At 38.7% G+C, this 144179-nt stretch overlaps 4 protein-coding genes and 2 pseudogenes across 6 annotated transcripts; 3 read left to right on the top strand and 3 right to left on the bottom strand.

The window, feature by feature from the left end:
- Positions 1–1795: 1795 nt before the first annotated feature.
- Positions 1796–4535, bottom strand: EMB975 (Tetratricopeptide repeat (TPR)-like superfamily protein). The gene has a single exon (XM_089141081.1). The coding sequence runs from the start codon at positions 4084–4086 to the stop codon at positions 2536–2538; it is 1551 nt and encodes a 516-aa protein (XP_088997207.1). The 5' UTR covers positions 4087–4535; the 3' UTR covers positions 1796–2535.
- A 17192-nt stretch (positions 4536–21727) lies between these two features.
- Positions 21728–24917, bottom strand: LOC148999533 (uncharacterized). Its single transcript, XM_089139806.1, has one exon. The coding sequence runs from the start codon at positions 24212–24214 to the stop codon at positions 22721–22723; it is 1494 nt and encodes a 497-aa protein (XP_088995932.1). The 5' UTR covers positions 24215–24917; the 3' UTR covers positions 21728–22720.
- Positions 24918–25400: 483 nt separating this feature from the next.
- LOC148999532 (uncharacterized) lies at positions 25401–41223 on the top strand (annotated as a pseudogene). Its single transcript, XR_016170711.1, has 9 exons — positions 25401–26252; positions 26344–26467; positions 26699–26776; positions 27092–27456; positions 27618–27730; positions 27940–28104; positions 28585–28724; positions 40494–40586; positions 40699–41223. The product of XR_016170711.1 is annotated as an uncharacterized LOC148999532 (transcript).
- A 12139-nt stretch (positions 41224–53362) lies between these two features.
- LOC148999531 (TMV resistance protein N-like) lies at positions 53363–58734 on the top strand (annotated as a pseudogene). The gene is made up of 5 exons (XR_016170784.1): positions 53363–53968; positions 54369–55511; positions 55827–56126; positions 56232–57728; positions 57844–58734. The product of XR_016170784.1 is annotated as a TMV resistance protein N-like (transcript).
- Positions 58735–61825: 3091 nt separating this feature from the next.
- RUS1 (root UVB sensitive-like protein (Protein of unknown function, DUF647)) lies at positions 61826–96956 on the top strand. Its single transcript, XM_089139722.1, has 7 exons — positions 61826–62967; positions 63126–63401; positions 69828–69884; positions 70114–70312; positions 81474–81589; positions 95398–95574; positions 95933–96956. Exons 1-7 carry the CDS (start codon positions 62140–62142, stop codon positions 96215–96217), a joined length of 1938 nt encoding a protein of 645 aa, XP_088995848.1. The 5' UTR covers positions 61826–62139; the 3' UTR covers positions 96218–96956.
- Positions 96957–102597: 5641 nt separating this feature from the next.
- Positions 102598–120064, bottom strand: LOC148999529 (P-loop containing nucleoside triphosphate hydrolases superfamily protein). The gene is made up of 7 exons (XM_089141096.1): positions 118993–120064; positions 118125–118433; positions 117712–117995; positions 116087–117118; positions 113117–113285; positions 103935–104092; positions 102598–103176 (listed from the first exon to the last, which is right to left on the bottom strand). The coding sequence occupies exons 1-7, from the start codon at positions 119786–119788 to the stop codon at positions 102934–102936; spliced, it is 2991 nt and encodes a 996-aa protein (XP_088997222.1). The 5' UTR covers positions 119789–120064; the 3' UTR covers positions 102598–102933.
- Between the last annotated feature and the right edge of the window lie 24115 nt (positions 120065–144179).

Below are 144179 nucleotides of genomic sequence, written 5' to 3'. Positions count from 1 at the left end.
CATAAGTAACAGTGCTTTCCAAGCCAAGGCGTCCACTGCTAGGTTGGTAGCCTTTGCAATGAACTCGAATAGCATAAAGCCAAGGAGCTGCATAGTCACTTAACACAAAAAACCAGGTCGACATGAAGAGGTGGGAGATACTTGTGTACCAATATGTAGTCCAACATGAAGAGCTGGGAGATTCTTGTGTTCCATTATGTAGTCCACTACCTCTCAAAGATCACTCTAAACCTGCATAAGTGTGACCCCCCCCCCCCCCCCTCCTCTAAAGCTGCCAGCATATATAGCTTGTCGGATAAAGATTAGGTTGCCTTGACATGCTGAGCCAAATGGGCAAGGGGGAGGAGAGTGCCTTTAGTTGTGCATCTATGTATCTTCTCAAAATAAATCCAAATCCACCCGTGATAGTGAAAGTCAACCTAGAGGGTAGTGAATAAGTTGACATTAATGAATCTTGCGTGCCGTAATTTAAATTTCAAAATAATAAGATTAAGCAGAGAAACAAGACACTGACATATTGGTTACTTGAGAATATGCCCTTATTACCAGTCCTCCCACCAATGTTTTGGCAGTTAGACTATTGACCGACTTTAGGATTAATCACAATTGAATAGAAAACAAAGAAGAAGAAGACATGGATTTTACCCTGGTTCACCTCAATGTGAGGCTACATCCGATATTAGGCTTTTCACTATATTCTTCTCGAAAACGACAACTTACAATGTTCTGTTACTAGAGAATATATATATATATATATATATAACCCTAAACCACAACTATTCATGGATCCAAACCCAAACTATAAAGAAACTTCGAGCCCACAGAAACATGGACCCTCTATAGGCTATCGGGGGGTTGCCCCCACGCTCCGGTGGGGGCGACCTCCCCGCACCCCCACCAGCTCACCGGGGAGCGCAGGATCCCGTGTCCATTGATAGCATAATGAAAAGCATGAGCCATACTCAACAACCAATCTGAAGAGGGACAACATGGTACCCCAGTGCAACTTATGTAGGGAAGTTTGAACTTCCTACCTGGCATGACTGCCCAAAAGAGACTGCTTGTGTCATGGGGGTTCATAAGATGCTCAAACCTGGGCTATGCCGCTACAGTATCGGTAGTGGGATGGTTTGACACCACTGCTGCTTCCAAACATTGTAATCTGTATTGCTGGTCATCCTCTTAAGCGTTGTATCCTGGCAACAACTGCCTGATGACTCTCGCACATGCGTAGGTGATAGTGAGATTCTAGGCCAAAGACCATCCTTTTCAGCCCTTTCCTTTGTCTCAAAATGCCCCCTTGGCCGGCCCTCTGATTTGCTCTTCTTACGCTTTACCTTAAACAATGTTCTTCCTATCTAAGGATTACATATGAAGTGACATGACCATTGCCCAGATTTGCTACCTGTTCAGTCATCTGGCAAACCATGAAGTTCCGCATGCTGGCAGATTGATTTCTTCCAATGATACTTCTCCTTTTGCTCAAAACAGGTTCAGGCAGGGTATATGAGATTGCGTGACAGAGATAATCCTGAAGTTAGTGAGCTTTGAAGGCAGCTGTTCATTGTCTCAAGGAGAGGCACATTCTTTTCAAGAATTCTGCAGAGGAGGTGATTCTATGAACAAACTAGAATTAGTTAGATAACTAACTTGAACTTGCAACTCCATCATTACATAGCAGTAGCTTATTATCAATCTTTCCATCACTGGTTTCCCAAAAGAACTTCATTTTTCCCATATGAATTATGTTAGCAATGGACTGATTTGGGTTAGAAAGCCTTCAGACTACACATTTTCCGGTGTTGATTGTTTGGAACTCAATGTAAGTGTACTCTAGAACAAATTGCTAAGCAACTCACTCAGACAATTGGACCAACCAATCAGGCTTCATAGAAAAATAACAGGGAAACTGGAAGAGAATTAATTGAAGGTGCAACAGATCCCTGGTTCAAACAATTATGTCATGATAATCCACAATACAGCAGAATCTAATTGAATAGTCAACAAAGTGGAATAAAAACCAAGCTAATATGTCAGTCAAGAAGAAAAAATTAAACATATCAGGGGAATAGCCAAATGGTATGAGATGAAGGACGTGGTTGATGAGATGAATCTCCTTAATTCTGAGAAAATGAGTTTCAAGCATCAAGTGAAGAGGACCAATAAATGATCTCTGATGGAGATCACCAGAACAGAGACTCGTAGAGATAACCTTCAATGTGCACATCATCTTGACTAATAGCCTTAATCTACTAAATCAGCAAGACCTCTATCAACTGAAGGATCCTGTAGTCTTATACTCACAGAAACAGGTACATGTCTTTATTTGATTAATCATTTGTTTCAGGACCTAGAAGATATGAGTAGCTCCACCCCTCTTGCTGTCTTTTGTTATTTGTTCTATCTTAAATGTTGATAAATTTAAGTGGCATCAGTTGGTATAAAAATTCACACCCGAGATGATATTCCATATTTGCAGAAATAAACCAGTATGAAAAGAGAAGTCCGATCACCTGGACTGATAAACTGAAACTATCAACTAACTGAACCAACTTTTCTTTCCAAATCCAATAAAAGAGACCCCATCTGCTTATCCAACCTGAATCCCTCCCTCTCTATCTCCTTGCAAAGCTCTTTACACTTAGCTAACCTTCCTGAAACTGCATATATCTTAATCAAATTCCGGTACATATCATAGGTTGGACTGAAACCTGCATCCTTGAGTCTCGAGAAATATCTTACAGACCTTGAGAGGTCATTCAAACAAACACAGAGTTTTATGACAACAGAATAAGCTGGAAGATCAAAGAGACAATTTGATCCTTCCATTTCCCAAACCAGGGCAAGTGCCTCCCTGTATTTCTTCTGAGAGTACCGGCTATGGATCATAGTAGTGTACATGACCACACTAAGGTCACGTCCAGATTCCCTGTACCAGTTAAAGAGAGTCTCAACAATATCAAATTTCCCAAGTCTAATACAAACTTTCATGAGTGCTGTACAATCTTGCTGCTCCAGTTGCAGATCATCTCTATTTGCAAGCTCATCTAGTAAAGTCAAAACAAGATTGCATTTGTCTGGGTTCTTCCCAAGTTCTAGTATCAGCTTTGCATGGGTGCTCGGGTCCAGTGTTCTTCTATTATCCTTGGCAACCAAGAGCAGCTTCATGGCTAGATTCAAACTGCCTCCTCTTATAAAACCCCTTGCCATTGCCTCAATAACAGTCCGACTGGCTGAATTCATAAACTTCTCCAAGTCAAAGGGCATTTTCAGTCCATGTGCCCTTGCTAAGATCTCAATGGTTGAAGCAAGAATGCGGTCATCCGGAAAGAGCTGAGATTGTTTCTGAGCCCAGCAGAAGGTCTGCAGAGCTCTCTGTGGAAGACCCATATGACCCAGTTCCCGTATTGTTAAGGACAGAGATCCCTTTCGGAGGAACTGAACCCACTTATTGAGGATTTCAGACGCATCTTTATCTGATGGAAGCTGACTAATTTCTCTAGCCAGGGCCCGTAGGAAATCAGGGTTCTTGTATGCTTGCCGAGACAAGGACGATCGAGAAGACAATGGGGTAGTCATTCTCACATGTTTCTTAGATGTAGGAAGCGCCAATGGTCTGAGTTTATATGGAAGTGGAAGTGGAAGAGGCCTCTCTTTGTTCAGACTCCCAGGCTTTTGAGGTATTCTTCCTTGGAAAAGAGATGAAATTGCGTCAATCTCGTCTGAGCTCCACACAGGATCGTGATGAACAATGGTAGCAGTATCATACTCTCCAGCAGCCACATCGTCATGAAATGATTCAGGTCTCTCATCACAGTTGGGGTCCATTTGAGATTTGCCTGCTCCAGAAGTTCTCTTTATGGATTTATAGATGATAGGTTCAGGTGGTAGCTTTGGACGCCGCGGATATCTGAGATTCTTCGGTGGCTTCCTATGGTACTGACGCTGACCCGCTCGAATCACAGCTCTAACAGGGGAGACACTCAAAGGATTCCTTAAAAACTCAGGACCACCTATCGGCTTGAATCGGGAAATTTGCAGTTGGGCTATTGGAGATTCATGGCAGGAAGCAACTAGCGAAACCATGTCTTGTGGTTCGACTGCGAGTTTGGTAGTCACTGCCACCGAAAGGAAATTCGAGTTATTGGCATTTCATCAAACAACTAGAGTGCAGAGCTCTACCAAGTGACTGGGGACTTGATCCCGCTATTCTTCAGCAGTTGTTTCTGAACACACTCCATGCCCTTAACGATACCCTCGTGCAGTTAAAATCAAACGTTGGATTCTGAAATCTGAATTGAAATAGGAAATAGGAAGCTGGGAAGTCATGAGTTTCTCATCGTCGAACTTTTGCTCTATAAAGCGCGGATATCTCCCCCATGGCAACTAGGAAGTCTACCAAGTATCGAAAAAACGTCAACCGGATAAACATGCCTGTAAAATAGATTTTTCGAATTACTTATTAACAAAAATATAGGAGGCGAGGAAATTAGTTGGCGACATTTATGAATAGCAACCATCCGTTGGAGTTGGTGAAAAGAGCCCTATACACACCAATAAAGATTTCAAAGAATCCTTCTAAATGGTCCAATATTCTAATGACGAGAAGAGGGAAACCATGAAAAAATCGATGTTCTATTGTAACCTGCAAAAACGTGCTCGATCGGTGTGATTGAATTTCGTCTCTGACGAACAAGTTAGTTACGAACCAAGGAAGCAAGCTCAATCTCTTAATGTATTCAATAACTTAAGAGTGCATCCCTCATAATGATGAATATGTGAGTATTTAATTAGAACTTTGTATTTGTTGCTAGCTTCTTGGGAGAGGATTCTTATCCTCCAAGACAGTATTACTTGGATTGTAGTTGTGGAGTCCGATGATCTGGATTCTAAGAGTGACCCGACTTGATCGGAATCCTTAGCCCTATCTTTAAGGAGGTTGGATATAATTCAAATTATACACATTGCTTCTTCGTTTTATTCGTGGTCTGGACAATGATTGATTGGTCCGATTCTTCTTTGGTCGACCAGACAGATCTATTATAAAATATCCATAACAGTAACAATAAAAGTAAAAGAAAGAAATCCCAACCAGCAATTGACGCAAATGAGCATGACACAAAAGAACAAAGAGTGAGAGGGAGTAAATGCAAAATTAACAACAAATGATAACACTAGAGGAAAAATTAGGGAAGAAATTATAAGAGAGGGTTAAAAGACGTTTAACAAAAAATGGGAAAAATAATCTATTTTAATATATAAAGTAGAAAAAATATCAATGAATTATGATTAGATCTAATAAAATCAATGGTTAAAATTTTAAGATAATGTAAATAACTAAATGTATTAATACGACATCTTACTACCACCTTCCCTTCCATTTCCAAAATAATATTTTCTCAATTTACTTTATCTGCTCCAGTCTTTTTTTCCAAAAAAGTGTTTTTCACCGTGGGCCCCACTGATATATGTGGTCAGGAAGCGTCAGGGAGCACTTTGTGCTCCCCATCGGGGTCGGTGATCCGGATTCCCACTAACAAGTAAGGGTGTCAATTCGGTACCGAAACCGTATTACCGCACCGTACCGAACCGTTTAAACCGCACCGTACCGTACCGTTTCCAAATTCGGTACGGTTTGTACCGAAACCGAATTTGGAAATTCGGTACGGTTTGTACCGAAACCGAATTTGGAAATTCGGTACGGTACGGTTTCGGTATACGGTACCATACCGTTGGTATGTACCGTATACCGTACTGTTTTACCGAATACCGTATACCGTAGTAAAAACCGCATTTTATACCGTATACCGATAATAGATTTAAACCCTAAAAACTGGCTTTTGCTTTGTTCGTCACATTCGAAGAGAGCAGAGAGGGCCGAGAGGCGAGAGTCTAGCCTGAATCCCAGTGATGCCTCTCATTCTTCCTTCCTCTCGCTCTTCCTTCCTTCGTTTAGTTTCTTCTTCTATTCTATTTTCTTTTTATTTTTCTACAAATCTCGTTCTTCCTTCCTTCTTACCGTCTGGGACCTGGGTAAGGACTACAATCTACAGGTAACTGGGTAAGATTTGTAAATTGCTCCCTCTCCTAAATTAGGATTTTAGTCTCATGAACCGATTTGCCAAATTCCATGGCCGAAGCAATGCTGATGGGGCTGAGACCTCATCATCCTCTGAGACAGGTTTAACCCCACAAATGGGGTACAATGTCTATTACTTTGATCATATAAATTTATTAAATTTTTTGCCTTCTTTTGGGTCATTGGTCTTCTTCCTCAAAGCAATTCGTGTTCTCCTTTTCATGCCATATGCTGGTACTGAGCATGCACCTATAGAAAGCATCATGAAGAATGGTTCTATAATTCTGTTGAGTAATCAAGGTTGCCCATTCTGTTCAAATGAGGCCGTTAATGTGAATTTTGGTGTTCCTGGAAGTAGCTACAAACCCATGTATATTCTTGATACCTTGAGAAAGTTATAGGAGACTCGGATTTCCCCCATCATTTTGTGAAACAGAAGAGGGATGAAACGATGCATAAGGTGAAAGATATGGAGATGGACAGGCGAATTATAGGATAAGCTAAATGTTCAGGTATATAGTCATTCTTAATTCTTATGATGGATTCTGATATTGGGATGATTAGGGTTATCGCTTCTACTGATTGGTGTTGCTCAAATTGCCAGACCAAAAAGAAGGAAAAGCTGAATGCATTTTTGAAGTTTGAAGAGCACAAAAGAAGCTACGGCTACATTAGTGAATTTAACTCAGAAGCCCTGCATCCCCTTTGTAGCTCAACTTGGCTTTTGCTTACAAAGAAGGCAAGTTATAAGAAACAAGAAAGGAAGACACAAAGAAGAATTCAAGAAGGGAAATACCAAAGCAATTAACTGAACATAAGCGAAGAAATAGAGGAGATGAGAGCAGAGGAGAATGATGAACGGAGACGTTCCATTTATTCATAAGCTTTGTTTTGCTGTGACTCGAACAGGAAAATTACGAATAAGAATAACCCTTCAGCTTTGGCTTTAATCAAATTTACTACATTCACTGATTAACATTTTCAAACAGAAAATATTGAAGTTAATCATAAGAATAGCATAGATGACTCTTATGCCAAACCCATACCGATTTTCATACCGTAACAAAACCGAACCGTATACCGAACCGTGCCGTTTTTTCATACCGAATTAGTACCGTTTTCATACCGTACCGTTTTTTAAAATACCGTTTTCATACCGTACCGTATAAATTCGGTACGGTACGAAAACGGTATGAGGTTTTCAAACTCAAAACCGTACCGTACCGTACCGAATTACCGATACCGTACCGAATCGACACCCTTACTAACAAGCAACACACATGACTTCTTGGCCGAAAAAAAACACACATGACTTCACTACAACCCGAGCGACCTATCGCTCGTCTGCTCCAGGAATATTTTAGGCATCATAGCTTCAAGATCATTCTCCATGGGTGATAAGTAACGACAATAACCACTTTGTATCATGGTTGATCGATGGAGGTTTCATCACCACCCACAAGAACCGCTATCCACCCCTCTCAAGCTTGACAATGATCTTTGCAATCTGCTTCACTCAAAGCACCCCACAGTTCTGAAAACACAAGAACACAGCACTTCTACTAGGTTGTTTGTCAAGCCATGACAAGTTGACAACATTCCAATGCAGCTTCCCCACCGAAATTGCTTCAGTCATGTGCATTAACATTTAATGCGTATGACGGTCAAACAAAATTTCAAACTGTCGAATCTGAAATTTCGGTCGAGATTTCGATCTCGACCAAGATCTCAATCCGACGGACCTAGATGTACCGCATGACAGTCCTGCAAACTGAAGCAAGGTCCATTCTCTTCCCGGTTATGCTATCTTTATTTTCCTTCTCTCTCTCTCTCTCTCTCCCCTCCTAGCTGCCATCTCTGCTTCCTTTATCCTTCTTATTTCTTGCTTCTTTCTTGGCATGTTTAGAGTTGCCCTAAGCCCTCCTCTACCGCAGCCACCTCTATTACCATTGATCAACGCGAAGCTTCTAAAGTTGAAGATTTTGCACTTGCTGCATCCTCTTATGAGATTATTGATATTAGGATTTATCATATTGGAATAACTCTAATTCGATGCTTTGCCAGAAGAAATGAGTGAGCTTGTCTTGGCCTTGTATTTTGGTCCATTATTGCCATGATACTTCGTATGCTTTTTCTCTTTTGAGTGTCTTCCTATGTTGGTTGTATGACTTAGTGCTACATTTTGAAAACCCTTGGTTCTCTTTCTATTTCGCTCCCCCTTCTTTCCTCTGGTAATGGATTTTTTTCATTCAAAAAAAAAAAAAAAAACATTCCATTGCACCAGATTGTTCTCTAGGTTCTACAACCAATGGTCCATTACAAAAAAATCATCTCTACATTCCTACCACCCTTGATTGCGGAGAATTCTTAATGAAAATACAGCTTGGGTTTGTTTATTGGGATTAGAGCTCATTGAACTCGGCTACTCTGAGATACCTAACTCATTTGTGATGTTAAGGCTATCTTGCAATTCCCCATTCTCTCACATGACACGAAGGAGAATTTGACTTGAATGTTGCGCATTCAATGTGCAGCACCTGTTGCCAACGGTCGAGATCGAAATCTCGACCAAAATTCCGATCTCGATTGTCTGTCTCGCAAGTGGTTGAAAGCAAGTCGGACGGTCGAGATTTCGATCTCGATCGTTGGTACACTGAAGTTGAACCGAACTAAGGACTCTCTGCTTGGGGCTTTTACCGGCTTGGGGAACTTCTTTCTAAAACCAGCATATTACAATGCTTTCCACTCCTCTCACACAAGCACTGCCTGTCTCTCACACCATGATCCCTTTTGGAAGGATATTTACAAATACAGTAAACTAGCTATAATAAGACCATTAAGGACTTCTTTCAATAACTTGCATGTCTTTCTTTTTCTCTACTAGTTCCTGTTCATTAAGCCTTATGATAATCAATAATTGGTATTACCAATCATGTATTCAGGGTGATGGAGAAGGTGCTAGAGGTGGAGGGCACCCTGAACTATAGGAAAAGGTGTGGAAGAACAAGGCTTTGGCTCTTCAATCCATTAGAAGAGGCCACATATTTGAAACTCAACCCATTAAGCAATTGACAACACGTGAACTTCAAACACCTCTGATTATGTTCTTACTCGTACCCAGTGGCGAGCGAACAGCACCTACATACTAGTTAATATAGGAGCCACCATTCATTCTCTCTGAAAATTGTGCTAAGCAAAATAATATGTTTCATTTCCAAATCATACAGTCTTTACTCATTTCTAAACCCTTCACATCTTTAAACAAAATTCGCACCCAAAAGATGAAGTATAAAACTCAAGAACCACACTATTCTGAAGAATTAGCAGTAGCATTTAAACCACATATTTTGAAGAGACCATAATAACATCAAATATGATCAGTAAGAACCTTTATGATTTTAAAGTAGGAAAGGATGGATGAACAGGGTGGAGCAGCTAGTGTTTTGGTTAATCTCAATGCAAGCACTCATCAAAAATAACAAATCAAGATTCTCGGCGGCCCCTTCTGTACCCATGGAAAGAGGCCTTCACCTGCTTACCTATGAACCTTGGCAACCAAATCAATAGCATCTCAGGATAACTCCAATCAATACCACTTTAACTTTTGGACAAGTCCAACTCTTGCCCCTCATTAGGGATAAACAATGCATGCACCTTAAAGAATAAAGGTTACCCACTGACAAGAATAAAGCTATAGCAACACATAACAAATACATCCCCTCAAACTTCTCATGCAATGTATTCAATTAATGCTCTCCCATCGCTAGCCAATATCTCTACTGTATCAATGCCTATATCTTCCACCTACAAGAATCAAACTGATGCAGCACAACCAGAAGTTACTGTTCATGCTACAGTAGAGTGAACAGTAACTTAGATGATAATTTTATATTTGGTGAGCCCCAAGTCCAGCTTGCATAGAAATAGATTCAAATTTGGTGGGACCAAACTCCATCTTGCAAGGAGATAAAATAGGAACTGTTTTTGTGGGAGTTATAGAGATAATTTAGAATTTTGTTATTTATTATTGGGATAATCATGTAATCAAAGTTTTTATTTGGGTAGGATATCTAGGATAAGTTTTAGTTAGTTTTAAATTCCTAAAAATCCTAGTAGGATCATTCTTTTGTTAGTTTTATATTACCAAGAGTCCTATTATAGTTGTTTTCGTATTTGAGTATGTTTGTTTTGTTATTTAAACACTTGTAATCAGCTTATTGAGGATGGAATAGAAAAATATGAATTGAAGCTTTAGCTTTGTGCGTTTGCAGCAGCTCCCCCCCCCCCCTTCTCTCCTCTTTTCTTCTCCTCCTCCTTATGAGTGTTCTTCTCTCTCTTCCTCTTCTTCAAGACTAATTCTTCTAAGATTTCCCTTCTTCCCCCTATCTTCTTTATCATTCTTTCTTCTCTATTCTGCCCCCCATTACTCCCCAAGAATATATTTGCCCACAATCCAAAATCTTCCAGGGCCATATCATACAAAGGAATGTTATGTTTTAAAAAATCTAAGCCTCAAGAAATCAAGCATCTTGATGAAGTAGAAAGTTCAGACTCATTGTAAACAGTAGGGAGAATATAAGCCACATGTTAAGTCCACATTAATATCCCAGAATCAAAAAATAATCTAAAACAGCATACTCCATGCAAGGAGGTACATAGTCAGAACAACTACTATTTATAGGAGGGATCCCTCAAACTAGGATTAGAAATGGCAAAATGCCATACCTACTGGAGAATCGATGCATAGAGCATTAAAAAAAAAAAGTGAAGTTCAACTTCAAAATGGGGCAGAATGGCATTTCCTATATAAGAGAGTCTTAGTGTCTTTCAGGAGCATTCCAATGGTAAGTCAGGAATTCTCAAGAATAATGGACAGTGTTTGCTTACTAGGCCATGCATAATAATTTTCAATTAGACAAAAGTATCAATTACTTGATTTGGATTGATAGCAATTGTATCATATAGTATGTTTCTGATGTATAATAAACATGAGTACAATACCGAGAGAGAAAAAGGACTTGTGAGATTGCTGAGTGATAAAATCAGGCTAAATCCTGAGTGAGAAGGGATCCAAGTGGTTGGCTGAGGGTTTATGGATTGTAACAGATTCTATGAGTAAATTGAAAATAGAGAGTCAAGTCGTGATAAGGCTTAACTGACTATAGTTTTAGGGGTGTATGATTGATGGTGACTTCAATGGAACTAGAAGTATATGATTCTCCTTTTCAAGGCTAGAAGATAATTTGTAATGAATGACCATCTCACCCCACAACCAAGGTTTGGAACTCCAGATGTAGGTTGCAGGTAGGTCTTATCTGAGTAGGTTACAGGATTGAAGACAGATTGATCTATGAAGGGAATAATGTAGGCATTGTACTGGAATTGTGATGATTGGAAACTACAGACTGATGAGGTTTATTGAGAAACTCTAGGAAGTTTAAATGTGCAAGGTCACTAATATAGTTACAATGAGCAATAACCTGAAGATTCTTCACCCAATAACAAGAAACTAGATTCCATACTATCAAATTAGTGATTTAAAGGAGAGTCTGTTTAAGATCCACTCCTGAACCAGCAAGAGGGCACTACTGAAGATATGAGGAAATCTCTGATACTTCAACTTGCCTGTGCAAGAGATCATATTCCCCCTCCAAAGTTAAAGAAGCAAAGAACTGAACATACAGCACAATAACTAGCTTGGCAATCAAGTTTGTAATCCCTGTTTTGGGCAAGGTGATCATGGATTCATGTTATTGCTTCGGCAAACTTAAAATATCCCCTTCATTTTCCTTCCATATTGGACCATAGTTCATTAAAATATGTCTTAATTTTGTTTCACTAATGTTACGTTTATATCAAAGCACATAAAAACCTCCACATTAATCCAATCTCGCAAAGTAGTGGTTTTGTTTTATTATATATATTTTAAGTGGGGGGGGGGGGGGGGGATTGGTTTTGAGGTCAAAGCAGGAGCTATCATATCCCATTAAAAACAAATGAAGCAACATGCCAATGCTTGTTACGTTTGAATAAAGTTTTGCTAGTATTGTGCAAAGCTGCATTTCTAATCTAACCATACTAAGTGATCCAAGTGCAGACTGCCTTAATGCAGCAAGTTTGTAAGTTATGTTTGAATGTAATTTTGCTAGTATGCAAAACTGCATTTCTAACCATACAAACTGATGCAAGTGCAGACTGCCTTAATGCAGTGAAGTTTGTAAGAGAACTATATTATCTTGCTATAGTTTTCTGTCTCTTAAAACGATATCAGTACAGCTTCTTTTTATTTCATGGTTGAATTTTAGCTCATGCAAAATAGGCTATAAGGAATAACCAAGTTCCAGACCTATTGATTCTCCCACTTGGCACCAATTTGCATGATCACCCTTTGGTTGTAAATGAAGCCATCTTCATGCAGGTAATTTCTGTTTTTCCTACACTAATAGCTTTCTACTTATTCCTTTTCTTTGAGGAAGAAATTTGATATGGCCCAGAATCATGTTTTGCTGAAATCATTGACTTAAAGTTCTCCCATTATCCTATTGATTTCTGTATCATGATCTTGTCTTTACTGACTTTGCAGGGTAGGGCAGTTCTATGGTAGCAATAGCTCTTGAATCTAAGCCAACATGGGAGGTGGGTTATAGTGTTCTGCATACATTAATTATTTGTCCATTTGATTGCAGGTACAAAGAGTTCGAAGTATCAACAACAAGAAGACTCCATCTGGTTGCAACTGAAGAGAAACAAGAGAACTGGAAATTTTAAAATGCAAACAAAATCATCTGTAATCATCACTGTCTAACTTAAAATCCAGAAATTCCAGTTCGAGAGGAACGCTACGAAACAGCTTTCAATGTTTTTTAATGCTCTAAGATATGATCATATGTACAAACTTTTAAAGTTTTGAGATATTAAAGATGTACCTTTCCTCTCTTCAGCATTCTCATTGCCCCCTTCCCTTCCATCATCTTCCTCGACAAAGCACACAAAGACTTCAACTAGTAAATAACATCTAACTGTAAAACCTTTATCAGAATAATTGGAGCCTTAATAAAAGGCAAAGGCATCACTGGGAGTAATGTTCTAACTCTAGAACTCACTGATCAATCAAACTGGAAGGCAAAAAGGAGAATTTTTCAATAGCCTAATGTTGCAAGTACTAAAGATGATTACTCAGAGAATTGTGTTTATTCATAGGCCCTAAACGGGTATTTATAATTAACATCTAACTAAATCCTACTCTGAGTAGGAAAAGAAATACAAGAACAAGTAGGAATAGAAAAATGAACCTAGATTGATTAGGAAACTTAGACAAGACAGAATAGGAATTTAAACTAATCAAAAACACATTCAAATAGGGAGTCCACCAAGGAATAGGAGAGGAATCGTATCCCTCTCGACTCTAGCACTAGGCTGCTAGCTCAAGAGGGAGTGAGGGACAGATTTTGTCCTTCTCAACACTCGCCCCTCAAGTTGGGGCATAGATCACACATGCCCAACTTGGTCAAAATATGATGAAATATATGTCCAGGCAACCCTTTGGTGAAGACATCTGCTACTGTATCTTTAGACTTCACAAATTGCATACAGATTATGCTGCTTTCCAACTTTTCTTTTATGAAATGCCTATCAATTTCCACATGCTTTGTCCCATTGTGTGCCAGTGCCTCTTCCCATGATGCTTATAGAAGCTTTGCCATCGCAATAAAGCATCATGAGAGGAGGCACTGGCACACGCAGATCTTCTAGTAGACCATGTAACCATAATAACTGATGAACCCCTTGTGCCATAGCTCAAAGCTCTGCTACAACAATAGATCTTGCAACAATATTTTGCTTCTTACTTCATCAAGTAACCAAATTCCCATGAACGGAAGTACAATATCCTAAAATGGACTTCAGATCATGTTCTCGTCCCCAATCTGCTGCATCAGTCTAGGCTTCAATATGGAGATAATCATGTGGGGGACTGAAGAAAACCTTTACCTGGAACTGACTTTAGATAATGAAGATTTCGGAGGATAGTAGACATATGATTCGATGTGGACCATGCATGAACTGACTACAAGACTACCTGCAGCAGCAATGTCATGTCAAGTATGGGATAAGTAGATTAGCCTTACTAACACTCATTGATAACATCACTATTCAAAAAGTTCCCCTTCTGTATCCTTTACTTGGATAGCAACTCCCAGAGTATCACTTGGATGACAACCTAATAAGCTTGTTTCAGATAGCAAGTCTAGGATATTCTTTCTTTGGGATAGAAATATGTCCTTACCCAAATGAGCAACTTCAATCCCTAGAAAGTATCTTAATTTTGTTGGATTTTTTTTTTCAAACTCATGAATCAAGAATTTTTCCAACTTCTGTATTTCTTCACCATCATTGTCTATCATGACTATATAGACAATTAAAATGATAACATGGAGACCAGTCCTTTTGATGAAGAGGGTGTGATCAGCATTACTCTACTTATAACCCTATTGACACCATCGCTTCATGGAATCTACCAAACCATGCCCAAGGTGACTGCTTTAGCTTATCCAGTGCACGTCAGAGTTTGTATACTTTCCCTTGGGTCTTGTCACCAATCACCAAGATCCAAGTAGGCTTCTTATAGTTCTCCATGTAAAAGGCATTCTTCACATCCAACAACTCAAGATCCCATCTCAAGTTAACATCACATGCAAGTAATACTCTAATGGTATTCAGCTTTATAATAGCTGCAAAGTTCTCTTGGGAGTCAATCCTGAAAGTCTGAATGAACCCTTTGGCAACCAGACTAGCTTGTAGAGATCTACTGATCCATCACTATTCTGCTTCACAATGAACACCCACCTGCAACCAACAAGTCTTTTGCCTAAATGAAGAACAAGTGGACAAGACGCCCCCGCGGATCATTTTTTGTCAAGTGCTTTCATTTCTTCCAACATCCCTGCCTTCCACTTAGGATCTATAAAAGCCTCCTACCAATACTGTGGAATGGGAATAGAAGAAAGGGAAGACACAAACCTACAATAGAAAGGTGAAAGAGAGTGAAGCGAGACAACATGGGTTATGGGTAAGTGAATTTCCTAACACCCTTTCGGAAAGCTATGCTAGGTCCTTACTGGGAGATGAAGCAGGTGGAGATCTCAACTCTGGTTCTGGAGAGAATTCTTATAATGGTAAGGTGCTTTGATAGCGGTCTCTTTTCAATGTTTGCAAACATATGACCTCAAAATACTATTAGCAGGAGTCTACTACTAATGTGTGTCCAATGTACCTCTACCAGGAGTTTGTTCCTTCCCTTCACTAGGTATGTCTTGCTATATGTCCGTGGCTGCTCTAACTACACAACAGGTTATTACTCTGTATGTGGCTGCTCTGCTTCTTGTTCCATCTCATCTTCAACTGTTGTTAAACATCTAGGTCAATCAATGCACCTTCACTAGAAATATTCTCCCGCTAAAGAGGTGTGCAGGTATGATATGATGAGGCTTCATCAAAGACAGCATCCTAGAAACAAAAAATATACGGGATGGAGGACGGTAGTAGCAGTAGCCTTTTTAAGGAGGAGAATATCCCACAAAGATACACTGAATGCTTCATGGATCAAGCTTGCCAGTACAGTGATGACACGAACATAACAGACACAGCCGAACACTCTTCAAGGGAAACCTAAAAAGGGTTGTCCCCAAGAAAGCTAGCTCTAGGGGCTTTGAAGTCAATCATGCAAGAAGGCGTACGATTAATCAGATGGAGGCAGTGAAACAGCATCACTCCAGTCTCAAGATGGAACGTTACGAGCAAAATCTAGGACACAACCTCTAAAAAGTGTTGGCTTTTTCTGCCATGCCACTTTGAGTAGGAGTATCAACATAGCTGCTCTGATGGAGAATATCATGTTCTACCAATGATGCCTAAAAGTGCGCTCTATATATTCTCTGCCATTATTAGTGTGGAGTGCTTTGATCTCCGATCGAATTGGGTTTGTATCATCTTATGGAATACTTGGAAGCACTAAAAGATTTCACTCTTGTGGCACATTAGATATACCATGTGACACAAGTGTACAACAACAAAAACAACAATAAGCCTTGTCCCAATTAAATGGACTAAATCAAAAGGGTGTATTGTTCACTTCTATAATTAGATAAGGAATAACTAGAGCGTGTTTGTTTAGCAAAAATATGCGCTTCACCAAAAAAAAACCATCTTTATTAAAATGCTTAAATAATTAATCTAAGAAAATGGAAAGTAAGGTTTTCACAAGAGGATGACCAAGTCTCTGATAGTGAAGCCGAATATATGAGGTGGTTGAGTGAATCTAAGATGTTTGTGAAGAAAAATAATTATAATTTTTTTTTGGATGAATTAATAATTATATTAAAAGAAAGGAAAAGGAACAAGGTCTTTAAGCAGAAGACCGAAAAGAAGAACTAAGGCCCCAAGAGACAACAATAAGCATGTTCCTTGGGGTATTATTAACAAGGGGATGGGGAATAGCTAACAGTCTAGAAGAAACATCAAAATAGATGGCATTCCAAATCCTGTCTATAGAGCGAGATTTGGAGATCCATTTTCTAAGATTGCGCCCCCACCAAAGGTGATGGATCAAGGCACAGAACACTAGCTTACCGATCCGATCGCAGATGGAAGAACCTGAAGAGTTTTTCAAAATCCAAGACCAATCTTGACCAAACCCGTAGGAACGCATAGAACGGGGCCATATGGAGGCAATGGTTTTTCCCCAAATAGATCTGGAGAAAGGGCAAGAAAAGAAAGGTGCTCAAGGTTCTCTAAACCGGACCAACAAAGGATGCAATTGGGGTTAACGGGGGCGGTTGGTAAGCAAGGAGGGCATGGTTTATAACAGTATAACTTACTTGTAATTCAATCTTCAAGTGAATTGAGAAGAGGAATTGACTTTGAGGAGACTGATCCAAATTGTTTTGCAACAGAAATTTGAGAGACAGAAAACCTTCTTGTGATCGATAATCTAGGAAGAGCTTCTCAGTTATAGTTTTGGCTTAAGAGGGATTGAATTTTGTGCCTAAGGCTCTAATACCATGTCATAAGTACGAGATGTAAACCCAAGGAGGAGAGTGGTCAATTTACTAGGATCCTCGATGAATAGCAGCAGACTTGGTTAGTCCTTCTAGACCTCGTGGCTAGGGGATTCAGGCTTTTAAAACATGCAGCTAGGGTTTCTAGTGGAAATTTAGGGTTGGGAGAGGTGTTGTGTAGATTCAGACAGCAGAATGGGTGGTGGCTGAAAGAGAAAAGGATGGCTAAAACAGAATAGGATCTGAAATAGGTCTTTTTTCAGTTCGAGGCTTAGTTTCAGAGTTAGATTTTAGGGAAAACTAGGGTCTCAGGTTTCAAGGGTTTAGGGGAAAAGCTAGAGCTGAAAATAAGGCTGAGTGTCTCTAGGGATGGAGTGAAGTTTATTCTCAAAGGGGATGGGATTTGGCAAATAAACTAGAGTTTTACAGGTCTAAGGGTCTTGGGGAAGAGAACTAGAAACCGCACGAGAGAGACAGAGATTTAGAGAGGCTCTGCGATGGGGAACGGCTTAGGGGATGGGGAGGGTCTTTACTTACTGGTGGTGCACTATTGCAAGCTTGAAACAACTGAAGAAGAAATCTCCTCAAGCTACCCCAGGGTTTCCTCCACTAGGAAACCCTGAGCAACCTCCTTGGTTGATCTCTTCAAAATTTTATTCATAATCTTAACATGCCTTCATTACAAGGCCTAGGACAACTGGATTCAGATAGCCTCAGGCACACATTAGCAATCACATGCTTCATCCTGGATTCAGATAGCCTTGGACTCAACCAACAAGGAGTTCTACTTTAAATAAACTTGCAATCAAAAGATTCCTACCCTAAGTAGAACTCCAATTTAGCCCAGGACTGCTAACTACTAATCACAACAGAATAAAAAAAAAGTAGAGATAAGAATGGTTTCCTAATGAAACTTGGACATTAACTACAAGATTTCTTCTCTAATTAGGACTCCAATTGGACTACCGACTCTGTCAATCTTAGCAAGGACTAATCCAAACAGCAGAGTAAGATTAAGAATGGAGTCCTGATGAGCCTCTGCTTACAATAAGGCTGGACCGGCTGAGCTAGGGCACCTCCAAAATGACAAAAATACCCCCGTAGGGTTCAGTATTCTGTAGAGCAGTGGAAGAAGCACTGCAGTCCCAGGTCTTCTTTCAGCCTCTCCTGGGGTGGTCCTGGTGGTTCACATCAACGGAGTCAACTCCTCAAAGAATTGTGCCTATTCATAAGCCTCAATGAGGTATTTACAGTTATAACTAAGTTCTACTCTGAGTAGGACCAGAAATGCAAGAACAATTAAAAATAGAAACACTAACCGAGACTGACTAGGAAACTAGTCTTAAACAGAATAGGAATTTAAACTAATCAAATACACATTTAAATAGCGAGTTCTACAAGGAATAGGTGAGACATTGTTTTCCTCTCGACTCCAGCGCTAGCGCTACCTCAAGAGGGACAGATTTGTCCTCAACACCTAGCTTTCAAGGATACTGATCTAAGACATGCATTTTAGAATCAATCTAGATTTTCCCTGAATATGGCATTATCCTTTGCTCCCACAAATTTTAGGCCATGTCATCCCTGCCTCAAAGACCCTCAAATTTAAAATAAAATAAAAAATAAAAAATAAAAAAAAAAAAAAAGAAGAAGAAGAAAGAAAGAAAGAAAAGGCGCAAATCAAAGTTCTCAACCAAAATAAGCATTGAGAAACGATACATAATTGAAGGAGAAAAAAAAGATATTCAGAAGCAGAATACCAATAGAAAAAATGACGAGGATTGGTAGAGAAGCTTCAACAACAAGAAGGTTAAGAGAAAGCAAGAAAAATAGACAGACTCAATATTCAAGATGCTTCAAAACCCTTAGTGACACTCTTAATGATCCTTTATGAGGTATTCTAGTTGGAGTAGGAAGTCACTACAAAAACTACCCAGGAAAACCAGAAAAAGGTAAAACAAGGGGGAGAGCTAAAGAAATACCCGAAAATTTTGAAAAGAAGAGGGTATGACTGACAACAGAGAGACCTGTGATATAGAGGTCCTGGGCAGCGAGCAAAGTTTGAGAAGCCCAAGCAGAGACCTGCAATCACAGTTTTCAGAGATTGGGAGATGTTTAGACCTAATGTAGAGGGGCACCGTAAGGCAAGGCAAGTTGTTGGAAATCATTTCCACTCAACCATGTGGGGGGACAGAATCAAAGGACAAGGACACGCGGCTGTCACAGCAGGGACTCATTGGGGAGCAGTTGCTGGCTGGGAATCTTCAGAGGCTATGGCTGAGGTGGGAAGGGGTTAGTTAGGATTTGTTTTGGGGTAGTTGTTTTAAATACATAAGGGGAAAGAGGGGGAATAGAGAAGTGGAGAATTGTGTGCAAGGAAAAGGGCAGCATAGCTCGTAGGTGAGGGGAATACCCTTGGTGGGGGAAGCTTCTGTAATGGCGGCAGCCATGGGGTAAGGGTTAAGGGTAGCTTGAGTCTGGTCTTTTATCATTAATACCAATCAGAGTGCATTTCCATTAATGTGTTGTTATTCATTTCATACTCTTGTTAATTGCTTGAATCATCACCAAAGCAACTGGGTCTGCATGCATGTGGAGTGGTGTAATCTCAAGCTGCAGGAGCATTTGGTACTAGAACAAGGGCCTAGTTACCAAAGCCATTATCTGGGTTCTTATTAGGAGAGTTTGGGAGTGAGATGAAAGAAAGGGAACAGTGTTCTCCAAGAGAGGGAAAAAAAGAAAAAAAAAAGTACTTTACTATTATATCATGAGTTTGCAATAGTTAGATCACTTGGATTTGAGGACCAGCCGCAAAAATTATTAGAATGAGTTTATGGCCCATAACCCATCTTTAGTCTATTATGAATTATGGTATTTTTTCTGTTCTTCTGAATGATAGAAGTTTCAGGATAGATACCGAAAACACAAAAGGAAAAAGTCGTCAGAAAATTAGAATGAAAGTTGATACCAAAAAGAGACTAAAAAAAGTATAAAGGGCAGTTAGCTAGTAAACACTCATGTAACCCTAACCCTCCTCAACAGAACAGTAAAGATATCAATTGGTAGTTAAAAAAAATTCATATTGAATCCATATTCATATCCATTTATGAGAATCACTACTTAAAGATAACTATCTGAATCCAGTCATTTTTGAAGAACCAAGCAACCTAAGTTAAAACTCGTGCTGGAAAGCCTGAAATGACCCACAACTCCAATATCCAAACAGAAATCATTCCAAATGTGATGATCTAACCCTGGATTACAAGGCCAGTAGGAAGATCTTTTCGAAGAAGAAGCAGGCAGTCTAGGGTTTGAAGACCAAGTTGTTTGGGTCAAAATCATAAGAGGACAGCAGCAACTTAGGGCTTATAACCCTTCTGTTTAGATCTGGATTCATGGACAGCAACTAATCTTCATTAATATTCTCACAATAGGACAATTTAGATTTGATTCCTAGCTGTCCAGGTCTGAATATCAATGAACAGCAGCTAAACTTCAATCAAAACACAATAGTATCCCTGTGGCAAGGTTTAAATTGGCTTCCAACACTTGGGTCTAGATAGAGGGAAGGTTTAGCTTCAGCAAGACAACAATTAGGTATGAAATTAAGAGAAGATATGCTGTTTTCAGTAGGACTGTAATTGCAGGAATTTTACAAGGTAGGGTTTTATAATTCTAGGGTTTCTAAGGATAGGGTTAGGGTAGGGGTCAAAGGTAGAAGGGATGTGGGAGGTGCTAGTCCTAAGGGTCAAGAATTTTGGGTTAAGGCTTAGGGAGATGTAGGCCTATATAAATTCCCTTGTATGGAAAAGTGATATAATCAAGACTGAAGGAATTAGAAGCGTTAGAGGCAGATCTAAGATAATCTTAAGGCTGCGTTTGTTTGCAAAGGTGGGGTGGAAAAAAAAACATGTGGGCTCCATGTGTAATGGGGTTAGGGAGAAGGAAAGGAAATGAATGAATTTTATGAAAAAGTGTTAAATATGGATCCCACTTTTTGATTTTCCACAAAATCCCACATATTTTGTGGGGTTTTGAAAAAGCATGTGGTGGAAAAATTAGCATGCTAGCTCACCAGACAAACTTTCTTAAATTAAGGAAGCTTATCTCCAACTTTCCCACCCCCATCAACAAAACAAACCACACTTTTGAGATTTAATGGAAATGTTTGCTTTTTCAAATTTTTTCCCTCTCCTTTTTCCCCACCCCACCTTTATTCCAGCAAACAAACACAACCTAAGAGAAGTGGTGAGAAATGATATGCATAGCTTAGGCCTTGTAACTAGCATGACCTCAAATAGAGCTGATTGGAAGGCAAGAATTCAAGTAGCCAACCCCATTTAGTTGGTACAAGGCTTGTGTTGTTGTTGTTGCTGTTGGTTAGGAAGATGTAGGGGTCTTAGTGAAATTAAGGTGTAAGGTCCTAGAGGAAGAAGATGAGGTGCCGGAAAATTTCACAACTATTTGGGATAAGGCCGACATGGCTTTTAGAAGTAGGAGAAGACAGAGGCAGTGGTGAGATCCTAGGGGAGGGTTAATAGGGGAAAGGGGATGGGGGTTTCTAGGGTTTTATGTAGGGGAGGTGGGCTGCTGCTGTAGGAAAGAAGAAGGGGGAGGGAGGTCTATGATTGGGGGTAGGGAGAGGGAATTGAGTTGGGAATGGAGTAGGGGATGATACTCACTTGTAGGAGAGAGGACTGGTTCACCCTAGGTTGTCATAGAGACTTTCACAAGGCTGCCGCAGGATTTAGAGTTGAAGAGATGAAGAACAACTGCAGAAAATCAAACACTCAGCCATGGGGATCCCTCTATGATCCCACAACTCCAATTCTCCTTCAATGCTCTCATCAAATTTATTAATCCAGCCTGAATTGTCTACAAGGTGTTAGGGGCTTTTTATAGCCTTATTACATTCAAGGAATACAACTAGGACTCTCTATAAGGAACGAATTAGACTCAACTTGGCAAAACCTAGTTGGATTCAAGGAATTCAATTACAACTCACAACTTTTAGAAGAGGATTCTCGAATCAACTGGAAAGGGAGCCTTCTAGAGAATTCCTGAACAAAGATAACTTGCAAAACAATCAAATTCCACAAGGAATCCTACTTGAAAATTGGATCCAACTGGGATTCCTACTCAGACAAGGAATCTTCAATAACTTGATCAAAACAAAACCAAAATTTTAAAATTAAAAATAGATGTAGACTCCTAACAGCATTCTGCACTTAACTGGCCCTACTGGGCCTCCAACAGAGGGGGTAAAATGATCAAAATACCCCCGGTCAGGTTCAGCCAGCCCTAGGTGTCGCATGGTCTGGACTCTGGGGGCTGTTTTAGGCTCAAATCTCAAAGTGGTATGCTTCCTGACCCTGGTTACATCACTGACAATCTTTTCTAAACCTGTGATGATTAGAGCCACTAGGCTGATTGGGGTGCAGTACGTTAGAATGTAAATAAGTGGATTTTCCAAGATGGGTGCAAGATTGAAATAAATCAACTACTTGAACTACAACTTTTCAGATTTTTTCAACAAATCATCAGCTAATATAAGCTCGTGAAAACGGATTTTAATGATCAAGATTCACTAAGAAAAGTGATTTTGATAGAACTCCAAGACCTTTGGATGTGCTTTGATCTTTGAGGAACTGAAACCTGATAAATGAAGACCATCCAAGCTTCTAACCCGGGAAAGTGCAACATACACCATCCCACAACCAAAGGCCCTAGACAGATCAGTGTGAAGACAGTCAAGGGTCATGCCTTGACACTTATGAATGCTAAGAGCCCATGCTAGTATAAGTGGCAGTTGGATGCGTGTCGCAAAGACGGATTCTCCCTCTGTGATTGTCCATGTGTCTGGATGAATCACCATTTCTTTTCCTGAATCAAACTCTACTACTGGTAGCAACATCCCGCTGCTATATTCATCATTGTTAACAAAGAAAACAACCACCTCCTCCTTCTTAGACTTTTTAAAAGCCACAATTGTACCAGTGGAACCATTCACCAATCCACATGAGGGGTCCAAATTTTTAAGCAGCATCACCCTAGCACCTAAACAGAGCTCCAACTCATCAGGAGCAACCCCCAGTTTTAGTTGGCTCTTCCAAGGCTCCCTCCCTACATCAGATGCCTTGTACCTGTAAATTTCTTGGCCCAAGCTTCTCAACCTCTCGTCATTCACCCTCTTTACATCCTGTTTCTTCGGATACAACCGAATAACCATGGGATCAGGCTCACTTTCTACCAGTCTAGTGTACAGAAGTTGCAAATGTTCTCTATCATTGAACCCTCTCCTTATTCCCTGAAGCACCTCGACCAATTGAGAATCAGACTGCCTGAATATTTGAGTGAGTTCAATTTGTTTCTTGAAGCTCAAATTCCAGCATTCAGCTTCAAAAGCAAATTCTTTATCAGAGTTAGAACGACCAGCCACAGGAACAGGAGGTAATTGGAAAAAATCACCACAGACAATAAGCTGTATTCCCCCCCAAACTCGATCCCTCTGCTTGAACCGTATACCCCTGGCTATGTACTCAAGGCTGTCAAACAAGCCAGGATCCACCATGCTTACCTCGTCAACTACCAATGCCTTGGCCATTTTCCATCTCCGGGAGGCACCCTTGTTTGATGCTGCCGTAAGAAATAAGGCCTCTCGATCGCCAATGCCAAGCCCAACGCCGGCAAAGGAGTGGAGTGTCATGCCACCGAGTGCACATGCAGCAACACCGGTGGATGCGGTGATAAAGACGTGTTCAGAGCCATGGATGTTCTTGAGGATCTCGATCATATGCTTGAGCAGGATTGTTTTGCCCGTTCCGGCAGAACCCGTAATGAACACTGACTCGCCTGCGGAGACCGTGTTCAGGATTTGTGACTGCTGCTCCGTTAAAGGGAAGGATTCCACCGCCGCCGGCGATATGCGTTTTGGGCTCCGAACGGCTTTGCGGTTCTTGCCTTTGAAGGAAAAGGATTTGCTTGCGCTGCTGCTGAAGCTCCTCAGAAATGTTGCTTGAGTTATCGCTGCCATGAATGTGGTTCGATCAAAGAAGCGGATGACAGACAAGACGGACTTCATAAATTCAGAACCAACCAGATAAAATTGACACCCAATCACCCAATTAGGTTTTGGGTTCCTCTTTGCCTTCCTACATCCTCCTCCCAAAACCTCAAGTCCAAATATTTCCCAATGGTAACGATCATGAAAAGAAATGAAGCATTTCTCTCCCTCCTTCGAAGAAGAAATCCGGTAGAGAGCCTCCTATCTAAAATTTCTGCGTATTCTAATAATCTTTAAAACTTGCACAAACAGATAGAAATGAATGTAAGGAATTTCTCTGTTACTTGCTCCAAAGAAAAGAAAGCACGTCCCAAAAGTAAACCATACAAATCCACCTGCGGCTGCAACCAACAAATAGGGGATTCTCTCCGGAGAAAATGCTTCTCCATTAACAATTGCGACGAAAAGAAAATCAACAAAGAGCGATTATCGAAAACGTCATCCCGGTTATCCGCCATTGCACCCGGCCCCGAACGAACGCGCCGCCTCCATGGAACTGTGAGGATGTACAGATTTTTCACTCGACTCTTTGAGCGGCACTCTTTAAACAAAGCAAATTGGAAATAAATAAAAAGGAAAGGGCTTTTTTTTTTATTATTGAACGAAACGCAACAGAGTTACAAAAACAAGACTCTTTTTCGCTTTATTTCATCAAAATAAAAAGACTTTTTTGAGGTTGCATTCATTTTGCATCTACGCTGGTCTCAGTTTCTCAATGTGTTCTGAATCATCGGAGGCTGCATTCGTGGAAATGAAAGGGTAACCCTAAATCCATAATGTAATGGTTGTTTAAAATATCCTATATTGCTTGAGAATTGATTCGTTGCACTGCATACTCAAAAGAAATGATTTGATCGACACTCATTGCAGAATCATGGAGTCGAATTCCATTTTGCAAACACCGTATGCCCAAATGTTGGTAATTCTTCCTGTCTGATCCTCTCACTGTCTTCCTAGAATGGTGCAATGGAGGATATGCGGAATGCCATTGCCCTCACACTTCTCTTGATCATAATATCCGTTTCAGCTCTCTCTCCCCAGCTACATTAATGACTTCCCCTTCTCCATCTTCCATTCGCTACTGGTTGTTCAATTGTTCTTGAAGTTCATAGCCCGATGTAGTTCCACGCAAGCACTTCGGTAAATTGACCCGTTTGCTGATTAGCTATAAAATATTTCACTTGAAGCTAAACCGTGTTGACGAGTGTCCAACTCGATCATCGTATCATTGTCAGATATGTAACATGTATATAAATGCCAGGAGCAAGGATTCTCTCTTGCTTACACGCTTCTTTGGTACACCGTAATGCATCATGTACAGAAAAAGAAAAACAAATTATCAAGAAGAAATATATATCAGTCATGTACAGTTGCTTTGCCCCATCAATCATTATCCTCTCCCTCCTTCCTCACACGGTTCTTTGGATATGAAGGGAAAGAGGAAAATCAAATTCCACAATGAGAAAACCCATTCTCTCTCTCTGCCTTTCCCTTCGTATGAGTTCTGGTCTTCGAATTGAAGAAAAGAAAGGTGTTCTACGGAACTAATGGTGTTAGAGCCATTGGGTTTCTCAGGCTTGTTTGGAATTCAGGTTTTCGCTATGGATTGTGTTGATAACATCATCTTCTTCTCTGGTCACTTTTCATATTTCTCCTCTGCCGCTTTACCTTTCGTTGGAACCGATTATCCCGAGCCAAAGGCTGTCGCTCACGTGAACAGCGCCGCTTCTTCAAAGCCCATAAACTTTCCCTATTCGTGTGACGACGATGACGCATGATCTTTTCTTTCCTTATTTTTCTCCTCCCTCTTTGGTTCCCTTCCCTCTTCAGACTCTCTGATATATTATGATCTTGTGAATTCTCTCCCATAATCCTGTAATGGAATTGAATCCGTGTTAATGTTGTCCTCAACGTTGCCGATCAATTCTGATCTGACGCCAGGGACAACTGCCACGATAACCATGAAGGCCGCCGCCGCCAGTGGTTGTTTTCCGGTTTCCACCGTTGCGGATAGTTGTAGCGGCTGGAGGAACCATCTGCAACATTCTTTGATCAGGTAACCTGAACAACAGACAAGAAGCAGCGTTTATTTTATTTGTTTGGTGTTACCTCCTTATGCTGCTACTTTAAAATGTTACTGTCATCAGGTATGATCGTTGTTGGAATGGGAAGAAGAGGCACAAGTGCCTTTCCCCGCTGTCTGCTTCTGCTGATGCCTCTGCAACTACACCTTTTAACAGTCAGGACAGGGTTTCCCAATTTTACCAGGAGGTCCGTCTTCATTCTTTCATGTTATTACTACATCCCATCAACAATCATTCCTTGGATGGCAAACTGATCAATTGATGAAACCATCATTGGTCATCATTGTTCAACTGAGAGGGAGAGATAATCGTAGAATGTCCCCTTTTTTATCTTTTTTAGCTTTCAAATCACTTGTTCTGATCTGCCCACTCTGTTTCTTGGAATCCGTCTTTTTGGTTGTCACTCAATCAATCGCAGGTTCTTAAGAGTGCCAGGGAAAGGTTCACCCAGGAAATCTCCTTTCAGTCCTCGGACAAAGATGTTTCTCTTGCTAAGGTATAAAAGTATAAAGCACACACCCTCCTTTGCTTTTGGCATATCTGACCTTACTTGTATGTAAGTTAATGGCTATTGAAGGTGATTTGATTCCTTGAGATGTTCTTGGTTAGTACATTCACAAATACAAACAGTACCTGTTTGGGGATGTTTGGTTTAAATTCTGGACCTACTTATCTCACTTTTGATTGTATTTAAAAATTGATGCTGAACTGAAGATTAATAAACTTGTTCTGTGTGTTCTTTGTCTATTTTGTATGGATGTTTGGCTATGGTTATGCTGAACTCTGTTTTTTTACCCATCCATTGCTGCAGGCTTTACTATATGTTGCGGCTGAGGATGAAATCTTTAAAGCTTTCAATCAAGACATGGATACCTGCTTCCTAATGAACGAAAGGGGAGATGCTTCAGTCTCTATCCAGGCAAAAGAGTGGGAATTCCTTGGAAGCTTTTCCATTGGCTGGAAGGAGCATATCTGAGTGGTTGAGTGAGTTGGATACCATTGCCAAAGAAGTGGAAGCAGAGTTGGTTTTGAGAGACATAGGTTGCTATTTGGTGGAAGTGTTGAAGGCCGTAAATGTAGTTCTTTTCGAATCACGTGGCTTCAAAAGGTTTCATGCTCTCTTAGACTCAAAGCTTTCGTATTTGCATGCGGTGCTAAAGTCTGGCCGTGGCAGTGGTAGATCCTAATCCTTATTTCTGCAAGCTCTCTTTTGTTCTGCTCCTATTTAAACTATCTGGAGATTGTGAAATTTCCTGCTCTAAAATACGCTATCTTTCTCATTCATCTCCATTCAGTAAATTGATCAAGCCCTTGATGAAATTTTATCATGATGGCAGCAACTATGCTTAGGGTCATTTACATTGAAGTTTGTAGAAGACTTGGTGTGAAGATTGTTGGTTCACGAGTTGGGGAGGAGTTTCTGATTTGGCCTCAAACTGGAAACCCTGAGGTGACAAATACTTTTTCCTCTTTCATATTATTATCTTCATTCACCTTCTCTAATGGCCATGTATTTTAACCAATGTGCAAGTTTACTGTAAAATCTTTTGATGGCCTGACTTTTTTAAGAATTAGGCTGCAATAGCTAGCTTGTCTTCGGATTTGGCATTTAATGCTAACATAATGGTCTTTTTTTTCTTTTTTCTTTTTTGATTGAAGGAACTTTTCAAGGTCTCTTCAGGGCACAGCTTGTTTGCCGTTGTAAATGGGAGTTGTGTGGAGGATCCTAGATCAAAGGCATCTGACTTGAATAGCAGTTCACTTTCAGGACTTGAAATTGCAACTAACAGAGACATCATTGGAATTTCTTTGGCTAACCTGATTGTAAGTTTGCGTTAAAAAGTGAAAAAAGGATGGTGGGCAAGAAGTCCTTTATTGGCATTTATTTCTATCTCAGGGAGGGTTTTTCATAATTCCTCGTTGGGTAGATAGGACACTCTCTAAGTAGTCACAAATATAATGGTGTGGGCCTGTGGCCCATCTGAGTTGGATGGATCAACATGCATTGAATTCTTTCTTTTGTAATTTCAGTGGACCAGGTTTTCCAAAGGGGACATGTTATTTACACTATTTTTGCTACTTTCTTGTCATGTGCTGTAGTCCAATTGGGCTGAAGCTAGGCATTGAATGGAGAGTGATGTGATATATGTCCAACACGGTTTGGATACCAGTGAGATGCCAATTGGCAGATATAGCTTCTAGTGGGGGAAACATGCTTCTTATAAATATTCATGCGTGTAAATTAGTAACTATGTTCTATCATCCCATTGTATAGTGTTGGTTGTTTATCTTAATCTTTTGTAGAGACTTCACTGGAAACGTGCTTCAAGGATGAACCATGGATTGATGCTGACTTCTCCACTTAGACCTATTTATGACAAAAATGAAAAATACAGAAAAATTGATGATTCAAAGGCTCCCTTGTTGCAGCCACAAGATTTGAGGTAGTTGTCTTGTATCTCCTTTTTTATAGTGCTAATGCATCTGTGTTCTCTTTCACCTTCTTTTACATGCTATACCAATATTCTCAGATTGTGTACAGGGTGATGTTTTAAGCACAATCCTTTAATCAGAAAGCTGGGAGTATTATATTATGGTCATATTTCAGCTAGAATTATTTGGTAGTTTTTTTCTGGATGAAGTAAGCTTCTGTAAAGCTAAGGTGCCAAGAGTTTGTCTTATTCATTAGGTTTTATACTTATCGTTATTGACCATCGTGGATCTGGACTCAATTATACAGAGTTTGAGTAGTTCATAATATGATTCAATTGGTATGAGCATTGACTTTAGAAAAACTCACTGTTCTCTTTTTATGCTGATATTTTAGATACACATTTCTTAGTCTTGTTCTTTTTCAGATTATTCATGGCATAATCAAGGTTTGGGTTGCTTCATGAATGCTGTTGTTTCACCACACTTATTCTATTAGGCCCCTGGTTACTCGAGTCTACTCTAGGAAGAACTGAAACAGGGGCAGTTAAGGTTAAATGTTCAGTCAGTTATGGAATCAGTTAGGGGTTAGTTATTGGTGAGTATTTTGTTGTCGAGAGAGTGGAAGAGAGGGGATATCGAAGTACTGTGTTGGATTTGGGCAAGGAGGCTTGCAGGAGAGTACTGGCCTCTTATAGCCAGCAGGGGCCTCTTATAGACAGCAGGGGTGTTTAACTTGGTTTCTGTTGACACTTTTATCTGTAGTTGCTGTTATGTCTGTTCAAGACTAAACTATTCATTCCCAGACTAATTGTGAGTGAAGCTTAGAAAGAGTTAACCTTGCTGTTATTGGGTTCCTAACATAGTCCATCAAATTTCCAGAAGCACAAAGAACCAAAATCCTGAGATATCTTGGAGTTTTGGTTGAAAATTGGTATAATTTTGTTTCATCCCCTCATCTCCTCTTGGTGGGGTCAAGATTCTTGAAACTTTTCCATCTCTAACCATGGTCTACACTAGGGAAACCAACAAAGGAAAAAAAAGGGAAGTAAAAACATAACCCTACTGAACCAATCTCAGAATTAGTGCCAGGTGCTAATTCTGAAGACTCCTTTTCTTCCCTGGTGTAGCCCTAGATTGAAGAGGATCAACCAGGGGCCAGTCTTCTAGGATCACAATTCAAAAAGTCAGGGTTTAGGGTTATAGGATTTTAAATAGTTTCTTGGGGTACACAAGAATATAGGTTATAGTGGTCGAATGAGCGTAAGACTTGGAAAGAAGTTAGTGGCATAGTTTTAAGTTGGAAAGTTGGAGTATGGAAGGAAAAAAAAAAAAAAGATGGGGATGATTCGACTTATGAGTTATGATTTTAGAAGAGAACGGCAGATTAATTTGTTGAGAAGAAGATTCAATCTAGTTAGAAAGTCAAGCAACAAGGAGAAGAAATCGCATAATAGCAAGGGGGGTGGAGATGGTCACACGATCTTGTTATGCCATTGTACCTCACTGACAGCGACAAATAAAATTCAAAATTCAATTCCTGAATTGATGGCTAAAGTCAGCAATCATATCTCTACTTAAAGCCACATTTTCTGACCTAGTTTCAAACTCAAACTAGGGCTAAAATTAGAAACTAACTTCAAAATAGACTCCAATACTAAAAAGGAAAGGCCTATCCAATCATTAACCTATTGGGTGACCTAAAGTGACTAGAAAATTAAACGTGTCTCTAACTAAACTAATGAAATAAATCTCCTTTTCCTACTTCTACCCATATTTTGGGCCCATCAAATTGGGCAATGCAAAGTAAAACCATGGAATCAACCGGCAAATACATGTATGATCCAGTCCTAGACAAGCTAGACTATTCCTAACGAAAGAAGCCCCATTTGGTGATGATTCTGGATCATTCCCTGTTTACCCTATATTCTGAGAACCCTCCTCAAGCGCAGGAGCATACATGTTTATCATGCCAATAATTCAACTCAAACTGTTCCAAAAGGTTATGTGAAAAAGTGTGCTAGTTCCTTTCTTGTTTGAATGTGACAAGAAGAAACAAGTCGTCATTGCAACTTCTCATAAACAAATGGCAGTCCAGTTCAGTATGCTTTGTATGCTCGTGGAACACAAAATTTGGCACAATATGGTAGCTGCCTAACTAGCACACCATAATGACATAAGTAATCTTTCAACAAAACCAAGTTCCTTCAACAATTGCCTCTCCATATCAACCCAGGAGTAACATGTGCCATGGCTCAATACTTTCACTGCCACTTGATTGAGCTACACTATCTGTTTCTTATCTACCTAGTAAACAAGTTCTCTTCCAACAAAAGTACAATACTTTTCGGTTGACCCCTTATCAATAGGTGATTCAGCCCAATCAGCATTTGAATAGCCCTCATTCAGTCATTCCATACGTTACCATGGTCTGTGTGTAAACTTGATGCAATATCAGTTTGCTGGTTGGTGGCATGTTAGGGTTTGGAGATCCAAACCAAAAAGAACCACTCCAATGGTCTGCGGTCCATTAAGGATTGGCATCAGTTTATTTATTTAGTAGCTTATCAGTTTTTAGTTCTTTCTTTTTTTTTTTCCTTCACCTATGTGGGTGTTAGAGTTAAGATTTAAAATGCAAGTTATTATTTTCATTTTTTTAGTCTTATCAGGAATTGTTTCATTTCCCTTTGTATATTTGCTTGTAACCCAAAACTAGACAGCATAAACTGAATAGAATTATTGTTTTTCTCTTTAAAAGTGTGCTTGTGCAATATCTTTCCCCATATCCTTATAATTTTCCCTTTCTCCCTTGCCAACTCACTATCAAAACTGCATCCAAGGGTCTTTTTGGGGTACCTCAAAATATGTGTGACATCATTCTAGTGAGATGTCCCAGGAGCAAACAAAATTTGACCCATTGCAATGTCAAAAAAGGCAACATCAGGTTGAAGAAGAGTCAAATAAGCTAGCTTAGATGCTTCTTAGGCTCAACAAGAATAGTTCGATCATCAGACATAAGCTTTAAATTAGCATCAGCAGGAGCATCCAGAGGTTTAGACCTTGACATTCCTCATTAGATTGTAGATCAAGCACATACTATCACCAAGATAGCAAAATCCCTTTCCTTGACTGAGCTATTTGCACACCCTAAATTTAATTCGGCCTCCTAGTCTTTGGTTTGAAATTGTTGCTGTCAGTGCATTGTTAAGTTCTCAGGGCCTAGATAATCATTTTCTCATTTTCTGTAATGACAGTATCATCCACATATGCATGAAAAGATACTCCTAGCATCAAAATGCCAGAAAAGCATAGAATGATCACTCTCGCATTGTGTTAGCCGAAACTCTTGAAATCATTGAAATGAACTAACCAAACCAAGCCCAAGACAACTGTTTTAATTTAAAAAATGACTTTGTGAATCAACACATCATACTATTCTCTCCTTGAGCAACAACCACAGGTGGTTCCTCCATGTAAGCTTCCTCACATAGATCACCATTTAGTAAGACATTCTCACATCAAAAGCTGATACAGAGGCCAATGGTGAATTGCTGCCAAAGAGATTAAGAAAAAAGAGAAAAATACAAACAAAGCTAAGCTAATTCCCTAGGGAAAAAGTGTCTAGGTAGTCAACACCATTCATTCAAGCATACTCATTTCCCACATGCCTAGCCATTAAACGGGTAAGGGAACCATCTGGGATAACCTTTAGAATGAAAATCCAACGACAACCAGTAGTAGATTTCTGAGAGCATAATAGAACAAGATCCCATTTATGACTTTCCTCCAACACTAGTAGTTAATCAGTTATAGCTACTGCCCAACCAGGACTGGCAAAACCTGTGAAATAGACTTAAGAACAAGATGATTTTTCAACAATAGATACAGAAGATTGGAAGAAGGAGAGGACTAACCAGAATAGGAAGCAAAAAGTTAGGAAAACAACCTTGAACACCCTTACAAATGGCAATCAGAGCATCCAGGTTAGAAGAACAAAAACTGAGGATCTGGCAAACAGAAGTAGAAGAGACAGAGACCGTGGTGGTTTTTCTTTTTCTTTTTTTTTTTTTTTTTTTTTTTTTTTTTTTTTTTGGGGGGGGGTGAGGGGGGGTGGGGTGGGCAACAACTGATATAGAGTGATGAACATTAGTGTCAGTGATAGAGGACTTCGAAAAGATAGGCGACAATGGAGGATGAGCTGTTACTGTAACCTGTGGAGCCACCCGCTGAACAACATAAATAAGGAGATTACCATCAAAGTCAGGGACACTAATGGGAGTTTTGAAGGTGTGGACTTAAAAGGACACATTAGTGTAACACATTACTTGTGTAGCTTAAGTGAATAACAATGATAACCCTTTTGGGTATGAGAATACCTAACAAACTTGTACCAACTATCAAGGGATCTGACATCAATTTAGAAATATATGGACAATGACAATCAATCAAAACAACACTTCCAAAAACACAAGGTAGCAAAACAAAAAACAACCAATAATATGGAATACCACCATGCAAAATAGAAGAAGGCATATGATTAGTAAGGGAGGTAGTCAATACAGATGCAGATCCAGCACCGAATTAGCTTATTTTCCTTTGAAATCAGCCTGGGGTTGATAGACATGGGGGTTGGGCCTTTATTAATATTTTTTGTGTGGTTTCTTATAGGTCTATTCTATGGGCCCAAAAGTTTGGCATCTAGGTCAAGTACGAAAATGGGTTAGTATTAGTTTAATTGGTCTAATTATGTAATTTCTTCCAACTTAAGTTATAAGATAGAATAGTCTTTTTCTTTTGTTTTGAGAGTTTAAGTCGGTCAGTTTTTATTTTCCTACTTTAATTGTTGGCAACTTCCCATACAACAGCAGCATTGGCAAGAAGAAAATAGCTCTCAGCAATAGCAGGTTCAATGGAATTGAGTAAAAAAACCCATTATAAGACATTCATTAGCTTCTGTTGAAAGAAACGATTGTGGTGAATGGCTTATTGATCCATGATCTCAAGCCCTCTATTTATAATTAAGTGGAAAGTAGACTATTACAAGGAATAAAAGTTTACATGAATGAAAACTCTAATTTAACTCCTATACAAACTCTTATTAGACTCCTAATAGAATCCAACACTCCCCCTCAAGTTGAGGGATAGATATTAGTCATGCCCAACTTGCCTACAATAGGAAGGAAATCTCTTTCTTTCAAACCCTTAGTGAAAACATCTGCTACTTGGTCTCCAGATCTTACAAAAGGCATGCAGATAAGCCCTTGTTCCAACTTTCCTTTGACAAAAACCTTCAATTTCAATGTGCTTAGTTCGATCATGTTGCCTTTGGATTATTGCAATACTAATGCGACTTGTTGTCGGTTGTCACAATATAACATCATAGGGTTTGGACTTGGACTCCAATATCTTGCGAAGCCTTTCAACCATAGTGCTCACAAACTCCACGAACCATAGCTTTATATTCAGCTTCGGTACTGATAAAGCTATCACATTCTGTTTCTTACTTCTCCAAGTAACTAGATTACCTCCAACAAAGGTACGGTGACCTAAATTGACTTCTGTCTAGAGATCTGCCCGGTCTGCATCGGTGTATGCTTCTACTTTTAGATTATCGGTGGGTGTAGGTATTCCTTTTCCGAGTTCCCTTCAAATCTTGTAGTATTCTGTCGCCTTCATATGAGCTAAATATGGATCATACATGAATTGGCTCACTATCCCTACGGCATGCGATGTCGGCTTGGTGTGGGACAAGTAAATAAGCTACCCTACTAGCCTTTGGTATCTTCCTTTGTCCACTTGGTTCTCCCTCTTTTTCTTTAAGTTTAGCTCCGGCTTCATAGGGGTATCAATTGGTTTACACCCCAACATTCCCACTTCGATAATAGATCTAGGACATACTTTCTTTGAGATAGGAATATACCTTTGTTTGATCGAGCCACCTCAATCCCTAAGTCTTGAGCTTCCCTGGATCTTTAATTTCAAACTCTCTGCCAAGAAAGTCTTTCAACTTTTGAATTTCTTCACCATCATTCCCTATGATGACAATATCGTCTACATAAACAATGAGAGTGTGATGTTAGTGCCGACTTCTTGACAAATAGTGTATGATTAGCATTGCTTTGCTTGTACCCAATAGAGTCATTGCCTTGAAGGCGTCCAAACCAGCATCTAGAGACTGTTTTAACCCATATATTGACCTCTTCAACCGACGGACTTTCCCTACAGTGTTGTCATCCGAAAAACCATGTGGGATTTCCATATAGACCTCTTCTGCTAACTCCCATGTAAGAGGCATTCTTTACGTCTAGTTGGTGCAAGTTCCAGTGTTTGTTCACGGCTGGACAACGAACTCGCAGTATTTAGTTTCGCAGCGGGCGAAGGTCTCCGATAATCAATCCCATAGGTATGGGTAAACCCCTTTGCAACTAGTCTAGCTTTCAACTTGTTGCCCGATCCATCCATATTTTGTTTAACCACAAATACCCATTTGCAGCCCCTTGTTTTTTTTCCTGAGGAAGTGTAATCAACTCCCAGTGTCATTTTTCTTCATTGCTCGCATTTCCTCTACCATAGCTTCCTTCCATTTCTTATCAACATAGGCTTCTGCCAACTTTTAGGACGGATCGGATGACGAGAGGATATAAAGCATGGTGGAGTCGACAAAGAGTTATACGAAACATATTTAGCTATGGGATGTTGAGTACAAGATCCGACCCCTTTTCTACGGAGAAGATTGGAAGAAGATACCTCGGTAGAATCTGATTTTGGAGCGGAGGCCGAAGTGGTAACGTATCACCTTTCTCTACCGCTTTAGCCGGTTGTATTTCTTCCTCCGATAAGTCTTCACCTCCTTATTCTGGTCAATCTGGTTTTGAAAGACCCCAGCGTGTGTCTTACAGAGTGGTCTCCCCTCGCTAGGTTCTTCACGTGGTTCGGGAACGAGGGGGTGGATTGGAGTCCTCGGTTATCGGCCAAAGTCTCCCCCTAGTCGAAACTCTTCGGGACTCTAAAGTTGTGTTGGTCTATGATAGGAAGATCTAGAGTCGGAAAGAACACCTCTCCTCTAAGACTCTCCCCCGGAGAGCTGTATAGTAAGGGCAAAACTCATGAAAAATTACATCCATGGATACAATGGTTTTCCGGGAGGGAGGATGATAACATTTGTACTCTTTTCCGAGTAGCGAATACCCCAAATATGCAACGTAGGCCGGGGAGCCGTTACTCGTGGGTCGTGATTCTGGCATGCACACGCATCCAAAACCTTTGGGGGAACAACAAAGAAGAGGCTCCCCAAGAATCTCATTAGGACATTTAAAACCAAGTATCCTCGGCATCCTATTCGAGGTAGAAGCGGTGAGTATAGCATCACTCCGATCGGTCGTGCATTTCAGTGAATCATAATGGACGGGCTATCTCTAAGAATGCCGATTCTTCCTTTCGGCCACCCCATTTTGGGCGCCGTATCAACGCAATCGTCCGATGTATTATGCCGAGTCGGAGAGATATCTTTGAAATTCACCATCAATATATTCGGTGCCATTGTCACTGCGAAGGATCTTTACGGTGGCATTAAGCTGAGTTTTAATCATATTATGAAAATCACGAAAACATCGGAAAACCTCATTTGTTTGTTTTAAAAGATAAATCCATGTAGAACGAGGTGACAATCAATAAAAGTAAAAAGTACCTATGGCCGTATGATACACGTCGGCGGACCCCACACATCGTATGAATTAGCATAAAGGAATAGGTCTTCTATTATGAAGAGAAGGTAAATAAGTAAACGAGTCTGCTTTGCAATGCAGCTTCGCGAAAAAATTATCCTCATTATAGAAGAAACCAAATCGGAAATATTTTCTTAAGAGTTCTAGAGGAGGGTGACCTAGCCTCGGTGCACCGTGAAGGTCTCGATTTTACCGAATGGAGGATTAGAAGATGTAGTCAAAGCGCGCAGATTCTCCAATCGGCTCAGCAAATAAAGTCCATTGTCTAGTTTACCACGTCCAATCTCCTTCCCGTGACCGGATCCGGAAGACACGAGATGGGAAAGTCACTTTACAATTCAAATCATGTGTAAGACTACCGATAGAGGCAAGTTACTAGTGAAAGAGGGAACATGTAAACTTTAGACAAAGAAGTGATGGAGAATGCTGAATGGTTCCTTTTCCAACAATAGAAAGAATATGAGCCATCAGCGATTCGAACTTTATCCTTTCCGGTTGGAGAATATTGTAAGAAAGAAGAGGATAAACCTGTCATATGATCTCGTGGCTTCCGTATCGATGATCCAAAGAGTAGAAACTCAAGAAGCTTGAAAGCTTGTAAAAGTTTTACCCGATATAGCAAGGTAGGAGTTGGTTTGGGTAGTAGAGGAAGCGGTGGTCGAGGCTCGTATGGCAATAGTTGTCATGTTGACAAAATTATCTCAGTTCTTCAGTCTTCAACCTTTCAAGTAACCGAAATGTCGCAGAATACAATAGCCAAACCACCCAAACAAATGATAGAATTCAAAAATTACTTATAAAGAATACCATTTTTTTTCTTTTCTGATTCTGACGATGATGATATGGAAAATCAAAAACAGGTCCCTGAAAGTTTGTAAATTTACAAACCTAACCCTCAAACATAGTATTTACGTTTTCTGTTTTTATTTTTATTTTGGTTGGGCTGATCAAAACAGAAAACATAAATACAGCAGTAGTCTTCACTCTTCAGGAGTCTCTTTCAGCGGAAGTTGCAGAAGCTCCGGCAAGAGAAGCAACAATAGCTGGAGCAGCGGCAGCACAGGGCAGCGGCAGCGGAAGTTGCGAAGAAGCAGCGGTAACCGATTCTAATCTATGATTCTTATCGCAAAAAGCAGCAGCAGCAGGAATTCAAGAATCGCAGCAACAGGAATTCTTGTCGCGAGAAGCAGCAGGAATCGTGGTTCTTCTTCTCTTCTTCTTTCGTCTTTTTTTTTTTTCTCTGATCTTCGAGGTGGAACTGAAACGATAGTGCAGCGGTGCGATGGGTTTGAAAAGGGAAAAAAATTCTGCCAAACGATTGTTGCAGAATTATGGTTTGAAGAATTGATTTATGCGATGGTTGCAGAATTAGGTTGTAGAAGAACAAGAAAAAACTGCGAAGGGTTTTGGTGAAAAAAGATAATCTGCTATGGGTTTATGGGTTTGAAGAAAGAAGAAATAGAAGAAGATCCTAATCGAATTTAGGCTCTGATACCATGTTGAAAGAAACGATTGTGGTGAATGGCTTATTGATCCATGATCTCAAGCCCTCTATTTATAATTAAGTGGAAAGTAGACTATTACAAGGAATAGAAGTTTACATGAATGAAAACTCTAATTTAACTCCTATACAAACTCTTATTAGACTCCTAATAGAATCCAATAGTTTCCCACTTGTCTTGAGCTAGATTGGACATTGTAGGCTTAACCATTGTACCATGAAGATGACCTGTAAGACCGCGAGCACACTCCGCAAGAGCAATAGATCAAGACCATTTTTGATAATTTGTCTTATTGAGTTTTAACAGAGTTCATCTGGAAAGAGGAAAAGCATGCTCATGAATAATTAAAGCCTCATCTACTTCAGACGAGCCAGTAGATGCGGTAGACATATCGCTGATCCGGAGAACTCTGACAAAAAAGATCCCGCAGATCCTTTGTCACGGAAGGATTCACAACATCAGTAGGTAAAAGGGTGGGAGAATAAGTGCTCACCACTAAAGGATCAGGTCAAAGGGGGCAGCCAAAGACCTAAAAGAGTCGGTGGAAATGAGGCAGGAGAGAGGCGAGGGCCTGCAATAAGGTGGCAGAGCCTTGCGGTAGGGAGGCGAAGTCTTAGGAGGACTCATGGTAAGGTCATAGGGTAGCGGTGGTCTAGGAAGGACGTGGAAGGTCTTGAGGCGGAATGGTGGTGGCGGTCTCAAGATGGAGGTGAAATGGTGGAGTGGTCTAGGAGACTTGGCGGAGGGCTGGCGGCTATGGTGGTGTGTGGTGTTGCTATCGGAAAGCAAAGAGAAAGTTAGGGTTAGGGCAAATTTTTTCTCAAATATATGTGATATCAAATCCCCAGAAACTTTGGCTTTAATGTTGAATGGTCTAAGAACTTCTGACTGGTGTTAAGGAGGCACAATCAGTCTTTATTTATAATAGTGAGGGAGTTCAAAAAGAATAGAAATTATGGATGTAGGATATTACCTAGAGACAGTTCTACCTTTTATGCTCAAAATTACAACACAAAGGACAAGGGGAGACACAAAAGCTTTATTTATTTTATTTTACTTTTTTTTTTTTTTTTTTTTTTGGGGGGGGGGGGGGGGGGGGTTGGAGAAGCGAAGACGGTCCTAGAATACAACATGAGATATGGGATGAAGGGGAGAGAATCATAGGATAGGGATGTTTACATGTCAGTACCTTTGTGAACAAAAATAGGTAATTTGAGCGAAAGAGAATTCTTACCAGATGGAGTAATGGGCTTTGGTTCAATGGATGATGATGAGATGGGCAAAGGTGCCATAATGGTGCTAGTTTCAACTTACTTGGAGACTCAAGCAAAGACCCAAAGATCCGAACAGTGAAGCCTACTCTTGATTTCTCAAAACCTGTAGTCCAATAGAATCCGAAGTCGGCCTCTCCTGAATTATGTTCAAATCAGGCTCCCCCTGAACTTGAACCTGTTCCCCTGGAGGTGAACCATCAGGAATGTGGAGTAGTAGGCAATGACGCAACAAGCATCATAACATATTCTCGTATGTTAATATATTATCAAGCTACTCCTGAAGAGGTGACGATGAATGATAGGGCTAGGACTCATGGAAAATAACATCCATGGTGACAGAAACACTTCAGGTTGGAGGATATGGTAGCACTTGTAGCCTTCTAGTTCTAGGGGTCAAAATGACCCAAAAAGATATACCTGCAAAGAGGATCCAACTTGCAATGGAGTGATGATTCTTGGCATAACAAACAGAAGCAAGACCCCTGGGAAAAACCAGGAAAGATGATGAGCCTAGAGGAGATCAACTCAGGGTGAAAAAGCTTAGAAATCAAGTAGGAAGTTGGTTGACCAGATGAGTAGCGGTAACATTAGCATCACTCTAGAACTGGGGAGGAACATTGTGATGACACACTAAAGCGTGAGCCCTCTCTACTAAGCGTACTTTCTTCTTCCAAAAAATTCCTTTTCTTGTGTTTGTTTAGCCAGGAAATGTCTGGCGTGATCCTTTGATATCTCTTATTCATGCTTCCTGTTATTTTAACCGGCTGGAGGAACCTCCCCAATTTGCTAAGATCTTAACCCATTACTCTGGAAAAGCAACTAAAAGTTTGGGTCCTTAATTGATTGTCATTTGATTAATTGTTTAAAAGCTCTAATTGTATTTATGCTATTAAAGAAGCCTTCCCAATTTGGTAAGATATCTACTCATTCCTCTGGAAAATCAACTAAAAAGTTTGCACAAAATTACGAAAATACTGCAGTTCTTCATTCAGGTACCATCAGAGATTAGGAGTGCATATATATTTTATTACAACCTTATGCACTTCTCATCCATATTGCATTCTCCTTTTCGGTTGAAATTTTATCAGTGAGATAAGTGGGTTCTATCGTAAGATGGCCCACCCAATATCTTAAGCATATAATTGTGCAACTCATTAACTTCCCAAGTTGGAACTTAGTGAATGAGGTTAGGAAAGGGAGAAACAAAAAGACCTTATGTTTCATTGAAGTCGTTCAAGGAAGTAGACTGTGCCGTGCTGAACTTGACGTTTTTTACCATGTAGGTTGGCTATCATGGCTTCAGAAAGGTTGTTGATTCTGCAGCCGCATAACTGGGCTCTCCGTAGAGACCATGGCATGCTTTTATACTTCGACAGGTAATACTCACCCTCGCTACTTGCAGGACTCTTTCGTCCGAGTGTACTTTGTTCATTCATGTAGGGATTTTGTTAAGCCCTTATTTGTAGTTTAAATGCTGGCATGATACAGGAAGTATGGAGAGGCAGTTCAAGAGCTTAGTATCTGCATGGCCTTTGCACCTATAGAGGAAGCAGAAATTTTGGAGCCATTTGTTGAGAAATTGCATTTATTGCGGCTCGAATCATCATGGAAGTCCTTAGGACATGCTGGCCGACTGGCAATTTCCTGAATGCTCGTTCAGTACCTGCTCTTCATTTGTAGTTTTAGTTTATGGCTAAAGTATCTCTGGACAAGGTATGCCTGGAGACTTTCTGGATGAAAATGACCAGCATTGCCTTGTAGAAGGGTAATTTGCTATTTCTGATACTCAGTGTATAGGGAATGGTTCAGATTGGCTTGTAATGAGATGTCTTTCCACTCTATGTCCATGCAGAGACTATGGTCCACACATTTCACAAGTGGTTCCACTTACCATATATGTATACATATAGTTCTTAATATATCAACAAAACATGCCCGAGATACCATAATTTGGAATCTATGTTTGAAATACTTTTCAATGCGATTGATTTTCTTGTAATTTTAAAGAATGTTATTTTTAAAGATCATGTTAGAATGATATTCCTTACCCCCCAAAAAAAATGTTAGAATGATAGTTCTTGACAATCATGTTAGAAACTGTTTGGTTATTCAATGGGAAAATTTCCCAGATGATCAAATTTTGAAGAATTATTTAATAAGATATTTATAAGAAAGTTATAGTCAAATGGATTTTATATTTGAAAATAATAATCAAATCTCTATAATGAACTATTCAATTCTTTCAATCTCTTGACAATTCTAGGGATGACAACATTTTGTATTTTGTCTTTTTTAGGTCTCAATCTTTCTATTATTTTTCAGTTTCATTGTTTGCAATGAAAGACTTGAGGGTAATTTCTGATGATTCATGGTAGAATATTAGTTTTACGGAAAAATTAAAAATTAGAATATTAGAATATTAGATAAAAAAAAATTAAATTCTTATTGAGTAAATCTTTCTTAAAATCTGACCATTTAGGAAAATTTTTCATATTCAAATTTTATCATGTGATTCTTCATGAAGAATTGTTTACCTTAGGGCTTTTTTTGTCAATTCTCAATCTCATTTTCTAATATTTATCATTTTTTTTATATTTTGGTATCCATTTTATATTTTATTTTTGTTTAAAAGAATAAAAAAAATCTTTCAAAATCCATAATTCACTCTTCTTATATTGTGATTTCTAGGTTAAAACTCATTCTATTCATTTTTATGTTAGTCATTTAAAATCTCAATGAAAGTTGAGGGTACAATAATAAATATATATATCCTTTTTATGAAGATTCTATTATTTATCTTCTTCCTCACTTTTAAACCCTAATAATTTGTTCTTAAATTTCATTATTATTTTTATTAATTTTTATTTGAATATACCAAATTTATTTTTCATTTTATAAATTATTATGGATAACAGTTATCAAACCATATTCATTGTTGACAAAAAAAATGAATTATTATATTTATTTCTTTTAAATAGTCAAATTAGAGAATGAGAATTATCCCAAAAAGGCCCTTAATCTTGTCAAATAATATATGCAAGGAATACTATGATAGGATTTGGAAAATGTTTTACAAATGGAATTTCAATTTTGGTTTTTAATTTATTTTTTCTAGTTACTTTTCATTATTGGGATAATTACTATTGCCCTCTTGTACTTTGATTTTACTAATCAAACATCATTCTTTATGAAATTACTATTGGCCTCCCCTCACTTTTAACGGTGTTAAGTGGCTTTTAATATTAAATGTGTAATGTCTATTTTGTCCTTCATTAAAATTAAGAAGTCAAAAAGATGACATCACCCCATATTGAATGTCAATCATATCCATAAAATCTTATATTTTAGAATCAATTTTAGATTTAAAAGAGTAATTGTGTCTCTATTTAAAATGTGATGAAGATCCAAATCAAAAGAATTTGAGAATGAATTACCTCTTGAGATCTTGCTTCTTCATCCCTAACTCCATTAAAATGTACATCATGGTGAAGGTGAATTGTTTCACATTATAAATTTAAGTTCAAATAGCAAGAGTAGAGGAAGGGAGAAAATAAATGAATCTTTGTATGTGTTGTAATTTTTGGAATTTACACAAATGAACAAAACAACAATGATCTCTACTGCAGCGTGATACTTGTTAATGAGGGTCTTACTGTTGCACTAAAAAATATAAATCACATGGATTTTTAGGTATGATCCTAAAATTATTTTTCTTTGTGTTTCCATCTGAAAATTTAATCTGGGGATTGGTATGACCACACTGTGAAAATCCCCGTAGTTCTAATCCGGAATCCGTATTGCAAGTCCAAGAACCCGAAGGTCTAGTCGGATTAATTTGCGGAGTGTCCGGATAGAAGTCCATGATCCATACCTTGAACCCATTGATCTGAATTCTCTTGATGAAGAACCTGCCTTGCTAGGAAGTTGGATATATGGTAGAAGGCATGTGATGTCTGGAGATATCCGGAATGAAGGTAAGACCTCCCCCATGTGTTGATTAGGGTTAGGTTGTGTTTGGGATTCAACCCTTTGAGCAAAACACCCTTGTATAGCAATATACTAGGGGGCGGTTGCTTGAGGTGGTTGATTGAACCAAGCGACCGCCCCAAGGGACCGTCGGGTCCTGGTTGCGGGGTTTTGCCCTAATTTGCCCCTAGACCTCTATAAATAGCAAACCTCGCCCAATTAACAAATATTATATCCGGGATTGCTATTTTTGGTGGTTAGGAGGCAATGAAGACGTGTTGGAAGGTGGGCGAAGTTTTGTTAATGATTTGAAACTTTTTCTCTCCTATTCTTGCTGATCTGGTTGAGGTAAGTGAATCCTCATTCACTCAGTCTCTTTCTTCAGCTGTTGAATAGTGTAGTGTAGTTCCCTCTTTGGTTGTTCATGATCCTCTTATTGCGGTATCCCCTTTTAATGTTTTTTATCAGATCCTGTCCGAAAATGAACCCTGCTTTAGTGAAAATGATGGATCAAATCAAGGGGAGGATTTTTTGTGACAGATCTACATTAATTGTTAGGTTTCGTTTTACCCCTTGGTTATTAATGCGTTAGGTTCGAAATTCGGATTGAGATCATCCCAAAAACGGATTGAAATCGGATGATCAAAAGCCTGAGTTTCGGATTTGAGCATTTTGTTTTTGGGGCAGTCACTAGTGGCAGTCGCTTGACCCTAGCAACTGCCTAGTTTTCAGTAAGTATGTGGCTTTTGGATTTTGTACAATTTGACTCAATTGACTTTTATGATCTTATAACCCTGTTTATAGGTGTTCTCTGTTTCTACTAAAAGTCTTATAATTGTTTGTGGATTGCATTTTAAAGGAATTCTACTTATCTACAGGTAAGGATATACACTCTTATCTTTATGTAATGACTTGAACATGCTAGATCAGTGTCTCTTCTTATTGTTCTTTAATCATATATCTTGCTATAACTGTATAAAGCATGTTAATCTTATTGTATACTTGTTGTTTGTAATATTCTTGTATGAATTGTATCTGTTATGGTTACGGTATGATGATGGTTGATGGTGTGTGGTTTTAATGGAAAGGGTATTCCATTGGGATATCTTTACTTAAGATATCAGAGGGTTGTGGTATGTGACACATGCTCATTGATGCCTCCAGCACCATCATGACTACTGGATGACATACCTAGGGAGAGTCTAGAGTTGCAGGGCTAGGTACCCCACATACTACTACCCTTTCAGTAGGGGAATTGAAGTCGGATGACCCGTGACGATGGTGATGTGACTTTGATTCATCCTACAGTGGTAACCAGTCTGTACGTAGATTCAGTGGTCCACTGTTGTTCATGCAATGGTAGGGTTGCATATGTTAGGGTTAGACTCATGGACGTCCAAGGAGCGGACCAGGTGTCTTGAGGAGTCATGAGAGCATTCCGCCCCAACAATATGTGGATGACCATAGGGTTAGGGAGTGGAGTCCAATAGCGGTAACCAATCCATGAGGATTCTCATTCTTAGGTTGTGAATGATATGGAACCGAGTTGGTTGGTGCCATAGGGGAAGTATCTAGACTTCATGTAGCTGTTACCATTATTACTTGCATTGGATTAGAAACCCCGACATGCGCCAGTACTCATGCCAATAGTCATGGTAAGAGAGTGTTGACTTAAACCCCAACCATGGTTTGTGAGCCAGGTGTGGACTTACCCCTTTACCCAGGATCCCAACAGAGGTATCCAGTTTTTTTGAGGGATCAGAGTGACTAGACCTACCCAGAGGAGGGCTGGTGTATATCTTAAAGCATGCCAACTGTTAGAGACTTGCATAATTAGATCTTAGTAGCATTCATACTTCTGCATATCATATATGTCACGTATGCATTTCTGATTGTGTTGACATATGGATGAGAATTATGTTATCCTTACTGAGTTGGTCAGAACTCATTCCTTTTATTGTATGTATTATATAAACTGCATAGATGGTGGCTCAACGTCGGAAGTTGGAATGGATTCGTATGAAAGAGCCCTCCCGTATGAAGAAGATGTAGCACCGTCAATGAGAGCCCTCCCGTCAAGGAAATTTGGTAACACGCGTAATGGTTAGGATATATTAGGTGATTTTCAATTTGCTATTTCCTTATATTTAGTTTTAATTTTGAGTTTTATTCAATCACATCTTTCCTTTATTGGTGGTTTCTTTTTGTAAAAAAATCGCATCTTTCCTTTATTCGATGGTTTATTTTTAGAGAGTAAAATGGATTTAAGGTTAATTTCCCATAATTAATTAAGGGCAGTATTATTACTTTACAAAAGAAAAATAAGTAAAAAAAAACTTCCACGGTTATTTCTAGAAGTTTAAGAAAATATATAGATGCCACATCATCAATAAACTAAGGGAACTTAACGGTAGGGAACATTAGTAATTGTAGACAAAGTTAAAGGTTGGATTGATAATTTTGAAAAATACATTCAATAAAGTAATAATAAAATCAAAGTAGAGAAGGACAACAATAATTATCCCTTCTAAATTTTCTTTTCCAATTTTGGTTCTTAATTCATTTTCAAAATTTAGTTTTAGAACAAATTATCTAATCTCATTATTTTTCGGGCAAATTACATATAAACCCCTTGAATTTACAATCATTTACATCTGCTATCCCTGAGAAAAATCAATTACAAACGTCCCCTTATTATTAAGAATTCGGTTAAATAATGAGGTCACAATTGAACAAAAATTCAAAATGTCAATTTTACCCTTATTTGTTCCAAATTTTTTATAATAGAAAATTTAACTCCAATATTAATAAAAAAATTACTAAAGAATTGGGAGAAATACCTATCTTTTTTTCTAACCCTACTGGTAATTATCTACGAGCCCCACCCTACTAGAAATTTGTTTATATGTTGGTGGTTACCGATAGGGTGGGGCCGGTGGGTGATTTTCAGCAGGGTTAAGGAAAGAAATGAATGAAGAGGAAATCCCTTCTCCAACTTCTTTAGTAATTTTTGAGGGTATTTTAATCATATAATATTGGAGTTAAAATTGCTATTATGAGAAATGCTTGAACAAAGAAAAGTAAAGTTGGTCTTTTGAATTTTTATTTAGGAATAACATCTTCACTTAACCCAATTCTTAACAGCAAGGGGATATTTGTAATTAATTTTTTCTCAGGGATAGTAGATGTAATTGATTGCAAATTCATGGGTCTATATGTAATTTGTCCTTATTTTTTAATCTAATTCTCCAATTACAATATTTAAATTTATTTTTCTAATCATTTTTCAATTTCGATTCTTCAAATATATTTTTCCAAATATTTTCTTAAAAGTTTTCAATTTTGGATTGTAAAACTGAATTCCAATTTCAGTATTATGTGATTTATTTTTTAAACAAATAGCACTTAGTCCCCTTTTTAGTTGGATAATGTCATTTATCTCTCTTCTTACCTAGCAAATGTATCAAACACCTCCTCTCTGGTAACTTTTTTGATTAAATTTAATTTTTTATGTTAAATATCTTCTTAAAACTCCAAACTACCCTTGGTTGAAAACATATTTTTAGTGTAAACCCTAAATCACCTTCAATTGATGTCATTTTTAACACTCAAAACACCCTTAATTAACTTCGATTCTTTAATTTAAACATTAAAAAAAGGAAGAAAAAAGAAAAGAAAAGTAAAGTGAAAAAGAGTAAGAATCAATAGGTTGTCTTCTTCAACCAAATGTCTCAATTTAAATTGCATTTTGATATCAAGTACTACATCTCATTTTAGTTGTTTGATATAAAAAAAAAAAAAAAAAAAAAAAAAAAAGAAGGTACATCGGGGTTTTAATAATTAAAGATAATTTGAATTTTAACTATGGTATAGATTTTGGTTTTCTAACAATTATTTTAATTGATGGTAATTTAGTGTAAGCCCTAAATCACCAATTGATGTAATTTTTAAGACTCGAAACACCCTTAATTAACTTTGATTCTTTAATTTAAACATTAAAAAAAAAAAAGGTGAAAAAGAAAGAAAATCAATAGTTCTTCTTCTTCATCCAAGATGTATCAATTTAAATTGCATTTTGATATCAAGTAGTACGTGTCTTTTTTATTTTTTTTGGTTGGAGGGAATCTTTATTAAAGAGATAAACCACGATTACATCCTACTGATACAGCATCAAATAACGTAAAGTAATTGCCGAACATGAGAAGAAGGCTTCTTGTGTTAATGCTCCTTCCTTTACCAAAGCATCTGCCATAAAATTTGCTTCCTTAGGTACATGGGTAAAAGAGATATAGTCAAAATTTCCTGCAGTCTGCTGATATCCGATATGATCAGAAAAATCTTCCATGGGGCCTCGTAGGGTGCTTATGAAGGATGGTGATTAGATAGTATGTGTCTTTTTAGTTATTTGATAAATTTAAAAAATAAAAAAAGGTACATTGGGGTTTAATAATTCAAGATAATTTGAGTTTTAAATATGATATTTTGGTTTCTAACAATTATTTTAATTGAGGATAATTTAGTATTTAAACTAAACAAATATTTTCAACCAAGGGAAGTTTGGGTTTAAAAAAAATATTTAACAGTGAAAATTAAATTTAACCGAAAAAAATTAATAGAAGGGAAGGTATTTATTGTTTAATATATTTGCTAGGTAAGAGGGGAGGTAAGTGACATTATCCAAATAAGAGGAGGTCTAAGTGGCTATTTGTTCAGCTAAAAATTGAATAAATGATATTTATCTCTTTTTTATTTATTTTTTCAATCTTGGGTTTTAAAATAAATTTTCTAATAGTGGTTTTTAAAATTGTTCTTCTTATTTCAACATTCTTAAAATTTATTTTCTGATGTCTATATCGATTTTCCCTGAAGGGTCTGGATAGAATCTGATCCTCTATGGGAATTACCTATGAGGTGGTCTTCCATCAGAATTATGATTTTCACAAATCAAGTGTCAGGAAGAAAAGAAGAACAAAGAAACAGTTGGCCGTAGGATTACTTACCTTTGTTGTCTCATGATTGTTTTTGATTGCTTTCCTTTTATTTTCTTCTTCTTTCTTTCTTTCTTCTTTCTTCTTCTTGGCTTTTAGTGTTAACCACGTAAAGATTTGGCCCTTTTTCTTAATTACTTCTGTGCTAAAACTTAATTTTCCCATTTTGTTTACTCATGAAGAATCTTTTTTCATTTTGTTCATGTCCTAGAGATGCTCTCCCTTTTGGTGGAAATAAACTTTCTTAAAAGATATTGTCAGCTCATTAGTCTATTGTTTACTCATTCATGAGCCTGTGCCTACTTTGATGTTTTATGTTGACTGTTGGGTCATTTTTTTGTTTAGTGCTTTCTCTTTAGTGTTGTGCTTGTCAGGGCCCCTCTCTTTGTTGGCTTGGCTTTGTTGGTTTTTGTCCAATTTCTCATTTTATCCCTTTTCCGCTTCTTCCTTCCCATTTGTGTCCTTGGTGTCCATCCCTTTATCTTCTTTCCAATTCGTTCTTGTGCCCGTCTCATCCCTCTCCCTTCTCCTTCTGGTTGTAGCCCCGCCTCTTTTATTTGTCGCAAATAACTACACCAATTTCTTTCTATTTCATCTTTCCTGTTGTTCATTTTCGTTGTCATGGTCCCTTTTTCGTTTATTAGTTTCAACTCCTTATCCTGGTTTTCTTTTTGTCCTGTTTGTTCTTCTTTTCCCCGGGGAAGAGTATAACAAGTTAGCCCATCGCATTTCTTCCTTTCGAATTGTGTGTCGTGGGGAAGCGATGGGCGCCGAGTTTCCGCGTAACCCAAGTGGGCCCGGGCATGTATTCTTTTTCCCCATTCGCATGAAATAAGAATGTGCCATATAGTTTCCTCCTTTTTCCACATATTGCACATTCCGCTTTCATGTCCGTCCATTGAGCGAGTTTGGCCCCGACGTCGCATTTAAAACTCGCCGAAGAACACTTTAAATTTTGGGTGAATGGGTAGGTTCCACATTAGTTTCCACCACTTGGCGAGATGGTGGTCATGGTTCAAGAACCTGCTCGCGATTTCATTCAAGGCCGGGTTTCGAGAAATCTCCTTTTGGAGAAATTAACGAGGACCAAGAGTCTTCTTGATCCAAGAGATGAATGGAATGGATTATTGTAGAGAGAGAAGGAGGGTTTGAGGGTGCATCCCTGTCTTGGTCATGATTTTGATGTGCTTCTCCCACCATTGCAGCGATATATGTCTTGGCCATCTCGCTGAAATTCGGTTATTGGCAATGACCCGAGCTTGGTGTTGTTCCCATGGATCGAACCGAACGATGTGTGTTCCCTACTTTCCTTTCCACCATCTTCCTCACCGTGGGAGAATGCTAGTTATACTATTCCATATCCAAGATCCCCTTTGTTTCCTCACCATTGGGTCGAAAATACTTCGATTCTTGAAATATTTTGCTTTAAAAACCCTTACCCAAAGTGCATTTGGATTAGTGATTAACCTCCATCCTTGCTTGAGTAGCATTGCCGAGTTGTAGTCTTCCATTTTCTTAAAACCCAACCCGCCCATCGCTTGGGGCAGGGCATTGCCCCCGGTCGAGCGTTCGATTGTTTACGTTGTGCTGGTTGGGCCTGGCAAATGGCATCGATTTTGGTGCACGTGGTCTGGGAATTTGAGCCATTGCATTTGATAAGTGCCATGGATTGTATTGAGCTTGCATTAAAACACCTCTCCGGAAAGAGAAGATCAGAAGCCTTCCACTTAGCCATCTTTGAGGACCATCCGGTTTACCGATTGCAATGTTTTGACTTCTTCTTCTTCTTCTTCTTGGATTTTAGTGTTAACCATGTAAAGATTTGGCGCTTTTTCTTAATTACTTCTGTGCTAAAACTTAATTTTCCCATTTTGTTTACTCATGAAGAATCTTTTTTCATTTTGTTCATGTCCTAGAGATGGCTCTGCCCTGTTGGAGAAGATTTTTTGGTCTTGAGCAATGCCAAATATGAGGGTTTAAAATTTGAACTGAAATCATGTATTGATATTGAATTAAACCGTTACAATAAACCCTATGCTTTTGATACTATTCATGCGTCTGTTTTATCCCATTGGTGTAGTCATGGTGTAGGTTAGTCTTCTCTGACAGGGGAGGGGTGGTGGTCGCTAATAGGGGAAGGGCGATGGTGAGGTTTTCGGTGAGATATAGGAAGATTTTCCCTTCACCTACTTACGGTTGGGTCACTTAATTGAGTGAGAGGGTATTTTAGTCTTTTTACATATACGAGGGTGTATGCAAAGAAGAAAAAATCGCTATATCGCCAAAATTCGATGGTTTCGGTTCTCATCGAACCGAAACTCCTAGCGAGATTCGATATGGCAGGATATCGCCGATTTTTCGGCAATATCTCACCATTTCTAGCAATATATCGGATATTTTGGAACATATCGATTTTTTAATTTTTTTTGGGTGATTTTTATGCTATTTCAGGTGATTTCTCTCGCGATTCTATCCCAAACTTACCAATTCTATTCCAATGATTCAATACTCAAAATTTAATGTGTTAAATATAATTAGGAGAAGAAATCTACATAAAATAATTTTTGGATAGAAAGACATTTTATAGTCAAAATCTTCAAGATTAATGAGCAATCTTACCAACTATATTCTGGTGGTTTAGTCCTCAAAAGTCAACATGCCAAATGTGGTTAATGAATAATATATACATGAAATGATTTATGGAAACAATTTAAATTATAAAGGATTTTGTAATAGAATCTTCAAAGTGAATATATAATCATTTTAATTATGTCCGAATGATTTAGACATCAAAAGGTAACATGTAAAATGTGATTAGGTAAGGAGAATTTAAATAGAAGTAATTCAAATTTACCACATATTTGTATTAAATTAGGATAAGTATCAAATTTGGGCTCAAAATAACAAAAAAGATCCCCCGAAATTGGGGGGAGGGCGATATTTCGCCATATCGTCTGGTTGGGCGAAGCGGGCGATAAGACGCTTTATATATAGGAAAATTGGGGATGTGGATATTACATATGCGATCGATAAGGATTGAACCCACAATCTCTCCATTAAGAGGTGAGGTTCTCAATCACTCCATTAACCTTCTATTGGCGGGTATATGAATCATTTGACCACCAAATTTAACCATCAAAGTTTTGATCCTTAAAGGTCAGTAACTTGCAAATTTTCAATTGGGTAAATATCACTTACCTCTCCTCTTAGCTGGACAAATAGCACTTACACCTCCTCTTAGTTGGATAATATCACTTACCTCCCCTTTTACCTAGCAAATATATCAAACACCTCCCCTCTGTTAACTTTCTCGGTTAAAGTTAAATTTTACCGTTATATATTTTTCTAAAACCCCAAATTACCCTTGATTAAAATTTTTTTTTATTTTAAACCATAAATTACCATAATCACTCTAACAGTTAAACTATTAAATTACCCTCAATTAAAATAATTATTAAATACCAAAACACCATAATTAAAACCTAAATTATCTTTAATTATTAAAAGCCCAACATACCCATTTTAAAAAAATAAAATAAAATTTATCCAACAATTATAAAAAGTACTACAATCAAGTAAAATTAAAAATGCAATTAAAACAAAGAGGGTATGTTAATAAAATTAAACTCGTACTACTATTTTGAGTTTTTTTAATTGTTTGATAATTTTTTTTTTAAAAAGGGTATGTTGGGATTTTTAATAATTAAATATAATTTGGATTTTAACTATAATGTATTGGTTTTTAACAATTATTATAATTGAGGGTAATTTAGTATTTTAACTGTTAGGGTGATTAAGGTAATTTTAAGTTTAAAATAAAATAAAATAAAATAAAAAATTAGCCAAGGGTAGTTTAGGGTTTTAAAACAACATTTAACGATAAAAGTTAAATTTAACCGAAAATATTGACAGAGGAGAGGTGTTTGATATATTTGCTAGGTAAGAGGGGAGGTAAGTGATATTTACCCTTTTCAATTTGATCAAACTAGGTGCCTTACAATTTAGTCCACTTAAATGGACAGTCAAGAATTATTCCACCTTCTTCAGAAATAAACGTCTCTTGCAGGGAAATCCTACCGTCCCCTATCGAAAAAATCTCTCAAAAGGATAGCTTTCATTTAAGCCCTCTCTCTCCTTTTCTTCTTCTCCTTTTCGTTTGCAGTTGTGTTGAAGTGAAATTGCAGAGAAGGAACAGAAATTGTAAACTTCAATCCCATCTCTTCAAAGAGAGGGATTGACTATAGACCACTTTCTCCCAAAACCACTGGATCGCAAACTTGAAAAATGTAAAGCAAGAGAAATCAAACCACATTGGGTTTACCCAAGATTAAAACAGAGAGAACCAAAACAGAGTAAAAAGAAAGAGAGAGCGTTTTCCTTCATTCAATTTCTAAAATCGACATTGCTAGGGTATTCCCTCGCAAAATTACCTTGCTCCCATAGTTGTAGCAAGTTAGCAACCACCACCGATAGCAGCTTTGCCGTCGTATCTTCCGCCTCGCTGCTAACATGCTTGGGTCAAATGCCTCTAATTACAATTGTATCATCCACCACCACCCCCTTCCAACTGATTTTTGTTTTTTATTCATTATTTACTGGGATTTACAATTTTGAGAGAGAGAGAGAGGGACAAAAGGGCATAATTTCCATGCTTGTGCAACACCTTCTCTTGGTTACCCATGCAGGTTTTTGAGTCATCTTGGGTAGTTGTGAAGAATAAGGAAAAGAGAGAGTAAAATGAAAGCTATCTTTTGAGAGAGAGAGAGAGAAAGGTGGGCAATTTCTAGTAAGGTGTAGGCAGAAGATCTCCCTTCACCCACTTACGTGTTGTGTGTGGGAAGGTTTGAATGGGGTAGATTGATCACTATACTATAATAAGGATAATATGATCATTTTAATCATGGTTTAATATAATTTTAGATTGTTTGTAGTTTTGAGAGTGGGTAATTTATAGTTTTGAGAGTGTGTAACTTGTAATATAGAGTTGTGAAACCCATAAAAAAATTTTTTTTGTTACACAACCAAGAATTTAAGCCCCACTAAAATATAGAAACTAAAAAAAAAGTACTCGTTTTTTTGGGTAGCTTGTACAGCTACTTTTCGGAATTAAAATGTTATCCATTTGTAATCTATGTATTTTTTTATTTATATACAGCCAATCAACCAGGGAATCCAATGGGATTTTGCATAATTAACAATTGATGCAGGAAAGGTAGTTTGTAGTTTGTACACCAGAGAAGAGACGATCAGCTCCTAAAGCTTTACAAGAAAAGGAAGAAAGAGAAGCACCAGATACTCCTCTCCAGCTGCAGGTTAATGGCTTCTTCATCTGCTTTGTCCCGTAGACCTTCTTCTTATGATGTTTTTATCAATTTTAGAGGCCCGGATACTCGGACAAACTTTGTCACTCTGCTTTACAGAGCTCTAATGAGAGAAAAAATCCATACCTTCATAGATAGTGAAGAACTCTGGGAAGGAGAAGAGATTTGCCCCTCTCTTCTGAGGGCGATTCGAGGGTCTGAAATCTCCATTCCTGTCATCTCCAAAAGCTACGCCCATAGCAAATACTGTCTCTTGGAGCTTGCTGAGATTTGGGAGTGTCATTTATCCCAAGGTCAGACCATTCTTCCCGTATTCATCGATGTTGAGCCACGAGATGTTCGACATCAGACAGGATGTTTTGAGGGACCGTTTCAGAAATATCAGGAGAAGTACAACTTTGATGATGTAGAGAGTTGGAAGAATGCTTTGAGAGAGGTCGGGAAACTCAAGGGATGGACCCTCAAGGGTAACACAACTATTGAGTAAGTTTGCTCTCCTCAATTCCCTAACATTCCTAAGCTAGTCTTCACTCTTCATTTGTGGCATATTTTTAACTTGAGCAGTTACCTTCTTCTTGCTTTTTTATCAAACTAGAACTGTTGGGTTCATGTAGTTTCCTTCTTTGCGTGGAGTAATAAGGTACCTTTTTCATTTCTAGATGTTATTTATGGCATAGTTGTGAGATAAATTGGAACTAAACAAACCCAACACACGATTACCTTTGCTCTGTAGACGATATTAGATTTCTCATTTTTTGTACTCGTTACTGTCATTAACTTATTGCTTATCAGTTTCAAAGATTATGGAATTTATTTATTCTTTTGCAGATATACATATTGTTATTTATTGCTGTGGTTCACTCTTTACTTTGAGAAATTTCAGGGATCAATCAAATTTAGTCGAGTTGATTGTTCGTAGGGCTTCGAGAGAACTAAATTACACTGCATTGGATGAATGTAAACATCCTGTTGGAATCAATTCACATATTGATATCCTTTTCCCATGTTAAATATTGGTTCTGATGGTGTAAGATTTTTGGCAATATGTGGGATGGGTGGTCTGGGAAAGACAACTATTGCAAAGGCTGTCTGTAATCGCATCTCTGCAAGCTTTAATGGGAGTAGCTTTCTCACTGGTGTGAGAGAAGAAGCTTCACGAGGCGATCAAGGATTAGTTTCTCTTCAAAAGCGGCTTCTTAAAGATATCTTGGGCAAGGAGCAAGACATAAGCAGTGCTCCTCAAGGATCAAAATTGATAGAAAAAAGACTTCATAGAGAAAAGGTCCTGCTCATTCTTGATGATGTAGATGATTATATACAACTTGATGCATTAGCTGGTGGGATCAATTGGTTTGGTGAAGGCAGCAGGGTTATCATAACAACTAGGAATGAGCATTGTTTGAATGTACATAAAGTTGATAGAGATATCAAAATATATCAGCCTAAGGAACTAAATTCTGAGAATTCTCTTCAACTCCTTAGTTTGCATGCATTTTCAACGACTAAACCTCCGGAGGATTATACTGAGCTTATGCATGAAGTCGTGTGCCATGCTGGTGGGTTACCCCTGACCCTAGAGGTGTTGGGTTCTTTTTTTTGTGACAAGAGCAAAGAAGAATGGGAAGATACATTAGGTGGATTGAAAGATATCCTTGATAACAAGGTCTCTGGAATGTTGATAAGAAGCTATGAGGATAAAGTCTTTGCGAGGTTGATGATAAGTTACAATAAATTAAGTGATAATGCAAAAATCATATTTCTCGATATTGCATGCTATTTCATTGGATGGGTAGCAGATGATATGATTATGTTGTGGGAAGCTTGTGAATTGTATCCAAGATTAGCCATAAAAGAGCTCACCCAAATGCACCTCCTAAAGATTAACTTTTACGGGCTATTGAGCATGCATGATGAACTTCGATTTATGGGCATGAGAATTGTCTCAATGAAGAGCGATGGGGATCATGCAAAACGTACTAGATTGTGGTCTGATGATGAGATCTCAAAAGTATTTGAAAAACACAAAGTAAGTCTCATCTTTTTTTCTTTTATTTGCTTTTCTGTTACCAATAATCATTTAATCCTAATAAGAGAATGTCCCTCCATCTGATGATGAAAGATAGGCAACAAACACAGTCAAGGGTTAAAGTCGACTCAATAGCACAAAAATACAAAGGTTGGGGCCGCCTTTGATCTATACCTCATAAGATGTAGGACAATATGGAAGTTAGGCTAGCACCCTTTTAAATAAGGTTCTACATCAATTTTTTTTTTTTTGGGTTGTGGGGGGATTTGTATGCATCAAAATTTTCTTACTTGAAATACTATTTTTCTGCTGTAGGCCACTCAAATGGTTGAGGGTATTCTCCTTCCATATGAAATGCACACAGATGATTTAAGCTTTGATGACTTTGCAAAGACACCAAATTTAAGGTTTCTCCGCCTTGATGGTAAGAACAGTAGCAAACCCATTACAGGGGATTTTTCAAATCTTCCTTCTCAATTAAGATGGTTACGATGGTGGTACTGTCCTTTGAAAATTCTGTCAGCCAATTTTTATCATGAGGAACTAGTTCATCTTGACTTGTCATGGAGTGACATCAACCAAGCTTGGAATGATAGACCTCAAAATAATAAAAAGGTACAATATGAGTGTAATTTCTCTTCAATTGTTTGATTTTCAGTTTTTTTTTTTTTTTTTGAAGTTGAAAGACGGGCATTTTATATGTATAATTTTGTTTGACAGCGGTTTCGAAAACTGAAGGTTCTTGATCTCTGCTTCTGCCATAATTTCTCAGACTCTTCCAACTTCTTCTCATGGTTTCCATGCTTACAAAGATTAAATTTCAGGGGCTGCAAATCTCTTTTGCAACTACCGGAGAGCATTTGTCAGATGGTCTCTCTCAAAATTCTTATTCTCAGTGAGTGTCGGTCTTTCAACAAGTTGCCAATGTCCATTGGTAATCTAAAACAGTTGGTTGAGCTTTCAGTAAGTAGCACAAAGATTGAGGAATTGCCGGATGGTGTAGGGCAGTTAGAGAAGCTTGAGAAGCTGGATGTTTCAAGGTGTGGTAAACTGGTAAGACTACCGACCTCAATGGGTAGAATAAGGAGATTGCCTTGCTTAGACTTGACAGATACAATGATTTTGAAATTACCAGATGATTTTTCAAAGCTCTCGTGCTTAGAGGTGTTAAAAATGAGCATGGCACAGCAATATGAAATAGGCGAGAACAGGATGCTTCAACCACTTAAAATCACAGAGAGTAGTTTTCCTTCTCAGCTTCAGGAGCTATATTTGGAAGGCTACATGAACCTTGAATCTCTCCCAAGGCTTCCCTCCACTTTAACTACTTTGGAAGTTTGGAAGTGTAATTCACTGCAGATAATTTCTAATCTTTCAGACTTGGAATTATTGAAGGAATTATTAATCTATGATTGCAAATCATTGGTTAGATTACCTGATTTGTCAAACCTTACAAGTTTGAATAAATTTTTGGTTAGAAGATGTGAAAATCTTGATGAAATTCATTGCATTAAAGGGTCAAAATCCTTGGAAAAGTTGGACGTAAATTGTTGCCCCAAATTAATAGAGTTACCGGATATGTCAAATCTGAAAAGGCTGAGGATATTATGCATTACATATGCTGAAAACCTAGAGAAAATTCCAGGTTTTGAAGGAACAGAATTGTTGGAAGTGTGGATTTTGCTGGGATGTCCCAAATTAAGAAAGTTACCAGATTTGTCAAACCTGAAGAAATTGTGGAGACTAGATGTCATTGATTGTGTAAATCTAGAGGAAATTTGGGGCTTGGAAGGAACAAAATCCTTGAAAGAGTTGAGAGTGGATGGTTGCCATGAATTAAGAGACACCATTCATGGACTAGAAGGAATAGAATCATTGGAAGTGTTGAAGGTACTGGGTTGCCACAAGTTAACACACTTGCCAGATTTCTCAAACCTGAAAAGATTGAGGAATATATGTATTCGTGATTCTGTAAATCTAGAGAAAATCCAGTGCATCAAAGGAGCAGAATCCTTGGAATGTTTGGAAATTGAAGGTTGCCACAAGTTAACAGAGTTACCTGATATATCCTACCTGAAAAAATTGAGCAATATATCTATTTCAGATTGTATAAATCTAGAGAAAACTCACTGCTTTGAAGGAGCTCAATCTTTACAAGATTGTGTAGTCACTGGTTGTGACAAATTGACAGAGACAAGGAGGAAAATATCTGGCCAGGTACTTTCATTTATCTTTCTTTCTGTAATTTTCTTTTTCTTTTTCTATTTCTTCTGGGGGAATACAGTATCACCACCAATTAATTGATTGATAGGAATTTACAATTCAAATGCAGGGAAAACTTCTTGATTATACTGTCAAAGGTGTTGAGGGAAGCAACCAAATTGTCACTGGTGATCAATGGTCCACAATTCTGTGTATTGTTTTTGCATCGAAATATAGGAAACACCTGGAACTGCAAAGGTTTCAGGTTGAAGCTTATATCCATCGTCAGGGAGTAAGAAGGATTCACTTTAAACATTCCATTAGAGTTGAGGATCAAAATGAATTCACTAGTAAGGGAGACATAATCTACATCCACCATTTCAAAGGCTTCGACTGGTTTGGTTTTCCGCTGGAAAGCAATGATGCTATTGAGGAATTGACTGTACTTATAGACCAGATCCCTGTGAAATTCTGTAAGGTGTTGTTTGAAGATAAGGATTCAGAGCAACAAATGCCTGACAAACAATCCAGTGCTAAGTTGGTAGCAGATTTCTTCAGATGGTCGGATGGTGACAGTGATGATGATGCTGATGAGGTGGTGGAGGTAGAAGAAGCTGCTGACGAAGAGGTGGAGGAGGAAGAGGGTGGGCTGAGAGCGGCTAGAAACAAGAATGAATCTTGTCCTGACGACGAGAAAAACAAGACAGCGGCTGCCCCAGAGGACTGCAATTGCTTTGTTGCAGTGAAAGCAGTTTGGAATTGTTTCTCCAACTGTTTCAGTACTACTGGGTTTTTGTTATGAGGCCACCCTATTCCCTTCTGAGAAAAAAGGATTCTGGTGATCTTGGTCTTGTAAAGAGATCGAGATATGTTACTGGTGCATGGAATCTACTCTGTCTCTCCTTTTTTGGCTTTTAGAGAGGTAAGAGGATAATTTATTTAAGGAAATAATAGAACTTGTGTTTGGCTCTTAGATGTACACAAATATGATGCATTATGAGTTTAGATTCCTACCACCTTGACCAGTAAAAGAAATTCTCAGATTTTATATGTTTGTTGATGCTGCTTGCTTGATCAGTAAAAGAATTTATCTAAGGAAATCTTTGAACAAAGCTAAACTAGCCTGAAGCTTTTACATATGAACAGCTCTTGGGCTGAATTGTAGTTATAAATGATGAAAATTGATTAGAAGCAACTTATTATGAATGATACCTAGTAGATAAAGGAAAATTGTTAAGAACAATAAATTTAGTTCCAAGTCTCTGAAATTTATCAAACGAGGTTTACAGGTTTCTTTTTTAAGATGGTATATAGAATTTAGCTTTGAAACCCAGTAGTATTCTCGTGGTAGTTTCCTCTCGGATAATTTTGGATGTTGCCCTAATAATTTAAGATAATTACTTAAATGGCTAGTACATGATAGATTTACCTTAACTCCCCACAAGAAGTCCACATCGCTGTTCTGGCCTCAACGCCAGTGTCATTTGTGCTCATCACAGATGATGTGAACAGTAGGAAATCCTACAGATTGTAATATTAAATTCTGAATTCTAATTACTAGAAGATCCTTTTCTCCCAAAAACAAGAAAAAGAGGATTTATAAATGAAGCTTCAGCTTGCTTCATTAGTGAATCATATCCTTTTCTGCGGAAGTCAGATTTTAAAGAATGCTTTGACAGATGTGGGGAAAATAGGATCAACTCCTAAAGAGAGATGCAAGCATTAGAGAACCTGTGTAAGCACAACGTTGGTTTTGACCCAAGTTTTTGGGTTAGGAATCAGTGAGGCCTACATGAAGCCTGTCCACAAAACAAAGAGCATATACACATTTATGACATTTGCAGGTTGGCAACTGTGTGGTGCCCCAAAATTGTAAAGCCTATTCAATTGGAGGTCTCAACTTACATTCAAGTTAATCTCAATTCTGTAGATACATATAGTTTCTCAATAAACTGATTCTTAACTTTGGTAGTCAATGAAAATGTGCATGGTATAACACATTCCAAAATAAGCAGCAATCTAGATGAATTTGATCAATTTTGAGCACAACCAGCTTCATCAGGATTACTCTGGATATGATGAAACTCTACATGGCACACTAAACTGGTAACTGTTCCAAACTACTCGACCTGTGAAGTGGAGACAGGCGTGTCTTCTTGTGCTCCCACTCAGTCCAAGATCCATCATAAACAGCAACATCAGTCTTCCCAAGCCGATGGTGACCCTGCAAGACAATCGACCATAAGCACTTTTTTCCAAATGTCATAATCCAGAAAAGCACCTAGCAGATCTATATTCTCTCATTTTGGCGCTGAGATCTCACCAGTGCAAGAACACAAGCTATTACACCAGTACCAGAAGATGTAACCACAGGTTTACTCAAGGGATGGCCTGCAAACAAAACATAATAATTAACAGTAGAACTAGAAGAAAGGCCAAATATCCACTGGATGCCACCAAAGAAACTGTGGCAACATAAATATGACCATATAAATATTTAGAATTCTACGACTATAACTAATCATGCAAAACAAGCTCAACATAAATATGGCTATTTAAATATTTAGAATTCAAGGACTATATATTATGCAAAACAAGCTCATGATATGCATTAGGATATAATAGGCAGTCTGAGTCTGCTGGTTTATATTAAATTAGAACATAATAGTTTTCTATTCTCTTAGATCTAAGTGGAAAGGATAATGCATTGTATCCCTGGTGGATTCTGAGTGAACCATAATCATCACGTCAAGCTAAAACACTACTCTTGTTATGCCAAGCCGCTTTTGAGGACTTCCGAACCGGTACGAACCACAAGAACCAGGGTCAACCGGGTTCAGCTTAGTGAATTGCAACGAATAAGCACTCTTCAGAAAACAATCTTTTAGACTAGCTGCTTGACACTCCTTGGAGTGGAGTCTTTTGACTTGCCACTCGGCACTCCCGGGAGAATGGTTATTAGTCCAGCCACTTGGCAGTAGTTTTATTCTGGAGACGCCACTTGATGGAGTCCTCGACTTTCATTAGTCAGTAAGATTACAACCAAATACAAAGTGCTCCTTATACAACTGTACGAGTGCCAACATTCAATTCAGCATTTAATGCATCATACCCTTGCATTTAATGGTTTGCACTTATCAGGAAATATGCCAACGTGCCATAATCCCTCTGGGTATTGCTTCCCGCCGGCTTGTCGATAGTTCAGAGCAAAACACGTCCCATCTGGTGTCTATTTTTAGCAAGGTTCAGTACGAACTTTGTTACGAACTTTGTCAGATGCACCAAATACAAGTCTTTGCATCGTTTCCTTCGATATGGATTGTGGAGAATCATGCTTAGCCATCCAACGACTAGCATCTATCATCTCCATGATATTCTTTGGTATAGGAACAATCACTTATACCTTCTTTTGGTAAGTCAAGTTTAGACAGAATTAACTCCTGCACCTACCCAAGAGAACTTCATCTCTTCGGGCATTTACTCCTCTCTAGGAGGAATTGTGTTATCCAAAGTCTAACTTTATCATCAGAGACAACTTTCCATCCACAAAGACTACCCGTTCTCATGTGTTCCTCTGATTGTAGATACCTGGTTCAATACACTTCTTGGTTGAACCAGAGCAGTTGGATTTTGGATCAACATTTGGCCGTCTGTGGGTAAGAAGTTTTTTCTTGTACATACTATTCCTGAGCAATGATGGTAGGAGATAATTCAAAAAACAATGGCTCCAAATCTCAAGGACATGTGTGTGGTGGGAAAAAGAAAGCTAATTCTTGAAAGGATGGTCCATCCAAGGATACTTCTCTCATTCCTCCATGTGAAGTATAGGTCCAAGAATATAACTGTTATGTCTAGACTAACGTGAGCGTTAGAGGTGGTTTCCGGACCTATACTAAGTCGAATTCCTCTAATCTTCATTGTGAGTGCAGGTCATCCCTCTACTCAGGTAAAGTTGAAGAAGCTCCAAAGAGGACACCTAACTACTCGGGTAGTACCAAGAAGGTCTTGACGCAACAATAATTTTGTAAATTTGATTACAATTTTCAAATACATTTGAAGAAACAGATTTTATAAAACTCCTAAGTTTTCTACTTTCGAAATCGAAATGACAACCATTTCTGGTGTTCTCGAAACTGAAACCCATGTCGGGTTATCAAACCGGTCCTAAACTCATTATTCACTCTTTGTTTTGTTTTTAGTTTTAGTTTTTTCGATCGATGCCAATCATTTTTAACGGTCTGGGCTAGGTTTTGACCAGAGAAGACGATCAAACTCCAACAGGAATTGTCTGAGAGACTTGCATGCAACCATTTCTGTTCAGAAGGCAAATTATCGCACGTTTACTTTGGTCTAACGAATCTCAACAGAAGAGGAAGAGATGACATGATTATGCAGTGGAGGGAGAGGAGGGAAACTTGAAGGAAACATGGTGTGTTGCTGGACTCCAATTATTTTAAATGCTACGCCTTTCCCGCAATCGCAGTGGCAATCTAAATCGCAAACCCATCACTCTATCCAGACCAAAACAGCATTGCTACTGATTGCTAGAAGACGGCCTTTTCTTAGCCGACGAGTTTCTGCGCTAGTCTTCGGTTACTTTAAAGGCTCTTTCCTATCTTTTAATGGCGGCGGGTCTTCTGCGATTTGGTCTACCTCTCGAACTCCTCTAATGCCCGAACAGGGTCGTGGGCTTTCTGTCAATGGATATGGTTGTGATGATTTATACGACAACAACGACAATAACAATAATAACAATAATAACAACAAAGACAATCGTGGTTGGGGTCCTTCTGATTCCGGCGGTGGTGGTGGGTGGCAAGATGGTTGGCCTCTGGCTCCACTTCTTTTACTCTGCTCTCGAGCCCTTCTTCAGGAGGTGGACAACGATACTTTTTCGATTTGGCCATCCAGGGACATCTTCCTCTTTCTCCTTTCTGTTTTGGGTTTTATCTGGAATTGGCAATTGGGCTCGTACGCACTCGCAAGAACCGTTCCTGAGGTTGTCTGGGAGGTAAAGGGTGGGAAGTGGATAGGGCTTCAGCCTGATCATTCTAAGGATGATTTCATCGTTGGTGATGGAACAAAGATTTTGTCTCTTGGACCTGGTTTGTTGGATCAATGCTGGGATGTGTTCCTGCGTCTTATGCTTCCTGAAGGTTATCCTCATAGTGTTAGCAGTGATTACTTGGAGTACACTCTCTGGAGAGGGGTTCAGGGTATCGCCAGCCAAATAAGCGGTGTGCTTTCCACCCAGGTATCATCCTCTGCTCATTGTATTAGCTGTATTGTGGTGTGGAAGGCTATTTTACGAACATGAAAGGGAAGTTTATCAGGAAATCTTTGGTCCTGTTCATGCTTAGTTCTTATTTAAGGGTTTCTTCATTTCATATAGCTCTACGTTCTCTTCTGTAGGCTTTGCTTTATGCTGTTGGATTGGGAAAGGGTGCTATTCCAACAGCAGCTGCCGTCAGTTGGGTGCTGAAGGATGGAATTGGGTACCTCAGCAAAATTATGTTGTCTAAATTTGGCCGTCATTTCGATGTGAACCCTAAAGGGTGGAGACTGTTTGCGGATCTTTTGGAAAATGCTGCCTATGGAATGGAACTTTTAACTCCAGTCTATCCTCAGTTTTTTATTTTAATTGGTGCAGCTGCTGGGGCTGGTCGATCCGCTGCTGCATTGATTCAGGTACTTGGAAGTTACAATTTAGTTCTTGAATTATTACAATGTATCTGATATTGCTTGAATTGTTAGTGTTCTCATGGTTAATATGTATACCTGGCAGTTGTTTCACATTTTTCTTTACAGATGTTATTATGAAATGTATTATGGATAACTAATAGATTAATCCTGTACTACTTGTTGTGGGTTCCTTTTGCAATGAAATATAAAAGAAAGAATTCCATACCCATAAAAGAACCAAGAAATAAACGAGAAATGAAAAAGTGATATTGCAATAGAAAATCCCAGAAACAATTTCTTCCTTGAATCTTTATTGTGGGGCAAATTTCTATGTTAGTCAAAGATCTAGTCATGAAAGGCTTTGTCCAATGAGAGCTACAATTCTTTGCTTGGCTACTGAAGGTGTTAAATTGTCTAGGAAGTTGTTAGAGGGTACATGATTGTGGGGGTACATATGTCTCATTTACACATTATGCTTTAGTATGGGTAATTTTTGTCTTATCCTTCGAGTATTTACCATAGGTTGTTTCTAATATTGCTGTTATTAGTTTCCTTTTTCATAGTTAGATAAGGATACTTAGTTTTCGGTAGATCATACTTTATTACATATGTAAACCATGATGTAGGTTGGCTCTTACGGCACTGTTATTTTTCGGACAAATCAGAATATTTTTTCCCCAGATGATACGATACTATTATGGATCGAAGAAATTTTTCTTCTTCTCTCCTTCTGTATGCTATCTCTTATTTATGAGTTGCTATTTCGTTAAATGTTATCAGAGCACTGAAAACCAGAGATCGATCCAACTCCTTATGCTGTTTTGAGATTTGTCTTCAAGAAGATTTTGATTCTACCAGCTGTAAACTATAGCTGTTGTGCCTATCTACTGCTGTATTTCTAATTTATTTACTTTTCAGACATGAATTCAACCTTTCTTTTATCAAGCTATGAAGGATTAAAGTCCTTTCAGTCTTGAAGTTTATGATGAATTTGTGACAGTGATGTTTTCTCTAGAAGTTTTTTTTCTTCTTTTCTTCAAAGATCCAATCAACCCTAGTTGATGATGGTGCAGTGTTGAAGCCTCATCAAAGATAACTTATGGGGCACTTGGTCCAAACTTCAACAACTTTTACTTGCTTTCTGAAATCAGATTTTTCATGCTAACCTGTTTTATTTTCTCTGTTCTTTGGATCTGTTTTTGCTGAACAATTGCCCTAATCTTGTGGGCCTGAGAATTTGAGCATAGACTGCCCCTGTAGGAAATTGAAATCCCTATGTTTTAGCCCAAAGCACACTCCTGTTATGAGAACGAAATCCGGTTCATACACGGTTTTGCCATGGTATCACCAGGCTTGGCTTGGAAATTCTGCCATTGTTACCTGGGATTTTGGAACAGTTCTTGGTTACCCTGAAGAGGTCTATCAGGAACTGAAATCTAAAATTTCAGACCAATTGAACTATTGTTGAGATGGATATTGCTCCTGGAGTAGGGCTAGTTCTACTGCCCCTGTTCACGTTTGAGGTTGAATACAACCCGAACCCCAAGAATTATGTTTTATTTATTTATTTTTTATTTCCCCCTCTAATATCCCTAATCTTTGTCCCTTAAATTTTAGACCAGTTGAATTATTGTTGAGTTGGATATTGCCCCTGGAGTAGGGCTAATCTACTGCCCCTGTTAACTTTTGAAGGTTGAATACAACCCAAACCCCTAAGATTATGGTTTTCATTTCCCCCTCTAATATCCCTACTCTTTGTCCCTTAAATTTTACTTTGTTCTGGGTAAACTCTTAAACCTCACTGTTACTATAAAGGCTTTGTTCTTAGAGAATTAATACTGCAGGCATGCAGGACAATGCAGCTAACAAGTCGATCTTGGGAAGACAAGCTGCTCTTACCCATTTTAAGTAATAAGTATGCAAAAGTGAACAGTAATAAATAAAAGGTAAGAATATGACATCACAACTAAGGGACTTAAGTTGTAGTTCAACATAATTAATTAGGGAATTAAGTAAATGATGGAATTGGTAAGACTCAAAAAATAAACCCATCTAGATGAAATTTAGAATTAAACTAACCAACACAGCTAGAGTTTGAAGACATTAATATGGATGAATGATAACAGTTAAGAATAAGATTCTATCATGAACTTAGGTTGAGGTCATGAATAAAGTATATAATCAGTGCATGAAATAATGGCCTAGGCCTGTAGCCTGTAGGAGATGTTAGAAAATTATTCTAACATGTCCTATAAATAGAGCACATCATACATTGAGGTATCCAAAGTATAGTCCTAAACTATGCACTAGATATTAAGCATACAATCCCTAATCATCAACTATCTTTTTCTCATGACTTCATCCAATTCCCACGTGAGTTTTTAATGAGCTATAGATTAACAGTCAAAGGAAGGCTACGATGAAAATTTTGGCTGAGTCTTTAAATAAATTGCTATAAAGATGCATGCTTGGTAAGCTTGGAATAAATTCTAAAAGACAATAATGAGATCGACCATCAAATATAGAGCGAAGTGGGGTAGTTAGAGTAGAGTATATATTGATAAGATGAATGTAGCAGAGATAAGAATGCTAATGTGAGAAGAACCATGAGAGATAGAATGAAGAAGGAGATTCTACAAAGCAATTATTTTAGGTACCGTGGGTCAATCAAAAATAAAAAAGGTGATATAGAGGATGGTGTTTCCTAAAGAATCAAACTAGGGTGGTGATGTAACCAGTGTCAGCAAGCATATGGCACCTCATATTTTGGGCCCAAAACTGCCCCTAGACCATGTGGCACCTAGAGCTGGTTGAATGCATTAAGGGGGTATTTTGGTCATTTTACACCTCTCCTTGGGGTCACACTAGTGGTTTAGTTTCCCCATCCTGCTAGGAGTGAGAATCTACTTTTATTTTCTTAATTGAGTTAGTTGTTAGAGTCCTGATGTAATTAGGAGGCTTAGTTGGAATCTAATTTCAAGTAGGACTCCTTGTTAAAGTTGTCTTTTGTTTTGCAACTACTTTTTTTTTTAAAGGAACTCTTACTCAAGAGTCCTTTTCTAGTTTAGAAGTCAAGTCTAGTTGTAGTAGGAATTCTAATTGAAATTTGATTCCCTAAGTTGAGTCTTAGTTGGTTTCCCTCATTTGTAAGGCTTTAAAAATTTCCCACGTCATTGTAAGCAAATCACTTTTGAGAATTAAATTAAAGAATCAAACTTGGAGTAATGGGAAACAGGCCCACAACCTGAGTTTTGAGGAATACAATTTTTTCTCAATTTCTTCATCTTCTTCAAGCCTGCAGCAACCCTGGAAGCTTCATCAATTCTCTTTTCACTCAACAACCCCCTTCCTAAGCAAGTAAGTGTGATCCCAGCCCCTTCCCCTACCCCTACCCCATTCCACTCCCCCAACCCTGCATAGCTCTCCCCCTTCCCAAACCTAGTTCTAACTATTCCCAGCCCCTATCCCCATCGCAACCCTCTTACCCCTCCCTTAGAAACCCACAGTTAAGTCCCTTCCTGCTCATTCCCTCCTCTGCTTGTTTCTTTTTCTACTTCCTTTGCCTCCTGTTTATTGCATTTGAAGTCCCCTATTTCTATTTCTGTCTCAAACTCAAAAACACTCTCCTGGATCCATGTAGCTGACTTCATTTAGTTGGAACACAGATTATTGTTAGTTTTTGTTAAAATAAAATGTAAAATAGAATATCCCTTTGAATGAATAACACAGTTTATTGAATAGAACTATTTTAAATCCTGCTCCCAATCCACGCTTCAAGTGTTGTAGACTCAAATCGTGGTAGGAGAACTGATGCAGTAGCCATGGCCTTGCTGGACCAACATGATCCACTTTGGAAACTCGGACAAAGGACTGGGGCTAAACCAGATTTATTGTCTGGAAAAGGTTGGAATTAGTAGTTAATAATATTAGTAACTTTATTATAATTGCTTGGATAGGTTACTATAATAATATCCTATCAGTTGTTTCCTTTTCTCAGCATTAACTTTGTATGGTAGTTTCCTATTTCAGATAGTTTCTATTTTTGAGGCAAGGCTTATTGCTTATTTATGATGTAACTGTATTAGGAATTCTTAGGTTTTTGAGTTATTGAGTTTGGTTAATGAAAAGTCTCACTAGTGAAGCTCCTAGTGAGTGTGTGACTGTGTTTCCCTTAAGTTTTCCTTGATTCCCGTTTTTCCCTAAAGTTCTCCTGCTGAGCTGGGCTGCAATGGAAGATAATTAAGAGAATAGAAAAGAGAAGTAGAAAGGGAAAACTGGTACTATTTCCAAGGACTCACGTGATATCTCACTTTTACCATTTAGTGAGATGAGACAATGTGCTTAGCACATAAGGTATTGAGTCTCAATAATTGGAATATCATTTAATCTTCATAATGTGAACTATGAACAAGTGTAATGAATTAGACTTGTTTGATTTTTGAACTTTGAGCATTAATTTGTGAGTATATGATGTTCACAATAGGCCATTAACGTTTCACTTCAACTTAGCGGTTTCCAACTTGGGGTTTCTCTTCCCTAAGGCTGCGCCAGCACCCCTCCCCTATTAGGTCTCCAATCCCCAACCCTCACCTTCCTTTTCCCTCCTAGTTGGATCGCATTCACCCACCATCCCCTCCCTACCCTTGGTTCCATCTAAAGCATAATACCCTGGCACTTCTAAAATTCCTGCACTTCATCTTCTTCATTAACATTCTGCGATTCATCTTCAACCTCCAGACCTAAACCCTAGTTCAACTGTTCAACATAAACCCTCAACCACTCCCCACTTAGGATTAACATCTCCTACACCTACTCTACTTCCTCTTCCAAATCCTAACCGTAGTTGACTTCCCTAAAAGTCCCACTCCAAGTAGAAAACTTCCAACTAAACCTAAACCTGTTAGGATCAAATCTAGAATATAAACTATCAACAACAGCCCCATTCCTAACCTAACCGAAACCCTGAGCCCCCACTTTCTAAACCCTAACTGTTAAGTTCAGATCTGAAATTGTCATTACAGCTAGTTTCAAGTTTAAAAACCTCAGCCCCTTAACACTATTGCCAAATTCTTTTAGGCCTTTACCTAACCCTTCTGAACCCTAAAACCATCCCCAGTATCCCATAATATTAGACTTGTTTGCTGGATTCTGGGTAAACCTTAATTTAGGGAATTCATCAGAGAAACCTAACCCTAAAATTTGGGTTTCACATCACTGTTTTTTCCGTCCTTGTTTTCTAATTCTCATCTTTTGTGGTTTTGGGGCTAAGATACTCTTAGTCTTTTCTTTACATTAGTTGTCTGAAGTATCTGAACTTTGCACTTCTTTTACCTTGATTTTGAGAGAAAAAAAGGCACCCAGTGCATACGCTGCCACCATTATGGATCTGGGCTGGGGAGGGTCATAGCGTACACAGCGTCCCAGTGAATTTTAACTTCCTTTTGTTGTGAATTTGGATTTCTTGGAAAATATTGATTTAATATTCTGGGTTGACTCCTTATCCATCGGTTCTTTAGATTTGCTCTCTTATATTTCATGGGTCTCTTTCTCCTGGAATTTGCTTGTGGGTGTCTCCTTTCCGTGTAGCTATTGATATTTGTTTTCCCTTTCATCCATCTTTCCTTTTCACTTTTCCAAGTAGACAAGAATAATAAATGGCAAGGAAATTTTGTGAAATAATTTACTCACATTTTGGGTTGAAACAAACAATTTGTGTCTTTCAATTTAATGTGTCCTTTATGTTAGTCGCCATAGTTTCTTAGTTAAAGCAGGACACTGAAATGGAAGTAAATTTTTTAAATTATATATGGTATAGAGTTGTGAGAGAAACTGATCATATATTTATATACTACAAGACAAACTGAGAAAGTCTTGCGTGTTTAGGAAAAGCTTGAAAGGGGCTGGTTCTGGCCCCAACAATAAGGGAAGCCATTTCATTTCATGAGCTATAGCTTCCTCTTTGGAGTTTGTTAGGGATCAAATGAGGTGGACATGTTGTTTCATCATCTAGTCGTGTTCACCTGCTAATTTTCAATCCAATCCAACATTACTATGTGCCAATACAGTGTTTTGAGGACTGTTTAAAAAGCAGCTTCTTTTATAGAGTTAGTTGGATGGTTTGACAAACAAAGGTGAAACTCCTATATCTTATGTGCCTACAGTTGAGATGGGCCACTAAAATTGACATGTGGCTGATCTAGATTCTAGAAAATTCTGCACCATTTACCGTGCATAAAAAACCAAATAGTCCTTTCATGAGGAAAAGATGCCAAGTGAACAAGGATAGTCCTCTGAACCTATACACTTTTAGCATCCATGGTACTTCATGTTCCTACTTCAAGGTTTGAGGCCATCAGAATGCTTTTACCACTCTTTTGCATGCATTTAATCATGATTCTAGTTACCTAAGTCTGCAGTTCCATTTCTCTGCAGGCTGCCACAAGGAGTTGCTTCTACGCAGGCTTTGCTGCTCAAAGAAATTTTGCTGAGGTAAGATTTTGTTATTTGTGTTATCCTCATCAACGAGTTACAGGTGAAAACATCATTTAGAAGCATTAAAACCGCTTGGTTTCCAGTCTTTTTTTCTTTGTTGGTGATCAAGTATATATTTTATTGCTTCTCCTTCTTGTGTTTATCATTCTTGACTTTATCTTGCTTTTTTAATTTTGTTATGGAATCAAAATTTCTCATCTGTCCTAAATTAATGTTTCTTTTGCAGGTTATAGCAAAGGGAGAAGCTCAAGGAATGGTTAGCAAATCCATTGGTATAATGCTTGGGATAGCATTAGCAAACTGCATTGGCACCTCCACATCTCTAGCTCTTGCCTCTTTCACTATAATAACTGGGGTCCATATGTTTTGCAATCTGAAGTCATATCAGTCAATTCAATTAAGGACTCTGAACTCGTACCGTGCAAGTAATTCCATTCTTGCCCTCATCTCTCACTGGAAATAGAATTTTTCAAGATGATGCTTTTAGTTGGGATAAGGGTGAATAGCATTTGAATAGTTCTCCATAATCCCCTGCCCCTGTTTCTGGAATCAGATTATTTGGTATGATTTGGAGCTAGATCGTTATTCTCATTTGGTTTATCTTTGTTGTTATGCTTGCTATTGATTAATGGGATGGTGAAAAGCTTGGGGTCCCATTGTGAAGGCACTATTTCAAGCCTCAGAGTTCCCAGTTTTCTGTGAATGGGAAACCTAGGAGAAAGTGGTGGGTAGATTTATCAAATATTGGTAGGTCCATGATGTTACTCTGTATCACAGGGCCAGTGATAGGAGTAATAGGATCTTTTTTCAGAAGCAGGAGGCAATCTAGAGTCAATACCTTGCTGTTCTAGGTTGTACACACTCTGGACAGCAGCCAATAAGGTACCAGCCCTGTGGATAGGGCTAATTTGAGTCCCAAGTCTTAGGGTTATGGTTAGGGTAGTCTGGGGTTAACTGCAGAAGGGATTTTAGCATCCAGCCAGGCTTTGTTAGGTCTGAAAATGATGGAAAATATTTTGTTTTATCAGAGCTTTAATTGCAGAATTTTCCCTAAGCTAGAGTTTGTGAAATTTTGGTGTTGTTTGAATTCTAGGTTTCTAGGGTTGGCATTTGGGTTAGGGCTGAAGTCGAAGGTAGAGAGAGTGTGGGAGATGGTAATCCAAAGAGGGTTTAGAGTTCAGTTGAGGGGTTAGAGAGATATGATGGTTTTAAATGAAATTAGGGTTTAGGTTTCTAAAGGAAGAAGATGAAATGCAGAATTTGAAACTAATGGAATGAAGACCTATAGATGAAGATGGAAGTAGGGATGAGACTAGGGGAGGGGTGCAATCCTACTGGTGGTCCGAGAGGGTGAAAGGAGTAGGAAATAGGTGTTTAATGGAGGGCAGTGGTACTGTTGTGACGCAAGGATGGAGGAGGGTGTTTTGCACAAGGTTTAGGGAAAATAATGGGGTAGGGGAAGGGACTGTTGAATAGCTGCAGGTTTTGAAGGTGCTTCTAGGGCTGCCACATGCTTGAAGGAGGGGAAACAAGCTGTAATTCTTCAGAAAATGGCAAATCTTCAGATCATGGGAATCCTCCTTGGATCCCACGGTACACTCTTGTCTCCAAACTCAATTTTATTTCATTTCATCTGATCTGCCTTGTTACGATTGAGGTGGCTACTTTATAGCCTTACACGAAGGCACTTTAAAACAGAACTCAATAAACAAATAAGAGACTACATAGGACCTCAATTAGGAATTCAATTTGAACTAAAATTCCTTCTTAATCTAAAGCTCTACTAAGCAACTAGAAGAGAACTTAGAACTCCTAATAAAATACTTGAACAAGTAAACTCCCTACTTAAACAAGGAATCCAATTGGGAATGAAACTCCTACGTGGACTTTACATCGGGACTCTTAACTATTAACTCCATTAAGACTTTGAGAGCACAAAAATAGATTCTAACTCCTAACAGCTTGGGGAAACTAACTAAACCACTCTGGCCTCAAGGGGGCAGTAAATGATCAATGTACCCCTTAAGGAATTTGGGCAGCTCTTAGTGCTGCATTATTTGTGGGCTGTTTTGGGCCCAAATTATGGGGTGCCCTATACATGCCAATCCTGGTTGCATCAGTCCATCTTAGATACCGTAGGCTAGAAACATATAACTCTGATTTAAGTTGAGACTGAACAAGATTCCAGGGGAGACTTTAAAGTGGAGTGAAGTTCAGATGTGATGCAATGAAGGGAAATCCCCTATTATGTTATTAGGGTAATTTGCCCAAGGGAATTTGAAGAAGAGCAGAAACTTTATCAGTAACCCTCCAAAAGAGCAATATTAGCAACCTGGTCTTAATCTGTTTTGTTCTTATGAATAGTAGATGATGTTATTAAATCTGTGTTTGTGGGTCCGGTGACTTTTGTGAGATCTGTGGGAAACCATGGCAAGGAATTCTATTCACTATTGGGTTACATCAAGAATCAGCCTTAAGACCTTATTTGTGTGTGCGCTTATCATGGATGAATTAACCGAAATTTAATGTGAGCTCTTGTGGTGTATGCTTTTCACTGATGATTTTATTCTGGTAGATGAGCAGGGGTTGACAGTGAGGTAGACATGTAAATATATTGGAAACAAGTAGCTTTAAGATTAGTAGATCAAAGACGGAGTATATGCATGTAACTTTAGTTTCATTTTGGACAATAGTATTCTGAAAATTGAGAAGAGATACTGTAACATTAAATCTCATCTCGAAATGCTAATTTTTTTTTTGGGTAAACTCGAAATGCTATTTTGGCTAGATAAAAATTGTAAGATAACTGAAAAAAAAAGGATATTTCTTGGTCAAGAGATACTACTGAAATTTCAGTGAACCAAAATTTTGTCGAAACATTTTTTTTCTCTTTGAGTTTTGCTGGGTCGTTTCAAGGTTCAAAATGCCAAAATGAGCAAATTATGAAAGAAATGTTCAAGATTTTGATGAAATGGAAAAGCATTATTAGACCAAAATTTCCAAACCAAGATGCTCGAATTTTCAAGAGTTTCTGAAATATTGCATTTCCCCCCCTTTCAATTTAGCATCTCATCTTGGACATGACTGAAATTTTGTGGGTGATTTTTTTGAACTACGCATCCCTAAAAGTGCCATTTATATATGTGAGTTCAACCCTTAAGGAGGGCGACATAGATGATGATGTTTGCAGAGAATACAAGTGGATTGACGAAGTGGAGAAGCACAGCCGGAGTACTATGGAATGTTTCTCCAACCAGTTATAATGTCACACCCCACCCAACCGGATCCGATCATACCCGAATACCCGTGGGGTTGATACACCGCAAGACTTAGGTTCAGTGACAATTCCATACAACATATGATATAGCATAATTAAAAGGACAAGAATAAATCAAGTTCAAGTATAAAGTTATCAAATCTGAAATAATGATTACAATCGTCCAAAACTTTAAATCCAAAGTTAAAACATCAGAGTTCTAGGAGAAAGAATGTCAGCAGCAAAAATATTCAAGAGCCTTGGTAGAAAATACCCTTGCCTCTCCCAAAAGAAATCAACGTGTAAATAGAAAAGGGACAAGAAAGATATTAAAGATTTCCTAAGGATGGCAAGGTCTCTATCACTAAAAAGCCGGCTTTGTAGGAGCAGTCGAGGCACGAGCACGTAGCTTCATTCGCTTCCACCTCCTCATTTGTACCTTCCAGAAAGCTTCCTTGCGACGAATCCTCCACTTGGAAGGAGGCCTCATAATTTGTAGAGAAATCTAAAGAAACATACATATATAAAGGAGTGAGTTCCACAGAACTTAGTGAGGTAAAATAACATTCATGTCATGCATTCAATCATAATATCCACATCATGTCCACAATATAATAATAAAATAAATGGTAAAATATGATAATGTATGATTGTGATGATAAGTTCATAACTCTATTATGAAGTCTCTAAGGTAGACACGCATTAAGAAATCACCAGTCTCCTTTGGGTGGTCTCAATCACTCTTCCTTCACGGCTCTGATGCACTTCTTTTGGTTCTCCACGATAATTTTGTAAAGTTCGTCAAGCCATGGTTGGGGTTATAAGTCACCCCTCTCTCATATCACCGTTTGGTAATAGACTTCGCGCGTGTCAAGGTTATACATAGGCTCAATGCAAGGTCCTATTGTCTTGTATTACATATGGTCCGGATATCTCCCCTCATGCCTATTGCCCTTTTGGTTCAATACCTTCCCACCTGTAGATGAAATCCTCAACGGGAGGCATCTTTTGGATCTTATTCCTTAACCCAATGGTCATCCACATTTAATGGACAAGATGCTCTCCATGTCCTCTCACGGGTTGGTTACCGGTCTTAAGCGCCCATGAGCCCTTATCTATCATATGCAATTCTATCAAACTATGATGACAGTGGATCTGCTTGACACATATGACCCAACCACTGGCATCACGGGTTAACCGGCTTCAATTCCCCTACTGGAAGGGTAGTAATACTCATAGGGATTCCTAGCCCAACACTTTTAGACACCTATCATTCATGTGATTTGGTTTGATGCAATCACATAAGGTCACTAAGATAATGGGCGAACCCACAACCCTAGTTAGTAAAATAGGATAAGAAAAGTAATCTCATTCAACATCATTCATCTCATACATTCTCATCGTTCTCATATCGATAATTTAAGATTCAAAATAAAAAGAAAAACTCAATCATTCCAATCTTACCTTCCGTTCACACAAAGTCACACACAAGCATATTATGGTAGTTATCAATTTAAAGCAATTTATATCAACAATAGAATTTAAAATAGCACCATTTAATAATACAAAACATGGTTAGTCATTCCTCACCTTTCAATTCGATTCCGTTCTCCAAAGTCCCAAATTTCACTCTCACAAGTCGGTGATTATATTCAAAATAAACCTAATCATGTAAGAGAAGTAATAAATATAAATTAGAAGTCAACTGGGTTTCAAAAGGTATCCCAAAATCATCCCACAAAAATCCAATCTGACAACTAGGTTCAAACTCGCCGTTCTTAACCCAATTTGGCAAAAAGTCATTATTTTGCCAATCAAAACAAAACTTTGGGAAAGTCTAATTGGAAGTAATAGGGTCCTAAAGGTACCTTCTATTTGACCAATTCGTTTTAAATCAAAAAGGCCCAAATTTGGCTCTCTAAATCACCCACGGGCGTCTCAGAGAGTTAAAATGCGAAATCTTTTGCAACTATTCGCACAAACCACTCACATACTAGAGGGAAGCATTAATACAACTATTCAAGAGCATTCAATATACCTAAGTATCTAACATGCTTCAAGTACCGAAATCTCACAATCAAAGTGAATAGAACCCCATAAAACTATGTTTAAAGAAGAGGGTTTAAGGATTCTCACCTCTTTCAATGTTCTTGCAATGATCTGGGTCACAAAGCACCTTTGGTTGGATGGAATCTACTCTTCTCCTTAGTTTCTCCTCTTCCCAAAGCCTCAGCCCCACTCTAGCATTAGAAAATGCGTTTAGAGATGAGTTAAAACATAAAATAGGGTTTTAAAACCAAAAATCCCGATTTTGTCTCGTCACTGGGCACGGGTGGGGGGTTGGGGCGGTCGACCGGTCCAATCAACCGGTCCATGTTTAACTTTCCATCCGGGTCTGATTTCAGTGATTCTTGGTTTGAAAGAAAGGTATTCCAATTATCTACATTTGAATACATTTACCTCATCAATCGGACTCTCCATTTCCGGTCTACGGACATGCCAAAATTGTTTTTTAATGCCATCGTGATTGACCTTCTCTCTCCTTATAAACTTTAGGAGAGATATCGAGTCATCACAAGGGTCATCCACAATCATTGGGTCCACTTCTGAACTTTAGGACTCGACTCGAATGGCTCACAATTGTCGCCGACTCGAGGCCCGGGTTCGCGGTCCTGAAGTCATGGGTTAAAGGGTTAGAAGTCCGGAGGATTTCACATATAATGTAATGGGCAGGATGTTGGACATATAGAAATGTCATAAGGAAGCTATGTGTAGCAGGGATGAGGATGTTAAGATGAATGTGCACTAGAACAAGGAAAGATAAAGTATGGAATATAAGAGCTGATTTGAGAGTTGGCCTAATAAATGAGAAGCTCTAAAAAAGCTGTTTGAGGTGGTATGACCACGACAACCTAAGGGTGCCACAGTGAGATGGAGTGGTCTAATCCCAATTGAAGGGGCCGAAAGAGCTAGTTGCAGGCCTAAAACCACTATTGGGGAGTTTCTGAGGATAGCATAATTAGTCTAGGTTGTGCCACGGCAAGGATCCATTTTTCCAACCACATCTAGCTGAGGTTTTCCTGACTTCTTGAACTGTGCCTTTTTCTTGTTTCTTTCATTTCTCGTTTCACACTTCTCTTTCTGTCTTCATTTCTTTTTTCATCTTACTTCCACTCAGTTTTCCCTACTTTATTTTTAAAGGACCCATGTAACCAACCTTGACCTCATTCAATTAGGTAAGCTGAGTTTGTTCTCTTTGTTGTTGTTGTTGAAAGGTCAAAATGAATGCCTAAAACGACTTGCGTTGGATTGGATTAAAAAGACATGAGTTCTTGTGAGTTTACAGAAGATATGATTCAGTCCCTAAATAATGGAATATTGGAACTGTAAGAGAATTTAAATTGTGGTAGGAGGTGTTTGTGAAATTTAAAAGTAACCGCAAGCGCACGGTATCGTGTAGCTAACGGGTCGATCTCAAGGAGATATGCCACTTATAATTCAACTTCTTAATAGTAATGCGAGAGTGGAATGATTCAATTTTTGTTAATTAATTAACTAAACTAAACGATCCTAATCTATACATCTAATGCAATCGAATTGAAACGAAAAATAAATTAAACACAATCAATGCATAAATAAAAGATAGGAAAAAAATGCGAACAATAAAAATAAAAAGGAAAAGGGAAGTGATCCGAGTGTCAGCTTTAGATCGAGGGAAGGGGAGTATAATAATAATGAATTTGACCGTGGACCCTTTGCCGTAGCTTACAATCCACCGATCAGGGGAATGGATATTAAAGAATAAAAAATAGTGCAGAAAGTAAATAATAGAAAGTAAATAACAAAGCAATAAACAAAGCAATAAAAGGAAAAGGAAGCCTTAATCAAAGAGAGGCACGACTGTAGGCATCTCTAATCAAGGATCCAGGGGAAGGGAGAACAATAAATAAATGCTGAAAGTAAATTGCAGAAAGTAAATAACAGAAAGTAAATTGCAGAAAGTAAAAAGGAAGCCTTAACCAAAGAGAGGCACGATTGTAGGCATCTTTGATCAAGGATCCAGGGGATGGGAGAACAATAAGTAAATGCTGAAAATAAATCCTAAATTAAGAATATGGAGGGGTAGATAGAAGCGGGAATGGAGAGAGGAGAGAAGATTAATAAAGAAGGTTACTTACTTGCGAATTGAATAAACGATTCGAATCTCAACCAACCCTAACAACCAGATCTAGATCTAGAATGATCTAAATCTGCAATTGCTAGACCCAAAGAAAAACGAATCTAAAAACTTGAAACTTGAACTTGAATTGCATTACATAAAAAAAATTAAACCTAAACATTCAATCTAGAAATTTAAATCTCACAAATGCAAGCAAAGAAAACTAGAGAAAGCCTAAATAAACTGAAGAGAGAAGAAAGAATGTTTCTACTAAGCTCTAGAACACGTTCTCCTTTGATGGAGTATGCTCTCCTTTTATAGAGTTTACATGAGATATGAGGCACGGCTGAATTTGAAGAAAACTCAGGGTTCCTATCTGACTCAGCCAATTAGGGTTTTGACATACTAATCACGCCGACCTAGAGAGATCAGATGCATAATTCCACCGTTGGATTTGAGGTTTAAGTAGTGGTGAAGCTCTCCAAAAATCAACACGATCGGACATCGGATGACCGTTCGATGAAGGGCTTGATCGAAACTGGACAAAGACATTCAAAAACGGGATTTTTGCCTCTTCCTTCTCTAAATATAATTCTTTTTCCTCTTTTTTTTTCCTTCCTTTTATTATATCCCAGATAGGAAATAAGATATTGAAGTATGCAAGGACTCTTTTCTCCATTTGGACTCTCTCAATAATATCTCTGTAGATTTGATTGATAATTTATAATCTCAGCCGTAGATCAAATTTGCTTCTTTATCTCTAAAATACTTTGGAGTTGGCCCATAATCACATCTCTGGCCCATCATGCTCCAAGTCAGGCCCATTTTCGCATTTGAGAACTTGAACGGACCTCTTGACATGTAAAATCGCATGTTTAATACCCAAAACTCCAAATATTCGCTCAAGTCCTGAAAATTCATAAAATCTGCAAAAACAACATAAAACCCAAGGTAGCTCCATTCAAAGTGTGTAAAATGCACGCTTTATGCCCTAAGATTTCACACATAAATGTGCTTATCACAACTGTAGCCCATTAATGACACATTAGGTTGAGTTAGAGCTTAGCTTTCATATCTTGGCACATTAATGTTTCTTTGTATATACTTTATGATCTATTTTAGGGTTTCCTTGTTAGCTTTATAAACTGTTAGAAAAACTTTGATTTATTGAATCGGCAAAGCATTTCGACGACTTTAAAACTCACTTTTATTTTTCCGTATTGGATGCCCATTTCTACTTTCAGTTGTGTTGTTTAAGAATATTACCAATATCTTGCTCTAAAAACATTTCTGTTGCTGAACTCTCCAGTTCTGTTTCGATCCCAAATATGGTCTTATCTCCTTCCTCTTCTCTCCTCCTCTCTCCGTCTCCCCTTTTTTGTTTCTAGTTTCAGCTTCTTCGTCGAGGGTTCTAGTCCTTAATGGCTTCTCTGGCGTCGGGGGAAGCCGTGAGGACCATTATAGCTATTTTTTTCGAATCGAGTTCATTCTCAGATCCAGATGTTTCTTTCTCCCTTTGTTTCCCTTTCTCTTGCCCTCTCACCTTCTTGTTTCAAGGTTTCGTTCTGTTCGTCAAGGATTCCAGCCTTTGTTATCTCAATCTTGTGTTGCTACCTTCCCTTGCGAATGTGATGCTGCTGCATAGTCCATGTGCTTTGTTTTTAGGAAGGCTTCACTTATCTCCGATTGAACGGGAGACTGTGTTGGTTTAGCTGGGCCCCCTTTGGTCCACTTCCATGGTTATTCTCTAGTTTGATTATATGGCTTTGGGCCTCTTGTGCTGTGTAACCAGTTTGCTATTATTGTTTTCCTTAAATAGTTGCTTGGCTCGATGTCGCTTAGTTTACTTCTTAGTTTGGCTTTGGGCCACTTATGCTTGTGTAACTAGTTTGCTTTAATTGTTGCTCTTAGTTAATTGCTAGGCTCATTGCCTCTTAGGTTGCTTGTTAGTCGAGGCCTCTTTTTTGCTTTGTCTGGGCTATGTCCTTTGTGCTCTTGTATTTTCTTTTATTCTCTTTGGTAATGAATTATTTAATCATCCAAAAAAAAAAAAAAAAACATTTCTAGTAAAGTTTAATGTACTATCAATTACCCATGATTCAATTCATTTGATTCTTGGAAATTACTAGATATGAATAGCACCATAGAAAAGATGCTTAATTTCTAATGCTTCACTCAAGTTAAGACCTATAATTCTAATGTAGTTGATCAACTTAATGTCACCTTAACCAACCATAGATATCTCTTGCCAAGCTCAAGGAAATGCCTATGCATCTAGGTATCTTGGTCCCCTTGTTAATGTTGCTTTGTGTCCAGCACTCCTCTATTGCCTTGGGTCACCTAGTCGGCCTTGATGCGGTGAGAACTATGACTGAACTCACCATTGGCCAAGGTACCCTTTACAATTCCTGACATATCTCAGACCTTTATTTCCTCGAACCACGTTGATGAATTGGCAGCAGAACTTTCGAATACTACAGCCTTCAGCACGACGTACTCTACTTTTTCCTTCACAATGCTTGGTATTTGAGTAGTATGCTGTTGGTTATCCAGTGAAAGGAATTTTTCATAAATGAATTTCATCTTTTATAATACAACTGAATATGAGATATTCTAAATTTCATTAAAAAAATAAAATTTTAAAGAGTTATTACATTTGAGTTACTTATTATGGACTGAAACTCGTGTTGAGTCATTTAAGTGCCCAAAATTACATTTGGGTCACAAGTGAGGCTAACACTGTAATGTCCAATTAATTTCACTGGTTAAATGACCAAAATACCTTCCAGTGAAATTAAAAGAGACTAATGTACTAAAATACCCTTGTTTCTCATTGCATACCCAATCCTTAGGTGGGTGAAGGGATTCCTCCTCCACCCATCTTCTTCCTTCACCCTGCCTGGAATCACCCAATGCCAAAAATAACCCCCCCCCCCCAAAAAAAAAAAAAAAAAAAAAAGAAAAGAAAAAAAACCCACACCACTGCCTTAAGAATTCTTCTTCATGCCTTAAGAAGAAGGATCTTTGAGTTGTTAGACTAGTGATTATAGAATTGGGAAAGATCCTTAAAATTGAAAATCTGCAGCAAAAAATCAGTAGAGAAAGAAGGGATTAGATACAATCATCAAACTGAAAGGGATTAGAATAAAATCCATTCAATCGTTCTTTCTCTGCAAACTGAAGCCCTCAATCCAAGCACAAACACATCAAATGTGGAGCAGTGAATGGATCTGTTCCGCTGATCATTTAGAAAGGAGGAGCCCTTTGAGTTGCAGAGCTTCAAGACCTCCAAATCCTTTGCTGGTCAGCAGTTTCCCATGTCTTCACTGCTTAGAGGTGGCTCGGTTTTCCATTACTAAATACAGTCTTCTGAGAGAGAATAGTGGTGAAAATGCCATAAAGACTTGAATTGAATGAAAGAAAAATGGAAACCCTAAATATGGATCTATATTTGTTTTGGGGCTCTCTGTCCAATGTGCATGTTTCTGATCTAACTCGATTGGTGAAGCTTGCTGGGGTCCAGCATGAAGAAGGTGGAGCAGTGGCGTTCGTTTTTTTCCCCCTTTTATATTGGTGGTGGGCCTTTTTTGGTGGTGAAGTTGGTGGTGGGTGATTTTTGGTAGGGTGAGGGGGGGGGGGGGGATCCCTTCACCCACCTAAGGGTTGGGTATGATATGAGAAAAAAAAGGTACTTCAATACATTTGTCTTTGTTAATTTCACAGGAGAGTATTTTGGTCATTTAACCAGTGAAGTTGACTAGGCGTAATGGTGCTGGTTTCTCTTGTGACCCAAACATAACTTTGGGCAATCAAGTGACTCAACATGATTTCAGCCCTTACTTAGTGGCTCAAAAATAAATAACTCAATTTAAAATATGAGAATTTTATAATGCTCCTAAAGTAGCAGCAGGATGCTCCTTATAAATAAGCCATTTGATGTACTCATTAATTAGTTTCCAGACATGTCCATTCTTGCAGATGTTAAATTGTGCATGAGAAAAAGAAGCAGGTGTTAAGAATATTTAGCTAGTGTCATAATATTACTCTCCCTTCTGCCTACCTTTACCTTCTTTGATTTCAAAAATTGAATTTCTGGTGGTTTTCAAGTTTTGAATTACTAATCAATGTCTCATTTGGAAACATTGGCTACTTTGTCTTTTTCCCCTGCCAGGTTTGGTCTTCAGTGAATATCTTCTCAGTGGCCAAGTTCCTTCGGTTAAAGAGGTCAATGATGAGGAACCACTTTTTCCTGCTCTGCCACTTCTTAACATAAAACCCATCCGTAAGGTGGATATTTACTGTTTCTGTAACATGATTCATTTTCATAAGTATATAGCATGATTTAAATGTTGTGAACGCAATACAGGCCAATGATGAGGGACCACCTTTTTTTTTGGGTCTACTTAAAACTATGGCCATCACTTAAAGCATGTGATTTAATTTTACAACTATGAGATAACCTTAAAGAGAAGTGGTGAGAAAGGATATGCACATAGGCCTTGTATCTAGCAATGCTTCAAACATAACTGATTGGAGGGCAAGAATCCATGTAGCCAGCCCCATTTAGTTGGGACAAGGCTTATTGTTGTTGTTGTTGTTGTTGAGATTCTTTTTTTTAGTATGTGGGATTGTCATCCATAAGATTATTTGATTTTTTGTATTCTATGTTCTTTTGAGGGGCTGGTTCATATGACCATAATTGGCAAGGCATCCAAGCAACTTGGTTGATGCCTTGTAATTCCGCTTTCAACACCTTGGTCACTTGAAGTCTCTGATAACTTTGTATATGACTCGATTTCACCTTGAACATAAATCATACACATTCTGATATGGTAGTTTATGAAATCCGTTGAATGCTTCTAAGTAGCTTGATCCTTGAGTCCTACTTTTCTCACCCTCCTTTTTCTTTTCTTTTTTTCCTTTTTTATCTTTTAAAATCTCTCACGGTGCTGGTTCTGTCCGATGTTGATGCACATCATGCACTCCTGGTGGAAAACCTCTTATATTCAACCTGCCTTTTGAGGAAAGTTGATTGAATTATACATTACAGGAGGAATGAAAATACAACTGAAAGTGAGTCTACTTAAGCATAGCCATGGGAGGGACTTGTAAAGGGGGCAAATGCGGTGCCAAAGGCTTCTGCATAAATAGAGTCCGGGGGGCAGTTTTCCTATGCAGTCTTACCCCAACAATTATTGCTGGGAGGCTGTTTCGATAAGGGAGGGATCTGTGTGGCTTGAAAATACAGATTTTAAAGATATTAGTGCATTAAGATCTGTGAATGGCAGTTTCTCCCATAGTTAGCCCACATAAGGCCTTTTATCTTTTCTTGATTCAAGCTAAAGGTTAATGCCAATCTTGATATAGTGGATAAATTGCTATAATCCACCACAGAAGCCTAGGCATAGATAGCAATGACCCCAGAAACTACCCAGTGAGAGAGAGAAGATTGAGACCAGTTAGCAACTTTTGAGAGAGAAGCAGCCAGGTTGGAGATCAACTAGAAAGTTTGCAATTTGGAGCTCAGCTTGTTGAAGCTTCAATTTTCCCATATAAGTAGTTAGAATTTGATGGATTTGGAGTTCTTCAATGATCCCCTTGTTGCTGATGAAACATTCATTTTTCATAGATGTAAGGAAATTAGGACTAACGGTGAATAAATATGTCCATCTTTTAATGGATTTAGAGCTCACCTATTGCTCTTTCCAGACCCCAGGATTCTTCCATGCATCACTTTTGGGTCCAATGAAATTGACTTAATCCCTTGCTGGAAGTTGAAGATCTTCTCATAGTGGTCATAGGTTTGGGAAATATATTTTTCTTTAGAGAAGCATTCTTTTAGTCACTATAAGCCCCCTTTGTAATAGAATGAAACATAACGTTGGCTGCAATAGTCGGGTCCATACTTGGTATAGATCCAACATAAAATAGGGTTCTTTTTCCCATAGTTTTTGAACTCGGGAGACATCACGAGATATCTCACTCTCTCTTTTTCAAGGAAGTGAGATAAGACCCCATGCATTAACAAAATATGGCATATCTTGGACCAACAGCGGTTGAGTTGTGATCTCAAATTGAGATTTTTGGTCACCCAACCCTTTATAACTCAAAAATCTCACTTCAGTAAATAGAACTTGAGTGAGATTTCTGCATTTTGCCTCTTCTTGTGTTGCTTCCTCATATCTCCCAGTTCTACTTCCTTGAGTCTCGAGCTGGAATTTTGCCCTTTTTATTGATCATCTGAACTTGTAATTTGAACTATGAAGATGAGCATATGTAATGTATTAGACTTGCTTGAAATTGAACATAAATGTATTCATAATTGAGTATATGATGTGTAAAAATATGCCATTTTAGGGTGCATCCTTAGTATAGTGTTTTCAAACAAGCTGTCTGAAATGCAACTTACATTTACAGTACGTTTTTCCTAAATCTAAGGCCACAACTATGTTCAGAAGGCTTGAAATAGGCCGGACAGCAAGCTTGAGCCCAGAAAGATACCTAAAACCCACCGAGTTGAGCCATTGAATTGGAGACGAAAAATTCCTCCAACTTAGTGAGATCTCGGTCGCTTGGCCTGGTGAGATGGCCACAAAAACCGAAATCTTTTTCCATGCTTCTTCATAGGAATACGCATAGGCATAGGCATAGGCATAGGTTGGATCATGTATTATAGGTATTGGGCCTTGATTCTTGGGTTACCAATGTACTTGACCAACTTAATGGACCTAACACTTGCCTAAATGAGTGGGAGCGAAAATCCCCCACACTTAGTTTTATTTCAGTTCCTTTTGTATCATGGTTCGATTTGTTCAATTTAAGCTAAGGTATTTTGGAGTTTTCAATCTTTTTTAATTAGTAAAGAAGATCTCTTTATTCTAAGTGTTATATTCTAGTCATAATTCTGCTGTTATTTCTAAGTCAAGTCCTATTAGTCCCAAACTTCTTTTGTAAGGTCCAGTAAGGTTGAGTTAAGTTAATTGATTTTGTGAAATAGAGTTTGGAGCTGCAAGGTCTGGATCTTCTTCACCTAAAGAGGTGAAATGGGGACCAGAGAGATTGTGGGCTAGGGGACGGGAGAAAGTGGGAAAGAGAGAAAGGGAAATGGGGGAATCAGGAGTTGCAGAAGAGGAGGTCAAAGATGCAGGGTTTGGGGCAGCGATGAAGGGGAAGCCAGCAATGTCGCAGGGATACTGGAATTATCAGGCAGAGAGTGGCTCTCAGGGATGGCGACTAAACAATGGCTGCGACGGAGGGAAAGAGGAGAGTTAACTTCCGCAGAGGCAGAGGGGGCAGCCATGGCAGGAACGGGCTCGACTACTGGTCGTGTGCCATTTTTCTTCTCTACCATGACGAATAAATTGATTTAATGTAGGCATCGCTTTTTCCTTTGTCCTTCCCCCCGATTTTTGCCCTATCACTAGTGGCTACTCCCGATCCGAAGCATCCCTTTTCCATTCATAGCGAGGATTTTTCAATTGAAGCAAAGATTTCAGGGTGAGAAATGATTCAGGTCAGGGAGTGTTACCCAGCCCTGGGCATGAGCAAAGGGCGAACTTTCAGCCTGGATGATGCAATTTCTCAGCCTAGATCTACCTCTGGGTGAAGTCTTAGAGTTGACATCAATGGATGTTTTGTTATGCTCCTTTGAGGGCTTACCCGTACAAGAATGGTGGCCAAAAGTGCTGCAAATCAGGCAATGGGGCAGTCTCCAGGCATAGCGAACATCTTGAGAGAAGCCAAAACCTGATTCTTCTTTGGCAGATATTGCAGAGGGTAGGGGGTCTTTGCTGAGACCCTGATGCAGACTCGTGCGAAGGTTAGGCAGTTTTTCACTTGAGTTCTTTTGTTTGAGAAGAGTGGAGTGCCAAGAGTAGAGCTCACTAGGCTCAACCCCTCAGTGCACCAGTAATGGAGGGGGAGCCAAGCAAATGAAACCCAGAGAAGTAATGAAGAGAAATCCTCTCGGGTGAGTTGCAATTTCCGATGCCGTTGCGAGAAGAATAATGGTTTTTTTCTTACCATCCAAGGCCCTCCTTCAAGAGTCCTTTTGTCTGCTTCATCTGAAAACTTAAACAAGAATAACCCATGATCGAGCAAGAAGGTTCCAAGTATGCCAGATGGTTTCCATTGTTTGGTCATGGAAGATTTGACGATGTGAAAACGGAGCCGAGAACCAAGGAAGTGGCCTACAATGCAGCAGTTCCAAAGAGAAACTTCTTTGTCTAGAGCACCCCCCGGACAGAAAACGATTGTCTGACCATCAACCAGTGAGGTAGGATTAGGGGAAAGCCAACACGAGGGTATTGGATGAGGGAGGCAAAAAGAGAGGACGAGGGTAGTAGTTGGGGAGGTTGATCAGGGGCGGTTGTTGGAGGAATGGAAGTGGTTGGAGAGGGTGGAGGGGGCTGAGGGTTGGGTTGGGGGGGGGGGGGAGGGTCAGACATGTCTCCCTGCATTTCACCCAAAGAGGCTGCTGGGCAGTGCTCGCCAGCTTACCGAGCAGGTCCTAGTAAATTACTATCTCTACTTCCCAAGGTCTGGGACCTATCTTCTACCCCCCCCCCCCTCTTTTTTTTGAATTTTTTACATAAAAAATCAATCCAAGGTTTTAGCTCTCTGTTGCTTTCAAACCAGCCATCAGATTGGGCCCAGATTTCTGACCAAGCTTCTTCATATACACTTCAACTATTGATCCAAGTTTGAGACTGAAGTCACTGAACCCTTAGTTAAAAACCCCAAATCAGCAAGTTGACTTTTTGCATCCCCCAAACCCTGAAAGCAACAACCTAGATCTAGTTCAATCTAACCTTCAGATCATCATCAAAATTCTGGGATAACCCCAATACATCTTCACTTAGGTTTCCACAAGTTACAGGCCTATCTGATCATAGGATCTTTGGATCCATCAAGATTCACTCCATAGCAACAATCCTATTCTCAACCCTTTAAACACTGGGTCAATATGTCATTATTTTTTAGGTTTGCATTCAAACTTAACTCCTCATGCCCCTAGTTTTCACATAATCAGCTAGCATTCAGGCACTACACTAGCATCCAGGAATCCATTGTCACCATAGTCACCTAGGCGATGACTTGTCACCTGGCTGGTGCCACCTTGGTGCTTATCCCCCCCCCCCCCCCCGGAAGCCTTGATGGCTAGACATTGACAACTACACTTACAACTAGAATCCCATCCACGGTTGAAGGTCAATGTAGTATCTCTATGACAAGTGAGAGTCATCTTCAAGATGAAGCAGCATTGCTAATGGAAGCAACCTTGGAAGGTTGTAAGCTCGCCCTCTGGTTGCAACTAAGATTGACACCATCATCACCAATTTTGACTGGAGTACATGGTTTCCGAAACCTATATCCCCATGGCCTCTTCACTTTGCTGCAAGTTTTGTTTGGATTCTAAGTAACTTAGGACCAGTTAATTTCCAGCAATACCCATCTGTGGTATACCACCTAACAAGGCAGTTGTATGAAAATCTTAACAGACCTGATCAGTTTTTTCTTGTTCTCTTTATCATCCATAAAAAAAAAAAGTTAAAATTAAATTAGAATCCCTTCCTCAGTTGGATCCTCAAAAGCAAACAGAAATTCCAGGGACCTTTTTCGAGGTTGCCTCATAAAAGCATCCCAAACACACCAACCAAGATTTCAAGAAACCCCATTTACCCACCCCCATTGACTTGGTTTTGAGTAAAGATCTTGGCATTGGTTCTCACTAGTTGAGGCCACTGTATAGTTAATTACATCCCAACCTTATACCTTCATATTCCTAATCTTCTCTATTAATGAGAAAGGCTTGTCATACAAAAGCAAACCAAATCATTCTCTAGTGTTATCTCTCAACTAGAAATAATGGAATGCCAAGCCCTGCATGATTGACTGAAGCAGGTAAACCCTATGTATGTAGCCTGAACTGTATAAGGTCCAATAACCAAGTCCTGTTCCAGAACTAATTCCAGAAGAGGTTGGGATAGAAACTTTGATCAGGCTATGTGGAGTGACTTTGTGGTGTGGTCTTTGTAGACTTCTAATTGTGGTTAATGATGGAGTGGTTTAGGTGATGTCAGATGGGAAGTTTAGGTTGGTTTTAATAGACGGGGTTAGGTTTAGTAGCTAAATGGTGATTCTTGTTATGGATAAAAATGAGGTAATCTTCAGACATGGGTTTGGAGGGGTTTTAGGTTTCAAATGTCACACACTCAGGCTTTCCCCTGAGCCGAGTGTAACTGGAGCATATTTCAACCTCCAGGCAAAACTAGGTTTCTAGAGCAATTTTTCATCAAATAAACTAGAACATTATTTTTTCCCTAGGGTTTTTGTGGCTTTAAGCTTATTGAGTATAGTGAGGACTTTAATTCTAAGAACAGTAACTAACTAAGCAGCAATCTTCTAGCTGAAATAGGAATGGGATTCTAGAAAAAAGAAGGTGGGGGGCTTAAAACAGCTAACACTTGGAAATTTGTCGCAAACACTTAAGAACACCTAGTTGCCTAGTTGCCTGTTAATGAAATCTGAACTAAAAGTACTGAAACTGAATTAAAGTCCTGGTCCTATGCTTCCTATGGCTGTGGATCTTAGGATCTGCATCACCTATGCCTTGCAGATTTATTATTCTTCCTGCAACCTTTTTCCACCTTTGAAGCATTCATTACCAGAACAGTTCAGACCTCAGACCCTTTATCCTTACTCCTTAGATGATTGATGTAACCACGGATCTAGGGTTAGGGTGGAACTGTAATTTCCCTAGAATATGGCTGCTCAGGAAATTCCAGCGAAGGATAGAGGGGTCTCAAGGGTTTTAAAGGGTTTTAAAGTTTTCTAAAACATAACTTCAGATCTGAATTCAATTGTAACATGAAATACAGATTTAAAATTTGAATTTCAAAGGTAGTTAGGGTTTCGGTTAGGATTGCTGATTCTGCCGATCAGAACTGCTTTCTATTGTTGTTCTGTCTACTAGAATAGGATCTAATTGATAGAAATTAATAGAATTCAGATTTCTGGAATTCTGAAATTTCTGCGGTTTTCAAGGAAGATGAAATGCAGGGTTTTTAGACTCGGGGAATAGGACTGTTTCTGCAGAATTAACGGTAGGGATGTGCTCCTAGGTTACTGTGATCCTAAGAGGACTGAGAGGAGGTTGAAAGGTCCTGGGGTTGAAGGTTTCTTAGTGGGGTAGAATATGGTATCTCAGGGAAGAATAAGATGGGGGACGCTGCAACTACTAGGAAAGGAGCTAGGGTTGGGAGGAAACTGTTGGGGAACGGGAAGGGGGTAGTTGCGATGGGGAGGGAAGGGTTTTCAAGGTCTGAAACAGAGGGGAAGGGGGCAGAAGTGTTATGGTAGTGATGGGAGGGCTTCCTGGGGTTGTGTGGGTAAAGGAGAGGGATGGCGAAGGCTGCAGACAAGGGGAAAGGGCAGGGAATGGGTGGGGGATGTTGCTGTACTTAATGGATTGCTGAATGGGATGCTTGAAGGGTTTGATCATCACACTTGCTCTGTTGGATTGAGGAAGATGAAAAGAAATCTTTCACAAAATACTAACCAAGGCCTACCCAATTATGGAGACCTTGGTCCTTAATCAATTCAATTAATCATCAAAACTGAAATAAACTTACATGAAGAAGCTATTTATAGCCTGAAAACAAAAACTTTGACTTGAACTGAGATCTCCTTAATTGATGAGATCCAATTACAACTCAAACTAGACTCTTATCAACACCTAAGAAAAGAAATCAAATTAAGATTTCAACGCTTAGATTGGAATCTCACATACTTTTAAGTTATCTTTTAAGCACATGCTAATTAGATAATTTAGAACTGAAGAAAACAACTCAGCTCAAAATAAAATACACAAAACAAATCCTAATACAAACTCAAACTGACATAACAAATTCTGAAATAAATTCTAAATTAAGAGCTAAATTGCCCAAGATGCTCCTCCTGTAGGGTTTGGCCACTTTATGGAGGCTTCTTGGATCCTTCCTGGGGGCCCCACTTAGGGTTTCAGCTAGGGGGTCCTATGTTCACATCAATGATATAACAGGTATTTGAAAGGCCACTCCTTTTTTTCTTAGCTAGGAAACTTAGGGCCTTTATGGTATCAATTCTCATTCTCATTTTCTGACACTTTTCATTTTCTTGATGTGTTTGGAATCCATTTTGAATCATTTTTTTCTTTTCTTTTTTTCCTTTTTTTTTCTTTTTTTAAGAATAGAAAAATCCGCAAAATCCTTAATAAATATTTTGTCTATTATGGTTTCTATGTCAAAAACTCATTCTATTCATTTTTGTGCAAGCCACTTAAAATTTAAGTGCAAATTGAGGGTATAATAGTAAACATATTGTAAGTTATGGCACTAAACTAGAGAAAGACTGAACACGATGAAAAGAAGAAAGAAGAGTTGCATAAAAACAGAGAAATGAAGAAGAAGAAGAAGAATGTGATTGAGAGGAGCCTCATTTGATTGAGAGACTCCAAGGAACATCTTCAATATTTATAATAGGTGCAGTACTTATAATCGAACTCAAAACAGAGAAGGAAGAGTCCAGTATGGACTCTAAAAACTTCAGATCTCAGCTCAAAATCTCGGGTCTATTTTTTGTTGCCCAAAATGCCCTCTAACACTCCCCATTAAGCTGGAGAATAGATATCAAACATCCCCAGCTTGTTACAAATATACCTCACTCTTTCTACCCCCAAAGATTTTTTGAATAAGTCAGCCAGTTGTTCTCCAGTTCGTATATGATGAGTGGAGATCAGTCCCTGTTGAAGCTTCTCTCGAACAAAATGGCAATCAACTTCTATATGCTTTGTACGCTCATGAAAGAAAGGATTCAATGCTATGTGAATAGATGCCTTATTGTCACACGACTCACACCATAGAGACATAGGAGACTCATAATTGAAGCCAAGATCACCCAAGAACTGTTTGATCCACATTAGTTCACAAATGACAAGTGAAATGGCCTGATACTCTGATTCTGCACTGGATCGAGTGACTACTATTTGCTTCTTACTTTTCCAAGACACAAGATTTCCTCCAACAAAGGTACAATAGCCTGTAGTAGACTTTCTATCACTCGATGCACCAGCCCAATCCGCATTAGAAAATCCTTCAATTCTCCAATGACTATGATCTGTATATAGTAGCCCACGTGTAGGAGCTTTCTTAAGATATCTCAATATGTGCACAATTGTATTCCAGTGAGTGCTACAGGGGCTAGATAAAAATTGACTCACAACACTGACTAGCAAAGCAATGTCAGGTTGAGTCACAACCAAATAATTTTAACTTTCCAATCAACCTTTGATATTTCTCTGGATCTTCAAGGGCATCTCCATCTTCAGGGATAAGTTTTATATTTGGATCCATTGGAGTATCCAAAGGCTTTGACCCAAGCATGCCTGTTTTAGATAGTTAGTCAATCACATATTTTTCGTTGGGACAAAACAATTCCCTTCTTAGACTAGGGCACTTCTATCCCCAAGAAATACTTTAGTTTTCCCAAATCTTTGGTTTGAAATTGTTTCTATAGCTAAGTCTTCAATGCATCAATACCAACTACATGATCTCCAGTAATGATTATATCATCCACATACCCAACTGAGAGTATCCTCCCTGTACCAGACTGACCGTCGAATAAAGAGTGATCAATCTCGTATCGAGACAAACCATACTCTGTCATAACTCAAGTAAATCGGCCAAACCATGCATGTGGGGACTGTTTTAGTGTATGATTTATTCGAATGACATACCAAACCATTCTCCCCCTGAGCAGCAAACCCTGGAGGTTGCTCCATATAGACTTCTTCATAGAGATCCCCATTGAGGAAAGCATTCTTCACATCTAGCTAGAAGCGGGGCCAATTATATGTAGCAGCTAAAGAGATTAGGATCCAAATTGAAGTAAAGCTTTGCAACGGGAGAAAAAGTATCCAAATAGTCCAGACCACATACTTCAGCATATCCTTTTGCTATAAGTCTAGCTTTTAATCTAGCAATTGTACCATCAAGATTTAATTTCACTACAAACACCCATTGACATCCAATAGCAGTTTTCCTAGGAGATAGAGGAACAAGGTCCCAAATATGATTTTCCTCTAGGGCTGCCAACTCCCAGTCATTGTTGCCGTCCACCTAGGGCTAGACAAGGCTTCAAACAAATTCTTAGGCAGAGGATGAGCCTCAATGGTAAATTAACACACACGAAAAGTAGGAGAAATATTCGCGTATGAAACAAAGTTAGAAACGGGATACTAAACACAACTTTGAGTTCCTTTATGAAGAGCAATCCGAACATCAAGGTCAGAAGTAGAGGGACTTACCATAGGATCCACGGGTGGAGGAGGCAAAGGTGGAGGAGCCACAGGAGCAGGAGGGATTGTAGATGTTGTCGGACGTCGCCGATACACAACAGTGATTACCATCTGAATAGGTGGAAGTGGTGGCCTATCTATAACAGGTGGAAAAATGATAACATAAAGATCCACATCCATAGAAGAGGTATGCATAGTGTTAGAAGAATAAGGAATAGACTTAAAGAATGAAACATCAACATTAATGAAATATTTTTGAAGTTCAAATGAATAGCAATGATACCCCTTTTGAGTATGGGAGTACCCAACAAACATACATTTAAGGGCTTTTTGGGTCAAGTTTAGATAACCCAAGTTGGTGATCCCTAATAAAACAGACACTTCCAAAGATGCAAAGAGGCACCTCATGCAAAGGACTATTAGTAAACAACAAGGAATATGGGATACCTCCTTTCAAAACAAATGAGGGTAGTCGATTAATTAGATGACAAGCAGTTAGGACAACATTAGCCTAAAAGGATTTGGGTACCTGCATTCCAAACAGTAAAGAACGGCAACTTCCATCAGATGGTGATTCTTCCGTTTTGCCACACCATTCTGTTGGGGGGTGTCGACATTAAAGGATCAATGAAGGATGTCATGTGATGCCATAAAATTATTAAAAGGACTAGAAAAATATTTGTTTGCATTATCACTACGAAGGATTTTGATTTTTGACAGTTACCCAAATTGTGTACGGATCTCATTCACAAAATCAAAAAGATACTAAACAATTCAGAACGACTTTTCATTAAATATATCCAGGTAACAAAATAATGAAAGCCCATGATAAAAGTAACAGGATATGGTCCCCACATCAAAATGAACAAGAGAAAAGGGTTTGTCTACCCTATTATTGACTCGAGGGGGATAACTTACATGTGAAGCTTCCCAAGCTAACATGACTCGCAAGGTAAAGAAGAAATGGAACTAAAACGTTTATCCTAAATTTTCAAAGTATTTAATGGTGGATGGCGCAAATGACAATGAATTTGGTGAGGGGTAGACGTGCTCGAGTAAGTAGCAGAGGAAATGTCATCAAACACGTACAGTCTTCCCGGACTCACGGCCTCTACCAAGTGTCCTTTTCGTTGTAAGATCTTGAAACACACAATAACCAAGAAAGAAAGTCACAAAACAATTATAGGTTGTGGTTAGTTTATGAACCAATAATTAAGTTAAAAGGAAACTTAGGTAAATACAAACAGAAGACAAGGTGGGGGTGAGATTGACAGTTCCTACATCTTTAACATTGGTATGGGAACCATTAGCAAGGATCCCACAATGAAAGATGATGGGAAAAAAGATGAAAAGTTACCTAGGTCACCAATCATATGTCCGAATGCCCCTAAGTCAATGATCCAGGGACGGAATTTATAAACACATGTTGTAGCATTACCTGTCTGAACAAAGGTGATAGTGGGAGGTGGAGCTTGAAAAGCCTAGAACTGGGTGAAGCAGACATATTCTTCATCAGTCATTTTCATAGTATTTCCTTTTGACTGTGGAGTGGCAGTGCTCGATGTCTCCAATGTGTTAGCAACCTGAGGTGGCTTACCATGAAGCTTCCAACAAAATCTTTGTATATGTCTTAGTTTTCCACAGTGATGACAAGTCTTGACATTCCCAGTGGATCCTTAAGTATTGAGGTTTCTAATTGACCCTCCATTTCCACGACCACGAGTACTTGAGCCATGAAGTCTCAAACAGTGAGGGTACCTTATCTCCTATAACTGCAAGTTGTTCCCGCTGATTTTGCATCTCAACAACTTCCGATGAAATGGGTATAATGGAATTTAACTCTTCATACATTTTCTTATAGGCTGCAAAATATTGAGTGACAGGTCTGCCCTTCCTATCAGCCCTATAGAAGTCTCGTGAAACCTCATAAATACGAGAAAGATTATTATGCACAGAATACAATATATTTAGGTAGTCCCATAAAGCCTTCACTGTGTCCATATGTGTAAGTAAGTTAACAATATCTTTCTCCATAGAGTTCAACATCTGCCCTAAAATTTGGGCACCTACAGTCTTCCATGTATCATTCCCAGTAGACTTAGTAAATCCTGTCCACAACCAGTCAACACAACCTGAACTATCTTTTTCCACTGATAAAAATTAGTAGCCCCTCCAAGCTTTCGTTCAGAAATACGATGGGATGTGGATGTCATGATTTCAGTAATAGAATTCTTAGGTTCAGACATGATGATCTAGTAAAAAGCACTAGATATAGCAACTGGCAACACCCAACAATTGCTCAATCAAATCAGAACATATCAGAATTTCTTCTCAAAAGGATTTCTGCGAAAGTTTCTTTTCAGAAAACTTCTGAGATAATCACAGCAGTATTAAGTTCCGGATAGGTTACCACCGAAACCAAGACCCTAAAAATAGTAAGGAAAAGAAAGAGAAAAAACACCCCGAAGAGAGCAGCTTCTAATTCCAATCGCAGAATACTTCCCCCAAAAAAAAAATTCCAAACACAGAAAAGAAGAGAGCAGCTTCTGATTCTAAGAACTTATTCCAATTGCAGAATTTATTCCAAACACACAAAAATTCCGAAAAATATTCCAATCGAAGAGAAAACCCAAAAAAGGTGAATCGCAAGCCAAAATAGACTGACCTCAAAATTCAGAAGCTGCTGAAACCTTCAACAGAAAAAGAAGTTGCTTAGGAACTTCTTAATTCATCAATAAACCCCAAAAATACAGCATAGGGTGTTGTTCCACCTGAATTACAGCCTTGGATAGACTCTACCAGACCTTTGATGCCTCTGTTTGTTGTGGAAAGACATCAAGGATGATGGATAGATGGATTGTAGGCTTCCTAGGATGCAACTGGCTCTGATACCATGTAAGTTATGGCACAAACCAGAGGAAAAATGAATCTGATGAAGAGAAGAAAGAAGAAGAGTTGCAGAAAAACAGAGAGAAGAGTAGCACAGAAACAGAGAAAAGAAGAAGAAGAATGAGTTTGAGAGGAGCCTCATTCAATTGAGAGACTCCAGCGAAACATCTTCAATATTTATGATATAGGTGCAGTACTAACTATCAAACTCAAAAGAGAGAAGGAAGATTCCAATATGGACTCTAAAAACTTCAGATCTCAGCTCGTGCTAAATCTCGAGCCTTTTTTATGCCCAAAATGCCCTCCACCACATACATTATTTTATGAACACCCTGTTGTTTCTCAATTTTCTCACTCCGAAACCCTAATGATGATCTATTCTCAATTTTCATTATAATTTTTTATTTTGACATCCCAAACTTATTTTTCGTTCTATAGTTTATTATGGACAAAAATTACCAAAACCTTTTTTTTTTTTTTTTTTTTTTTTTAACCAAAAATGGATTCCTATACTAATTCTTTTTAAATAGGAAAAATAGATAATGAGATTGATACCAAAAAGGCCCTTATCTAAAACCATTGTTAGACTAATTTTGATTTGGCTACCCATGGATGCTCTGGTAACAACTGTGCTGTGTGTACACATTCTGCATTAAGCAAAAAAAAAATTATTTTGTCATGTTTGAACTTCAGTGGTTCTCTTTGGATGAAGTTGTGACAATCAGTGTGGGACTTCTTTACTTTGAATCTTTCTTTGGAAAATGTCACCTGATTTTTGCAAGCCCGGTCAGGGAACATATGAGGTAGGCAGTACATGAATAGAACAAATTTCTCATTCCATTCTGATTTTCATGTGTCTACTCCCCATCAGGCACAAGTACAAGTACTCTCGAAGGAAGCCGAAGATGCAGCAGCGCAAATTGAGTGCCGTCTACAGCTTGGTTGCAAACTGAGTGAAGTTATCAACAGCAAGGAGGATGCACTGGCCTTATTTGATCTGTACAAAAATGATGGCTATATGTTGGCAGAGCATAATGGCAGATTCTGTGTAAGTAAATGCACCGACCATTCTGATTTTTAAAAAGTTAAAATAGTTCCTAGAAAATAGGAGGTAATGGTGGTGGTGGTGGATGGGTGGGAAGCTGGGAAACAGAAAAAAGGGAATTGCAAAGGGCTTCATTTTTCTTTTTACTTTATTATGGAAAAGGCTCTCCGACCCCAAGGTGTACGCTGCATCTCCTCACATTCATTATTTTACTTATTTCCGTAAGGAGAGAGAAACAACATGAGAGGGACTCCTTGCTCAGTGACTGCTTATCTTTTATACTTTCTGTTTATAATAAATTTGTCTTTTGTTTCTCTGGAACTCCAACTAAAGTCTTACTCTGTCTTGGAATCCTGGTCAGATAATACTTAGAGAGGATTCATCACCAGAAGACATGCTGAAGTCACTTTTCCATGTAAATTATCTTTACTGGCTGGAGAAGAACATAGGACTTGAGTCAGGAAGCGTAGAAAATGATTGTAGGTTTGGAGGAAGGCTTCAAATTTCTTTGGATTATGTGCAGAGGGAATTCAACCATGTCATACGTGATGGGCAATTGGCTGGATGGGTCGTTGACGGGCTCATTGCAAGGCCATTAGCAAACAGAATTCGCCCATCCTATGCCCCCGATGCTGGAATAAGATAATTGAGCGGAGCTGTTTCCATCTCCTATCACCATCAGTATTATTCCTGTGTAATTTTTGTCATTCCTCTCCTGTCCTTCCAGCTAGTTGGTGGGGCCCAGTTGAATTTCAACGAGCAACTTGTTGGCACTCCTTGTTACATGCATTTTCTATGTGAGATTTTACAGATGAAGAGATTACTGGTAGTGCTGAAAATGATGGGCCACTCGCCCAAAGAGGGTAGCTTCACTTCTCATGGTGTTTTCCAATTGCCATTACTTCACAATTGAAAGGCAGGATGTTAGACCTCAGCAATCAAGCTCTCTCCATCATGATGATTCGGGTAACCAATTGTGGCTTTCAGGAGAGATGTGCATGGAGTTAAGGACTAAAATTTAAGGATTTTCCAGAAGTACAGTAGCTGCATTAGCATAGCTGTTGAGGTGTACAGAATAAGAGGGATGTACCATTTGCATTTTATGGTAGAGTGCAAACTATGTTGCTCTCCTAGCGTTTTATCTGACTTCTTTTTGCTTTTCTCTCTTTCTTTATTATTACTATTAATCTGGGGAAGGTGGTGTGTTGCTGCTGCTTTTATTTGTGGTGGATCGAGTTCTGTGCAATATGATCTTAGAAAGATCAACTGCAATAAGTAACAGGTGGTTTGAGGAACCGGTCAGGATCTGCTACTTGCACTATGAATGTGTTAACATCTTATTGAACATTCTTGAGGAATCAGGGGAAGGTGAAGGGGAAGTAAACCTGTACAGGGTGAGCAAGAATGGGGGTGGGGGTTACAATTGTGTGGGGGGGGGGGGGTGAGAGAACCAGAAGAGGAATGTGATGAGAGATCAACGTGGACAGAGCTGACGATGAATCAATGTCAGAATTATTCATGGTGTCAAACACTGGAGTTGGTGTATTTACATTCCCCCCCCCCCCCCCCTCATTGGGGGATTTTTTTTGAATTGGTGGTTCATCCAAGTCTAGTTAATACATTTTAAAACTTGGTTAATAGTCACATAAAACTGGGTTAGTGTGAAAATGATCAAACTAGGTCTGTTGTCTGAATCACTTTTCACCCTGGCCAAACACAGCTCATCGAATCTTGTCTTCGGTTTCTCCCATGGTCTTCAGTTTTCCAATGCTGCCACTGCCGTTTGTCATTCCATTGCCTCGCTTCATTACCAACCAAAGTTTGTTTTTTTTTTTTTTTTTTGGGAATTGAGAGATATTAATATATTGAACAATTGTGAATGAAAACATACTTTGTTTAAGATATGGCCAATCAGGGCTAAGGACACAGTTAAGTAGAGAGGGGTTGTTCTTTGTTTCCTCTCATGTGTTTCACTTCTCTCGTCTTCCATGTCCTTGCTATTCCCCAGAATATAGACTTGAGAAGCTGGAACTAGAATAGAAGATTGGAGTTTGAATAATGGTACCTACTGACCATGGGTGAGTAGCTCGTTGGCGTATGAGGGATTACAACGGCAGAAGATGAGAGAAGCGGCAGCCGTTGCCGTTACAATTTCTCCAGCAAGTTATATCAAGTTTGTTCACATCGATCTTGTATGCTTGCCGATTCGTTGTCATGTTCTCTGGCCTTTTCCAGCAGTTATGTTCACTATTCCAATCTCTGTTGTATTATTTTTAATATAATAAAATAATAAATCGTTTCATTTAAAATTGGATTTATAAGTGCGGAAACTTTCCTTTGTTTATTTTAGGAAAGTGTGTTATATAGTCCCACATTGGAAACCGAGATGTCGGAATCCAAGTTAATTAATAGGTACTGCCTATTAAATTTGATTTAATATCAAAAGACATGCCAATGCGTGTGCGGTGGGGGGACGGTGTCCGTCTGAGCGCGCACGCGCGGCGTGGGCAGTGGGCTGTTTAGGCTTTTTTGGCGCACACACTTAGCACCCATACGAACAGAGTCATGAACGTTGGCATTTGTATCCCTCGAGAGGTGCACCCATCGAACGGTCATGAACTGTTCGGTGAGGCACCTCAATGCCTATATATACGTCTAGCTTCACAACAGCAGAATAAGTGAGAAAAACCCGAAGTCTTCTCTGTTATTAAGTTTTGCAAGTGCTCAGCAAAACTCAAGAGATTCAACTCGAAGTTGGGCTTCTTTGTATCCTGGGAGACGGTTCGCAATACCTCATAGCACCTTGGTGTGAGGGCGGTTCGTCTTAGGAAGCGGCGTTGTAACGCGCCTAGAAGTTCCAGCTCAAATAATGTGATCTCTTTTCCATTTCTTTAACAATCTCTCACCTAAGATTATTAATAAATCTCAGACATTATAGGATGAATGTGTAACATTACCATCAACATCAACCCATGTTCTGAATTTCACTCTTTCTTTTCTCTCTTTTTTAAGTTAAGACAGAAAAGCACGTCAACTGAAATTACAATAGAACAATGTTACTAGTTTCCAGTTTCAATTAAATCAGAGGAATTGAAATACAAAAGGAATCTAAAGATCTTATATGCGAGTGGACTTTTCTGAAAAACTTTCATTAACAATGAAATTTGTTCAAGAATAAGTGAAAGATCAGAGCATATACAAGAACCCAACTCTCCGTACAAGACATTGGATCAGGGTGAAATCTAATGAGGTTGGACCCAATATTACATTAGAGAACTTAGAGGTCGCTTCACCATTCGATCAAGCAGATGATCTTCGAGGTATCCATTGGTATTAAAAATTTGGGTACCTCAAAGCATCACCTTTTCTGGGTCCGAAAAAAAAAAAAAAAACCTAAATTGGCATTTCTCAAAGCTGTTTCCAAGTGTTGATTAGGGTGGAAAAAACACAAGAAACAAACCAGGTTAAATATACATGTTTTCGTTTATTTTTGCTACAAAAGTGGGCATCCCTTAGAAGGCGAAGTTGATTTAGGGAGTTCAATTTGGTGAAACAATGGCCATGAGGATCAGCATTGTTGTTTCAGAAAAAGAGATTTCATCAACAACAATATGTGTTTCACTTAGTGATTCAATGCCCCCAAGGTCACACACAACCCTCCCCTTTCCCTTGAGTTTGGTCCCTCATTTTGAGTAACAGTGCCTATGGACAAATTGATTAAGTGTATCTTTCTCTGGTGACAACCTTTGAATCCCAGTGCTAGGTACCCTCAAACCCTAAGAGGCCTAATCCCACACATAAGGTTGATGATAACAATTGATAGGCCTTGAGGGCAAGGTTTAAAGTATTCCACGATACCATACGATACTAGTCGATACATATCCATATTTGACCCAACCGATACGATAGATCTCTCCATTGAATTACATTAAAATACATTAGTCAAAGCGATACAATACTCGGTACAAGACAATACGTCTCTTAAAATCACCTTACCGATACGATAATCAATACCGATACTTTAAACCTTGCTTGAGGGTACAGGCCATGTGTCTCCCATCTTTTGTCATCTCTATCCACGTCTCGCCGCCCTCTACCGATGACTTCTTTCTTTCAACATACCCAACCACACTCCCCTTTGAAGCAACCACCCACCTTGATGCCCTGACTTGACGGATTCTCAGTAGCTTTTTCAATTGCCTAGCAACTCCAAGTGCCCTTCTGTCTCTTTTGGCACCTCCATGTCAACCCTACATATATCCCACCACAAAACTTTTTCGAATCTATACTTTCCCCATTTGCCTTGATACGATTAGTATATTGTAATTGAGCACATAGCAAATCAACTATACACCATATCTTCTAAGACCCCACAATGCTTTATCGAACAGCCATATCATCACTGTAGCAACCTACCCCCATGTCACCAATTCTCCCCAAATGGCACTTGACCCTCACCCCGAAGTAATGGTCTCCTCTCCACAACAAAATCATGGTGTAGGGGACACAACAACTCTCCTTATGGACCAACCACAACAATTTGACCATCTCAAACCAAACCTTCAAATTCAACAAGCTCTGAACCAGCATCTCCGCCACATCAACGTCTGTTTATCTTCTTCACAAACCCGTCCTAAACCAACCCACCAAAAACCTGAGCAAGTTCATCAAATAAACCCAAACCTGAAAAGCAGAGACAAGAACAATAGGAACCAAAGAGAATGGAGACCAACATAGCTATGGAGCCTTTTTTTCAATGGCTTCCCCCTTGATGGCTAGGGGTTGTCTGTCCCAACCAGAATTATGATCTTCTTGAGCTGGAATGTGCAGGGGTTAATTTGAGCACATCAAAAGACTTGTGACTTCCTTTTCTTAAAAGGAGACCAAATGCAATCTAAAGAAAATCAAAAGGACTAGCCAAACGTTTAAGCTGGAACAGTTCCATTTTATCCCTCCAGTGGGACTCTCATGCGGTATAGTACTTTTTTGGAACTCAACTCACAAGGTGAGGGTGTTACAGAGTAATTATAGAACTACTGATACAGAGGCCCCTTGCCCAGATAACACAACTTTCTTGCTTTTGGTGGTATGAGGAGACCCTCTGAAGGCAAACTGGCAGATGGTATGGGATGCTCTAAAATCAATTGGAACATGAAGACAAGGGTATGGACTATGATCAGAGATTTTATTTAGCTCAGTGTTGTCTGGGAGGGAAAAGAAAGGGGTAATGCATCAAGTAGGGGTGTGGAAGGACTTTGGGGCATGGTAGGAAGCTATAACCTAGAAGAAATCTATGCCCATCATCTCCGCTTTACCTGGTGCAATCAAAGGTCTAGGCAAGCAACAATTCAAGTTAAAATGGATAGGGCTTTTGGAGAAATAGCATGGATGAATAGCTTTGAAGAATCAGTGATATTGGTTAAGAGTGGTAGTAGAGTTTGATCATAACATGATTATGCTTAATACTGCAGGTGGCATCTCCAAGGGACCAAGACCATGGAGGTTTCAATCCATGAGGGTATGCGACAAACAATGTAGACAAACTGCTACTTTGGCATGGAATATGCAATCCAGGCACTGTGGAAGATAAGTCTTTGGCAAAGGTGAAGAATTGCAAACCGGTATTCAAAAGATAGAACCATGAAACATACAGGGGAGTGCAGCATCAAATCCAAATTTCATAGAGTAGATCGGAAAAACTCCAGGATGGCCTAGATACTGATCAGAACCTACAACAAGCAGAGAAAAGAAAAGTGGAGTTGGAAGAAATTTTGGAACAGGCAAGAGGATATGTAGTGGCAAATGTCTAGGGCACTATGGTAATCCTCTAGAGACCAAAACATAAAATTCTAAAACTTAGGCTCCCTGCAGGTATGTGGACTGAATCCAAATCGGAGTTATTCTTTGAAATCACTCAACATTATGGTCATACTTATAAGGAAGATCCTATTGATCTTGACAAACTAAGGGATGAAATTAAGTTCATTCAACCATGCATAGACGGAGAAACTAATGGCCTTTTATGTGCAGCCCCTACCCTAGAAGAAATTAAATAAGCTGTGACGTCTTTGGGAGCCTAAAATGCTCTCAGTCCTAACGAACTCCCACCATTGTTCTATCAAAAATTTCAGGATTCAACTTCAATGATCTTATAGATTTTGTTTATGAATTCCTTGTCAATGGAGTGTTCCCTGTAGCTGCTAATGACACCCTTGTTTGCTTCCTCCCAAAATACAACAATCGGGAGACTATACAGCAGTTTCAACCGATTCACTTGAGCAACATGGCAATGAGTCATATCAAAGGTAATAGCACTTAGGCTGCAACCTCTAATTGATCACATAGTTTTTCCCCAGCCCCCACAGTCAGCATTTATTCCGTCCCACAGCATCTCAGATAATGTTAGCTATGTCAAATGAAGTACATAAGATACCTTATGTCTAATAGTCCTTTTTGGAACAACTGCCAAAACCTAAACTAAATGGCCACATCACCTGATTCCCTTTCTTACCTATGCTTTTGTTTTAAAAAATGCTTGTTTTGTACCTCATGTCAGCTCTAAAACTCTGATGCACATTGCTGCTTTGGCTGGTGATACTGCAGCATCTTAGCCTCTTTGTAAGCAAATCTTAGTGAAGTATTTTTATTCCATCAAAAACAAATCCTATTGGAATATGGGTTTACGGGATCTCACGTTCTCAGCCTACCTCCAAAAGCCAAGGTCACTTATTCAGTATTCAACATCAGAAAAGAGAGATGCATTGGAATCTTAACTATCCATCTTCCTAGTCATGGACAACCTCAATTCCTGAAACCAATGGGGGAAAAAGAGGGGGGGGGGGAAATAGAGACCAAAAAGCAAACAACAGCATTCAGCACACATCTACCAAAAGCATTGTCATCATCTGGTTATCTTTTGCAAAATTGATCAAAATTGGCAGTCTGAGACATCTGACCTTGGTAACAGCAACTCAATTTTGATTACTGGAGTTCTTATGTAGATGGCAATGGCATGCAACAACAAAATTGAATATATGAGTTAAATTTCCTTAATTAACATCCCTAAATGGTTCTCTTAATTTGCATGTCCAATTTGCTATAGAATGTGTATACATTAAAGATTAACTATCTGCAACTATACAACCAGGATTATGTTGATCCAAATGGTTGTAGCTGCAGCCCTTCAAACTTACATGCTTCCTCTGTTTTCTTTTTTTCTTTTTCCCTTTCAATAATTTACAGGCCTGTACATGAAATAATCAATGTGGTACCAGGTGCGGACAAGAAAATGTATCTACTCACACCTTTCCAAAGAATATGATCAATTAATAGATGGCAAGATGCGTAACCAGCCATTGCAGATCAATTAATGGATGGCAAGATGGGGTTCATGCTAAGTCCATTACCACCAAAAGTGCCAGGCTCAGCATGCTTTACTCTTCCAAAGTGTCGGATATGACGCAAGAGCCTAGCCAGGAAAGTGTTGTGGCATATGGTAGAACTATCACACACAACTGCTACATGTTTGCGTGCTCTGGTTATAGCAACATTCATTCGCCTGCTATCACCCAGGAATCCAACAGCTCCCAGTGTGTTTGACCGGACCTACATAATAAGAAACAAATGTCTTAGGTCTTTAAACATCATGTAATTAACGTTGATCCATCCATAATCAATCTGACTGCAGGTAGGAGTTAATATTTCTATGCATCCAGTGCCTGAAGAAATGCATGAACATAATTATTCCAATGAGAGAATTCAGACACTTTAGGTAACCATACTAAGGTTGTTACTGTCATTGTCAATTTCAGTTGAGCCATGCATGAGATTCTAAATAAACAGAATTGGAAATTCCATAGTTATGACAACATCATCTCAGCCTGATTCTAAGTAAGTCTGGTTAGCTACATGGATCTTTTGAAAATAAAAATGGTAAAATCTGAGATCCACACACAGGAAAATGCATAAGAGGAATTAAAAATAAAGACGAAGCGAGGAGACAAGAAAAGTGGGAAATGAATATTTAAGATTTCTCAGATTCCAGAGAAGTCAAGGCCTATCATTTGAAATTTAATTTGAAAAATAAGACAAAAAATAAAATAATAAAGTTATACTGTTTTAGGTATTCACAAGAAAGCTTGCAATTTCAGGTTTCTAAGGCAAATATTTTCTCATCCAAGTGACGAGTTCCTAATAAATAATACTTGGCAAACCAACACTCAACAGGATCTATCTTCCAGCAGAGGAAGGATTCTTAGATATTCTGGACGATAAAAAAAACCCAGCTGGATCACTGTTCAACATTCTCCCTAGTGTCATAAAATAGTCATAACTGAGAACTAATACAAGCATACAAGGCATACCATTGATATAACTACTGCATCAGCCTCTCGACCTTGAAAGCTGTCAATAGTTGCAACCTCAACACCAGCAGCTTCTGGAAAGTCCTCGAGTTTTTCCCTTAAAAGTTGTACCTGAGCAACATAGGGAGACTGCACTGCAATTGAGTTTGGCCTAACTCCTGCATATAAGTTTGAAATAATAATGCATTAACATCAGCATAACAAAAAAACCTGGTCATTGTGTTAACTTAACCCTAAAATTATAGACAGCAAGTTCCATGCCAAAGAGAATGTCATGATACTTTCAAACGAATAAGACAACACAAAGTTACCATACGAAGAAAATCAAAGATCAAGCAATAGGAAATGCAGAATCATTGTTTTATTAGAAGGCTTGACTACAAAACAACTTGTAAGATAGCACTGGTTAGGATATGAGGTCTTTATTCAATCTCTTGACTCAATGAATCTGCAAGAAGAGACTGTGACAGTGTACGTTGACATTGATTGAAGATTTAATTCTAGCAACAATTTAGAGTATCCGACTTTTTAAGACAATCTATTGCCCAAGTTGGTGCCTAGTTGTATTAATTGGCATTCACAATGACTAAGATTCCTGTCCCTTTTAAAGCTAAGCATCCCATAACTTTTTCCTTTTATTCCATTTACTTTCAGTTTTAGATGCCGGCCTCTTTTTTTTAATCAATTGCACCACCCACAACTCCATCTTCTTCATCTTTCCTGGCTCTGACTTCCTCAAGCTTCTGCAAGTTCAGGCAAGTTACAATTTTTCTACTGTTCTTTTTCTTCTCCTACTCCATTTCAGATTTGCCAACCCCTTTTTACATTCCCTTCCAGCACCATTGATGCCACCAGTTGTTGGCCTTTTCTGTTTTTTTTTTTGGGGCATCTGTAAAGTAAATTTTCTTTTCTTTTCTTTTCCTTCTCCTTGGCCTTTCCTTTTCTTTTCTTTTCTTTTTCTTATATTATTCTCCAACTTTCAGGAAAAATAAAGTTCAAATTGTTGATGGCTCTTATTCTTATATTGCTGGAAAAGGGACCACTTGGCATTTTCCATCTCTTTCTTTGTCTAAATTTTGCATGTTCCTTCATTCTCTACTAATTTACTTTATGTTAGTAGTATTACATATGACTTGAATTGTAAAGTGACATTTTTTCCATCCTACTATGTCTTCCAGGATCTAGTAATAGGGGTGGAGATTAGACATAGTAAACTAGACAATAGACTTTATATGCTGGAGCTGATTAAAGGATCTACTTCCTCTATGGTTACAACTTCTCATCAGGTCCATTCGGTAATGTCATACCTTCATTAGTGGGCATCATAGGCTCGGTCACCCCCCTCTAGGAACTTTTTAGAAAGTATTTTTTGCTTTAGTTTCTTCCTATAACAAGGATAATTTTTTGGTGAAGTATACATTTTCGCGAAACAAACTCACTCTATTTATTTATCTTCTCTTCACAATAGAAAATCTATTCCTTTTGTGTTAATTCATATTGATGTATGGGCCCCTTGCCGATGTCTCTATTACTGCCCAAAGATACATATTTACCTTCTCTTCAAAATAGAAAATCTATTCCTTTTGTGTTAATTCATACTAATGTATGGGGCCCCTACCAATATCTCTAGTACTGCCCATAGATACTTTGATACTTTTTATTGATTGTTCCTCTTGTTTTGAGTGGATTTATCTTTTAAAATTTTTTTAAAAAATGAGATTTTTCAATGTTTTCGTGATTTTCATAATAGGATTAAACTAAGATCAATGCACTGCGAAGATCCTTCACAGTGACAATGGTTCGGTGTATGTAGATGGTGAATTTCAAAGATATCTCTCTAACTCTAGCACAATACACCAGACCAGTTGTGTTGATACAGCTGCCCAAAATGGGCTAATCGAAAGGAATAACCAGCATCAATTAGATATAACCCGTTCTATTATGATTGCTATGACTATCCCTAACCAATATTGCAGTGATGCCAAACTCACTGCCTCTTACCTTATAAATAGAATGCTCAGTAGAATACTTGGTTTTAAATGTCCTAATGAGATTCTCGAGTTAGACTTTTCCTTTACCTTTATTATTCCCCCAAAGGTTTTTGGTTATGTGTCATGCCAAAATCACAGCCCACCAGAGTAAGTTGGCTCTCCACAGCCTATGCTCTGTATTTCGGGGTATTCTTGCTACTCAAAAGGGGTTAAATGTTATCATTCTCCTTCCAGAAAAACTATTGTATCCATGGATGTAATTACTAATGAGTTTTGGCCTTCCTATACACTACTCCAGGTGGAGAGTCTTAGAGGAGAAGTGTTTTTTCCAACTCTGGACCTTCTTACCACAAACATAGACTCCCACACACTACCACAACACAATTTTGGAGCTCAGGAAGAGTTTAACCAGGGGAGACTTCAGCCAGTATACGGGAGGATTCTAATTCTCCCCCTTCATTTTCTGAACCATGTGAAGAACCTAGTTAGGGGGAGACCACTCCTATGAAGCACAATATTGAGGTCTTTCAAAACAAGATTGACCAAAATAAGGAGGTGCAAACTTATCAGAGGAAGAATTACAATCGGCTAAAGCAAGTGAAGAAAGATGACATATTACCACTTCAGTCTCTTGCTCCCAAATTAGATTCTACTATATCCCTTAAGGTATCCTCTTATGATCTTCCTATTGTAGTTAGAAAAGGAGTTAGATCTTATACTCAGCATCTCACAGCTAAATATGTTTCTTATGACACTTTGTCTAACTCTTACCGTGCTTCTATATCATCTCTATCATCTATCTCTGTTCTTAAAAGTTTGCAGGAAACCTATGCTAATAAGAGATGGAACATAGCTGTAGTAGAGGAAATGCAGACAATGAAGAAAAATGATAGTTGGGCGCTAATTACACTTCCTCCAACAAAGAAAAAAAACACATGGGTTGTAAATGGGTGTTTGTGGTTAAACAAAATATAGATGGATCGGTCAACAGGTTGAAGGTTAGACTAATTGCAAAGGGGTTTACCCACACCTATGAGATTAATTATTAAGAGACTTTTGCCCCTATTGTGAAACTTAACATTGTCAAAGTTCAGTTATTTGTGGTTGTGAACAAAGACAAGAACCAGCACCAACTAGATGCAAAGAATGCCTACTTACATAAGGAGTTGGAGGAGGAAGTCTATATGGATATCCCAAATGGTTTTTCCTAATCACAATACTGCAAGGAAAGTTTGTCAGTTGAAGAGGTCAATTTATGGGTCGAAACGGTCTCCTAGATGTTGGTTTGGACACCTTCAAAAGGCAGTGACCTCCATTGGGTACAAGCAAAGCAATGTTGATCTACACTGTTTGTTAAGAATTCAAGTACCAACATCACGCTTCTCATTGTTTATGTGGACGATATTGTCATCACAGGGAATAATGGTGAGAAAATACAAAGATTGACAGACTTTCTTAGCAAAGAGTTTGAGATTAAAGATCCAGGGCAAGTTTTAGTACTTCTTAGTAATTGAAGTGGCTCAATCAAAGAAGGGTATATACCTATCTTAGAGGAAATATGTTTTAGATTTGTTATCAAAAGTGAGAATGTTGGGTTGTAAAGCAAATTGATACCCCTATTGAGGCTGGAGCTAAACTAAAGGAGAAAGAGGGTGAACTAGTAGAAAAACGAAGATATCAAAGGCTCGTATGTAAGCTTATTTACTAATCCCACACCAGGCTAGACATTGCTTATGTTGTAGGAATAGTAAGACAGTTCGATGCATAGTCCATATTCAACTCATATGCAGGTTGTTACCAGAATCTTGCAGTACTTGAACGGAACTCCGGGAAAAGGAATACTTTTGTCACCCAATAATAATCTAAAGGTAGAAACTTACACTGATACAAATTGGGCTGGGTCTCCTGACAAGAAGTCAATTTTAGGTAATTGTACCTTTGTTAGAGGTAATCTAATTACCTGAAGGAGTAAGAAACAGAATCTGATAGCTTTATCCAACACAAAAGTTAAATACAGAGCCATGGTTCGTGGAATTTGTGATCTACTATGGTTAAAAGGTATGCTAGAAGATATTGGAATTCAAGTTCTAAATCCTATGATGCTATATTGTGATAACAAGGCGTTGGTATTGCCAATAATTTTGTGCAACATGATCAACCTAAGCACATCGAAATTGACAAATTTTTTGTCAAAGGAAAGCTAGAACAAGGGCTGATCTATAGGCCTTTTGTGAGATCTGGAAACCAAGTGGCAGATATTTTCGCTAAGGGTTTAAAGGAATGAGATTTTCTTAGGCAAGTTGGGTATGACTACCATCTATGCCTCAACTTAAGGGGGAGTGTTGGTTGAATTCTATTAGGAGTTCAATTCCAGGAGTTTTAATTCATGTGGTTTTCTACTTTTTGTTACCCAAGTAAGAGTATTTATGTAATAGTCTTCTTTCCACATTATTATAAATAGAGGGGTTGGGATCACACTGACCTATACAAGCCATTCTACAACAATCGACTCAGCACATACCATGTGGGGCTTCCTCACGAAATGAAAAGGACAAAGAGTTGGTCCAGGAGACAAGCAAAGGAAATCAGAGAGATGCTCACCATCGACGCCTAGGATCACCTCTATCCTTGGGCGAAGATTCTATTTTATTTCACAATCAATGGTGTGCACGTAGAAGAGAGGTTTCCAGCAGCCCTAATCCACTTCGATGGTGCAGCATTGGGATGGTTCCAATTTCAAGAACTCATTGCTCCTTTCCAATCGTGAATAGGGCTGAAGACTTACTACAACGTTTTATGTCCCCAGAATTGAAAACACCCCATGAAGAGTAGATAACACTTAGGGAAACACGGACGGTGGCTGAGTACAAAGAGAGATTTGAATGGCTTTTGGAAGCGACACTGGCAAGAGACCCTGACTGGCTGAAGGGGATCTTTCTTGCTTGACTTAGGGAAGGCATGAAGGCTGAGGGACGATTGTTTGCCCCAACTACACTAGGCCAAACAATTAATCTAGCACTGGCTGTTGAAGCACAAAAGAACACCCTACAGGCATAGACAAGGCCCAATACTTGCCAAAGCCCACTTACAAGCACAAGTGCAACATAAAGGATCGCCACTGGAGAGTTAGTTTAACATCCCACGCAGGCATCAAACCTAGTCCCTGTTCGAGCGGCACAAACCGGCAGCTTGACCCAGCCATAGACTCAAGTTAAGTTGCAAGAGTCGTCCTCTTCCCAAGTGACGGCACTTGCAAGAAATCGACAAAGCACCACCTACCGCTAGATTTCTCCGACAGAACAAAGGGCCAAGTATGAACAAGACCTGTATTTCAGGTTTGATGGCCCTTATTCATACAACCAGATTTGGCCTGACAAGCAGTTGCTTATGATGTTGCTAACTGGTGACAACTGTGAACCAAGAGGTGAGATTGATGGTGATGAGCCAGAAGAGCAACCGGAAGCACCAATTCTAACCAAACATTGAAGTTGTAAGGGCTAGTTCGTGGGTATCATCCTGTCATGACACTGGTCAACTATAGAGTGACACAATTTTGTAGGCAGAGACCTAGAATTAGGGCTGGAGTCACAAGGGAAAGGCTTCAAAGTCATGTTGGAAGACAAGCAGTGCATAACAAGTTAAGGAAATTGTCATGCAGTGCCAATCAAGCGCAGTGGAGCCATTCTTACTCTGAACCTACTACCATTCTATTTAGGCAATGTTGATGTAATCCTAGGCGTAGAGGGGTTGTCCACGCTAGGGAAAGTCAAAAGTAATTGGAGATGGTAGACTATGAGCTCCGAATAAAATGGGCAGATTGCAAGGAGACCCGCCTCTTCATTGCGTAAGGAAACCACTATTCATGGTCTACAGAGAACGATGCAAACAGGTGGTGAGCAAATTTTGGCTTCATCTGCTGGTGATCGAGGAACCAGAAGTACAAGGCTCCATCTACCCACCCTGGAAAAAGTTGATGACTGATTTTGAGCATCTTTTCGCCAAGCATAGTGGTTTGCCACCATAAAGGGTCATTGACCATTGCATCAAACTAGTACATGGCAGCAATCCGCCAAATACCAGACCTATCCCTGCCCGCATGCCCAGAAGTATGAAGCATGAAGTGGAAAAATTGATGAGCAAATTGTTGGCCACAGGGATAATCCAATTGAGTATAAGATTCTTTTCAAGCCCGGTGTTGCTAGTGTAGAGAAAAGATAGTGGTTCGAGACTTTGTGTGGACTACCAAACTTTGACAAAACCACAATTCCTAACAAGTTTCCCATTCCCGCAATAAATGAGATTTTGGATGAGCTAGGGTGAGCAATGGTGTTTAGCAAACTTCACCTCATGGCTGGGTACCACCAAATCAAAGTGGATGAGGGAGAAATTGAATACCACTTTTAGAACCCAGAATGGACGGCACAAGTTTGTCGTCATGCCATTTGGTCTGTCAAATGCTCTATTAACTTTCTAGGCATCAATGAATGAGGAATTTCAAGAAGACAAATAGAAATTTATACTTGTGTTTTTTTAATGATATTTTTCTGTTTAGCAAGACCAAGGAGGAACGTGTGAACCAGTGAGTTGCTTTCTCACTCTTAGTGCATCATCATTTGGGGGTAAAAACAAAAATCACCTAGAGTGGCAAAGTCGGAGTACCTATGCCCCACAATTTCTAGTAATGGTGTCGCAGCAGATCCTCAAAAACTAAAGAGTACGCTAGAGTGGCCAATACCCAATAGTCTGAGGGCTTTGCACGGATTTCTAGGACTGGCCAGTTTTTATCGAAAGTTTATGAAAGACAATGGGAAGATTGCTGCTCCACTCACTCAACTATGAGGATACTTACATTTGGAACAAGGAAGCCATGAAAGCATTCCAAGCACTCAAGAATGTAATGAGTCTAATGACAACTTCCAGTTTCTGCAATGCCTGATTTTGACAACGATTTTCTAAGTGGCGACCAATGCGTTAAGTTTTACGATGGGGCAGTGCTCAACTGATAGCTTATCAGATTCAAGCTTCATCCCATGAGCTCAGACAAATTCAGTTTATAAGGAGTTGGTGGTGATTGCACTAGCAGTGGCAAATTAGAGACATTACCTACTAGGCCGACACTTCAAAGTTAGGACTGACCAGCATACTCTAAAATATCTCTTGGAAGTTGGAACAAAAAGTGTTAGCTACTGATCCACATAAATGAGTCATGAAATTGATGGGCTACAATTTTGGGATCATCTACAAACTGCACGCAGAAAACAAGGCTGCCAACACCCTGCCACAGCAGTCTAAAGGGGAATTACAATTGGGTGCTCTAACCACCAGCATATGCCAAGAAGGGGAACAGATAATTGAGGAAGTCAGCAATAACAATCAATTCTGGACCATCATTCAGGATTTACTTAGGGAGCAACTGATCATCCTAAGTACCAGTTGAGAAATAGGGTTCTATACCATGAAGAAAGGCAAGTAATAGCAAAAGACTCACCATTGATCCCCAAGCTGCTGTCTGAATTTCATTCCACTTCATATGGAGGGCATTCTGGTTTTCTACATACCTACAAGCACATTGTAGCGGTTGTACATTGGGTCGGCATGGAGAAAGAGATCCATGACCTTGTAGCTACTTGTGACACTTGCCAATGGAGCAAATATCAAATCCATGAGCCCCTTGGGACTTGAACGTGTACGGGAGGATATCAGCATGGATTTCATTGGTTGCCAAAGACAAAGGGAGAAAATACCATACTGGTTGTAGTTGACAGGTTGACCAAGTACACCTACTTTTGGCTCTTTCCACCCCAACACAACTCATGATGTGGCAAATCTTATTCACAAGGAGGTTTTCAAGTTACATGGATAAGCACACTCTTATCTTCTCTGATTTTGACTGACTTTTCTATGCACTTTCTTGTCCAAACTATTCAAGATTGCATGGACTAATCTCAAATACGGTAGTTCATACCACCCTCCAACCGATGGCCAAAGAGAGGTGGTTAACAGGTGTTTGGAAGTCTACCTGTATTGTTTTCTGCTCGGCTGCCCAAGCCCCAAGGAATGGTACAATACTACCCATCATGCCTCCACCAAGATGACTCCGTTCCATGCTCTGTGGGCACGAACCATCGTCCATGCTTCATTGGGATGGGCAAACAACTAAGGTCAATGAAGTAATGAGACAGCATTTTGGATGACCTAAAAGCTAATCTACTGGTAGCCCAGGATCGCACGCAAAATTCAGCAAATCCGTACCGGCGAATATATTTATAATGTGGGAGATGAAGCTTTCCTCCAGTTGCAGCCATATTGCTTCCAAAAGCTTGCTCGCAGACCAAACAAAAAACTCAATCCTCGGGCCTATGGACCTATACTATTCTTGATAGGATAGGACTTGTAACCTATAAACTACAATTAGCAGCTACCTCCCGAATTCACCCAGTCTTCCGTGTATCCCAGCTGAAGAAGGTTATTCGTCAAGGCATTCAGTCACAACCACTACCAACCTGCTTGGCTGAATATTGGAGCTGACACTAGCCTCTGAAAAGCTGCTAGCCTTCCGTTGTACTGACTCACGGTTGCTACATTGATTAAATGGAAGCATTTGCGACATCGTGAGAATGCTTGGAAGGCTTATAGTGAGATGAATCATCAGTTTCCTGATTTCCACCTCGAAGACATGGTGAAACTCAAAAGGGGTGGAGTTGATAGGCAACTGGTTTCACAAGTATACACTCTTGGCACTAGGCCCACTGCTGGGAAGTTAGACCAGCAGTCACTAATGAATAAATAAGGAGAATAAAGAGAATAAACAGGCAGATATTTATGTGTAAATAAGGAGAATAAGTGGAACATGTGGAGAGCAATGAGTGTGCAGGCAGGGGTTCAGTAATGAACCTCAGAACCTCAGACATGGACGGTGAGGCAGTTCGGTCAAGCAAGAAGAGATTTTGGTTGTCTTGTTGATAGCAGGATACTGCAGGGGAGCACCGGACTCTGGGTAATCGAGATTTCATTCTTGCTGTTTTTTTCATTTTCAATTTTCTCTGTTGCTGGGAACTCAGTGGTGCAGTGTTTGAGAGTTTATCAATGACAGACAAATGTAATGGATAAAAAAAGAGTTAGAGAGGACACAGCAAGAATGTGTAAGTAGCAATTCATATCCCAGAGGCACACACACATGCACACACGTACCAGCATAAATCAGGGAGAAGACATGTTGCACAACAATATCTGCTTCGCCTTCATTATAGAAGGAGCCCGTGCCAGCTGGATCCAAGTGCTCTTCACAGCCAACTGACAAGCTACCATATGGCATTCGTGTATCAAGCAAAAGCAACGGGCAGAGAGTTATCCATGTAGGCTGCAATTAGAATATGCCAAGAATTAACAAGATGCTTTGCACTTAAAACGCCATAGTGTCAATAACAATTTATAGTAATCCAACACTTTTTTGGACGAATGAAAAAATTCATTAAAGCAAAACTTGGATTACCTCCCCCACCCCCTGGAAAAGAAAAAAAAGACAAATAAATGGCGAAAAAAATCTTTATTTACAAACATATAAATGATCATGGTAAACCTATAATCTGATACTTTTATCTTGCCATGAAATTCCAAGTTTCCTCTTTTTCTCTAGTTGGTAAATTGGTTTTCCAAAAGTGAATATCATAATCAAGGATTTAGGTATTGGTATCAGGTATCATACTTGAGGAAATTTATATCGTCCATTTCCTTGTAGATGTATGACGTGTCCCAACATCACATCAAATGGTTGAAATCCATTTATAAGTCACATCAAAGAATTGTGATTAAATTTTTAAAAAAATGATGTGACTTGTAAATGGACCTCAACCTTTTGATGTGATGTTGGGACACATGTCTCACATCTACAAGGTCCATTTCCTTGTCAGAAATGGACAGGATATTAGTCCCCTCCTAGATGGGTGATTTTAAGAGACATAAGATGTGCTTCAGATAAGCATGGAAAATAATCAATAAATGCACAAATGCTCTTGATACATAAAAATTACGGTTTTGAAGCATAAAACACCTTATTATGCAATATGTAAATAGGTATCAGATTGCCGCAAGGATTTGAATTATTCTTGTAAGGTGATGCATAACAAGAAATGACATTTTTGAGAGGGGGTGAGGAAGAAATAGACCTATAACTTTACACTGTTTTACACAAAATATGAAGTCAGTCCATTATTTGAACAATGTTAGCCCCCCCCCCCCTTTTTTTGGTGGGCATGTCAAAAGGTGGTGTAAGTTACCTGCATTGTCCCGTATCAATTACATATTGGACAGTATAAATTCAAGAAAAACTTCTTTGAAAATATGTCATGTACTGATACCCCAGATAATGATACTAATTATCCAGTACGATAACAAAAAATAATGGAAATAATATTATTGATAATAATACAAAGCATTCCATTTTGTTAGAGATTGTATGAGAAGTTTGTTACTAAATATGACCAGAGATCTGATTAATTATAAATATTAAAAATAAATAAATAAACACACACACACAACAGTGGTACACAAATTTTAATATTCCTGGAAGCATTAGGTGTTTGTGTACCTCATAGGTTTAACAGTCCTATTTCATTAGGATTCTAAAGTTGTAATTAGTCTCAATTCCTATACATTATAATGTTTTGTCAACTTTTGCGACGAATGTTGAATAAATCTTTGCACAATGGCTGCCCAAAGAACTTCTCTTTTCTATGGAAGCCCTAATAGTTTTTTGGTGCAACTTTCACTAGGATTTCTGAATTTGTAATTATCTTTTAGTCTATAATCAGTTATTCTTCATTTTTCTCCCAACTCTCTTACTTCTGCATCTTCCTTGTTGTTAGGTTTTAGAAAACAACAATATCTCAGTTTATTAGATCTGAGAGGTATTTGTACACATTTACAAATTACACACAAGAGTCAAGTGGTCAACAACTAATCCTAGCTGGCATGCTTAGCTAGCAACTCTATAACACACCCCCTCAAGCTTAACGGGTCCAGAACCGTAAGCTTGCGACATAAAAGATGATGACGAATCTTTGGAAGAGCCTTTGTAAGCAAATCAGCATACTGATCCAGTGTTGAAACATAATGAACAATAAGCTGTTTTGTAGAAACAAGATCACGAACAAAATGAAAGTCAATTTCAACATGCTTCGTTCGAGCATGAAATACAGGATTAGCTGTCATGTAGGTTGCCCCAATATTATCACACCACACCTGAGGAGCAAAAGGTAAAAACACTCTCAATTCACCCAGCAGAGATCGAATCCAAATAAGTTCAGTAGCTACTGCCGCAATTGCACGGTATTCTGCCTCTGTGGATGATTTGGAAACAGTACATTGTTTTCAGGCATTCCAAGAGATAAGATGAGATCCCAAAAACACACAAAATCCAGTAGTAGAATGTCTATCATCAGGACATCCAGCCCAATCAGAGTCAGAATATGCTGATAAAGACATAGAAGATTGAGTGGAGAAAAAGATGCCCAAAGTAGAGGATCCAGAGCATGTTAGGTTTTAGAAAACAACAATATCTCAGTTTATTAGATCTGAGAGGTATTTGTACACATTTACAAATTACACACAAGAGTCAAGTGGTCAACAACTAATCCTAGCTGGCATGCTTAGCTGGCAACTCTATAACATTAGTCAAGGTTAATACCTTTCAAAATCCTATATAAAAAATTAAAATAATATAAAAATAAAAAAGGAACCTTAATTTCTTTTTCCTTCCCTAATTTCCTCTATCTCTTAAGCCCTCGCAATCCTATACTATTACCACCAGCTTGATTTGTAGTTCTGACTTAAAAAGTAAATATAGGCTTGAGCTGCATTATAAGAGCAGCAAGGAAAACATCACATCTTCTCACAGGTAACTTGATTGAAGCCATTTTCCCAATTGAGAACTAGAGACACAGATATTGACTGGATTTTAATAAATTTAGTGCCAGAACACTAGAAATACAGTCATATATGCCATCCGATTAGAAACTCAAAAACATAAAACAAGATTCAAAACAAAAAGGTTTCAATATATTCAAGCTTTATACCGAAGAAAAATTCTTTGGGAAGCCATTATGCAAAGATACCATCAACATCCAACACAGAACTTGACAAAACTTGAATATAGAGATGTACCTTGACAAATAGAGAATCAACAAGGAGGTGTGAGGACACAGTTGAAGCAGACTGGACTAATCCATCATACATCTCCTTTGAAGCCCAGCTTGCTATTGCATCATTCATCCTGTATTGAGTTGTTAACCTGGTAGCAAGAATCCCTTCATGCAGAGTCGATGCTCTTTCTAGAAGAGATACACCTAGTCCACCTTCCAAGGCTTTCCTAGACAAAATCACTGGAGCTAGCTGCCACTGATCTCCCGCAAGTATACAGCGCTTGCCCTGCAAAATTGGGATCCAACAAGATGGCTCAATTGCTTGCCCTGCTTCATCTATAACAACCAAATCAAAAGGTTCCAGTCTCCGAATTGAAGGCTCAGCTGCTCCAGTGTTGGTGGATAGTACAACATGAGCACTTGATAATACTTCCCTCACAGTCTCCTTTTCCTTTTTCTTCAATGCATTTCCTAGTTGCTTTAAAAGCTGGCGTATACCTGCAGCTAAAGAATCATCTTTTAAACAATGTCGCAGGTCTTTTCTTAAATCTGCTTTCTTCCTTTCATACTCTCTCCTAAAAGTTTCAAGCTGTGAATTTACAATTTCACAAAGAGACTTTGAAGCTACAGCAGGAGATATCCTAGCTGGATTTCCAACACGCACAATGTTCATTCCAGTACTTGAAAGCTTCTCTACCATGTTATCTACAGCTGCATTTGTAGGTGACGTAACAAGCACCCTTTCACCTCGTTGAACAGCAATTGATATCAATTCCTTAAGCAAACCACTCTTTCCAGTACCCGGAGGACCATGTAATACTAGTACAGGCCTCATCTTGTTCAAACCTAGAGAAATTGCCCTTTGTTGAGAATCATCATAAGTTCCAGTCTCTAGTACTCCATCCAATTCCACTTCACTCCATTCCACCAAATCATTATGCTCCAACCATGCAACATCATCTTTGTCTCCAAATAGAGTGGCAACAATAGCAATTGCAGGATTTTTCTTTTGCAAACCATTTTTCTGGAGCAGCATGAGGGCTTCACAGTTGCGCTGCAAACAAAGATTAATATCATGTCAATTGCAGCGGTGACAATTTAATAATATTAAAACATGGACTAACCATCATCAAAATAAGATATCGCGGCAACCTCAATGGTGACAATTCAGAAAGACTAAAACATGGACTAACCATCATCACATCTCCACGTAAATCAATGTCATGAGTTGACAGTATAACTGTGAAGCAGTACATCAAATGCAAATAACACTTAGATAACAGTTTACCCAACCTTCATTACAAGCATGGTATAGAAGCTTTGAAATTTATAATTCAATATCTTCCATAAAGGCATTCATGAATCAGCACAGCAAAGGTGAAATCTTCAGTTGTCTAAATGGATACAGAAAAGGATTGAATTTGAGGTTGCTTCTGTAAGATGTCTTAAAATGACAATCAAAAACAACAGAAACTGGCCAAATGTAAGTTCTTAAATGAGGGCATTTTATTAAGTAGTTATTGAAGCCAAAGAGAGCCACTCTAACTTTTGAAAAATTATAATATTCAAGCAGAATTCATGCAAGCAAACACTACTTTGTGTAGTTGAAGAAACCATGCAAAACAAATAAGCTTATCTCATCTATACCTCATACGTGAGCACATCAGCCAATCCATGGATTCTATCAATGCGAACACTCTTGCCAAAGAGCTTAGAAAATGTGGGATCCCCATGACGAGACTCCAATGCCACACTGATGCTACAACCATCATCTCCCAAGTTGTTAACAAAGCCCTGCATGCAAGAAGTTGCAACTGCTCCCCTGCTATCACATGTCCTCACACAAACCATATCTCCAGGGGAAAGTGTTGTAGGTGGCAATCGGTGGTTCCCTTCAACCCTAAACAGAACCAAATGCATGCCTCCTAATCCTGCAAACATAATAGCTGAAATTATGGATATAAGCCGAGGCCAAGGCCAAACAGGCACGGAATCATCTGATACTATCATACGAAGAACCAGCTGCTGTTGAAGAGGGATAATGAAAAATGTTCTCTGACCTGTAGATGAGCTAACTGCATTCAAATTGCAAATGGTATCGCACAGCTCTTGCTGAGCCTGGCCATGGCTGACCAAGTACTCAATAGGCTTGGAAGAATCTGAATCCTCATTGGGCGTGGGAACAGCATCCAGTTCATCCTGAGTGAACTCCAACTCAGAATCCCTCTCAATACGCAGAAGCTCAGACATGCGCTTTGTAAAGTTGTCAATACTGCTTTGTATAGCCTTGGCCTTTTCAAGGTCCATTCCCAGGCCACCATGGACAATCTTCAGTTGGGAAGTCTTCCGTGCAATTGCCCGATGCTGAGCTGCAAAAGCATGATCTCAATATCACCTTCCATTATTAAATGTGTGCCTATGAAAAGAAAATACAAGATAAATTGGAAAGAGAAGAAGAAAAGGCAATATAACACCAGCTTCCCTTCCCACCCCGCACTGAGTAGCTTCACCCATAGCTATGCAAGTTCGCCACTTTCTTCGCCACAAGTTTTTCAGTCAGAAAAGGGGCTAGTTTCCGTTTTACCCTTTCCGGCATTGTTCAAGCCATTCAATGCCTAAATTATACTTTGAGATTTCTCCTTCCTCCTCTCCTCTGAACTTCACCTACAACGCTCCACACCGAAAACTCCTCCTCTTAACTTCACCGACAACCTATACCCCAAAAAAATGAGATAATGTGTGTGATGACAACCATTTGAAAAGCTATGATGAGATGCTAGTTTCTGTGTTATTCGGCTTTCTGGATTGCAATTCATGCCTATTTGATTGTAGCTGTACTTTTGGCATCCCTCCCTATCTTCATCGCTACCTCAAACAAAACAAACGAAGTGCGCTTTCAAAGAAAGAAAATGAGAAGTGAGAAGGAACCTGAACAGGCGAGGTCCTTGAGGATCTTCCATGAATGAGTGTTGCGCCAATCTTGGACCTGGTTGGTGCGTTGGAGGTCCTGGAGAACATCACGAAGCTCCCTTTGGAAGTGGTCGAAGATGGTTGGATAGTGGGTGCAGGCCTTGAGGCAGAGTGATTCGAGACCCAGTGGCATAGGGACCGCATTGAAGTAAGGCTGAGCTTGGATGACGAAGGTGAGGCCAGGACCCATCTGCTGCTGGATCTCAGAGAACTCACCTTGTACTTCCGCTGTGGCGAAATCCGAGGCCATGGCTTTCATCCCTTCTGAAATCCACCTCACCACGCTCTTTCCTAAATCCCTCCTCCCAAGTGGGTCGCCGTTCTGATAAAGAGTCTGCAAGCTCACCGGCGCCCCTCCTTCCAGCTTCCTCGTTATAGCCGTCAACGTGGTGGTCTTCCTTCTACTCTTCTTCTTCTTCTTCACGGTGTTCTGCTGCTGTTGATGATGAATCTGCTCATCCTCTGAATGCAATGACTGAGGAGCTGCAGAGGTTGTCGCGGTGGTAACAGCCCGCGTGGTCCTGGTGCCATCGGCTCTGGTACTCTTGCCGTTGCCGCTAGCGTTCTTGATGATGAATGAGTTGCCAGAGAAGGATGGAGAGTCATTGAGCTGGAAGACGAGGCGAATGGGTCGGAAAGAAGATGAGTACGAGAAATTGTGGAATGGGAAGCTCAGGGTCCTCGAAGACAGCGGCTTTAAGGTCCGATGGAAGAAGACGCCGCAGCATATGCACGACGCAGCTGATTCTACCATTTCGAAATCCAAAACCTCAATCACAAGACGTTCTCTAAAATTAGACCCATTTTTTTCCTCTGCAATTCAAACAAAGAGATGATAAGAAGCAACAGCAGTGAGGAATGCTTGGAGCAAGTCGTTCACCAAAATGAGTGATGCAGCAGTTGATTTAGTTTAAAATTGAGATCCACAATACATTTCCAATTTTTCCTTTTCGACTCTGACTAAATTGAGTTGAAGATATGAAAGATTCGATTATATGTGAAATTTGAAATTTGTGGTCATCGTGGAGGCGACGAGGCCAACGAAGTGTGATAGAGGGCAAAAGTGCCAGAGCCCTTTCTCTTCCATCTCAGATACTGATTTGTGATTGGATGGCGTTGATTCTCTCCGCTCCATGAAGTGACGGCACACTCAGACGTGGAACCGAGCGATCCTCTCGATGGGCCAGCATCTCTCACGGTGTGGTCTCAAATGGCCCGGGGCGGGGAATCTAAAATTTATCTTTTATTCGTTAAAAGGTATCCAAAATTTATGGAAACCTGAAGAAGTGACCGACGTGTGCCACCCTCGTCCCCTCCCTAACTCGAATCTGGATCTTCTCCTCGTAGGGTGCTCGCTTGGCTTCCTGACTACAAAAACCAATGGGTTCCACTGGTGAAAAAAAAAAATTTTATTCTTTTCAAAAAGTATTTTTCACCGTGGGCCCACTGATGTTTGTGGTCAGGAAGCGTCGGGGGAGCACTTTCGCGGGTCGCGATCCGGACTCCCTAACTTGTGATGCTATTGCGATGCTTCAGTCCTGCGCATTTAATATGATTGAACCAGCTATTTGATCGCACGAAAAAAGATCGTGACCGTTGATGATTGTAAGAGGGGTTAAGTGAATAGACCGCTTGATTTTTGAGCTGACAAAGCAACCGATCTAGACCCCTGGACCAAACAAACCAAAAACAATAAAAACAGAAGAAAAAAGAAGGAGAACCCTCATTTTGAAAGACATTTTTATGCTGATTTCAGAAGTTCTGAACAAGAAGCTCTCATCTCAGCATCATGATTTCTCAAGTTGTGGTATAAGTGTATGTTGTAATATGATACAGGGGACAGTTTAGTCTTTTCACTATGGTTAGGATAGGTTAAGTCTTATTGAGTTGTTTAGAGGGTATGTGAGTAATTTCCCTTGTTGTATCTCATGTATGTAATTTGGGGGTTTTGGGTTTTCAGATTTATTTGTTCATTTTGCTTTCTCTCTCTCCTCTCAATCTCTCTCACGGGTTCTAGGGTTTGCTCTCCTCTGGTTTGGTGATTCTGCTCATGCGCAAGAAGACTCCATTGCTGCTCCTTGCTTGATCTTTGTTGTGAGGTTTACTCTTGTAAAGGTGTGCAAGTATTACTTGCTATTTGGGCATGGAGGTGCTGGTTTGGTACTCTCGGTTGTGTGTTCCAGGGAAGAAGAAGCAAGGCTGTCATATGTGGTTTTAGGTGTGATTGTTCCTTGTCTTGATGTTTCTTTCTTTTACCTTTTGTATAGAGTTATCACACTGATCTTAGGGCTATAATCCTTCTCTGTTGTTCTTCGATTGCATAAGCTTGGTGAGAGCATATCTCATCCTTGGATGTAGGTTTCTGACCGAACCAAGTAAAAACTCTGTGTTGTGCGAGTGATTGCTTCTGTCTCTTTGATTCTTGTTGGTATTCCACTGCGTTAAACTAGATTTTCTTAACAGTTTTTGGCATCAAAGCATTGTTACGATTCTTGACCTAATCTGTTAACTCTTGGTTGATCGTTTGTATATGTTTTTGGATAGAATTAGTAATCTGATTTTAGATTATATTCTTATTCATCTATTGCTGTGGTGATAAACGCTAGCTTGGCCGAATCCCTGTCTTAGGGTTTCTTCTCAAATTGATTGAGGGCTTTTATTGATATACATTATTGGTATTGGTTGAATACAATTTCCTTGGCTATTGATTCAATTTGAAGAATTAAAATTGCTTGTCTGATTATTTGTCTAATTCGGCTCTTTGGGATTTTTCATATTGAATTGGGATTTTGTGATAAACATGGTGTATATATGAGATAGATGATAAATTAAAGTTTATAATCTCAGATTAGTATAATTCTGATTTTTTGGTTATAAAAACATATAGATTAAATTCTGATTTTTTTTTATTTAGTGCCATATTGCCTTCAATAAACAACTCTTGAATACTCTTATTGTGGTTTAACAGTTTGTTAAACATTGGTGATCTCTACTTGTTCTCTTTGTATAAAATTGATATTATTATATCTTTATTTCAGATTTATTGATTGATTAAATTCTGAAATATTATAAAGTGAATAATATCTTGTGTTACTTGTTTACTAATTAAGATACAAACTGATTGTATATCTTATTCTTTTGTCGTGGCACCAACCCGGTATGAGTTGGAGAAATTTGATGGTAAGGGAGACTATATGGTGTGGAAGAACAGAATGCATGCTATTCTTGTTCAAAATAAATGCCACAAGGCATTGAAGACTGATAAAGAGATCTCCTTGACCATGACTAAAGAAGAAAGGGAAGATATGCAAGATATGTGTTATAGCACTATTATTTTGCATTTAAGTAACATTGTTATGAGAAGGATAAGAGATTGTAAGACTGCAGCTCAGGTTTGGCTTAAACTGAAACTCTTTATAAAGCTGCATCTGTTCCTAATATTACATTATTGAAGGAACAATTGTTTAATTTCAAAATGGATGCTTCTAAGACTCTAACTAATAATGTAGAGGAATTTTATAGATTGTCATGTGACTTGGCTGATCTAGATGAGGAATTATCCGATAATACCCTTGCTGTCCTATTATTGAATTCTTTGTCTGATTCTCATGTTGGTGTGAAAAATGTTATTAAGTATGATAGAAAATCTATAACCCTTGATGATGTGATGGAAGCATTGAAAATTAGGGATATAGAATTGAAATGTGAGAAGAAGGGAAAGCATGCTAGTGAGGGTTTATATGTTAATTCATAATAGAGTATGCATGAAACTAGAAGAAGTTCAATAATAATAAGATAAGTTTGTTGTAGATGGCTGCAAATGTGAATCAATTTTAATGGAAAGATTAACACATAAAGGTTTTTATTTTGTGAGGAGGACACTAGAAGTTTTGTAGAGAGAGACTTCAAAGTTGCAAAGTGAAAATGGAAATGGGAGAATGGAGGCTACACTGTGGTGATATTACTAGTGATGCACTAGTGGTTTCATCTTGTAGTGATCATGATGCTGGATCTTAGATTCAGGTTGTACCTTTCATATGACTCCTGAAGGGAGTGGTTTATCACTTTTGAGTCTATTAGTGGTGGTAAAGTATTAATGGGTAATGATCATGCTTGTGATGTTGTGGGGATTGGATCAATTAGACTTAAATTGAATGATGGGACTGTTAGAGACCTTGAAAAGGTGAGACATGTACCTGGACTTAGGAGGAACCTGTTGTCCTTGAGTCAACTTGATTCTGGGGTTTTTCTTACCCTTTAGGGATGGTTCTCTTAGGGTTATGAGGGGTAGTAGTGTTGTTTACTCTGATTTGAAGAATGGTTTATACTTCTTAAATGGAAGTGTGGTTTTAGGGGCTCATCTCTCTAGTGGGGTTCTTAGTGAGGTGGAGCTATGGCATAGAGACTCGGTCATATAAGTAGTAGGGGCTTGGACACTTGTACAAAGTGGCCGATAAGTCTTAAAATTTGCCCTTTGACTTTTTGTGATGTGTCCATGGGTAAGCTCCATAAGACTAAATTCCCCCATTCTTCATATAAGACCTCTCATGTGCTTGAATATATCATTCGTTTGTGGGGATGTCCAAATGTACTTTTGTCTCTTTCGGTGCCCAATATTTCTTGTCTATTATTGATGATTATTCTAGAAAGACATGGCTGTATTTTCTTAGAGATAAATCGATGTCTTTGATAAATTTCTAGAATGGAAAGTATTGGTTGAAAATCAACTAAAGAAAATCAGAAACTTAGAACCGATAATGGTCTTGAATTTGTGATGAAAGTTTCGGTTTTTTGTAAGGAACATGGTATTACTAGACATAGAACATCACCTATACTCCTCCGATGGGTGGCTAGAGGATGAATAGGACAATCATGGAGGGTTGTGCATGTTGATTGAATCTAGCTTAAATAAGAAATTATCTTTCCCTGTCCTTGTTATGTCATTAACAAATCTCCTTGTTCCTCTGTTGATTTTGAACACCCGATTTTAGGTGGAGTAAAGTGCATCTGATTACAATTTGTTGAAACCCTTTGTTGTGTTTGTTTTGTTCATCAAAACAAGGGTAAACTTGAGCCTAGGGTAGGAAGTGTATCTTCCTAGGTATCCTTTAGGTGTTAGGATATAAGCTTTGGTGTTTACAGATAGAAATTGTAATTAGTAGAGTGTTAAATTGAATGAACTTGAATTTCTGAAATTGTTATCAAGTGTTAGACCTAACACCATGATCTAGACAAGGCTATATTTGAGGTGGAGTTGGGATAAGTCGCGAGGTTGATGAATCGATCCTAAGGTTGGGATGATATCTAGAGTTGGTGTGATTCTTTTGATGTTAGAAGAGCTTAGATGAGGTCCTTTAGATGGTTTTTTTGCTAGAGATAGGTCTAAGAGATAGGCCTTCTAGATATGCTAATATGTATGAATCTATGGGAGTCCAATCTAATTTCTTATACTTTAATGTGCTACCAGCTTGGGATGTAGCCTAGAACCTATAAGAGTCTCTTGGATGTGGATACGCTTTGCTTGTTGCCTGGAGATGAAATGGAATCTTTAATGAAAAATCAGACTTGGACTCTTGTAGATAGCCCAAGGAAAGAACTACTTGTTTGTGGGTTTTTTTCTTTTCTTTTGAACAACCTGGTATGGCAGCTGTGCTAGGGTTTCCCAAGTTGAGGGAATTGATTTATATTTTTCCCTTTTAACATAATTCTATTAGTGCTTCTTGCCCTAGCTCTCTCTTTGATCTTGAACTTGAACAATTAGATGTGCATTCTTGATGGTGTTAGATGGCTTTTTTTTCCTTGCTTTTTTGGGGGTGGACTAGTCTTTTTTATTAGTCTTTTGGCTTGAAACATCTCCTAGGCATGTATAAGGTTTGTGATTCATGCTTAGAATGGTTCAAGGCTCCTTGATGTTGTATTTATTATTGTGGTTTAGCACTATTCTTTCATTTATCTTTTACTTTATGTTGATGACATGCTTTTGCATCAAGGATAAATTTCGTTTGTGCTTAGTCTATGTTGAAATCGTTTATTAGATTTAGGGGCTCTCAGTTCTTGCATTGATATTCATAGAGATAGGCCTAGTGGTGTTTTACCTTGTCTCTTTATATTCTCTTGTTACAGTTTGGACATGATAATATTGGACTTTTAATACTCCTCTTGGTGCTCATTTCAGCTTAGAATGGATTCTAATGTTGTTGTACTGATAGACCATATCAAGAATGTGTTGGTAGTCTCATGTTTCTATGGTTTTTTGGCCTGATGTTCTTATCTTGTCTTGTTTGTAGATACATGGTAGGCCATGTGTTCACATTGGGATGCTTATGTGGTTTTGAGATATCTAATTCCATCTTATAAAATTGTTCATGATAACTCTTGTGTTGATAAGATAGACATTGTTGGATATTTGCTCGTTTTGCCTTTGTTTGGATAGAGAGGTCCATTCTTGATACTTGTTTACTCTTGTGGGAATCTAGTGAGTTGGAGTCCACACTCCAACATGTGGTCACTTTCAACCGGTCTTCTTTGTCTGGGTGGGTGCTTCTTGGGGCTTCTGGGGAGCTTGGTTTTCATGACTTGATTCTCTTGTTTATTGTGATTCCCTGCTTTGTGTCTTGCTGCTTTTTCTGAAACAGCTTTGTGTTTGCTTTTATTGGATATTTCTGGTTTTTTATTGCAGTAGATACTTCCATTAACCTTGATTTTGACTGGTTTCTCTTATGTTTAGTCTCCTTAACTCTTGTTATTATCTCTTATTTGTTTTCATTGTTTTTTATTTTATTTTTGGTTTTTCTCTCTTTTCTTCATCGTGGTAGATGTTGTTATGTCCTTTGTCTCTTCCTTTTGGTGTTTCTTTTGGTTTTTGGGGTATGTGGTTTTCCTTGTTGTATCTCTGTTTTTTGGGTTTTGGTTTTCTTCTTCGCTCATTTTGCTCTCTCTCTCTCTCTCTCTCTCTCTCTCTCTCTCTCTCTCTCTCTCTCTCTCTCTCTCTCTCTCTCTCTCTCTCTCTCTCTCCTCTCATCTCTCTCCGGGTTCTAGGGTTTGCTCTCCTCTGGTTTGGTGATTCCGCTCATGCGCAAGAAGACTCCATTGCTGCTCCTTGCTTGATCTTTGTTGTGAGGTTTACTCTTGTAAAGGTGTGCAAGTATTACTTGCTGTTTGGGCGTGGAGGTGTTGGTTTGGTACTCTCGGTTGTGCGTTCCAGGGAAGAAGAAGCAAGGCTGTAATCTGTGGTTTCAGGTGTGATTGTTCCTTGTCTTGATGTTTCTTTCTTTTACCTTTTGTATAGAGTTATCACACTGATCTTAGGGCTGTAATCCTTCTCTGTTGTTCTTCGATTGCATAAGCTTGGTGAGAGCATATCTCATCCTTGGATGTAGGTTTCTGACCGAACCAAGTAAAAACTCTGTGTTGTGCGAGTGATTGCTTCTGTCTCTTTGATTCTTGTTGGTATTCCGCTGCGTTAGACTAGATTTTCTTAACAGTGTATAACGTCTGTTTGACTCTCTAAAGAGATTACGTAGTGAGGAGTTGGATTTCAGGACTAGAAGAGAGGTGTGGTGGGTTAGCGGGTCTCTCTGAAGTTATATTTCTAGCATTTATCTTCACTCTGTTTGATTGATTTTCAAAAATTAGTGTTTTGCATTTCAAAAATGAGTTCCTTTCTGTTTATGTGAATGGGTGATTTTTCTTTCATTTTGGCCTTTTATCATTCATCTTTGCTTCAATTTAGTTTTTTATTTTGATATGTCGTCGTGTATTTCAAGTGCTACCCAGACTAGGTTTAAAAAAAAAACTGCTTCCTTTCATCCATTTGTTATTTGTGCTCTTTCTTTGCACTTGTATTGACTCATGTGTAACTTTATGAGCTATGATAGATGGGTATTAAAGAAAGTGAAAGAAGAAAATTGCCTCGGCCTTCCTGCATTTCTGCTATTGCTTTGCACTTGTATTGACTTATTTGCAACTTTATTCTGAGAATAAATGGGGATTGTGTTTAGGCTGTTTCATAGTTATTATGAAACCTATATCACAAAAACTAAAGGTTTCTCTATGCATTCCTTTCCTTTTTATGTTCTATACAATTTGAAGTTTTGCCAAGCATTGATTCAATATAAGGTGATAGTGAACCAAAGGTTTCTCTATGCTTCTTTGTGTATCCCTTTCCTTTTTATGTTTTGTACAATTTGAAGTTTTTGTCAAGCATTGATTCAATATGATGTGATAGTGAACCAAAGGTTTCTCTATGTCTTACCACTGATACCTGTGGGAAAACATCACGGAACAATGCTGTTTAGATAGGGTCTATCTCTTGCTTGCTTTGTTAAGTTGTTACTCCTTTTAATAGATACTCTCATAGTTTGATTATAATGCTCTAGTATTGAATTGGAGGCAAATGATTCAGGGCCATAATTTAGGGTATGCTTTAGTTTCCTATATGGTTAAGTTTCTCATGAATATAGTTGGCTAGTTAATCTCCTGAGGCCCAACAGTCTATAATACTCTTCTGATAGTGGATAAGTATCATAGCTATGTTGATGCTCATCACTCATAGCTAGGGTTCCCACCTTCACAATCACTTTGCTTCATGATTGCACCATAGAGTAAAACAGGATCCCGGCCATTTGTGGTAATACTCATTTGGTGTTTGATCGTTCTTGGATAAATAAATTATCTCTACTCGTTGTTGACTGCTACTTTTTGTCACAAAATTGTTTGTCAGCTGTATCTTTTTTTATGTTGCAACTTTAGTTAGCTTCTGGAAACATGGAACTTTGTAGATTAGATGCTTCCATCTTTTCTTTGTGAACTATGTAATAGTTTCTCATATGATCATTTGTGAAACAAGAAACCTGTTAGTTTCTTGGATAAAGTATGAATTCTACAATTAGAGTCATGATACTCTGTTGGTCAATATTTGGGCCAATGAGATGAAAGAAACCATGAATCAACTACTTTTGCTTCCCAACTACAAGCAGCGTATGCTACCGCAACTTTCAAAATTGCAATAGGTTAGGATGACCATTTGGGGTGTATGTGGTGAAGTTCTATCATTGCTTCTAGATCTGATCCAATCTGGGACAAAGATGTTTTTATGGTGCAATTTCGGAATGAACATACCAAGATTGATCTTGGATGAGATAACACAATATAGGTAGTTTCTTAGGTAAAGGATGTCTCAAGAAGTCTTACGATTGGAGGACATTTCAGGCATCTATAAGTATAGCAACATGAGAAAGCATCCCCTCAAATTGGAGTCATTCATCAAACCACAGGCTGGTGGTTCTTCTTGGGATGGATGCTTTCACAACCTAGGTCATTCTTTTGGATTGAATGGTTTGAGTGTATGGTGGGTCTACTTGAGTTGCTAATTGAGCTATGGATACAAAACTTTCTTGCTTATTCAATGTATTGTGTAAGAAAGGAACCTTTTTGGGGATGGGAGCAGGGGGAGGAAGAACTTGGAACTTACGTCAATAGCTAAAATCTCCTCTTGGAGCTGGTTGCATATATATATATATATATTCTTGGAGCCGGTTGCATGTATATATATAACATTTGCTATTCTGTTGAGTGTGTTTTAGAGTTAACTATTTACTGATTTTTGTCATGGATAGAAATAAGTTATTAGTTTTGAAAGCAAAATATATTAACTAAGCAGATATCTGTTTAATTACAATTAAGTTGTTGTGGGCAGCTATAACTTATTTCTATCCATGACAAAATCTAGAGTAGATATATGAACCCTAAATGCTAGAGCAGCAAAATCTAATTTATAATACCACCGTGTTTCCCTGTACTCTATTATTCTAACTTCATTTTATGAGTTGGTGGTAATTTATTATATGTTGTTTATCTTGTTTGATGGTTTTTTTTCATTTCTTTGAATGAGTGATCAATGTACATGATAATCTATTATAACTTCATTCTAAACACATTTTGATGAGTTTTAAACCTTCATTTCTAGTTGATAGTTGACCCATTCTTTTGCTTGACAAGTAATTATTGTCAAGAATGGTTCGTGCTAAGAATGCATCAGTTTGAGGCAGAAGTAAAGGTAACTCTACTTCTAGAGCACGTGATGAGTCCCCTCATGAATCACCCCCTAGGGTTCCTCCATCTAACAGACGAAGGGAGAAGTGGTTTAGGGATAACACAGCCTGTGCGGAATTTGAAAATTGGAAGATAGAAACATTGAGCGGGGTAAGAGTATTGATCATGATGCCTTTTCTAGTTTTGACATCAAAACTTTGTTATCAGATATGGGGTGGAGTGTCATTTTAAAAGCTAGGGACCCCACCTATCATAGATTAGTTAACATTTCTATGCCAACCTAAGGCATGAAGGGTCGGGAAATAAGTTGAGCAACACCTCTTATGTGAAAGTAATAGAGATAGGTTTGACCATCCCTGTTTTGAATACCATATTGGGGATCTCCACTAAGGGTGAACTACGTTTTTGGACCTGCATAGAAGACGCCCCCTGAGACATAAACATGGAAGACATATATAGGCATCTTGTGCTTCAGAACCATTGGCCACAGTGCCTCAAAAGCATCAAACAAACTATGTTCCAAGGTCAGGCTAAGGTTGTGAGCCACATCACCCAATTGAACATTCTTCCTAGGAAGGGTCACAAGTCTAAGCTCACCCCTCTCCAAGTGTACATCACTCATTATGTTGTCTATAAGCAACCTCTCTGCCTTCCATATATCCTATTGTCCTACATGATTCAGACAGCAACTACAAGCAATATGAGTTTACCAAATGGTAGTCTTCTCACAAAGGTCTTACCAGCAATTTGGAGTTAGTTTAGAGAACGAGGTCTATGAATCCCCACTTCCTCCTCTCAGAAAACTACCAACGACCCCCTCCTCACATGCACCCAAAGTTGAAGAAGCACACCATGATGAGTAGTCTCAAGGGATGGAAGTGGAAGGGGAGGAGCAACAGGAGCATGGTGGTTATCCACCACAATCAATTGAGTTCCAAGATTTTGACAACCGTATCTCCCGCCTCCAAGAGCAGTTTGATGATCGCATGGACTCTATCCAGAGCGAGATGAGGAGCGATATGGGGTCACTAGAGACTCTCATACATCATATCATGGACCACTTCCAGATCCCTCCTCCAGCACCATAGCCTTCCAATGATGATGTTGAGTCATGATTTGTACTATTTAGATTGTTTGTGTAATGGGCTGATGCTCATATGTCATTTTGTATGGATGCTTGATCATATATATAATTGTAGCAAAGTTTCTTGTATGATTTTATAGAAAATGTAATGATACATTTGAATAACTGAAAGTCATATTTTGTAAGAATTGTACTAGCTACAACATACCTCTTGGTGTGGCTTTATCAGAGAATGGATTGATTGTTCATGAGGTAAACTTGGCTCCTATTGTGCCACCAATCATGTTGGAAGGGCTGATCCCTGTCAAGGAGATTTGATCCCAACCTGAGGCCTGGCTATTGATTGGTTTGGTATGTAGTAGATATTTTGAAAGCTAGTTTAATTTCACATCCTCTTCGTCAGTCAACATTCAACCAGCAATATTTTCTGTAATTTGGAGCAGTGGATCTAATTATCTTCACTTAACCTAAGTTTGGAGGGCATCTATTGGCTGGTTTTTTCTCCTACTAATTTACTAATTCTGGTATAATTGGTAATTTGATGTAAAGTTGCAATTCAAATCAATCTTACAGTAGAGTTGTTCATAATGAACTCCATCCTCGGAAGTGATTGTGACAATGTGACATCTAGAGAATGGTAGGTTGGATGGCCATGAGCTGGTTATTTAAGTTTACATGAGGCATTCTATCATGTAGTTAATGGGGTATTTTGTTTGTTAGAGAATAAAGGTGGGGTGGGAAAAAGTTTGAAAAAAGTAAAATTTTTCATGAAATTCTCTAGTGTGGTTTATTTGGTTCACTAGGGTGGAAAAGTTAATAACTTGTCTGTTGAGGTAGTATGCTAACTTTCTCACCCCATGCTTTTTCATAATCGCACAAAATAGGTGAAATTTTATGAAAAAAATGTGAAAAATAATAAAGTAAGACCCACATTTAACATTTTTCTACAAAACATTTCTTTTCTTTTCCATCTTCTTCATCCTATTACATATGCGGCCCACATATTTATTTTTTTCATCCCTTTTTTTCCACCCCACCCTTGCAAACAAATGTAGTCTATGTGGTTTGCCAAGCAATTATAAGACGTTGCCAACTGTAGGGTACAAATTGCTTAAGGGTAAAAAATGGAGAGAACCAAATGGTATAAGGGTCTTCCTTACAATTAAAGAACACACACAATACAAGAAAACCCAACGTGGTACATATTTCTAGATAAATGTGGGATTTTTATTTGCGGCAGCAGTGACGGTTCCTGATCACGCCACGTCATCAAAGTATGACCGAACGGTTGGGAATCAACTGATGGGAGTTTACCTGTAAATATTAATTTTTATTTGTACATTTAAGGGCTTAAAATTTATTAATTTACAAAGTCAGGTCTCTCATTTACCTGATGCCCAAATCCCTCTCTCATTTTGCCTTCTCAAATTGATGCTATTTGGGAGCATGCTTCCGAGAAACCAAAGCACCCCAATGACATAAACCCGTCATTGGTTGCCGTTGAAACTCTGTATCGGCTAACTTCATTTAGTTTTGAGTTTCGAGGTTTCAAATTTTAAAAATCCTCTTGTCTATCGAATCTCGAATTGATTCAGCTCTTCACAAACTTCATTTAGCCTTTTTGGAGTTTGATTCGTCAGAATCGATGATTCTCCCACCTACTTGAAGGTCAGCAGTCCTTGGCGATTCATCATCTTCAAGAATTGTTGGATTTGGTGAGTTTCTCTTTCTGATTGCATCTCTACATTTGTATTTTCAATTTCCTGTTTAGGTTTAGGTTCAACGCTGATTGCATCTCTTTCTGGTTAAGTAGAACTCTGTTTAGTCTCAGGAGTGTGGCTTATTGAGCGATTGATGTATGGATTATAAAATGTTCCTATCTTTATATGCTTGATCTCTTGGTTCTTGCTTTGTTAGGAGCACAAACAACATATGGGTTTATTCTGTTGTACATCTGGAGAGAATTAGCTCCAGGTAGGTGGTTATCTTTCTTGATCCTTCGGATGGGGACAGTTCCAATTGGCCAGCTTCTATTTCTCTGCCACAGTTGGGATATCACAGTTGCAAGAGATTCTTCCTTCTTCGTTGGTTCATCCATAGCTGGATCATAACTAGGTTTCATCTATATCATAGACAATCTAGTTTTCACCATTGCATAATAACAACACAATGAACTTTAATTTTGATTCAAATTCTATAGACCTAGATAATGTGATTCTGCAAGGAAGGATGGTCAAAAGCAGGTTGCTCATGCATATCAATGTAGTCTATTACATCTCCATCTTGACTCTGCAATGAGCATGATATTACACCATTACTAATGTAGAATTTTTAAGATCTGTGGCTTGATATGTGTGCATGGATAACATATATTTAAAAACATGAACCGGAATGCTTTTGATTGGATGTCTTTTGAGAAGCTCTATCTTCTTACCATTTTTTGAATTTTTTTATAGTTTGACATTTCCATCTACTCTATCAATGAAAAGAATAAAAACTAGCACCAAGAAAACCAAAAATTAATGCTCTACCTGCAACTGAGGATGAAGAAAAAAATATGAGTACATTAAAATCAACACAATCCACAGTGAAAAATAAAGAGAATTGGAAGACTATGACCACTAAGAAAAACAGAAGGAACCAAAAAGCTAGAAAAAGGAAAAAGGCAATTTGATTTGCCTTGTTTCATAGCTCAAAGTACTTTACTATGAAAAACTTATTTTTAAATGCAACTACGAGTAACCGTGCATAGAGTGTAGTAGGTGGGGCATTTAACATCATTCTCAGCTCACATTATTTAGTTCAATATTCCTCTTTTTTTTCTTCTGTTTCCATGGAACTATAATGAACTGGAATTATTATTTCCAAGTGTGGAAACTGGGTACCCCAAAGTGTAGTACACCTTTCAAGGAATTTGTCAAACAAGCTTTAGAGATTCTACATAAAAACAAAATAAACGCCTTAAAAATCTTTAATGTGTATTTGCTACATAAGTGAGGTTACAATGTTGGGACACAGGGAGTACAAAGGATATTGCAGCTTTGTGCAATCTTGTTCTATATGATTATATACTCATATATCTTATTTAGTAGTTCTTATGCATTATTCTTTTACGGTAAAGGCTTATCATCTTCAAATACTTGGGGGAAAAGAGGATGAGTGAAGGATGTTGAATACCGAAATGGATAGTGTTGCTGAAACCAAGCCTAAGATTGGCATGCAATTTAGTTCTAAGAAGTTGCTTATCAGTTCTACAATTATTATAGTTATATGATGGGTTTCAGTATTAAGAGACAATATGCACACAACAGTCCAACTGATAGCTCAAAGCTAACATTTAGGAGGTTTGCATGCTAGAAACAGGGTTTGAAAATGGAAGATAAGTGTGACAAACCTACAGTCAAGAATCCAAGAGGGGAGAAAATGACTAATTATGAAGCTCGCATAAGGCTAAGTATATGAAAAATGGAAAGTAAGAATGCTTTGATTTTGTTGGTTCATAATCTTGAGTTGCACACTCCATCTACCACTCACATGATGCGTTCACAACGTAAAATCTTGGAGTCACAAGCATATGAAATTGAGTTGGCTAATAAATTAAGCTAGGATTAGAACCAAGGATATGATTGCATACATGGGTGCATAAGCTGGTGGAAATCATAACATTGGTTATGTTCCCATAGAGCATTACAATTATCTACAAACCAGCCGACGTAAAGAAGAATTGCGTTATGGTGAAGTGGGGAGCATGCTTCAGTATTTTGGAAATGAAGTTAGGGCCAATCCATCATTTTTTTGTATGGTGCAATTGGATGTTGATGAGTTGATTACAAACATATTTTGGGATGATGCGAAAATGTTAATTGGTTATGCACTTTTTAGTGATGTTATTGATACAACATTCTATACCAATAAGGAAAACAAGCATTTTGGTATTTTCTTTGGTTTTAATCATCACAAAGAAGTAGTTGTCTTTAGAACAACTCTTCTGTATGATGAGACAGCGGAATCCTTTCAGTGGTTATTTAGAATATTATTTTGGAAACTCATGCGCAAAAAGAGCCCAAAACAGTTTTTACTGATCAAGATGATGCCATGATTTTGATGGTTTTTAGTGGAACATTTCATGGTTTATGTTCATGGCACCTAATGCAAAATGCAATCAAGTATTTAGGAAACTTAATAAAGGATGTAACAAGTTTACTACAAATAGTTTTGAAGTGTATATATGAATACAAGAAGGAAGTAGATTTTGAGACTACATGGAGAAACTCCTTTATCTTGTATTATGTGGTTGGAGTTAATTCATGGTTGGATTGTGTTTACAAACTAAAACACAAGTAGATAAGGTGTTACATGAAATATACATTCACAAGAGGAATGCGGAGTACCAAATTAAGTGAAAGCTTAAATGTTGACATGAAAGATCACACAAAGTGTACAATGCACATTATATACTTTCTATAACAATTTGCAAGAATAGTAGAATTAAAGCGTGAAAATGAATTAAATGCCGAATTTAATGCCCGAAATAAGATACAAAAGAATAAGCATGAACTTTCCCCTATTATTTGTCAAATAACAACATTGTACATTCCCAAAATATTTGACTATCTTCCAAATTGAGTATGACTGGGTGTCATTGTGCCATATAAAACACCGAATTGAATGTATAGAAGTGTGGGAATATGCTATTGGGATATGGAAGTCAAAAAATGAATATCAAGTAAAATGTAATTCACATGTTTTCATTGTTGAATGTAACTACAAAAAGTTTGAATCAATAGTGTGACACCCAGCCCAAATCTAGCCCGGAAACCCGATCTGTTTTGCGTGAAGTCGGGTTTTATTTAATGTTGACTTTGAAGTTTGACTGTGATTTCAGTTTTTCTATCTTTGAAAATCTTAGGAAGATGTCTTTGTGGGCCATCTCAGTTGAAGATATGGTGTTTGACCCAAAACCCATGGATATTGATGATGGTGTTTCCTTATGGAAACCTTACTTGATTTGGTGTTGAACTATTTATTTGTGAAGAAGAACTTGGTTGATGGACCTAAAGCTTAGTTGGACCTGGTTTGAAGACTTCCCTCCATACTAGGTAAGTAGTACGATGTACTGAAAGAAGCCCATCCAAAAATATTGAAGTTTGGCCCATTAAATCCTTTGTTTTGAATAAGCTGTCCAGGCAGTGGCATTTTGGTAAATATCTGTTTTGAAGGTTTTCAAAAGCTTTATTTCTTTTAATTTCGTGGTAAACTATTCCCACCATGTTTCTAAACCTCTAGATAGTGTGAGATCGACCTTTGAACTTCCTCTTTGGCAACCAATCAACCAACAGGGTCAGTTTGGTCAGTTCGGTGAAACCCTAGTAACTCTTGAACTCTTTGTGCTATTTAAAAGGGGGAACTCCATGTGTTTCACTCTCAATCTGTTTCTAAGTCTTTGGAGAACGTGGGAAGATCCCTAGATCCTCTCCTTCGAAGCCAAGAAAGATCCTCTAGTATCTGTTCAGGTTTCTTCAGCGGTTTCTCTTCTAAAAGGTTGGTATTCAATTCGCTTCTTCTTTAATTCATTCTTTCTTCTCTACTTCGATTTTCTGATCATGAGAGGGTATTACACTCTGTAATGACCTCTTCTTTAATTCTTTTAACCCTAGAGTGAATCCCCCAATTCACTCTATGATCTTGAAGCCATATGGCGATGATCCTTGAATTTGATTCCACCAAAGCTCTTAATGATACTTTCCCTAATTTCCTACCTATCTTTATTATTGTGGGGAAGGTCTCATATTATTACCATGACCTTCCCTTGTGTCCTCATGATTGAGGAGTTGATCCTTGTTTTTCCTTGGAACAATTGGCAACCCTTCTATTTTCTATCAATTCATTGGACTCTCCCCAAAACCTTTCTTGATTGTAAATTCCTTGCCCTAAGGGTGAATCTTTATTCTCCTTAGTCTTTTCGGGATACAGGATTCTTGTTAGTAAATCCCTAATTGTATGATTTGAATTTGTTTCCCTTCACTTTAATTGAGAACCTTATTTTCTCTCATTAGTAGACCCTTTCTAATTCCATTCTTTATTTTGAAATACTAATGAGATTTTCCTTTATCTATCTTGGGTTGTTTTTATGAGAATTAATTATGGGTAACTCTCATGGGAGGTAACCAACTCTCATGGGAGGTAACCAACTCTCGTGAGAGGTAACCATATATGAAACCCTATTGTTCTTTTATTTGTTTGAAACTCCCCAACACTTTTTCTGATTGTACATTCTTTGTTTCTCTTTCCCATGGGTGAATCTTGATTCTTTGTTTCTCTTTCCCTTGGGTGATATTTGTGTTAACCTAAACTTGATCACTATATTTTCTTCATGATCCATGTTTAACCTAATTAGGATTTCTAATTATTCTTTCTTCATTCTTGTTCTTGTTTGAGATCGGGAAAAGATGATGCATCCTTGCAACCATCTATTCCATGATCTCATTCTATTCTTTGAGATCTATGATCATCATCATGATCTTAACCCTAGTCAAATAAATTCTTTGAAACCCTAATCCTTTTATGATCTTTCTGGAAACCTCTTGTAACCTTCCATGTGAGGGAAACTCATGGGTAATGTTTCTGTTAACATAAACTAGATTTCCTATGATTTCTTGTTATTTTCTTGATAACAATCATTCCCTCTCTTTCCGTGATCATAACATTTTCATGAGCCATATGTTATGATGAAACCCTAACCCCTTTATTACAAACCTATTATGATTGATTTTTTGGACTATGATCTCCCCCATGTCTTCATTTGGGTTTGGTTGTACTTGGTCTTCAACCCCATGAGCAAAGCACCCTTGTATAGCAATATACTTGGGGGCGGTTACTAGTGGGGTTGATTAAACCAGCACCGCCCGGTTCTGCTTGTGGGAAAATGCCCTATTTTGCCCCTTGTTCGTTATAAATAGCATCCCTCGCCCTATTAACGCATTATTATGTTCGGGATTGCTATTTTGGGCGATTAGGCGGCTGTGGAAACGTGCGGGATTCAGTGTCCGGGTCGTTAATGATATGAAACCTTTTCTCTTCTATTCTTGGTGATTCTTATTAAGGTAATGAATCTCCATCTTCTATTCTCTTCTTTTTAACCTCTGATTGATATGAACCCATCCCCATTTTGTTAGTGGTTACCCAATTGATTTGTTGTATCTCCCTTTTCAATGTTTTTGATGAGATCCTGTCCAGAAACGAATCCCCGCATTTGTTTAGTGGATGATCCCATCAAGGGGAATGATTTGGGTAATAAATCTTTGTTAATTTTAGGGTTTCTTGTTACCCCCTTGTTCTAGACTTATTAAGCTTGAATTTCGGACTAAGATCATCCCAAACGGATTGAAATCGGATGATAAAAAGTCTGATTTTCGGAGTTGGAAACCGTCTGAAACAGGGCGGTCGCTTGTGGAGGTCGCTTAACTTAAGCAACCGCCACAAGCAACCGGCTGGTTTCCAGCGTGTGGTTTGATTTTGAATTGTTTTGACTCTTGACTCTTATACATTCTTGCAACCCTATGCCTAGGTGTTCTCTGTTTCAAATAAAAGTCTTATAATAGTTTTTGGATTGCAAGTTAGAGGACTTCTACTAAATTACAGGTAAGGACATGCATTCTTATTTATATGCAATTACATATACATGATGATTCTCGTTGTTCTATTTACTATTCTTTGATCATGTAACTTGTCGTAATTGTATAAAGCATGTGAATCTTATTGTACACTTGCTGTTTGTGGTGTTCCTTGATGTACTCCATCTTTTATGATATTGCACAACTGTTCATGATATGATAAAGAGTGATGTAGTGTGATTGTGATGGAAGGGGTATTCCATTGGGATATCTTGGCTTGGGATATCGAAGGTCGTGGAATGGGACACATGCCCTGCTGATGTCTCCAGACTATCATGATTACTTGATGACATACTTAGGGAGTCTAGAATTGCATGGCTAGGTACCCCACATGCTATTACCCTTTCGGCGGGGTTGAGCCGGGTGACCCGTGACAATGGTGACGTGACTATGTTTCATCCAACGCGGTAACCAGTCCGTGCGGAGATTCGGTGGTCCACTATTGGTCATGTAATGGTAGGGTTGCATATGTTAGGGTTGGGCTCATGGACGTCCAAGGAGCGGACCGGGTGTCGCGAGGAGTCATGAGAGCATCCACCCCAATAATATGTGGATGACCATAGGGTTAAGGAGTGGAGTCCAACAGAGGTAGCGGTCCGTGAGGATTCTTACTCCTAGGTTGCGAAGGATACCGAACCGAGTTGGTTGGTGCCATAGGGGAAGTATCTGGACTTCATATAGTATGTTACCATTATGACCTTGCATTGGATTAGAAACCCCGACATGCGCCGGTACTCATTGCCAATGGTCGTGGTGAGAGGTGTTGACTTAACCCCACCACGGTTTTGAGAGCCGGGGGGGACTTACCCCTTTGCCCGGATCCCTCGAGGGTAACCGTCCTTGCCGGATCGAGTGATGAGACTTACCCAGGGAGGGCTGGTGTATATCTTAAAGCATGTCACCATTAGAGACTTGCATAGTTAGATCTTAGTAGCATTCATATTTCGCATACCATCCATATCATTTCATCTCGTGCATTCGTGGATTGTATTGACATATATATGAGAATTGCTTGTTCCTTATCGAGTTCGTTGGAACTCATTCCTTTCATTGTATGTATTATATAAACTGTACGGGATGGTTGCACAACGTCGGAAGTTGGAGATGATTCGTATGAAAGAGCCTTCTCGTTTGAGCTGATGTGGCACAGACAGTGGTACATGGACTTGCAGAGCATGAAGCCTCCTGAAGATGAAGATTATCTAGTTATTTATTTTGCTTCCGCTGAACTCGATATTACATTTGATTCTTGATTCTTTCCTTTGATTATTTCTTGGATATTTATCGGAGTATTTGGACTCCTGTAACCTGTTTATTAATTATTGCACTTTTCTTGCTCTTGATTATCTGTATTTGTATTTATTATTATTGATAGACTAAAACCATGGATCCTGTGACGGTTCACATCCGCGGGTTGTCGGGCGGTTAACCGGGCCTGGCCGGGGGGGTGTGACAAATAGGCATACTATGTTATCATGTGTTGAAATTGTTAGATATAGTGGATTTAAGTTTATTCCTGAAGCATACATTTTGAGTCGATGGACATGTGCTGCTAGAAGTATGTCATCAACATATAACAAAGAAAAACAAGTTGAAAAATATGTGACCTTAAATCATATGAAGCGTTACACTTTTCTTTGTCACATCTTCGTAAGGATCACATTACAAGCATCTAGATCGGTAGAGGGTTTTGAATATGTGAAGAGTATAGTTCATGATATCTGTCAATATTTGGACACTCATGCTTTGTCTACCCTTGATTCAAAGGAATAGGAGTTCCTAGATGAGATTCATAATGTGAATGTTAATAAAGGATTCAAAAGGAAAATGAGGAAGAAATTTGAGGGTTCCAATAGCAATGTTAATAGGATAATTAAAAATATTTTGGAAAAGAAAAAGAGGAAGGACCAAAAGGCAACGAGTCATGGTTTTATTTTAATATATATCTTCTCATATTATAGGCGCATGGAACACCTAATTTTGTCATACCGACCATCTATTCATTTCAAACATCTGAGACTCAAGTATATTTCTTATTTAAAGTGGGAATTGTATTGAATGGCATAAATGAATTAAAATTTGATGCATCATTTTTTTTAGGGTAATATTCTTTCATCTCAGCCTGCTAAACAGGCGAGTAGCGACTATTGTTTCTCTGCCGCATGTACATGGGTATTAAACAACTGTAAGATGGCTTATTGTGATTCTAAATGTAAAGGCTTGCTATTGTTTGTTTGTTACTTATGTGCAGATTACCTTTGAAGGGCTAATGAGTGGTGTCTTTTTGTTTTTTAAAACCCTATATGGAGAGCAGCACCTTAGTGGTTGCTTTTGTTTGACTCTTTCTCTTGAGTTTTGACTTTTCCACAGCTGATTATTGCCTTTGTATCTATACCAAGTATGACATATTGGCATGCTAATGAGTTCCCCTTGATGACTTTTACCTTTATATTTAAACCGACTTTTGTGTGTATAAGTGTGTGTGTATAGATAAACCAGATTTTTGTGACTTCCCTTTGTTGACTTCCCCTCATGACTAGTGTTCAAGCTTATGTCAGTGCACTTCCCCTCATGGTTTATGGTCTATCAATTTCCTCTAATTATTGGTTAGTTCAGTGCTATTAATCTCTATGTTATCCCTCATTTGGTTTATTAATTTCTTAACTCTTTGGTAGTGATGGTTTTTTCAATCCTACAAACCCTTGCTCTGTCTCTAAATTATGGTATATAAGATAAAGATTTCATGAAAGCTAATTGCTCCAAGTGAATGATCATGATGTAGATTTCAATCTTTGAGTTCATTCCAGTGAGTGAGATCATAGGTATTCTTTTGTTAATTTCCAGTGCTAGAAAACTTCGTATGATTGGTTTGAAGTTCATAAACAGCCCAAGCATGCATTTGGTGTTTAAATACTCTTCTTCGGTTCATGTTTCAAATGTTAATATCGTAGCACCTGGGACACTTCAAACACAGTTTTTTAAAAGCACTAAATGTAATGACAGAAGCTCATGAAGTCATTGCATGGTTTCTCTAGATTTCATTGCATTCTCTATTGTTATTCACCACATTTTCACTATCAATGATTTTATGGGGACTCCTTTTGTCTTGTAAATTTGGTAGATAATCTTGGATGTTGCTTCTGTAGGAGGAAGACTCATGCTTGTTGACATAGCTAATTCTAAATGAAGATTGTGAAGAATCGAATCGAATCGAGATTTGACAAACGAGAGGATTCTTAAAATTTGAAACCTCGAAACTCAAAACTAAATAAAGTTGGCCGATATAGAGTTTTTTTTTTTTTTTGGCGGGGGACTGGGCAAGGTTAGACAATAAAATAAGTTTGCCTTATTTGCAATGACCAATATAAGTTTTAATTTTCTTACAAAATAGCAGTATAATTTTCTTAGTCTTCTTCCAAAAGGCTTGAAAAGCCCTTGGCTTTGGCATGCACATGCGACCATAACAAGCATTGAGTATTTTCAGAACCTTACTTCTTGCAGTGCTGCACCCTATAGCCAAAAATTGGATTGGCACCATGCGGACATCTTGAATTTGAACTGTTTAATTCAACGGTTCAGGTTTAAAGTTGTGTGGCTGCAGGTGCAGCATTGCATCAAAGTCGGGCCCGTATTTTCACTATTAGATTCTAAGGAAACACAACCTAAACAGTCTAGATATACTTGTATCATTTGACAAGGGAGTATTGTAAAAACCCTGAGGGGTGACTCAGTTGGCAAAGCCCAACGCTTCCACATAGGAGATCAGAGTTCGAATCCCCTCGGGGCCAGGGGCGAAGCCCTGCCTATACTAAGTATATAAAAAGCGCATTGATCCTTTTTTCTCCGATCATTTTATGCATAATAATTCACATCCTCTGAATTCTTTTTCCTCCACTCTCTCTTCCCCAAATTCAGAAAAACCCTGAATCCTCTGCAATTTTTGGATCCACATCCTCTCACTACAAAAAAACCCATTTTTGGCGACGCTTTTTTATCCAAGCGTCGCCAAATATAAAGTTTCCACGACGGTTTATACTAAACCGTCGCCAAATAGTCATTTTCCACGGAAACCGTCGCCAAATGTAAGGAAAAGGCAACACTTTTTTTAAACCGTAGAGAAATACTTTTTCGGCGACAGTCTTTCTTAAACCGTCGCCGAAAACAATGATAGGGCGACACTAGTTTATAAAAGCGTAGGGAAATCAGTATTTTCTGCGACGGTTTGTTATAAATCGTCGCTGAAAATGTATAATAAGCTTAAATTCAAATATAAATACAAACATTTTCCTCCACGGTTTGTGCTAACCGTCTCCAAATATTAGTGTACGGTTTTCGGCGACGGTTCATAACAAACCGTCGCCGAACATGTCTTCAATGCCCTAAACCAACCATTTTCCCTGCAATTCCCTGTAATTCTCTCCTAGGATTGTGCCATGTGGCATTTAAGTAATCCAACGGTCACCTAATTCAAACTAAATTTGAATTTTATTTAAACCCATCCATAAATTTGAATTTTATTTAAACTCTAGTTTGTTGGGTAACCGTTAGATTACTTAAATGCCACATGGCACCATCCTAGGAGGGAATTACAGGGAATTGTAGGGAAAGGAATTTCAGAGGATGTGAATCCGCGATTTTTTTGTCTCTCAAGTGGATTCACATCCTCTGTAATTCCTCTCTCTACAATTCCCTGTAATTCCCTCATAGGATTGTGCCATGTGGCATTTAAGTAATCCAAAGGTTACCCAACAAACGAGAGTTTAAATAAAATTCAAATTTATGGGTAGGTTTAAATAAAATTCAAATTTAGTTTAAATTGGATAACCATTGGATTACTTAAATGCCACATGGCACAATCCTATGAGGGAATTACATGGAATTGTAGAGAAAGGAATTACAGAGGATGTGAATCCCTCTCAAGTTTCTCTCTGTGCGAAATTCAGAAAAAGCTGATGCGAGAAACCATCAACAAACTGAATAAACCACCAAGTAACGAAAAAGGTGATTGCTACAGGAAAAAAAAGACCAAACTGCACTCACAAAAACAAACTTTTTCAAATTCGAAATTTGAAGAGAGAAACAAGGTAATGTTTAACAAATACCAATTTGTGAAGCGATTACTTATTACCATCCAGTCATGAACTTTTTGGAGATCCAACTCTGAAAAACAAAAAAAAAAAAAAAAAAAAAAAGGCCTGCCAAGCATAAGAAAAGAAAACCTCAGGCGTGTGTCATTGGGAAAGAAGACAAAGTGAAAATCGCTGTAATTCAGGGCTTTTCTAAATTTCGTGAAGACGAGGAGAGATTGACAGTCGATAGTGAGAGACACAGTGAAGAGGGGCTTTTTCTGAATTTCGAAAAGAGACTCTGAGAGACGGAAAAATCGCAGAGGATTCAGGGTTTTTCTGAATTTGGGGAAGAGAGAGGATGGAGAAGTATATGGATGGGTTTAGAATTTGATTACGTTAGATTACCTAATGCCATGTGGCACAATCTTAAGAGAGAATTACAAAGAAATATTACAAGAAAAGAATTACAGAGGATGTGAATCCGAGTGATATCTTCCATCAAAGCAAAGAGTAACCACAATCTCAGCCATGAAAGAACAAATAATAATACAAACAAAATATCTCAGAGCATAACCGCAAAGATGCATCTCACTAGTCACTAATAACCCTAAGGTCAACAGAAACATCCAAAGGCACAATTTCACCAACTCGCATTTTTTTTTAATTGGCCAAAACATCAAGAAAATCTGTCCCGAGTTCAGCTAAAACTCCAAGAAAATCAACACCTGGACTTTAATGCTGCGCATTAAACGTGCAGCACCGTAAAGCCAAGACAGATTTTGACCTCGATCATTGGCTTCACAGTGCTACGTATCAGCATGATCAACGTACGTAACTATGTCAATAAACAGCAGATACAAATAACCATGAGATGAGAGATATGGGACTCCAGCGGTTGTTCCATTCTGAGTGGGAATTTGAGGTGATAAATCTTAATCAATCTTTCTCATGTTCACTGTTCACTGTTCACCGTTCACCCCTCTCTGTCTCCGTGTCTCTTACGTGGGTTTCTCTATAAAGTACAAACAGGGAGAGATAGGGAGCGAAATTGTTTCAGTCAGGAGCGCTAGTTCCGTCTTCTGAAATTTCAATCGTCGAGATCAAAATTTCGAGATTTTGATCTGATGACCAAAATGTTTTACTTAACTGTAAATGCACAGAATTGAAGCAAGGTCGATGGAGAGATTTGAAACTATTACTCTTTTAAAGAACTATTATCCTGCTGAAATGCTCATTTAAGTGGCGAGTAATCACTTCAGCAGGAGA

Source organism: Hakea prostrata, chromosome 11 (assembly GCF_041222555.1).
Source record: "Hakea prostrata isolate BN-2017 chromosome 11, UWA_Hpros_2, whole genome shotgun sequence".
In the NCBI taxonomy this organism is placed as follows: Eukaryota; Viridiplantae; Streptophyta; class Magnoliopsida; order Proteales; family Proteaceae; genus Hakea; species Hakea prostrata.
Note: the sequence above shows the minus strand (reverse complement) of the source record. Positions and strands in the feature narration are given on the sequence as shown.

Bases quoted from the DNA above. Each gene is read 5' to 3' on its own strand.
- EMB975 (XM_089141081.1), bottom strand. From the start codon at position 4,086: ATGGTTTCGCTAGTTGCTTCCTGCCATGAATCTCCAATAGCCCAACTG.
- LOC148999533 (XM_089139806.1), bottom strand. From the start codon at position 24,214: ATGAAGTCCGTCTTGTCTGTCATCCGCTTCTTTGATCGAACCACATTC.
- RUS1 (XM_089139722.1), top strand. From the start codon at position 62,140: ATGGTGTGTTGCTGGACTCCAATTATTTTAAATGCTACGCCTTTCCCG. The intron at 69,885-70,113 runs GTAAGATTTTGT...TTTCTTTTGCAG, and splicing joins CTCAAAGAAATTTTGCTGAG to GTTATAGCAAAGGGAGAAGC. The intron at 81,590-95,397 runs GTGGATATTTAC...ACTCCCCATCAG, and splicing joins ACATAAAACCCATCCGTAAG to GCACAAGTACAAGTACTCTC.
- LOC148999529 (XM_089141096.1), bottom strand. From the start codon at position 119,788: ATGGTAGAATCAGCTGCGTCGTGCATATGCTGCGGCGTCTTCTTCCAT. The intron at 117,996-118,124 runs GTCAGAGAACAT...TTATGTTTGCAG, and splicing joins TGCAGTTAGCTCATCTACAG to GATTAGGAGGCATGCATTTG. The intron at 117,119-117,711 runs GTATAGATGAGA...CTTTGTTTGCAG, and splicing joins CTGATGTGCTCACGTATGAG to CGCAACTGTGAAGCCCTCAT.